This window comes from Spermophilus citellus (genome assembly GCF_964194105.1).
Source record: "Spermophilus citellus genome assembly, chromosome: 6".
In the NCBI taxonomy this organism is placed as follows: domain Eukaryota; kingdom Metazoa; phylum Chordata; class Mammalia; order Rodentia; family Sciuridae; genus Spermophilus; species Spermophilus citellus.
In genome coordinates, this window is record NC_138187.1 from 73,118,778 (window position 1) to 73,262,956 (window position 144,179).

The following is a 144,179-nucleotide window of genomic DNA, read 5'->3' on the forward strand; positions in this document are numbered from 1 at the left end:
TATTTAAAACTACCTTTAGCTATAAGGTATATATGAAATACAATGAATTTTATTTAGGCTAGGGTTCCATTCCCAAGATAATATATCATTATGTATATAAAAATACTAAAATATCTGAAAAAATCCCAAATCTGAAACACTCCTTATTCTAAGAATTTCATATAAGGAATACTTAACCTGCATTTTGTTCCAGTGATTTGTTCAGTCCACTACCACATCTAATTATTGTAGTTTTATAAAGCATTTTGAAATTTGATAATTAAATCCTCCAAATTAGTTTTTCTACATTCAGTTAATGTTGGCTACTTTCAATCTCCCTTTTTGCCATATAAAGTAATCAGTTTATAAAATTCTATAAATTAAACAAAAACTTGTGAGAGATGTTGTTTAGAATTTCACTGAATTTGATCTTAATCTGGGAAGATTTGACTAATTGTCTTTGAATTTATGAGCATGCTCTGTCCCTCCATTTGTTTATTGCTTCATCTTTTAGCAATGTTTCTAGTTTTCAGCATAGAAATGTGCATTTCTTTGACTGGATTTCTTGTTAGGTATCTGGTATTTTTTGATGCAATTGGAAATGATTTTCCAAACAAAATTTTCTAATTACCTATGGTATGTCTATAAAAATGTGCTTTTGTTTTGTATCCAGCAACTGGCTACATTAACTTAAGAATTCTAAATGTTTCTACAGAGTATTTTGTGTATTATCTATGAACCATATTTTAACTTTTTAATTGCTTTGTACTTATTTTATTGCTTTATTACAATGGCTAGGACCTGTGTGGGACAATACTATACAGAAGAGGTGAAAGATCATATTGTCTCTTGAACTTGGGTAGAAAGTGTTTACTATTTCACCATTAAGAATAATTTTTTTGTAAATGTTCTTTACATAAGAAGTTCCCCTCTGATAAATCAAATGCTTTCTATGCTCTATTGAAATAATCATTTTCTCCTTTATTCTGTTAATGTGAAAACCACACATGTATAATTTATTCATGTGTTTCAAATATGTACAGGATTTTTGTCCCCATGATCATGGGAAATATTTATCTATAATATTTCCTTCTTGTTCATTGGGTTTTAGTATTGAATCAAGGTCATTCTGGAGTCATAAATTGAATGGTGTTGTATTTTTTTTATTTCTTGGAAGAATTTTTTAAAAATTGATACTTTTTCCTTAAGTGTTGGGAAGCATTTGCCAGTGAAGCCATCTAGGCCAAGAATTTTTCAGGAAGATTCTTACTAAATTTAATGAATATGGGATTTTCTTCATGTGTCACTGCTATGTTATTTTTAAAATAAATAGTCCATTTGATCTAAGTTTTTAAATCCATTGGCATAATACAGCTCATAATTTCCTTCCACAATTTATTAATATCTAGAGAATTTATGTTCCCCCTTTTCTGCATTGTCTTTTTTTTTTTTTTTTCTTGATCTGTCTTCTTAGGTGTAGCACTTTTATTTTTTCAGGGAACTATTGGATTTGCTGAGCGCTTTCCCCCTATAGATCTGCTTTCTATTTCACTGGTTGTTCTTTTAGCCTACAGTTCAGTTGGTTTACCAACCATCACCATGTGCCGCAGTCTGGCTGGGCACAATTCAGGAGCCACTTGTCAAAAGAAACGAACTTTATTTTTAGAACACACACACCAAACCACACAGCTCCTCAGGAAAAACCTTCAGAGCCCAACTGCCACCACCGGCTTCCCACAAGCCTCTCAACCTCCCCCACTCCTCCTGCTCTTGAGGCCAATTGGCTGGGTCGCGTGGGCAGAGCCAAAAAAAGTCCCCCAATGAGCAGCTCCATGGTCTGAAAGGGCGGGGAAACAGCCCAATGAGCATCATTGCAGAGGAGCCAATCAGTTGGCAGCTAGAAGTTTGCTGGGGCCGCTGTGAGCCAATCATCAGCTGGCAGCTGGAAGTTTGCTGGGGCCCCTTCGGCTGTGGCTCTCAACATCTCCCCCTCTCTGTTTAATCCACAAACGTGGCCTAGGGACCGTGCCTGCCTTAGGTTGTCCAATAGTACATATGGTCCTTACCTGTTATCGGATGAGCTGACCTCAAGGCGTCAGCCTCCTGTCTTAGGTTGGTACCATTGCAATTGGATCTTACCCATCATCGACTACCGGTCCAGCATACAGTCACACCTGTGGATAGGTATTTGTACCAGAGGGGGGGTGAGGTTCTTTGCCTCACCTCTGTTGGCCTCCAAATTTTAGCTGAACGACCATGACAAGCAGAAGGGAGGAAGATACACCAAGCCAATTGACGGCTCCTTTTGGAAAAATTGAACCACTGATGACACCATCAGCAAAAATACCCCAACACTACCACAAGTCGCTGCACCAACAGATAGTTCACAACGCATACAAGTGAGTTCACAATGCATACAAGTGATACATAGTCCAGGCAAGTTCTGCAAGCAGTTCAGTGATGGCTATTGCAGAAGCTGTAGATTGGTTTTATCTTTGTCTTCACCGGCACTGGGATGAAGATAGGAATTCTGGCTATAATGGCTAAATAAAAAATTATGTAACATTCCAGAAGGCACTAAAAGAAAACAATTTTCTTAACAATTTACATTATCTTGAACAGAATTATTAAATATAATGAAAAGGAAAGGTGAAAGTAAACAAACAGATCTGTTAACCTCCTTTTTTGTTCACATATTAAAATAATCCTCAACAGCTGTTTACCCAATTTAAATTAAACTATTTAAATCACGTGAATAAAAAAAATATTTGGATCCATTTTTTCATGAGCGCTCATCATATATGATATATGGACATATGTATGTACATACAAACATACAACATAAAACACAAGTGTGCACACAACACATAACATAATAGTAAAGGCCTTATAACTTTTTACAGGTGAAATCTCCATTGCAATGTTTAAAAACTCTTTAGTCAAAAAATAGAACTGATCAGCAAAACATTAACCTAGGTCTGTATGAGCTCAAAAAACAAAATAGAACTTCATGATGTGGGAAAGGGTAATAATAAAATAGATAGTGAAAAAAGCATCCTGGTTCTGTCACAGATGTAAGAATAGCCAAACTGGAGTTTTGAATATCAGTTGTTATGGATTTGAGCCAAATCATCTTCTTTTTGGTCTGTGGAAATTGCTTTAGTTAATCTTTCTGGAATACAAATCGGCTGCTGTTCTCCCTATGGAAACACATAAACAGACCCCCGGCTCCAGACAATCACTGGGTCAGGACCTTAGTTAATCTCTCTGGAATCCAAATCAGCTGCTGTTCTCCCTGTGGAAACACACAAACAGACCCCCGACTCCAGACAATTACTGGGTCAGGACCTTTCCATTGTCCTGGTAGAATATCCTTCCAAAGTACCTTGGGCTTATGTACATTTTTTGGACACATATAACTTTCTGCAGCACTAAGCCCTGATGAATCCAAATTTAAAAAGTTTAGAGTAAAAAGGGTTATTTTAAGTTTATCTTTGGGGAATATATACCCCTTCCCAATTCCTTCTTTTTGCTTCAATAAGTACATTTTAATAGTTTGATGAGCTCTTTCAACTATGCCTTGTCCCTGTGGATTGTATGGGATTCCTGTTATATGAGTAATGCCAAATGATGAGCAAAATTGTTTAAAAGAGGTAGAAGTATAACCAGGACCATTATCTGTTTTTAGCTGTTTTGGAACGCCCACAGTGGCAAAATTTTGTAAGCAATGAGCTATAATATCTTTAGTTTTTTCTCCGGCATGAAGGGAGCCCATCAAAAACCCAGAAGAAGTATCAACTGTAACATGCAGATATTTTAATTTTCCAAATTCTGGCAAGTGTGTGACATCCATCTGCCAAATATGGTTAGGTATCAGTCCTCTAGGATTGACTCCAAGATTAACTTGTGGTAAAATGGTCACACAATTTTGACATTGTTTTATTATTTGTCTAGCTTGTTCCTTAGTTATTTTAAAACACTTTTGTAAAGTATTAGCATTGACATGGAACTTTTTATGAAAATTTGTAGCTTCTTCTAGTGTAGAGAAAATATGTATGTCATGTGTAGTTTTATCTGCTAAATCATTGCCCAAACTAAGGGCTCCAGGCAATCCTGTATGTGCCCTGATATGTCCTATAAAGAACGGATCTTTTCTGTCCCAGATTAGACTTTGTATAGTGGAAAGCAAAGAGAAAACAGTAGAGGAAGGGGAAATCCTACCAGCATCTTCAAGGGATACTATAGCATTAACTATATACTGACTATCGGAAAATAAATTAAATACAGAATCTTTAAACATCACAAAAGCTTGTAATACTGCATTAAGCTCTACCTTTTGAGCTGATTGTTTGGGTACTAAAAATGTAAAAGTTTGATCAGGTATAACTATTGCTGCTGTACCATTATTTGACCCATCAGTGAATATATTTGGAGCATTCATGATAGGTGTTTTTCTTGTCATTTTTGGAAAAATTATAGGATGCGATGACCAAAAAGACAATAAAGGATTAGATGGTAAGTGGTTATCAAATGAAACATTAGATTTGCACATGATTATTGCCCAAGTATTTAACTCAGTAGCTAACTCATCAATTTGATTCATAGTATACAGAGTAATAATTTTATTGGGAGAAATTCCAAACACTCCCTTTGCTGCTTTTATTCCTTTGAGTATTAATTGTCCTACAGCCTCAGGATACCTAGTAAGAATAGTGTTAGGAGAATAAGATAAATGTATCCATAATAATGGACCTTCTTGCCAAGATACTCCTGTAGGAATATTTTTTGTTGGTAGTACAATAAATAATAAAGGCAAACTTATATCAATTCTATCCAAATGCATATTTTCCATATATGTTTCAATGATTTTTAATGCCTTTCTTGCTTTAGGCATTAACATTGGGGTGAACTGGGATCTGATGGACCTTTTAGGATATCAAATAAATGTCCCAAATCTCCTGTTGGTATACCTAGATAAGGCCTTATCCAATTTATGTCTCCTAATAACTTTTGAAAGGCGTTAAGTGATTTGAGTTGATCTACTCGTATTTGAATTTTTGGTGGACGGACCATGGTTGAGGATAATAGAACTCCTAAATAATTAATTGGAAAGTTTAATTGTACTTTATCTATTGCTATCTCTAGATTATAATTTTTTAATAAGTTTGTAAGTGTGGCATAACATTCTAGCAATGTGTTTTTATCTTTATGTGCTAATAATACATCATCCATATAGTGAAATATTTGTAGTTCAGGATTTTGATTTCTAAGTGGCTGGATTACTTTGTTAACATAAATTTGACACATAGTTGGGCTGTTAGCCATCCCTTGAGGGAGTACTTTCCATTCACATCTCTGATCAGGACCTTCATGATTCAGTGCAGGGATCGTAAATGCAAAACATGGACTATCCTCAGGATGAATTGGAATTGAAAAAAAAAACAATCTTTAATATCAATAACTAAAACATACCAGGTTTTTGGCAAAGCAGACAATTGAGGAATCCCCGATTGAGCAGGTCCCATAATAACCATCTCATTATTAATGTCTCTTAAATCTTGCAATAATCTCCATTTACCAGATTTATTTTTGATGACAAAAATGGGAGTATTATGGGGAGATACAGCAGGTTGTATATGTCCTTCTGCTAATTGTTGTTTGACCAGGTCATGGGCTGCTTGTATCTTTTCTTTAGTCAGGGGCCACTGAGGAACCCATACTGGTCTTTCTGATTTCCAAGTAATTTTTATTGTCTCAGTGGCCCTTTCTGAAAATCCAACCCATGTCTGTCCATTCCTTGATCTATTTGCATTGGTGCTGCTATACCTTGTTGTTGTTCTCCTAATCTTTTTCCTTTCCTAAAACCTTGTCTAGTCATAATAGTGGGTGCATTTTGGTGATGTTATTTGTTAATGTCAAACCTAATTGATCTAGGACATCTCATCCCCATAAATTTACGGGAAGACGATCCAATACATATGGCTGTATAGTTCCTTCACATCCTTCAGGATCCTTCCAATCTAATACCATTGCACTTCTATGGGGATTAGTCGCCACTCCTAGGCCTCAAAGTGTTTGAGTGGCTTGTTGTAATGGCCAATGGTTTGGCCATTCTTGATGAGAGATGATGCTAAGGTCTGCACCTGTATCCAGTAGCCCATTAAATTCATGTCCTTGCATATTTAGTTTTAGCATGGGGCGAGAATTTAAATTTAAAGAAAGCATAGCCCAATCTACACCTGTGGAGCCTAATCCCTTGGAACCTCTTTCTACAGTACGACTGGAAAATTTATCATGTAGGCTGGGTATTATTAGTAACTGTGCTATTCTATCTCCTGGTGAAATTACTGATATACCCTTTGGAGAACTGGCTATAATTTTTATTTCACCTTCATAATCAGGATCAATTAACCCAGGACTTATCATAAGTCCTTTTAGAGTAGAAGAGCTGCGTCCCAATAATAAGCCTACTGTTCCTTTGGGAAGAGGTCCTTTTACCTCTGTGGGAATGATTTGAACTCCCATCTCTGGAGTTAGTACTGATTTGGCGGAGGCGCAGATGTCCAACCCTGCGCTCCCTCTGGTTTGTTTGATGAGGGATCTAATGGACAATGTGTCCTAGGCACTACCCTGATGTGGTTGTTGGGTTCCTCCAGTGCTCCGTATATTTGTGGTCTTGGGCCCCGGAGCATTGGGCCCCCTTGTCCATTTTATGGCAATGGAGCCCGATGCCTTTCTCCACGATATTGTGGAAAACACCTGGTCCTTGTTCATTTTTTGATAATGGAGTACCTTCTATGGTGGTTTGAGAATGGCATTCATTAGCCCAATGTCTCCCTGTACGGCAACATCATGGGCAAATACCCGGTATTCTACTCCTTTGATACCTAGTTTTGTTAAACCCTCCTCCTATGGGGCAATTCCTTTTAAAATGTCCTGTTTGTTCACAATTGTACCATGTTCTTGGCCTGGCATCTAAAGCCTGTTTTACTGCAGCTGCCACGACTTGCTCTTGTTCATTAATGTCTCTACATAATTTAATATGTGTTTAAATCTTCATGTTTCCATGGTCTAATGACTTTTCTGCACCAACGATTCGCTTGCTCATAAGCCAGTTGTTTTATTAATGGCATTGCTTGTTCTGTATTCCCCAAAACTCTGGTAGCTGTTTGAATAAGCCTATCCACAAATTCAGCGTTAAGGTTCATTAGCTCCTTGTATTACCTTAGATAATTGACCTTGTGAACCTCCATGTCCTTGTAAAGTCTTCCATGCCTTAACCGCATCTGTAGCAATTTGTGCATATACGCCAGGATCATATGCAATTTGTTGCTGCTGATCCTCATAAGGTCCCTTTCCTAACAACATATCTAGATTTCTCTGAGGATAACCAGCTGCTGCATTTTGCCTAGCCGTCTCCTTGCAAAATTCCTCACTGGCAACCTTCCATAACAGGTGTTGTCCTCCATTTAGCACAGCTTTACACATATTAGCTCAATCTGCTGGCGTCATGTTCAAGTTGTTAATGGATTCGGCCATGCTTACAATGAAGGGTGCTTGAGGACCATAGGTTGTTACAGCCTCTTTTAGCTGCTCCACTGTTTTGAAATTTAAAGCATTGTGAATTTGCTGCCCTCCTGCCTCAAATACAGGGCATGTTAATATTTGAGATCCTGTCTCAGGATCCCAACTATCAACTGTGGGGGTTGGGGGCCTCCCAGCATATGGAGGTGGCCTTGTTAGTTGGACACTTACGTCCTCTGGTGATAGAAAGGTGTTAGCAGCAGTCTCCTATAGAGGTGGCACTGTTGGTTGGACACTTATGCCCTCTGGTGATAGAAAGGTGTTAGTAGCAGTCTCCTGTTGTAACTTTCCCCCTGATAGCTTTTTCTGCTCTACACTTTCTTTCTCTGACTAGTTCGAGAGACCTTCTCTTTTACTTGAATATTTCTACTATAACTATAATACAACCCAAGAAGGTAACGCCAAACAAAACTGAAACAGAGTGAAACAAAATTGGAACAACAAAAAATCATTATAGCCTTTCTATCCTCCTGAAATGTCCATCCTTCCTTTCTCCCTATCTGTTCCTCAGATGTGAGTGGTTTTTCTTCCATCTTATATATCTCCAGGGACAGGCAACTTAAAACAAAAGTGAAGCAAAACAAAAGGAGAATCTTAAAATGGCTACCCATCCTCTCGCTCTGCCCTCAGGGCGAGCAGTTTACCTTATCACTTACCCTCAGTCATTCCCCGTACGGGCCACCAAATGCCGCAGTCTGGCTGGGCACAATTCAGGAGCCACTTGTCAAAAGAAACGAACTTTATTTTTAGAACATACACACCAACCACACAGCTCCTCAGGAAAAACCTTCAGAGCCCAACTGCCACCACCGGCTTCCCACAAGCCTCTCAACCTCCCCCACTCCTCCTGTTCTTGAGGCTGATTGGCTGAGTTGCGTGGGCAGAGCCAAAAAAGGTCCCCCAATGAGCAGCTCCGTGGTCTGAAAGGGCGGGGAAACAGCCCAATGAGCATCATTGCAGAGGAGCCAATCAGTTGGCAGCTAGAAGTTTGCTGGGGCCGCTGTGAGCCAATCATCAGCTGGCAGCTGGAAGTTTGCTGGGGCCCCTTCGGCTGTGGCTCTCAACATCTTAGGCTCTCAACAACCATGGTTTAATATTAGGTTATTTCATTACTCCGAAATAAACTCCGTACACACTAGCAGTCGTTCCCCAATCCTGTTATCCTTCTCCATCCCCATCCCAGCTCCTGCTAATGCATTTAAGTCTCAGTCTTGCCTAATCTGGAGATTTCACAAAAATGGAATTATAAATGTAGTCCCTTATGACTAACTCCTTTAACTTAGCATGTTTTGAGGTTCATCTACGTTTTGGCATGTGTCAAAGATTCACTCCTGTTTTCTATTCATTTTAGAGTCTTCTTAAAATTCAATACATAATCATTGGAAGCTAATTTTTGCATAAGGTGAGGGTAGGGGTCCAAATTATTTAAAAACAATTTTTCAAGTTGTAGATGGATACAATATCTTTACTTTTTAAAATTTTTATGTAATGCTGAGGATGTGCTAGGCAAGCACTCTACCACTGAGCTACCCCAGCCCGAAATTCATTCTTCTACTTGTGGATATTTCTTTTACCTTATTTATACCCTTTTATTTTCTTTGTGTGTATTGTTGAGATACAAGCTTAGATTTCCAATTTGCAAACCTTTCTACTTTTCTAATATACTTATTTAAAAACTATTTTTGTGTAAGCATTGCTTTAACTAATTTTATTAGGTCATTTTCATTATCATTCAGGAAAAGGGATATTATAATTCCCATTGCAAGTTTTCTTTTGCCTCTGGGCTGTTCAGAAGTGTTACTTAATTTCTACATAGCATTTTCTAGACTTGCTTAATCTATTTTGGTAAGTGGCCCTCATGTGTTAAAAAAAATACCTATAGTTGTTTGACAGTGTGTCTACATCTGTCAATAATATCAAGCAAAGGTCCCAGTCATGCCTGTCATATGTGTAAAGACATTGCCACATGATTCTAGCCCCTGGCCACTGAGTGTCTCAGCTGAGCTTCCAGACAGAGAAGCAGGCAAGCCATCCCCCCACTGTGCCACTTGAACTTCTAAGTGACAAAATCCGTGAAACTAATACAAGGATTGTCTTATGCCATAAAGTTTTGGAATGATTTGTTGCATAGCACAGTGAGAGCATCCCACTACTTTGTAGGGTAGATGATTATGAGAGAATCTGTTTTTTTTCATAATCCTTATGGAATTTAAGGCTAGAGTTAGAGAAATTAATTCAAACAGTGTGTGTGTGTGTGTGTGTGTGTGTGTGTGTGTGTGTGTATGCATATATTACTTCTGAGGCAGCCAAGATTCAGCCAAAATATTTTAAAAAATATTTTTAACTGGAATTCTAGTAGCTAGTATTGTGTCATAATTCTGAAACAAAATGTTACCAAGTTATACATAAATATCTCATGCCACTTTTTTTTCTTGTGCTAAAATTTACTTATTATATTATAACTGTTTGTACAAAAACAAAATAAAACCCCAGATTCACACAGGAAGTATGCTGTTGAAGGTAAAGTTCAGCTCCAAAATATATAAGAGAATACTAAATGGTTGACTGTTTCACAAGTGAAGGCAGAACCAGCTCTGGCTGTTCAGGTTTCAAACTTCTGTGGAGCAAACTATTAGAATAAAGCAAATCTCTCTCAAGTAAACAGGATAAGGCTTCTGCATCTTTGCTCACTGATTTAGATGGCTGCCACCCAGGCTCTGTGCTTCTAGCTGTGTGTGTTAGTGGAGCTCTTAGGTAAGGTTTGGTTCATTAGAAAAGTTTTGGATGCTGTGTTTTTCAGGGTGTCTAGACAGAAACATTTAAAAGTATTTATTTGTCACTAATGTAAGAATGCAAGGATAGAGTTAAAGAAAAAAGTTTTTATTTAGGCTATCAACTAGGATCATAATAAATAATGGAATATACTAATGTAGTAACAGATGTTCTCATGCATTTATCACATTTATAAATATACAAGAAAGCTGGCTTACAGGGCTGTTGTAACAAATTTGGAAAAGCATTTGGCAACACAGTGAAAGTTAACAGTGTTAAGACTATCATTCTCTTTCATTCTCTTTTCTATCAGTTTAAAAAATACATCCCCTAGACACCTGTGAATAAGTGGGAAGTTTTCAGATAGTTTCTACATTTTGTAAACATGCCAGAGTTAAGCCAATTATCAAAGGATCTGAACTGATAAATTGTTATTTATCAGAATTTCTCATTGAAAAGATTTTCAAAAAGAAAAAATTAATTTCTGCATTTCAGTGTGGAAGCTGATATATAAGCCAGAATCAATCAAATGATAAAATGTGCCTGAATGAAATAAAACCCAAAAGTTTATACATAGTGATTTTGATACTTTTCTTATTGCAAAAGTGATGAACTTTGATTAAAGCTTAATTTTGCTAGTAAATTTCAACACAAAGGGTTAAAATAGGATAAGCTTTAAGGTAAACCTTTAAAACAAATAAAACATCTTAAACACAAAAATGTGTTTTTAATTGTTATTTACAGTTAATCAATGATACCAGTGTTTAGCCTATTGCCAGTCATAAATCCCTCTATCAACATCTGTTATTACAATCTTCCTTACAAATACTTAGGGAAATCAGTTTAGTGAAGGAGAGCGATCTGTGGTCCAGAGTAACTCAATGTATGGCCATTTGGTTTGGAGACAGCGTTTAATAGGTGTGTCATCTGTTTGTAGCATGGGATCTTCAAAACCCATAATGACTGCAGTTCCTTCTACATACATTACCTATTGAAAAAAGAAAAAGCCACCAAGCTCAATCAATATTCTTAGTAAATTCTTTTGTGAGACCATTTTTATAGGCTAGCAAGTTATTATATAGGGTTTTATGTGGAACTTCTCATCTATTTTGATAGAAATTATGAGTAAGAATATTTGCTTAATTAATATGAAAATAAATTTGCAAAGAGATAGTGATATAGATTTTAATTGCTAGCTGACCTGATGATGTTTAGAATAAAGTATATGTGAATCACAAGATACATACAGACTGTTTTTAATAAGAAGAAAATCATCCTTTAAATAATTATTTAAAGAAAATTTCAATTACTATACTCATTTACATCACTTCTATTATTGTAATATTGAGGCACTCGGACACTCATGCCAATCTCATGAAATGGAAAGCCATAACAGAAATATAGCTATCCATTCTAAGGAGGACTTCCATTTGCTCCTTTCAATCTAAAGACTGAATTTCCAGAGCTGAAGACAATTTGCATGTTTGGAAATTAAATTTATTATTAAGTATTGCCAAAATTCAGCTCATGAATGTACTTTGTTCTGACATCTTTTTAAAATTTTTCTCCATGATTTTTCATGCAGTACAATCAAATAGTAGGAAGAGGCTGATAAATCAAACTAGCCAGCACTTATGTTCTATGTGATCATTGCCACTGCATATAAAAATGGTCACTAAATACTAGAAAAATTGTATTCTTATTTCTTCCATTTCAAATAAAATACATAAAATGTTTTATGACATATTGCACCAGTGGAAACCCTAACTCTTTACAAAGGGTTCTCTGGGTACATGAAAGCAATGGTCATTTATTTATTTTCTGTACCAACAGAAATTCTAACTATATAATTTAATAGGAATATATAAATTGCCTTCTTCTAAAGTATATATAATGACTTTTACATATTCATTGGTGGATACACATGATTATATAATAATGTTCTTTCAATATAAAAAACTTATTTGACTAAGGAGTCAAATATCAGCCTTAAATGATAGTTCCCTAAAAGACACATTATTTCTACATCTAAAGTATTGCTAGGCCAGATAATTTGGTTTCATATATCTAATTTTTTTTTTTAGGAAGTTCTAAAGACATTTTCTAGTGTGAAATTTTTTTTTTAAATCTTATTTTGGTTAATATGTAAGTTTGTTTCTAGTGTTGATGAAATAAACTTACTATTAAAACTACAACTCTCACTTTTCAATTCCCCAAAGCAAAAGAGTCTTTTCCTGAGGAGTTCTCTGCAAGGAATGTAACTCTCAAGTTATAATATTTGACAAGTAAGACTTATTTTCACAAAGAACTTCACTTGCTCATAACATGGAGCAGAAGGGCCTGGACAGAGTACTGTGGCCCACTTCTGGAGACCTCAACTAGCTTTTGTTATTTGGAGGATCAGGCATAGGAGTCCCCTTCCCTGTTTCCTTCAGATGTTTTTAATACACCTCACTAGCTCCCAAGTAACTGCGTAACATTATACTTCTGCAACTTAATGACACATTATGCTTTGCTTTATAGTTGCTATATACTACTGTCATGTTAATATACCCTGTTTTGATTTCTGATCTTTGTTAGTATGCCAGACACTTCGCACAAGCATAATTTGAAAACTTACTATACACAGGTAGCGTGGCCAAGCAGACCAAGGACAGGATTGGGAATCAGGAACTCAGTTCCAATCCCTGCTCTGTCAATGACTTGCTGTGTGACCCTGGGTGAGTCACTTAATCTCCCTGTCTTATCTGTAAAATATGGATAATATTTGACTACCTTGCAGGAACTGTGTAGGTGAATAACTAGTGACTATAAAGCACCTCTATTTCAAAGCTATGCAAAACTTCAAAGTCCAGATGAAGCACTCATTAACACACATTAAGAAATAACATCCAAGTTTTCTTATTGACAATTTGTATTTTCTGCTATAAGTATCAATTAATTATTTTTGTGAAAATATTTTGGATCTAATGGAACTTTCCTTTTATATTATGAAAATAAAAGTAAATTTTAGTATTTTAGATTTAACCAAAATTATGTATTTATATTATAATCTATTTTCTGTTGCCATTTCCAATTTAAATAGTTATAAAACCAGCATGCATAGATCACATTAAAAAGGCATGTTAGGGATTATTCCTTCTAATATTAGCTTTATTTACCACAACTGTTTATTGAATAAATACAAACATAATAGACATTACATGTGTACACAGAGTGGTATTTCATCAAAACAGTGAAGTGGTGAGACAAAACTTTTGCTTAGAACACGTGAGTCACCTTCATGCCTTTGAGTTACAAGGAAAAGAGCAAACATAATGGGGAAGAGGGCATGTTCTGGGCTAGATTCCTTAAGTTTCAATCCCAGCTCTGCCACTTTCTGGCTGTTTGACCTCTGACAAGGTTGCTTACCTGTGCTTCAGTTCTCTCTTCTATAAAATGGGTATAAACAGAATACTTCCTATAATTCCTGATAAATGCTCAATAAATGCTAGACATTGTGGTTATTTTAATCCTTTAAAATAGTTTTCTTAAATTCTATTGTCACCTCCTTCTGCATTTAAATGCATCTGTAATGACATTCACTATACTAACCATAATGCCAATTTAGAAATATGTACAAAGCCAAGGGTAACACTATGCATGTAGATGCAGTTATTTTGTCACAGTGAAATATTGCTCCAATTTAGATCTTCAATGTACCATATCATGTTGAACAAATCGGTATGACCAATTCTAAAATATGTTTTGATAGTAAAGAGACTCCTGGAATAACTTTAGGTAACAACTTTATGGGAATCTGACGGTGCTATATACATATGTACTTATTTCATCAACCCAGTTGAAGACAAATTGCTATGTGAATTATCTTACCTTTTCATTATAATTTGATTGCTTCAATCCATTGTAGTGGTAGACAGTAAAAGATTCTGGACCACTGGAGCCCTATATAAATAAATTACTATTAAAACTTTATATCATTTTATCAAGCAATCTGTAAAACTTTATATCGTTTTATCAAGCAATGAACATAAAATCAAAGTTTCTTAAATGCTCATCCTTTCATTGGGGAATCATTCGACAAAGCAAAGAACTTAAATGGAGCAATTCCCAGAAAACCAAAAAGCTGCAACAGGTGCTTCTGGAGAAGAGATTGGGAAGAAGGAAGTATAAATTTTCACTATAAGCTCTTCTTCACTTATGCTTAGCTATGTGCATGTATTATTTTATAACACAAAAATACTTAACTAAAATATTTCCCTACTTTTCCTCTTTGTAATAAGTTGTTCCTTTCAATCAATATGGAAGAACAGTGGTATCACGCTTGCACAGACAACACTTATACAATGCACTGATATGCTTCCAATTTAGTCTACAATATTGAGTTATGGGTTTCATTCCAAAAAATATCATTTGAAAGCTTAACTTTTAATTCATAAAAAACACTACGAAAATAATAACCATCTTAAAATTTAATAATTATATCTTACAAATTTCTTTCAACCATTTTTTCATTTTTACAGTTTTTCTACTTGTAGAAAAGGTCTTATTTTTTTCTTTTATGATTAAATTACTGGTACTAATACATTTCTTTTATGATAGAGGTAGAATAGAAATTGGCATTTCAACTGAAACAATGAATTTCAATTTACAACATGTTGTCTGATAAAATGACCACCATGTAACTATTTAAGTAGTTCAGCTCAGTAGTAAAATTCTTAGATAAGAAGACAACATAGTTTTTTTTATCCATTCATCTATTGAGGGGCATCTAGATTGGTTCCACAGTCTAGCTATTGTGAATTGTGCCGCTATAATCATTGATGCAGCCGTATCCCTATAGAGCGCTTTTTTAAGGTCCTCAGGGAATAGTCCGAGAAGTGCGATAGCTGGGTGAAATGGTGGATCCATTCCCAGCTTTCCCAGGAATCTCCATACTGCTTTCCAAATTGGCCTCACCATTTTGCAGCCCCACCAGCAGTGTACAAGTGTACCCTTTTCCCCACATCCCCGCCAACACTTATTGTTGTTTGACTTCATAATGGCTGCCAATCTTACTGGAGTGAGATGGTATCTTAGGGTGGTTTTGATTTGCATTTCTCTGATTGCTAGAGATGGTGAGCATTTTTTTATGTACTTGTTGATTGATTGTATGTCCTCCTCTGAGAAGTGTCTGTTCAGGTCCTTGGCCCATTTGTTAATTGGGTTATTTGTTATCTTGTTGTTTAATTTTTTGAGTTCTTTGTACATTCTGGATATTAGGGCTCTATCGGAGGTGTGGGGGGTAAAAATTTGTTCCCAGGATGTAGGCTCTCTATTTACCTCTTTTATTGTTTCTCTTGCTGAGAAAAAACTTTTTAGTTTAAGTAAGTCCCATTTGTTTATTCTTGTTGTTAACTCTTGGGCTATGGGTGTCCTATTAAGGAATTTGGAGCCAGACCCCACAATATGTAGATCGTAGCCCGAATTTGCAGGGAAATGGATGGCATTAGAGCAGATTATGCTAAGCGAAGCTAGCCAAGCCCTAAAAAACAAATGCCAAATGTCTGCTTTGATATAAAGAGAACAACTAAGAACAGAACAGGAAGGAAGAGCATGAGGAAAAGACTACAGTAAACAAAGACGAATGGGGGGAGAGAAACGGAGAGAGAAGGGAAAGCACATGGAAATAGTAGGAGACCTTCAATGATACATAAAATTATAAGAGGTTAAGAGGGGCAAGGGGGAGGGGAAAAAAGGGAGAGAACTGAACAACAGCAGGGGAGGTAGAGAGGGAAGATGGGAGGGGAGGGGAGGGGAGGGGGGATAGTAGGGGATAGGAAAGGTAGCAGAATACAACAGTCACTAATATGGCATTATGTAAAAATGTGAATAGGTAACAGATGTGATTCTGCAATCTGTATTTGGGGTGAAAATGGGAGTTCAAAACACAATTTGAGTCAAATGTATGAAAGATGATATATCATGAGCTATGTAATGCTTTAAATAATCAATAAAAAAATTAAAAAAAAGAAGCCATTAATGAAGCATGTGCCATGAGTTTTGGAGATTAGAGATTGTCATAGTGTGTTATTAGTTTATTGTCAAAAACCTCCCCACAATGCTGCAGGCTCTGAAGATGGAGGGAGGGGTCCATGCGTCAAGAAGAGCAGGGAAATCTTGAGAAGCTATAAAAGGCAAATAAATTTCCAAAAAGGAAAAAAAAAAAAAAAAAAAAAGAAGACAACATAGGATATAGAATTAGCTTGCCAGTGACACAGACAAAACTCAAGGGTTTTGTGACAGGCTTATATTCTAAATAACTGAGCGACTATCAACATTCTACAGAAGACATGTGCCAGTATGAAAAAGCACAGCTCTACTGAAACAAAACACCACCTTTTCTTCAATTCAACTGAGATTCTCCTGGAATTTAGGTTAACTAGTAGTGGCTCCTACTAACTATAGGCACCTTTACCCTCATTTCTCCGTATTTACAAAATTCTTAGAAGATAAATACTAATCTAGTAACAACAGTTACACATAACAATAGTTACACATGAGAATGAACATGGGGATGAGAGGGAATGGAGGATTTTTTTTATTCCATATACTTTTGAATTTTATCCTTGTAGAAAAAACAGTATGGTTATGTATAAATATCGGTGACTGCAGTATCCTTTGTCACCTTCCCTGCTCCAAGCAGCCATCACTACTGGCACATGTGTATACCCCGGGCAATGCGGCACTGCACCAGCATACACGGACCCGCCAAGCTCTGCATTAATGTATTGGTACACAGGGCTCTGACCTCTCTGCATGGGGAAGTTCTTTACATAACAGAGCATTCTCAGTCTCTTATATACACCTTAGGACATTTTAAAGAAGTAGGAAAAAATACCCAAACCATGACAGATGATGCCCCTCCAACAGAACAAAAAAATAAATGTATTTCTTCAACTATGTTACCTGATCAGGAAAAAATTCTTGAAGAAATGGACCCAACAATATGATTCCTAATCCTTCTGGATCTAATTTATTCTTCATGAGATTTATACTATAGGAGAAAAAAGGAAAACAATGAATACCAAAGGAGGAAGGTCTTATTTTTTTTCTTTTATGATTAAATTACTGGTACTATAACACATTTGACTGCCAAAGATTCTAAAAGTTGTTCTTTTTAGAATCTTAATGACAAATACACAGGAATGACATTTAATTTGCCAAAACTTTGTTATTTTTAAACCAGAGTAATCTGTTACTATTTAAAATTTAAATTATGATGATGACTTTGGAATATTTTTGTTCCTTATTAGGTAATTTAAAAACTAAGGCTTAAAAACTCAGTCTTGTTAACTCCCAAAGGCAAATTTTCTTTGCTTCACAGGTAAGCCTGAATTTAACAACGAAATGAAGCATCTAACTTTAAAAAAAAAAAAAAGTTCACGTACAGCCTAAGAAGAAAAACATGTCAAAAGGCAGTAGTACATCAGATAATCAAAAATGTTTTGTAAAAAAGGTTATTTTCGGGATCTAACTGAGATAGTCTTAAAATGCTTACTTGAAGGTTGAAGAGGAAAGATAACCACCAAAGAGCTGAAGTATAGTGAATTAGAGTAAGTGGCAAGTACTTTATTGGCCCAGCAGTAGTCTAAAGAAAATAGAACTCTATATAATGTTTGCCATTTAGGTGAAGTCAAAGTTATTAAAAAGTGTTATGTATGACTAGAAAGACGATATGTTAAAATGGACTGAAATCTGGAAGGTTTTAAGAAACAAAAATGGTCTTTTCAGAAAAGTTTTATTGTCTCAGCTATCTCAAACTATAATTCCAAGTTAAATTTAGCTCGTTATATAACAAGTAAAACACTGTGTTTGGGGTTTCACTGGGCACTTCTCCTCTTAGGTTCAATTCAAGTCAAAATGAATCTGGACATCTTCTGTGGCTCAAGCTCTTAAGAGATGGGCAGCAGATGCAGCCCATGACATAGGCCAGATACAGTCAGGGGGTTTGACTTTCTGACTGGGAATGTGGGTATTTTGTCTGGGTCAATGACAAAGAGTTTCTTTCTTAAAGGGAGTTTAAGCTATCCCTGTAAGGGTAAGCTTTGCTTTAAGGTTTAAGAAATCCATATGTGCACTGCAGTAGCCATGTCTCCTGTAAACTTCAGGTCAGGCTGTATCTTATGTGTGGTATGGTGAGTAGGCTATTTGCATCCTACAGCCATGTATCTCTTCTAGGACACTACAAAAAGGACATGATATTTTAGCAGGACTGAGCAAGGCCAGGTTATGGCATGAAATAAATGGGCACATTTTATATTTACAATATTTAACTTTTTAATATATTCTAGATTATGGGCTATCACATTTTATGTGAATAGGTCAAACTACAGAAAGAACTTAGTCCAGTCTTACAGCTACTTCTAAGAAAACAATCTTATTGAATCATCTATACTGACTATAATTCAAGGCATACTATGTATTCTGATGAAAAAGGGCAATTACATATATGCATGTATCCATACAAGAATTTGAAAATAACACAAAAGACCCTTTCTCCTTCATCATCTCATCTTAAGAACTATCAGTAACCAAGATTGAGTTCAGTTCTCTTTTGTAAATTAGAGCAGGGCAAACAAGATGGTCTCTATGTGGAAATCAGTCTGGAAGAAAAACAGTTACTTACTATTTTATCATTTATCAGACCAGTTCAACTCTGAATTTCTTCTAAGCTAAAATAATTTTGTCTAATTATTGAGAATGGGTAAAATAAAGCTTTAAGATGACTGAAACATTAATTCAGATGTGATTAGTTTATAAGTATTCCACATTTCCAAAAAAGCAGACCTGAACTTATTTAAAAATAGGGCCAAATTCTAAAAACTATGTATACTAATGTTTCATGTTGCTTTTGCTTTTACTGTTCTGTAAGCTAAAGTTTGTTCACTGTCAGAAAAACCTTGAAGAAAAAATTGTGCAGAAAAAAGGGAAAAATTAGGAGAGATCTAATACACATACCTACTTTATTATCAACAAGAAAATATTTCTTGTTAAAGATCCTACATCTATGAAGAAAGTTATGTTTTATACATTGTTAAATTTAGAGGAATAATAAGATAAGACATAAAAGTAATACTAAAATTCTGTACCCTAAAATATACTGAAGTCACTCACAAAGGGTTAAGATCAGTTAATCATTTAGAAAAGTCAACGTATTTAGTCATCTTTATTTAAGATTGAAAATTAGAGGCCTGCTGGTTCTTTTATTATTTCACAGAAACCATAAAAGAAATAAAATCTTTAAATGGAATACCTGTACTTAAAACTTAAAGACATTTTCAGCACTTCAGAAAAAGCAGCAGTACGAGGTGGGAAAGGAAGCTCATTTTAAATATGTTAAGTCTCTACTATCATAATAGATTAGTTTGATTTCTTTCTAAATCTTTATTTTATATAAACTGCTAGTTTTTATAATGTAGGCTTAACTTTTTTAAAAAAGATAAATATAATGTTTAAAATATAATGGAATCTTTTTGACTTTACAAAATGACACTCCCTATTTAGCTTACTATTCAGGATCTGAAACAAGGTCCAATGCTTTCATTACGTCTTCTAGAAGTGAATCAGCTATGAATCCATTATCTGGAAAAAACAAATATCAGAAAAAACTTCAAATAAGAGTTTACCTCAAGAAATACTAGTACTGTTAATCAGATTCCAGGGGGGAAAATCACATAAAAGGAATACAAAAAATTAAGGAATAGCATATTAAGTTTACTTTTTTTTATAATAATGTCTATTATTTCCAGATTCTTTTATTTTAGACTTATAAGGCACACGGACAAAAGACTTTTTGGGGGGAGATTTCAAATAAAAAAGTTAACCACATAATTTCTACCTGAAAACTCCAATGAATCCTTAAAGTCAAATTACTTTTTCTTTAAACAGTCTTACTAATCTGTAAAATGGGTAAAAGTTTTTTTTCTACTTAAAATTATAACTTATTAGGTGTATCTTTCAATAAACAAAGTATTTCCCATTAAGAAAATAATTTCTTTTCTCACAATGTTATAGAACATCTTGAAAGAATGTAGTGACTATTAGGTAATAGACATCTTAGGAAGAGATATCCTATAAGAGGCTTGATGACTGAAATAAGAGCTATAGATTTAATGGAAAAAAATTGAAGTTGAAATGTAGAGTAGAATCAAATGTTGATGATGGCTATTCAATGGAAAAAAATTTTTTTGGCTTGATGAGGAAATAGCATTGCCAAATGGCTCAAACTCTGATGATGTAATAGTACATGACACAGAAAAAACCTTGTAGGGTAGTTAGAAATGATGGTAGTTTTAAACAAGCAAACTGTTTCTTGCCTTAAATGTACACTGCTCAAGTTCTCTTAATCATCTAATCATTCCAGGACTGTCTCAGCTTTAAATAAGCATCCCACACAATGTCTTTTTTCAGGCTTTAGTTGATTTTTAAAAAATCTTGCCAAGGAGAACAAGATGTCCAAAAGCCTTGCCTCCTATAATCAAACTACAGAATGAAGTGTATGGTTGCCCATTCAGACAGTGTGCACTGTCTATCAAAAAGGAAATGAAGTTATAACAGCACAAAGGTCTTTTTCTGTTCTTAAACATCATTAAGCACTTGTTTCCCCATCTGAAGACAGATTAGTCTCAACTTGAAGGCTACAAATCATATAGGAAAAAAAGTACAATTTTTAAGGCAAGAGTTTAGAATAATTCTAATTTGTCAAGTTACTGATAATTTGAAGCAGAGAGAATAAATTATCTGTTTGAGGGCACATTTGAAAACTTTCAAGTTTTGTGGGCATAGTTTTGATGAATTTGAAAAGTAGAGAAAAATTATGTTGCTTAGTTAAGCCATAGTTAAAATCTACAATCTCCAAATGCAAAATTATTTTTTTTCAGGAGACAGGAAAAATTATTTGGATAAGTTTCTGTGTTTATAAGCTATCATGTAGATCTACTTGCTATTACAAGGTTCTTTAGGAGGCACTACAAAGTTCCTCTGTCCAATATCTGATCACATTGATCAATCTACCTCCATCACTATTTTTTTATTTTATAAAACTCCTATAAAACAGACATTTGAGTACAAAACCACATAAAACCTCCACCCCCCAAAAGGTGCAATAAATAAATGCAATGTGAACTTCCTTAAAAATGCATGCATGATGCTTTGCATTGGCCTGATGCCGATTCACTTTACCTTTGAGACCCTGAGCCACATATACTAGTGTTTATTTTCGTTTCTTGACTTGGGATTGCTCAATAAACTGAGCCAAGTAATTAGATGTGAGATATCAAGGTCCTGCTAAAATAAAAATTTCTCATTTGGAATGCTACCAAAATTAACAGTACAAACATATGATTTTGATCTTCTAAGTTAGCTTCTAAGAAATGGAAGTTACTCTAATTGTTCAAGTAGAATGAAAGTCAATATCAAATCCTTATTCCACTAAATTAATAACAACAGTTCAAAGAAAACTTGAGTTAAAAAGTACTACTTGAAGATTTTAGCCTTTAAAAAAAAGACATTGGGAATAGTGAGGGGAAGAAAGTATTTGATCTTGTAGCATACTTAGACAATCTTGGTTCTTACTACTTGGTATGTAGTTCTGGAGAAGTGTCACAAAGTTGTTTATTTTTGAAGAACAATGATGATGATAGAATCCCTGCCTATCTCCTGGATTTATGGCAAAGTTTAATGGGATCATGGATGCAAAAATGTAATATGAACTGTAATGCTCCATGCAAATGCCAGTCACTGTTATTTTTAGGCAGGTCTCACTTATAAGCCAGATTTATGTCCTAGAATCACTTGCTTAAAATATGCAAGATGCCTGCACTAGTCCATTAATTTAATTCCCAATATGCCTACGGCACAGTGTGTGAACAGTGTTCTTACAGGTTAACGCAACTGTCAGATACCTGAGTAGCAGCCAACAGTGGGAGATAAAGTGGTATGGTGAGTGAGATAAAGATACAAAAATACTCATGGGTACCAGAACTCCAGTTCCCTTTTCATTAGCTCCTCTCTAGATCAATTATTCTTCAAGTATCTAAGGAGATTGACAAAGGACAATTGTCCCCAAACCAGTCTCTGCCAAATGGAAATTGAAAACTACTTAGAAGCTTGTAAGACAGTATACTTAGTGTTCTGAGCAGGCTTGATTTGCTTATATTGTGAAAGCAAGGTATACTATGTTTAGGAGGAAAAAAAAATCAAAATTAGTAGAAGAGCAGATTAGTTTGTAAATGACTGTAAAGACTGAAAGTGAAAATTTTCAGTTTTTAAGAAAAGTTTATCTTTCTAAACATGATTTATCATAAAGATGATCTCTGAGGTACCTGATTTTCCTTGCTTTTTAATCATTGTTTATAGTCCTGTTAAGCTGACACAAAGGAAACTTTATAGATGAAAGTAATTTTATTTAATCAACAATTGTCTTTAGTAGGAAGAGCAACTTTATTTTCATATTGCATCTCTCATGATTAAATTTGAAAAAATTGCCACTGATTATAAATTGTGATTATTCGCAATAAAAGACATTCTGATTTTGTTTGGTAAATGTGCAAAAGAAAATGAATAGTTCAAGTATCTCATCAATGATTTAAAAAATTGCAAAAAGTAAACACGCAAATCTATTGCTTATGACAAGGTCTCCTAAGGTTTTTAAAACCTTAGTATTAGTGTATGCATTGTTGAGTTTTTTTCACTCAGCTTTCTAATTTTTTTGAATGTTCAGTCTCCTCTGTTTGTGAAATACCGTGAAGGTATTTCTTGTTCCCTTTTTCATTAATGGTTCTTATCTTCAAGATCCTCTAATTTTCTCACTGCATGATCATTTTCTTAAGAAACTCATTCACCCACAGTTTCAATTCTGATTCAAAAATTTTCACTAGTGAAACAAACATAGCAGTATCCAACACAACAGACTACAAAATAATATGTTTTGGTTTTAGAATGTGCTGGATAGTTACTTGTGTAAGAATACGATTCATATTTTGTAAAATCACTTAAAAAATCTGTACCATAAAGACCTGTCATGACATCCTGCATACCTCAGGCTATAATGTATTCCATGCTATAAGGAATTCTCTTATACAGTAATCATGGATAGAAACATGCCCCCACAGAAGTCCTGAAACAAAGCAGGCATATGTATGTATGTGCATGACTGTGAAGTGACACATTCCATTGAGATGTCAGGTATCTTAAAGGAGGTTAGAGATGATAGGAAACAAAGTATTTAAATCTTCAAGAGGGTATACTCCAGGAAAATGCTCAACTCCTCTGACATATATTTCTTCTTCTTTTTTTTTTTTTATGATGCTGGGAATTGAACCCAGGGCCTTATGCATGCAAGGCAAGCACTTTACCAAATGAGCTATATATCCCCAGTCCTGAAATATATTTCTTTAAAATATAAATTCAACAATTAATATAATTAATTTTCTCAGTTATTCCACTAACCTTGGACCTCTAGGAACACTTCGCAATAGTAAACTCTACCTAATTATTTTCCTTATAGCTTTTCTTTCTACTCAGGCCAGACAATAGTTACTATCTCAGACCCATCACTTTCTTTTCTGTTAGCCTCCATTTGCCAAAAGTGCTCTTTCCCTCCAAAGTCTTCATGACAGCTCTCTAATTTCAGTTCAATTAATCACAACATTTCTTTGAATCTTGTACTATACTTTTTATGTCAATTTTATTTTCATAAGAAATTGTTACTATTTTTCAAACCATCTTAAGTTTGATGATTAGCTCATATATTTTAAAACTTTATTAGTAGAATTTATTTATTCTTTAACATGATTCAGTGGTAGGAAAAATTTTAGGATATAAATTCCTTTCACTTCCTTATCTAAAGAAGTAGAATGAAACATTACCAAAAGATTAAAAGATTATGAATTCTAAGAGGAAACTTAGATTTTTCTTAAGTTAGAGAAAAGTTATAATGAAAGAAAGAAAGAAAAGTTAACATTAAAAGTTAACATATTGGTAATATATGTTATTTTTTTGGTTCTCTTTTCATCATTTTCCTTTAAAACTTTTTATAAATTCAATCTATATTTCTTTTCAATAAAACTCAGGTAAATATCAATATGCTTTGAATATATAAAGACATAAAACAGTTCATAATTGGATCTTTTACCTTCTGGATCATAGGTTTGAAAAACTCTCCTGGCTTGTTCTGAAGGAGCTTCAGGAGCAACTAAAGCCATATCCTGAAAAGATAAAACCATGCTATCAACCTGCTGTATCATCATCACAATAAAAATTAAACACTAGGTCAGGGAGAAGAAATGATAAAAAGTCAGGAGATTTTGATCTACTTATGTATCATAGGTGTGTGACTAGATAAGTTACAAACTCCCTAGGCCTTCATTGTGTATGTGAAAAATGGCAATAATACTTCAAACACAGAAAAGCATTGAGAAAATACATGTGAAGGTTTATATGAACATTTGAAGAGTAACATTATACAGGTAGTTACTATAAAAATGCAATCTAAAAAATCAACTCATGAATTTCTTTACATGATTAGATAGGTATTAAGAAGTATAACACCTGTAATCCCAGCTGCTTGGGAGGCTGAAGCAGGAGGATTCCAAGTTCAAAACCAGCCTCAGCAAAAGCAAGGTGCTAAGCAACTCTTTGAGACCCTGTCTCTAAATAAAATACAAAATAGGGCAGGGAATGTGACTCAGTGGTTGAATGCTCCTGAGTTCAATCCCTGGTAACCCCCTCCCTCCCAAAAAAGAATTATAACAAATACATTCTAGTTTTCAACACTCAAAACTAAGATTTTGCAGCAAAGATTTATATAATTACACATAGTAATGCATTTGAAATTTATTACTTTGGTAAAATCATGACTCAGCAATACCTAACCAAAGAATAATCAATGAAATTCTGCATAAACAAATTTTTAACTTTTCTAACTCATAGGGAACATCTTAAGGCAGAATTATTCCTTTTCCCCATAAAACAAATGATCTATCATAACTAATTTATCACAGTGAGCATTACTATTACAATTCTATAGCACAAAATTTCAGTGTTATCGTTGATTGATTCACAAAAGTTTTCTTCCAAATACCCAAGTCACTGTAAAATTTTACTACTTGGTTGGCATGAATGTAGAATCTAGGCTCCTATTGTCTTCTGGTCATAGCTTTTGGTTAAGCCTTCACCTATAAATGTGCTGAGATAAAACTCAAAGAACAAGTTTACCTTCCCACCATCTCAAATCCTTCCAAAGAAGTTGTGGAACATAAATGTTAAATAAAATTTAAAATGCTGTTCTCCTATGGAAACAATTTTTCTAAGAAATGTACTAATTTTTGTTGTAATTCTACATATGTTCGAGTATGAGCTTTAGCTTCCTTAACTTTTTGTACCCCTACTTCTTTTTTCAATTTCTCTTCTGGGATAACTTGGAATTTGTGGGTGAATAGTGCAACTGAACTCCTGATTGAGGAGAAGCTCAACAGCAGATCAAATTTTATTCTGTTCACAGACAAATGAACAAACTAAGAATTACAGTAATTCTTACCTGACCATGAGGACTACGTTCCTGAGAATCTTAGTAGCACATTTGGTTTTTATGAAAAATTAGAAATAGAAATCAAAACAAGACAAATTATGCAAGCTTTTGCATATTTTTATGTATTCCAGTAAAAGATTTTCTGGCATTTATAAAATTTGGTAATGTATATTGTTTCCCATTTACCAGCCCTTAATAGAAACTTGTTGTTATCTCCTTTCCTGCATTTTCAATGTTATTTTACTGATAATACACATGTTGAGGGACAAGTTTACTTTCGGTATAACTTTCAATGCCTTTCAGATTTCCTTTATTGCTGGATGCTTCAATTGTGTTTAATCTTTCAACTATTATAAAAAATGCACCAAATAAATAAGAACATGTAATTTCATACATTTGTAGTTGCACTAAAAGGTATCAACAAAATGAGATTGCTGGGTCAAAGGAAGAATGCTTTTATAATTCTGGTATATGTCACCATAGTCTTGACTTAATGTTTGATTATTAACCTATTTCCAAACAATATTTCTTAAAACCTTCTTTCTTTTTTCTAATGCATCACAAATATAGCCTTTGCTCAGTAACTTTGGGCCACAGCTAGTAGTGTCAACTCTCAGATTTAGGAAGCAATCAGCAACACTGGCTTATAATCCTATTTCAGTTCCCTTATTAATTTCAAACCTTAGTTGTAAAAATTTCTACATCTACTCTAGAATAATTTTTATATTACTTGTTATATCCCTATTACTTTCTTTTTCAATATTCCCTTTTGAGAAAACTGTTGAAATTTGAAGATGAACACCACAACTGAACTCTGGCTCAAAAGCAGACCAAATTTCATGCAAAGAAGAAATGTATACGGCAGGGGATAAAGATATAGTCATTCTTTCTATTCACAACTGTTCCACTTCAACCTTTTTTTTTTCAAATAAATGATGAAGAAAGATATCAAATGAATTTTAAAATATTATTTAGAATTTATAAGTATTACTTAAAACTACAATGTAAATAGAAGAAAAAAATTGTTTTTTCCCTTAGTTAAAAACAAGACAGTATTAATTCTTCCAATCCATGAATATAGGATATTTTTCCATTTATTTGAATCTTCAATTTCTTTTATCATGTTTTATAATTTCCAGTGTGCATGTCTTTTACCTCCTTAGTTATATTTCTAAATGGTTTTTAGAGGTAATTATTGTGAATGGAAGCACTCTTGATTTTTTTTTTTCAGTTTGTTGTTAGTGTATAGAAATACTTATTTTTGTGTATAGGTTTTTTGTATCCTGCAAATTAACTGTATGTGTTCACTAGTTTTAGCAGTTTTTAATAAAATCTGTAGGGTGTTATATATTTTTTAAATTTTTTATTTGTTCTACTTAGTTGTACATGACAGCAGAATGCATTTCCATCCATCATACACAAATGGAGTGCAATATTTCAATTTTCTGGTTGTACATGGGATAGAGACACAAAATTTGTGCAATCATATGTGTACCTAGGGTAATGATGTCCATCTCATTCCACCATCTTTCCTACTCTTATAATGCCTCCCTACCCTCCCCTTTGCCAATCCAAAGTTCCTCCATTCTTCCCATGCCCCCCCCGCCCATTGTAGATCAGCATCCACTAATCAGAGAAAACATTCAGACTTTAGTTTTATATATAAGATCACGCTATCAGCACACTGATAATTTCAATTTTTCCTTCAGCTGAATGCCTTTTAATTCTTTTCTAGCCAATCTGCTGTGGCAAGGACTCTCAATACCTTGTTGAATAGAACTGAGCATGGATGTCCTTGTCTTCTTCCAAACCTTACAGGAAAGACTTTTTAGTTTTCCCTGTTGGGAAGTAATGGGCTTCTTATATGCGACCTTTACTGTGCTGAGGTAAATTCCTTCTATGCCTAATTTGATGAGTTTTATCATGAATTGATGCTGAATAATGTAAAATGTTTTTTTTTCTGCATCTATTGAGATGATTATACAGCTTCTCTCCTTCATTCTGTTAATGTGACATATTTATTAATTTATATATGTTGAACCATCCTTTTGTCTCATGGATAAATCCTACTTAGTCTAGTGAATTATCATTCTCATGTGTTTGCTGAATTTTGCTGAGAATTTTCACATGTATATTTATCAAGAATAGTGGCCTATAATTTTCATTTCTTGTAATATCCTTGTTTGGTTTTGTATCAGGATAATGCTGTTCTCATAAAAGAGCTTGGAAGATTCTCTCCTTTTTGATTTTCTGGAAGAATATGAGAAGGAATGGTATTAGTTGTTTTCTTTAAATGCTTAGTAGAATTCAGCTGTGATGCCAACAGGTGTCAAGTTTTTATTTGATGGAAGATTTTTTTTTACTGATTAAATCTCATGTGTTATTGGTCTGATTTTCTATTTTTTAATGATTCAGTCTTGACAGTTGTATTTATCTAGGAAAACCATTTTTTTTTTCTAGGTTATTCAATTTGTTGGTATATAATTGTTCATAATAGTCTCTTATGACCATGAATTGGAAGAATTAGCACTGTTAAAATGTTCATATCACCCAAAGTGATATACAGATTCAGTGCAATCCTGAATAAAATTGTAACCTCATTTTCATAGAAACAGAAAAATCTTATTCCTAAAATTCATATAGAACATGAGATCCCACATAGCCAATACAACCATGAACAAAAAGAACAAAGCCAGACACTATTTTTAAAATGTATTACAAAGTTATTGCAATTAAAGCACCATCTTATTGGCAAAGAAACAAAACAACAAAAACAAAACACAATTACCAATGGAACAGAATGGAGAGCCCAGAAATTAACCCTCCGTGTCAAAAGGGAGGTCTTAATGAATGGTATTGAGAAAACTGGATTTCCTCATGTAGAAGGACAAAATTGAAACCTTACCTCATCCCATATAGAAAATGAAAGAAAACTTAAATATAAGACCAAAGACTGTAAAACTGCTAGAAGAAAACAGAGGAAAACTAGCAATGACATTGATCTGGGCAATGATTATTTTGGAGTTGATCCTAAAAGCACATGCAACAAAATTACATCAAATTAAAAATCTTCTAAACAGCAAAGGAAACTGTATAAAGACAACCTATAAATCAGGAGAAAATATTTATAAACGGTACATCTGCTAAAGGATTACTTTCCAAATATAAGTATATAAGGAGCTCAGAAAACTCAGAAGAAAATGAAAACCCAATTAAAAATGATCAAGATATCTGAATAAATATTTCTTAAAAGAAGTCAGACAAATGGAAGCATACATATGAAAAAAAATAATATCACTATTCATTAGGAGAATGTAAATTATAACCACATGAGATAATATTTCACATCTGCCACAATGGCTTTTGTTTAAAAATATTTATTTTTTAGTTGTAGTTGGATACAATACCTTTATTTACTTATTTTTGGGTGGTGTTGAGAATTGAGCCCAGGGCCTTGCACGTGCTAGGCGAGCGCTCTACCGCTGAGCCACAAATCTAGCCCCACAATGGCTTTTATAAAAAGATGAAAATAACAAGGGCTGATGAGTAAATAGAGAAAAGGAAACCCCTTTATATTACTGGGAATAAATGTAAATTAGCATAACCATTCTGGAAAACTACACGTAGATTCCTTGAAAAATTAAAATAGAATTAATGGGCTGGGGGGATATAGCTCAGGTTGGTAGAGTGCTTGCCTTGCATGCACAAGAAGGCCCTGGATTCGATCCACAGCACCAAAAAAAAAAAGAATTAACATAAGATCCAGCAATATCACTTCTGGGTACTTACCCAAAAGATCTGAAATCAAAGAGATGTGTGTATTCCAATGTTCTTTGATGCCCTACTCATAATAGCCAAGTGATAGAATTAAGTTAAATGTCCCTCAACAGATGAAAGAATAAATGTAGTATATAGAGACAATGGAATACTACTTAGTTTTAAAGAAAATTATTATTTACAACAACATGGAAAGAACTGGAGAACATATGCTAAGTGAAATAAGTCAGGCATAGAAAGAAATATTTTTTGTCCTCACATATACGAACTCTAAAAACTGAATTCACAGAAGCAGAGAGGTAGAGTGGTGGTTATAGAAGTGGAAGAAATGGGGACATAATGTCAAAGGGGATAACATTACATGCCTGAGTAACTTTAAAAAAAAAAAAAAACTTCTATTACATAGCATGGTGAATACAGATAATAAATACTGTTCATTTCAAAATTGCTAAGAAGGTTAATTTTAAATGTTTTCACCAAAAAAGTTAAGTATCTGAGGTGACAGATCATTAATTAATGTGATTTAATGACTCTACACTGTAGTCCACATTGTATTACTTTGTATCCCAGGAATTCATATAAGAGGTCAACTTATAATAAATAATAAAACACTCTCAGAATACAAGTAAAACAAAACACCTTTTAGGGGGATAAGATGGTGGACAATATTATCAAAACATTTCTTCAATATTCCTACAAAGTGATGTTTTGGGAAAAGTTGAGAGAAGCCAGGAAGATTCCACATTTTTAGCCACACAAAAAAGTTTATATCAAATACTTTGGCATTAAAGGTTTCAGAAAATGCAGGAGTGGAAGATGGACTTAAGAGAACTGCCTGATACTATGTGTCTAAGTTCCAAAGGTTACAAATTAAAAAAAAAATGTTTTGCTAATCTAGAAAGGAATTAATTTAAATGAATTCTAATGAAAAGTGCACTAGATATTTATTGCCTCTGGTTATGACTATGTAAAAAGAAAAAAAAACTCAGCAGCAAAACAAATGACTGTGGCTGTGTTCCAATAAAACATCATTTTACAAAAATAGGTGGTGGGTTGATTTGATCTGAGAGCCAAAGTTTGCTGACTTATAACATTTGTTAAGTGTTAAACATGCTTCCTTTTATTCTACAGATATTGGGGTGTAAATATGTCTTAATCATCTCAAGAGCCAAAATATCTTCTTTGTAAAGAAGATATTGGCTATTGTCAGAAAGAAGAAACAATGTGGGGAATTCTAGATAGAAAGAACTGAACTGTGAAAGGTAGGAAGGTGGGGAAACTGGAAGAGAAGAGGACTGATAGGAACTGAAAGAGAAAAGGAGAAGCAGCTAGAAAGGGAAATCAGTTCTGATGGAAGAATGAATGGCTGTGAACTTTCAGAGTTTTGAGGTAATGGTTAAACATCCATGTACAACAAATGCAGTTATCTTCATGCATGGCACATTGTGATATGTGAAACAAGTATCTCAAAATTCCATATGTGGGTAACAACAATAAAACCATATGTTACCAACCTAAACAGAAACTCCCCTTTTCCTTCCAAAAACATCCCAATTGTACTGGCCAAGTCCCATATAATAAAAACACCAAATGTAAGTGTTTCAAATAAAGCAAATTTTGTCTTGAAGAATTGAAAAATCATGTTTTGCTCTGTTGGCCACAGTGATAGGCCAATTTGTTAAATTCCTTAGGAATTAACAGGCAATTTGTTAAACTCATTGGGAATTAACTCTTCTTAATCGTACCACTTATTTTAAGTGTGTTTAACACCAGAAGGGAGAAGAAGGGAGGGTGGAAGGGATAATAGTAAATGCTAATGAAAATAAGTTCTCACCCACAAGTCTTCCAAAGTGAGCCTGGCTTGCTTATTTTGAGTGTTTACAATGCCTTCTAGATTACTATAGAAAAATAGTATCAGTGAAAGTTTTTTATATAATTAAATGTTTACTGATGAAATCAGAATTTATAAAACCACCCTCTATACGACTAAATTTTAAATCTTTATTTAATATAAATTGCAACACTAATTTTTACCAATTTATTTGTAAAAATTTTTTACCAATTAGTTTAAACATCTGTGAACAAGCTTCCTAATACAAAGATTTGTAGCAGAATGACCCATGTTGCAAATTTGGTAATACACTAATAATAAATGTAGTGATTTGCTGTGCAAGTGTGAACAGAAATAAAGAATTTCATTTAATTCAGTGTGTTTTACAATGCTAAAGCGAAATATTTTGGAGAGGTATTATAGCTTCCATATTTTTCTTATGGTACATAAAAGAAATAATCACAAAGGATAAAGTGAAATAAAACTTTCATATAATACCTATGTAAATGTGAAGAATATGAAGAATATTCTACTTCTCAGATTTTCCATTTCTAAAACTTAATATAGTAACAGCTTTAGATTTCATTGTTAGAATTATTTTCCCAATCTATCCATGCAGCCGTAAATTTTATTTTTAACAGTCAAGCTTATTAGATGGTAGACTTAGCTGATGCACTTAAAATCACAGTTTAACTCATGAAAAAAAAAAACATGTTGCTATATTTTCATGAATATTTAAAAAATTATCTTTAAAAATTTTTAAATTAGATAATTTTCTTATTACCTAATATGAAGTTAAAAAATGCATGCTAATCCTTTATTCTGCTTAAATTAGCCACTGATTATAATTAAGATTCCAATACTGTAATTCTAAATTACTGAAGTCAGTAGTAACTTTCATCCCTAGTTCCATTTAGAAGAAAATTTTAATAAGAAAAGCATCTAAACTTTTAGTTACTATCAATAGAAAAACATCAAAAACTTAAGAGATAAATATTTAAATACTGCTTGCTTTTAGCTATATAAGATGACTCACAATCAAAATGATTTTATCCTAAAAGCAATTCTCTATATTAGTCTGATAAAAATTAGATTCTTTGGTCAGAGGAATGTTAGAGTAAACACCTTCTATTTAGTCAGTTTATTGTTCAAAAGGGATTGCTAAAAATTAAGGCTTTTCACGTTATCTAACTTCACCCACCTTTAATTGGTAAAGTGCCACAGAAGAAAAGGAGGGATAAATTCAAGGCGTAATGGGACTATCTTATATCCTACAATTGTGAATGAAGTATCCTTTTTTCATGCAGCTCTCTGTACTATCAAGATAATTATTCACTGATCACCATAAACCTTTGAAAATGTGCAACACTAGCTATCCTTTTGAACATGTAGTGAAACATAAGGACTATGTTAGCTAAATATAAGTAGATTATTAATAAAAGATCTTTAAAGTTTATTCATTATACTTTTCACTATTATCAAGAACAATCTGCTGTCATGAGTAATTAAAGAACCTCCAAAAGCCTAACCTAACTTCAGGCATATAAAACATATAAATAAATGACATTTTAGCTTGCAGACTTTTTATAGTGCTAAAAGCCTCTTCAAAAAAACAAGCTAATTGGTGTATAATTTACCTTTAAGTAAAATTTTACTTTAAAATCACCTTATAATCTGCTTAATATCAACTTTTTGCCCACCAACTATACTTAGAATCTATTCCCATCATTTTTATAAGCCACTTATCAAATATTCTCAAATATCACTTGAACATAGGTAGGACAGAATTACTTTTTCCATTATTTTTCCCAAAACGTACAAAAGCCCCAGGCCATCTCCATAGAATACTACAATTTGTGTTGTATCAGTAAAGTCATCAGGGCAGGCAACAATGAAAAACACTTTGAAGATCTTTGTCCAGAAAAATACTCTAAATATACAGTGGAAAAAAGGCAGTAGAAGGAATGGCTGATGGACATGAGCTACTCTTACATTATACTCATCACAGTTATTAATGAGTGGGCCTTTTCTCCCACTATCGTGACTACACAGCTTACTTTGAAAATCCTTACAGCTCTTCTCAACTGATTTCTGCTGTAGGACAACTACTGCCTCAAGTTGTCTACTTTGTAACTATCCTATGCATCTAGGATGCTATTATGAACATCTCTGGGAAAATAGTCTTTCAAATCACTGTTTACTCTCGTTTATATAAACACCATTTAAGAGTTTATATAAACACCATTTAAGAGATGTCACCTGTTTTCTTAATAAAATACAGTAGTGAAAAGGCTAACTTGAGCATATAAATATCCAACATAATTAAAGAAAAATGACTTTTACAGATGGCAGAAGTTAGCATTATACAAACACAAAGGTAAAAGGCACACTAAATCTGAAAAAAATTTCTCTTTATTTCTAAGAAAAGACTCTTTGGATCATCAGAATTAAACTCTCTTAAGTCACCAGGACACAAAGTAATCTACTGTGATAGATGACATTATTGTTTCCAATTAATTGCTCCTCCCCTTCCTTAAGAGGATTAAATATCACTGCTTCACTGCTTATTGCTGAGAACCTGAAGTCCCTTTCTATGGGAAGGGTCAACTCTCTTGCTGCAGTTACATCATGTTTGGCCATGTGACTTGTTTGGGCCAGAGACACGTACCTGGAAGTGCCATTATAGCTCCCAACAGAAGCTATAAGAGTTCTGTCAAGTTTTGTGGAAGTCCCATTCTTACCCTCTGTCAGGAGTGCTACATGTTCCTTCAAGCCACATCTTACAATAAAGGAAGCACACAGAGCACACCTCAGTCAATGTATAGATGAGAGAAATAAACTCTGGGGTGTGTGTTTGGGTGATGTGCAGAGGGAGTTGTAGTTCCCAGTTCAGGCAAAAAAAAAAAAAAAAGTGTGGGGGGATTATGATGTAGAGAATTTAAATATAAGAGACTTAATTAAATTCCGTTTATCACCCCCAGTAGGCATTTCTAAACACTGTCCTGTCAGTAGTCAAATATTCCTCCTTCCCTAGAGGATGGACAGCTCTTGTTGCCCTCTTCTTTAATGCCATTGTGGAAACCTCTGAAATTTTAGAGTTGTCTGTTAACTAAAGGAAAAGAATTAAAACCTGATGTTCTGGGTGGGCTTTGATTCTGCTTGTATCACATGAATGTTTGCTCTTCCTATTCACACCTGATATGCTTTTTCCTCTTTCTCCTCATGCTATTCAATGACACAATTTTAACAAAACTACAAATAAGGGAATCTCAACATATGCAGACTTCATGTGTTTCAATATGAAAATGAATGCCTAAGGAGATTAATGAAACTGAGTCTACTCAATACCAATAATATATCCAAGGTAGGCCTGGATTAGTATGAATAAAAAGAAAAGGATATTCTCCATCCCTCCCCCAAACAATTCTTTCCCCCTAATATTTTAAACAAGGTTTCAATAACTGAAAAACAATCACAGTACTCAAATTTATAATATTTAAAACATTTCATCATAGTTTGAGAGAAATTTATTGCTTATTAGGTGATTTACTCTACTTTAATAAATTTGCATTACATTCATGCTTTGGATATTCATGTTTTTTGTCTTTTATCTTAAGATAAACATTAATATAATGTGAAGATAATCTGGGAATAAATTTGGTTATTTAAGCTAGTCTGATATCTGAATCCCAGCCTCTGACTCCATCCTAATATCTTCTAGCAATAGGATGGTTTAACTATAAAATCAATTGCTACTCTCCAAAAATAGTATGATGTTTCACATATCACACCTCTTTTTCTAAACCTAGAATATAGCTGACTTTTCATATAATTCTAAAACTTATCATGTTCTTTCATTCAACTGTCAATTCATCTGCATCCACCTCTCCCTTCAGACTCTACTCCACTCTAGCAAAATGATTTGATTTCATTTTCCTATAATTTGTTCATGACTTGGAGATGACATTTTTTAATTGGCCACAGATTATAAAATATAGATGAAAATGGTACTTTAGAGATTGTTTACATCAAATAGTGAAACATAAATGCAAGTAAGATACTTAGCATAGTTCCCAACAGACAACACTCAGTAAATGATTAAAAGATATTATTAATCCTTACATTTCAACAGTATTTAATACAATGCCAAATGTTTGCTATATTAGGTAATGTGGAAAAACAAATCAGGTGCTCTCTGTCACAAAAAGGTAGGGCATGGAAAAAATAGGAACAAAGAAGTAGAAGAAATGACAACCATAATGCAAAAGTCTTTCAAAATTAGACCATGAGTGCCAAGCAGGAATTTATAATCACATTCTAGGCAGAGGGTAACAAACAACAACAAAACAAATCAAACTTATTAAGACTTAGTGATGGTCATACAATGAAATACCTAAGATTTTGCCTTAATCTGCTATCAATTCTACTGGCTACAATTCCAACCCCCCCACCCCAATTATGGACACAGCTAGAGGTGTTGACTCATCAACACTGATCCACAGTATTGATGAAAGCTCATAGAATTTATACATTTTACACAGTTAGGCCCTTCTATTAACAACAGTTTATCTTCTTTAGACAATTACTTGTATTATATTGTAACAAAAAATAAACAAATTCCCAGGAGAAGAGCTCTCTTCCAATATCCCTGACATGATCAAGAAATAACTAAAAGGAAATGATTTAGAAAATACTCCAAAACCGGGCTGGGGATGTGGCTCAAGCGGTAGCGTGCTCCCCTGGCATGCGTGCGGCCCGGGTTCGATCCTCAGCACCACATACAAACAAAGATGTTGTGTCCGCCGAGAACTAAAAAATAAATATTAAAAATTCTCTCTCTCTCTCTCTCTCTCTCTCTCTCTCCTCTCTCTTTAAAAAAAAAAAAAGAAAATACCCCAAAACCAAATATACAAATGTAGCAGCATGAGGACATTCAGAGTTGGAGCAAAGAGATACTACATACAATTAATGTTAACTTTGTTTAAGGAGGCAAGAACATTTATATTTGGAGAGATTTCTGTTCAAAATAATTAAAAATAAAAACTTTTAGTACTAGGATGGTACTGCACATTAACATAACCCCAAGTTTCTGATGCCCCAAAGTATGCAAAGCATGTAGGAAAAAGTTTGATTAAAAATTCATGTTTTGAGAGGCTCCCAGAAGATGGCAGCGAATAGAGTGCGTCATCCCCGTGTACCGCATCACTGCAAAGGTGATTAGTGAGTTTAGAACGGCCAGAAGCTATCTTGTTAGGAATTTCCAGCAAAATTGGGGTGCACTGAAACCTAGAGGTAGGATTTCAACACCCAAGGATCAGTTACTGCGGCTCAATTGCGAGTGAACCGTGCGCCTGGACATTCAGGCTGATTGATCAGTGGCCCGCCCACCAGCCGGAGCCTGCGCGCTAACATGCCAGCAATGCAGAGAAACGGTGCTACGGATTCTGTGGGGTCCCGCCAACTGTGCCCTCACAGTGCTGCAGGCTCAGTTCTGGGTTTGAGACGGGGGAGAGAAACAGTCCAGATCTGCCCTCCACACCGGACACCCCACTGAGGAAGGCAGTGGCCACCATCTTGGAGAGCTGACGTCACCAACACCAGTTTCTGACATATCCGACCCCATCGCAGCAAGTTCAGCGATAGAACAGATGAATATTAGGAGACGGTCTATAGTCCGCCTAAGCCCTTAACTACCCCCAAGTACTCCTGTCTATTCTCTTGTTAATATCTGCCTGCATTTAAGCAACCCCCCAAAGAAGCTAAGATATACTAATCTCCATACTATCAAATCGCCCGACCTTAACATAAAATCCTAAGTTCAAACCTCAATTCTCTATATGCCATCAAAATCTGTAGGCCTTTAATGAAACTAATGAATTAAACTTAAATCACAATTAAATCCAACATCTCTAAACATTGTCTCCCAACACAAAGAAGAGATCTTGGAGCTATACAAAACTAAAACAAATTTATAGAAGAAAACACAGCAAATAGAGTTGGAAAGTAATGTGAGCACCATGAAAAAACAAGGGAAAAAAGGATTACAAACAATGCAGGACAACTTAAATTTACAGGAGAACCTAGAGGCACCAGAAAAATGGACAGAGAAAGAACTCAAGGCATACCTGACTCAGATGCAATGGAATGTTAAAGAAGTCATTAAACAGCAAGTCCAAACAATGAAAGAATACTTTGAAAATGAATTACATAAGCAGAATCAAAAAGCAAAAAATGAACTCTACCAGGAGATAGAGATTTTGAAAAAAAATCAAACAGTAATCCTAGAAATGCAGGAAACCATAAACCAAATCAAAAACTCAAATGAGAATATTACAAATAGACTAGATCAAATAGAAGTCAGAACATCAGATAATGAAGACAAAGTTTATCAACTCGAAAAGACTATAGTCAACACAGAAAGGCTAGTAAGAAACCACAAGCAAAACATCCAAGAGATATGGGATGTCATAAAAAAACCAAACTTAAGAGTCATTGGGATAGAGGAAGGTATAGAGGTCCAAACCAAAGGAATGAGCAACCTATTGAATGAAGTAACCCAACAGTGGGAGGTAACTCAGTAAAGGGGGGTGGGGAAATAACCAAAGAGGAAAAACAAGCCAAATTAAAATAAATAAATAAGTAAACATTACTGGAAGTACAAAGCATATATCAATAGTAACCCTAAATGTTAATGGCTTAAACTCACCAATCAAGCAACATAGGCTAGTAACTTGGATTAAAAAAACAGACCCAACAATATGCTGCCTTCAGGAGACTCATCTGACAGGAAAAGACATACTCAGGCTGAAGGTGAAAGGTTGGGAAAAATCATACCACTCATATGGTCCTCGGAAGCAAGCAGGAGGGGCCATACTCAAATAAAATCAACTTCAAACTTAAGTTACTCAAAAGGGATAAAGAAGGACACTATATACTGTTAAAAGGAACCATTCTCCAACAAGACATAACAATTATCAATACATATGCACCAAATAATGGTACTGTAATGTTCATAAAACAAACTCTCCTCAAGTTCAAGAATCAAATAGACCACAACACAATAATTATGGGTGACTTCAACATACCGCTCTCACCATTGGAGAGATCCTCCAAACAAAAGCTGAATAAAGAAACTACAGAACTCAATAACACAATCAATTACCTAGACTTAACTGACATATATAGAATACATCAACCATCATCAAGCGGGTATACGTTCTTCTCAGCAGCACAGTAATCCTTCTCAAAGATAGAGCATATATTATGCCATAGGGCAACTCTTAGTAAATATAAAGGTGTGGAGATAATACCATGCATCTTAACTGATCATAATGGAATGAAACTGGAAATAAATGATAAAAGAAGGAAGGAAAAATCCTGCATCACCTGGAAAATGAACAATAAGTTACTGAATGATCAATGGGCTACAGATGACATAAAGGAGGAAATCAAAAAATTCTTAGAGATAAATGAAAATACTGACATGACATATCGGAATCTATGGGACACAATGAAAGCAGTTTTAAGAGGGAAATTCATTGCCTGGAGTTCATTCCTAAAAAAAAAAAAAAAAAAAAAAGAAAAGAAAAAAAGAAAAAACCAACACATAAATGAGCTCACACTTCATCTCAAAACCCTAGAAAGGAAGAGCAAAACACCAGCAAAGGTAGCAGAAGGCAAGAAATAATTAAAATCAGAGCAGAAATCAACAAAATTGAAACAAAAGAAACCATGGAAAAAATTGACAAAACTAAAAGTTGGTTCATCGAAAAACTAAATAAGACCATCAGACCCTTAGCAATGCTAATGAAGAGAAGAAGAGAGAGAACTCAAATTACTAATATATGGGATGAAAAGGCAATATCACAAAAGACGCTACAGAAATACAGACGATAATTAGAAATTATTTTGAAACCCTACATTCCAATAAAATAGAAGATAGTAAAGATATTGATAAATTTCTTAAGTCATATGATTTGCCCAGGTTGAGTCATGAAGATACACACAATTTAAACAGACCAATAACAAAGGAGGAAATAGAAGAAGCCATCAAAAGACTTCCAACCAAGAAAAGCCCAGGACTGGATGGGTATACAGCGGAGTTTTACAAAACCTTTAACGAAGAGTTAATACCAATACTTTTCAAGTTATTTCAGGAAATAGAAAAAGAAGGAGCTCTTCCAAATTCATTCTATGAGGCCATCATCCTGAAACCAGACAAAGACACCTCAAAGAAAGAAAACTACAGACCAATATGCTCTAATGAACCTAGATGCAAAAATCCTCAATAAAATTCTGGCGAATCGGATACAAAAACATATCAAAAAAATTGTGCACCATGATCAAGTAGGATTCATCCCTGGGATGCAAGGCTGGTTCAATATATGGAAATCAATAAATGTTATTCACCACATCAATAGATTTAAAGATAACAACCATATGATCATCTCGATAGACGCAGAAAAAGCATTCGACAAAGTACAGCATCCCTTTATGTTCAAAACATTAGAAAAACTAGGGATAACAGGAACTTACCTCAACATTGTAAAAGCTAAATATGCTAGCCTCAGGCTAGCATCATTCTAAATGGAGAAAAACTGAAGGCATTCCCTCTAAAATCTGGAACAAGACAGGGATGCCCTCTCTCACCACTTCTATTCAATATACTTCTGGAAATACTGGCCAGAGCAATTAGACGAAAGAAATTAAAGACATAAAGATAGGAAAAGGAGAACTTAAATTATAACTATTTGCAAGTAACATGATTCTATACCTAGCAAACCCAAAAGAGTCTACAAAGAAACTACTAGAGCTAATAAATGAATTCAGCAAAGTGGCAGGATATAAAGCAACATGCATAAATCAAAGGCATTCCTGTATATCAGCAACAAAACCTCTGAAATGGAAATAAGGAAAACCACTCCATTCACAATATCCTCAAAGAAAATAAGATACTTGGGAATCAACCTAACGAAAGAGGTGAAAGATTTATACAATGAAAACTACAGAACCCTAAAGAGAGAGATAGAAGAAGATCTCAGAAGATGGAAAAATGTACCCTGTTCATGGATAGGCAGAACTAACATCATCAAAATGGTGATATTACCCAAAGTTCTCTACAGGTTTAATGCGATGCCAATCAAAATCCCAACGGCATTTCTTGTAGAAATAGACAAAGCAATCATGAAATTCATATGGAAAAACAAAAGACCCAGAATAGCAAAAGCAATTCTAAGCAGGAAGTGTGAATCAGGAGGTATAGCAATACCAGATTTCAAACTGTACTACAGAGCAATAGTAACAAAAACAGCATGGTACTGGTACCAAAACAGGTGGGTGGACCAATGGTATAGAAGAGAGGACACAGAGACCAATCCACAAAACTACAACTATCTTATATTTGATAAAGGGGCTAAAAGCATGCAATGGAGGAAGGATAGCATCTTCAACAAATGGTGCTGGGAAAATTGGAAATCTATATACAACAAAATGAAACAGAATCCCTTTCTCTCGCCATGCACAAAAGTTAACTCAAAATGGATCAAGGAGCTTGATATCAAATCAGAGACTCTGTGTCTGATAGAAGAAAAAGTTGGCTACCATCTACATACTGTGGGGTCGGGCTCCTAATTCCTTAATAGGACACCCATAGCACAAGAGTTAGAAACAAGAATCAACAAATGGGACTTACTCAAATTAAAACATTTTTTTCTCAGCAAGAGAAACAATAAGAGAGGTAAACAGGAGCCTACATCCTGGGAACAAATTTTTATTCCTCACACTTCAGATAGAGCCCTAATATCCAGAGTATACAAAGAACTCAAAAAATTAAACAATAAGATAACAACCCAATCAACAAATGGGCCAAGGACCTGAACAGACACTTCTCAGAGGAGGACATACAATCAATCAACAAGTACATGAAAAAATGCTCACCATCTCTAGCAGTCAGAGAAATGCAAATCAAAACCACCCTAAGATACCACCTCACTCCAGTAAGATTGGCAGTCATTATGAAGTCAAACAACAAGTGCTGGTGAGGATGTGGGGAAAAGGGTACACTTGTACATTGCTGGTGGGACTGCAAATTGGTGCGGCCAATTTGGAAAGCAGTATGGAGATTTCCTGGGAAAGCTGGGAATGGAAGCACCATTTGACCCAGCTATTGCCCTTCTTGGACTATTCCCTGAAGACCTTAAAAGAGCGTACTATAGGGATACTGCTACATGGATGTTCATAGCAGCACAATTCACAATAGCTAGACTGTGGAACCAACCTAGATGCCCTTCAATAGATGAATAGATTAAAAAAAATGTGGCATTTACACACAATGGAGTATTACTCAGCACTAAAAAATGACAAAATCATGGCATTTGAAGGGAAATGGATGGCATTAGAGCAGATTATGCTAAGTGAAGCTAGCCAATCCCTAAAAAACAAATGCCAAATGTCTTCTTTGATATAAGGAGAGCAACTAAGAACAGAGCAAGGAGGAAGAGCATAAGAAAAAGATTAACATTAAACAGGGAGGAGAGTTGGGAGGGAATGGGAGAGAGAAGGGAAATTGCATAGAAATGGAAGGAGAACCCTCATTGTTATACAAAATTACATATAAGAGGATGTGAGGGGAAAGGGAAAAAAACAACAAGGGAGAGAAATGAATTACAGTAGATGGGGTAGAGAGATAAGATGGGAAGGGAGGGAGGGGGATAGTAGAGGATAGGAAAGGTAGCAGAATACAACAGTCACTAGTATGGCAATATGTAAAAACGCAGATGTGTAACCGATGTGATTCTGCAATCTGTATACGGGGTAGAAATGGGAGTTCATAACCCACTTGAATCAAATGTATGAAATATGATATGTCAAGAGCTTTGTAATATTTTGAACAACCAATAATAATAATAAAAAATTCATGTTTTTAATAATGAAATAATTAGTCTGTGTAGACTTCTACCCAAACTTTTCAAGTATTTCAGAGAGAAGTTTAACTTTGGTGTCTTTGTTATTTTGATTTTAGACAATAAGTATTTAAAATCACAGGAGTTATTACAAAAAATACTTTAGTTTCTTAAATCCATTTCCTTTCTGCAGTAGTAAGACAGAATCCAAACATATATACAAACTCTAAATTTTACTTAAGACAAATGGATGGGATGATGAAACTGCACTAAAATATGGAGAAAACTGTTAGAAATGTCTGTAAATTAAGTATTTCAAATCCCATGAATTTTAACTAATACATTTTTTAATGGTGGTAAGCAGTAAAAGTTATAAAGCATCATTTTGCTTCTTTTCCTTAGAACTATTTATTTAGAGAAAACTGTTTAAGTAGAGAAATGCAGAGATGTTAAAGCAGAACTATGCAGTTTTTAAACATCTAACAAAAGGACCCAATATTTAATTGTAATAATCTTCCTAATATACATCAAAGAGTAAATCACAAAACAGCTTGTTTGGTAGAGAATTCTATTCAGACTCCCATAATAGATACCACTGTGAGAACACTGTCAGCCCCAAGAGAAAGAGGTAAATGTTTTGTTTCTCCTTCACATTAAATTGCTTCTCTATACATTTTGTGTTTAAATGTTAATATGTTTTCACATTAATGCATAAATGTTCTCACCTGAAAACTGCTTTATTATAGGAAAAGTCAAAGGTAATATTATGTACATACAGAGTCCATAAAAGAGAACAAAAAAGGGATGTCAAACTCATCTCCCAACTTCAAAAGAAAGTCTGAACTGGATCATCAAGGGAATTAGTCACTGAATTTCTAAAGATAAAACTAGGTGTTATAAGCATGTGTCAACTATTTTTTATACTGGATCAGCAGATGTCATCCCAGATTGAGATTCAAATGGACAAAAAGACATTTCATCTACCCCTTTACTCATATCATTGTAATATTAAAGGCACCATTATATTAAAAGTACCTCATCTTGAATTTCATAATTCCAATTTCATAATTATGCATCACAAGTTTCATAATTAGTTCTTGAAGAAAAAACTAAGAAAATGGCTCAAATAGTTTATTCTTGAAGCCCAAATACCAAGAAATTCAAAGAATAAAAAGGGAAAATGATGGAAAAAAAAGAAGGCAAATATTCAACAATCCTTTAAAGTATATAAATATGTATCAAGACCAGACTTGACTCCTGAAAAAAAGAAATAAAATGTATCAGAAGATGTACATTATACAATCTTCTTATATAAGAACTAGTTTTATCATTTGAAATTTAGGAAAAACAATTCACAAAGAAAAATAAGTATAAGAATAGGTTCTAAATTAAGCACTTCCTTTCCAAAATACATTTTTTACCCTTGCAGTAGGTTTGCAAGTTCTCAACTAATCTCAGCAAAAATACCATGACATGATTTCTCAAGACCCATTGCCCAAGCATACATTCCCATTCCATATTATAGATCTAAAGATTTTGTTTTGCCATAGCTCAGATGACCTGCCTGGAAAATTTTCTATCCTACCTAATAGGAATTAAGTTTCCTTCTTTGAAGAGGTCCATTTACTTAACTGCCTTTCACCTTTCCACATCTTCTTATTAGAAGGTTCTGTTGGAACTTTCCAGCTTGATGACTTTGCACTCCCTATAAGGTTCCTACAGTTAGATTCTGTGATATTTCCCCCTCATTGCTAACTGAAAAACTTCCATTTACAAAGGACAGCTTGTATGCATTACTCATAAGCCAACTCCTTGAGACACTATGTCGAGGAGTACAGTATCAGTCTTGTTGTTTCACAGAGGCTGATGTTTAGATGATCAAAAGATCTCTTTGTTTATACCACTAGGTAGAAAAGATGATTTATAAATATGGAGGACAGTTTAAAAACTTTAGAAAAAAATTTTCATAAAGACAGAACTAGGTAATAAATGATCAAGCTGAAGTTTTATAACCTTTTCATAAAATTTAATTGTTAACTTTTCAAAAAACTGACTTGTGAAAATCTTTTCCAATCTGATAAATGTGTTTAATGATTCTTGATAGGTCAGGAAAATGGTTCTAATAAAATTGAAAGCTAAGTTCTGGGCCACTGGACCTCTCACATAGGAAGTGATAACTGTCAAGTAAAGAGTTCAGCACTCAAATTTGAAATAACGAATTAGTGCTTTTTAAATAATTAAAATTCCTAAAAGTTTTAAGAGTAAACCATTCATTTCAAAAAGGGAAAGCCAAAATAGATGAGAGATTATTTCACCAAAGGGAAACAATTCTTATCCGTGTTCAAATCATGAAAGTAAATCTTAAACATAAGAGTATATATAGATAGTATATAGATTTATAATGTTTATTTGTAAATATTAAACAAAGCCGGTCTATTAAATTTATATGAGTGTTTAAATTGATCAGGTAAAATAAAAAAAGCTAGTTTTTCAGCTATTTTCCTTCCATATAGGGTATAATATGTACTAAGTACTATTTCCTGTTTCATTAGCTTAGCATAATAGCCTGTTTTTCATTGGTAAAACAAAATACCTGAGTCTAGGTACTTTACAAAGAATGGGAGATTTTGGCTTGAAGTTCTGGCGCCAGTCCATCTGTCTGGTCTCTAACGAGGGACCCTTGTCTGACTCTCAACATAGTAGAGGAGTGCATGCAGAAGGAGCCAAGGAGGCAATATGGCCTTGCTTTGTAACAACTCACTCCTGTCAGAAATAACCCCAGTCTTGCTGACAGTGATGCCCCCAATGACCTAACTACCTCCAACCAGGTTCCTCCTTGTAAAGGTTCCAACTCCTCTCCCCACTGACATACTGGGGACCATGATTATAGCATGTAAACTTTGGGGGAATTAGCCACTTCTAAACTGTAGCATAGCTACAGTGTTAAACTCTCATAACCAAAGAATATTTAGTAATCTTAAAATCCCCCCATCATGTTCATCATAGCTATATATCACAATTTTTATTAGGATCAATCTTCAATGTTTGGTAAGATCAATCTGGTGATCCTTGGTCTGCTCATACTTAAAAGTAACCAGAAAGTGCTGTCTATGTGGGCAGGACTTATAAAACCTCACTGTGAGACTATTTGATTGGGCCATTTCAATAAGAAAACCCAAACTGTAGTCTCTTATTATCTCTTGACTTAGTCAATATGCATCAAGAAAAACCCTCTAGTTTCCTACTCTTAGTCTTCATAATTGAGATTCCACCAACCAACTCACCATGAATCTTGTTCTATTGTCTGGAAATGCCTTAATTGCTTGCCAGGCTGCCTAAAATTCTGTCTATTGCCAAAGGACTCTCTCACTTCTAATTCCTAACCCTTAGTGCGAGGCCTATTTCCGTAAAATCAGTGGTAACATTCTAAGAAGTCAATCTTGATTTTTATCTCAAGTTTATAGTTGCCTTGCCCTATAACCCTGAGCAAATCAATTTTCTTTTCTTCTTATATGAGAAAATGCATAAGTAAAAATCAAACATTTATGATGTAATTAAGATGATGACTATTAAGGCAAAAAACTAAAGCTTGATGATATCATATTAAAGCAATTTTGACCCATATCAAGGTTTTTAAATGGTACACCTACTTTTTATAAAACTACTTAAAAATAAAAATAATTTATTGGCACTAGCTAAGTCATTTTAAGAGAAATGCACCACAGTGTTGGGGGTGTGGCTCAGCAGTAGAGTTCTTGCGTAGTATGTGCAAAGCCCTGGGTTTGGTCCTTAGCACCACATAAAAATAAATAAATAATTTTAAAAAGGTGTTGTGTCCAACTACAACTAAAAAGAAAACTAAAAAAAGAGATAAATGTACCAAGTAAGAGAATATCAAATAGTTACTTCAACAGAGAAGCTCAAAATGAAATAGTACAGGGGATATTATATCAAGTCTTCAAAAGAAGTAGGGTATTCTAAACCATTCTTTCTCATATTACATTTAAGAGGAAAATTTAAACGTTAGTGAAGTTTTAAAATAGTGACAAATTAAATGGTGATAAGTAATAGAATAGGTATTTTCAAAAGGTACCATAATAAATTTAAGGATATCTTGAATGCTTAACGCACAGCATTCTCTGGCCTAAAATCTTAGTTTTTCCACTATGTACAAGAAAACAATACACCAAACGAAGAACAATTTTGTTAAAAGGAAATTTTATCTGTTTGACAAACACTCCTTTGAAATAACTATAATTTGATCATTGGATTATCTATAAACATAAATGCTCAAAAAATCAACATCAAGAATTTGAGGTCAAGTTTTGCATTAAAGAAAGATAAACAACAAACAATGGAGAACACTTAACTGGATTCTTGTTTGGGAGTGAAAAAAGCTGAGGGAGGGAAACACTTTTGGGATTATTCTGATTAAGTTAGAGATTCAACTTCTAAAGAAAAGTTAGAAATGATTAGGTTGGAGAAGGAAATAAGGTAAAAAGATATTAAACAGATTTAAGTAAATATAATTTGCAAAGCAAAACTAAAATTGGAATGTGAGAGATTATCTTTATGGAAAAGAAAATTCTAGAATTTTACAAGTTGGACAATACACCTTTACTTTCTTCAAATGTAAGAGCTGAGACCTTTCTTCTGCTTGTACATATTAATATATTTGTAAAATATGCAGATTTATCTGCACAATTTGGAAAAATGAGCCAAAGCCATCAACCACTTGACCCTGGAAATATTTTAGTGCTAGCCATGAAACTACCTACATAAGAATATTTGAAAATTTAGAAGTTATATTCTTTGGCACAATATAAATTATTTTCAAATTCCAATTCACATATATTTGAAAGTCATTGACTTGAAGTAAATACTTTTAAATTACCAAAATGAATAGAAACCAAACTGATATTATTTCTTTGATGAAATATCAATTTGAGCTTTATCTTCTAGCATGTAGTTAATGTTACTCATTATTTGTCTAAATTTAATTTTCAAGATGAAAATTAACACCTGCCCATTCTACTTATCAGGTTCTAACACTTAAAGCTTTCATTCTACAAAAATCTATGATGTGAATATAGAACAGTGAACTAAAAATTACACCTCATTGACTAAATCCAATGTATCACCAAATGTTGACATTTTACTTTGGGAATAAATCTCTCAAATTTATGTACTTTATTCCTCTCTACATAATTACCCTGGACAAATTCAATTCTTCACTAACTTGAAATATGACAAGTCTTGTTCACTCTCCCCTATCTTATATAAACAGGGTACATCCTCTTCACTATGTCTGTTCCACAATTAACCAGAGTGAATTTTCCAAAATGTAAATTTAATCCCACTCCTTTCCTTCCTACCTACCACAAAACTATCTCCCACCTCCAATTTTTAACCAAGTCTAGTGATTGCCATTACTCTTAGGATGTTGAGTAACATGGTTGCTTATTTTTCCAGCCTCACTTCATACCACTAATTCTCAGTGCTCCTGTTCTTCCCAGTTTTTGTTCTCACCACAATCTTTCCTTCTGCAGGCATTTATTTCCTCCACTGAGAATGGCTTTCCCTTTTTCCTCAGTTTAATCATTCTTATGCCTTTAGTGATCATTTTAGATATCAATTCTTTTTTTTTCTTTTCTTTTATTTTTTATTGGTTGTTCACAACATTACAAAGCTCTTGACATATCATATTTCATACATTAGATTGAAGTGGGTTATGAACCCCCGATTTTACCCCAAATGCAGATTGCAGAATCACGTCGGTTACACATCCACAATTTTACATAATGCCCTATTAGTAATTGTTGTATTCTGCTACCTTTCCTATCCCCTACTATCCCCCCTCCCCTCCCCTCCCATCTTCTCTCTCTACCCCATCTGCTGTAATTCATTTCTCTCCTTGTTTATTTTCCCATTCCCCTCACAACCTCTTATATGTAATTTTGTATAGCAATGAGGGTCTCCCTTCATTTCCATGCAATTTCCCTTTCTTTAAGGAAACATCCCAATCCTCCAAAAGTAAGATAGATTTTTACAGCAATGTAGACCTAACTTTGTAAGTGTGAAAATTTGAATGCCTCCTTAATTATAATGCATACCTTCATAAGAACAAGAGCCACATCTATTTTTGCTCATCACTATATTAACAATACCTGGCATAATGCCAGGCACTTTATATGCTAGTAAAATTTGATAAATGAGTTTCTGAATACCTAAAGACAGTTGAAACTGTGATCACCTGAAACACATTAAGAATTCCACTGTTTTTTCACTGGCATTTCATAATGCTAAAGTACAGGTTGCCTTAAAAATTATAAGTATAGAATTTTTAAACTTAATTTTAACCAGTTCAAACAGCACACAAAATATTTAAATCAAACACATTAACAGAATTTACAGAAAAAGACATCAATTTCTACAATAAACTGCTGGGGTAGGAAAACACCTTGTTTAAGGCAATGGAACATAGAATGAATAAATTCACCAAAACCAAACCAAAACTCAAAAATAAAAACAAACAAATGGCCAAAAGTGATAACTCAAATATAAAATATTAAAGAATGACTAAATAATCAGGGGTTATTAATTCCAAGTACAGCAAACTTTCCAGTGTTTTCTATATGGCAAAGAATATATAAACACTAATTTATAGTTAAAAATACCTAAAATTGAACCCAATAAATATATTATCAAAAGGAAAAAAAACTTTACTTGCAACTCTTTTTAAAATAACACAATTGAACAATCCAAATTTGATGTTTCTAAAATACATTGAGGGCTGGGGATGTGGCTCAAGCAGTAGCACGCTCGCCTGGCATGCGTGCGGCCGGGGTTCGATCCTCAGCACTACATACAAAAAACAAAGATGTTGTGTCTGCCAAAAACTAAAAGATAAATATTAAAAATAATTCTCTCTCTCTCTCTGTCTCTCTCTCTCTATCAAAAAAAAATTAAAATAAATAAAATACATTGAAAGGGAAGTACCTATACTTTTAAGAAGCTTCAAAAGAAGTCACGGAAAGATAGGGTATACCAATATCACTGGAACTCAAGTGTAGAAAATACATGCAAAAGGTTTATACATTCAACTAATGAATCCTCTATCTGATAAGCCAAACTAATTGCTAGGTGCTCAGACTACAAAGGTAAGCCTTGAAACAAAATTAGTATAAAATTCAAGAGTTCTATATGATAGATGAGGAATTTGATATAACAATATTGAAGATCTAAAAATTTGAAAACTCTAAAACTTAAAAAATTTCTATAATCACCTTATTATATGTGCACTTTCCTATCATGACTATGGAGCATCAGGGATGCAAATAAATGAAGACTGATTTAAAATGTCCTGTATGTGACCTTAATGACAGTCACACACTAAGTTTTAGGTTTTGTCAGGCCTAGACCTGTGTTTCTCTTATGAATTTCACATCCCTAATAAAATATTTTATTGCATGTGGCTTGGATCTATAGATGAGAAATAGAATAAATGAGAGACCTGGATAAGGCTCACTACCTCCCATGGGACAGGCAAAAAGACAGTGGGAATTGGAAACTCTATGCTATGTGATAAACCCAATGGCACAATAAACCAAGAGCCATGGAAAGAAACAACAATAAATATCAGGAGTAGTAATCAAAAAGTGTATGTTTCATCAAGAAGGCATAATTTGTTCTTATTGCTCTGTCAGCAGTTCTAACTCAGATGCTTAAATACAAGATTCTGCAAACTCACAGAGCTCAGTTGATATATATGTGCATTAACTTTCCACTAAGTCTATTTTTGACAAAATAATTCCTTAAATATCAATTGTAAGATTTAAAATAGTTTCATCTCATCTTCTTTTACATTTATAACATACAGCTTGGTATAGTTTGTTAATTTTCCTAATGTTGAAGAATGGGGTTGGAAATAAATATAGTTTGCTTGAAAATACATTATATATGTAAATTAAAATTTTCTTTTCTGGAAATATATTAACAATGAAATCATCACTAATTAGAAGATGTTCTGTTTCTGTAGTTTACATTTTGCTTTCAACTTCTTCCTCCCTATTTTGGGAGGGAAGTAAAAAGCAAAAATTTTCTGATTAAACGTAACAAGTAAAAAAGGCCTGTACTTTTAGAGTTGCACATGATAACTTTCCCAGTTTAAGAAAACTTAATATGTTTCTTGTTCTAAATCTGCTAACTGGACTTTTGCTAGCACAATAAAAGTAATAAGAGAATAAATAATGAATTACATCTACAAAATTTAACAGTCTATCAATTCAGATTTTGGCACAATTTATACAATTCATACTTCATATAGAAACAAGTAAATTTACATTGATAAATACTTGCTAAAATTTTCAAGGAGGAATCCAAAAAATGCATTAGAACTAAAAACTTTCAAAGGATCAATTTTATATTTTCCCATTCAGTTCAAAAACTAATAATTCAACCTTATGATAACAGAGATGTTTAAATTTTGTTGAAAAATGAAATTGACAATAATGAAAACAGCTAAGCTTTACTGAGCATTTAAATTAAACTAGACATTGCTAAATGTTTTATATTTGAGCCTGACAATTAAGAGCGAGGTATTTTAATTAATCCCTACATTACAATAAGAAAAAAGGATAAGAAATGTTAGTAAGTGGCAATGGCAAGCTGGAATTTAAACGAAGGTTAAGATCAAAGCTCTTAAACACTTAATTATGAAAAGATATTATATGTAGTCAATGATTAAGACTTAAATAATTTTACATAAGCATTTGAAACACAAATGCATTTCGTTTATTTCAATATTATAATGAATTACATATTAAAACTGTGGGAAATGTTCTATCTTAAAGAACACTTGACTTTAATACCATTGAATAGATTTTTAAATTATTTTCTAAGGAGATACAGTTATTTTAGATCATGTGAGTGAGATTTTTTATCCTCCCTACCAAAAAAAAAAAAAAAAAAAAAAAGCAAACCAAAATGTGACTCCTCCATAACACAATTGAGTGACAAATTTTATTGAAATGATTCCAATATCGGAGCAATATAATACATTCTGTAGTATTTACTTCTTAGATTCTTGGAACAATCCATTTATTAGTGAAAACAGACTGACATTTGCACAAAATACAACTTATGGACTTATAGTACCTGTTTGTTTGATGCCATATTTAAAGAAAAAATCCTGCTAGAAGTATACCTTGGCAAAAAATACGGTGAGGTGAGTTTCACTGCCAACAATCCAAATAGGAAATTTTGGAGATTTCAAGTAAGAACCAACCTGGAAGAAATATAGCAAAGTAAAACAAATAAATGAAAAATTTGCAATGCCTGTTAACACATAAATATTCAAAGCATATTTTCTAATTCATAAATAAATGTAATTACATATTTCAACAGAATGCCTTATCCATAAAGATCAAATGTTCCATGTATACATAAAATGTTTTTAAACTTATATTGCACCTTTATATTATAATAATAGTCATGTAAATTTAATACAGCTAGAAATAACTAGATTAGCCCCAATTCTTAGGCTTTGGCAAAAATCCTAGATAGTATGATTCCTTCTAAGATTTTGGCACCTCAAATTCAAAGTCATATTGTATATTTTATATATTATTTTATTCTGAGTTCTGTCCCTATTCCTCTCACAGCAATCTCAGGATCAGTCAGTTTAACCATCTTTCACTTTGCCAGTTTAGACTTAGGGATCAGAAAGAAAATGAAGAGAATGGCATAGTAATAAGTTAAAATGTGCCATCATAGGAACAAAAATATTATCTACAACAGAGAACATGTGAATAAAACAGTTTCAAAATATATTAAAAATCAATTTACCTTACAATATCTTAAAGCTTCCATTAATGTTAAGAATCCTACAGCTGCTTGCTCATGTATACCAAGAAGTTCTGCAAAATAAAAAAGCAAAGCCAAAAACTTAGCATTGTATTTATATATAAACCTGAGAAGTACTCATACATATATATGTGTTTAAATATTTATATTTATACTATACCAAAATACTTTTACCTGGAAATATACTTTGAAACTTAGCACATATGAATTAAGAGGTAAAATCAAATCATTGTATTACCACTAATTATAAAATACCACTAGATTACCTTTGTGATGGATAAGGGTGATGTATCTTAAATGTATTTATAAAACTTTATATTCAATGTTAACTTGCTTAATAATTTATTCCCTGAAATCCAAAGAATTATTGGTAAAAGTAAAGACTAATATCCATGCAAAAAGGTTCACTTGAGTTGACTTTGATTTTGAAAAAAAGTGGACATGCTTATTTAGTAAAATTTATCACTGGGTAGCACAATTAAAATATGGATATTTTATGCTATCCCTCTCTTCTATAAATGGACACAGGTAGTATGCTTAAGATAGGAGATACAATGAAGGGAAAATAGTCTCTGCCCTATAAAGGCTTAGAGTTTACCAAGAAACAAATGAAAAAAATGTTTGTGCTGTGTATACACATGCGCAGGCACACACACACACTGCAGTATACAAGCACCTGCTTTACAGTGTCAGGGAAGACTTATAGGAGCGGTATCCTGAAGCATACGCAGGAGTTTTCCAGGCCAAAAAGAGGTAAGAAGAAAATTCAAAGCAGAGGAAATGGCAGAGGTATGAAAAACTGAATGTATTTAAGAAGTTAAACGTTTGTTAAAGCTTCCTTAAATTCATCTAACCTGGGGAACCTGATAAACAGTGATTAACTAAAAAAGGATTATGAAGTATATTCTGGTGTTGTATGAATAGAAAACATAACTTTGCCCTTAGACAAGCTGGGACTCATGTATCTTTAGGACTTCTAAATTGAGACAAACAACTGGATGACATAGGATAGGCAAGCCAGGGTTAGATATAGAGATTTGGGAATCATCAGCACAGAGGTTAGATTTAAAATCATGGAGGTGGAAAGAAAGAAGAAAACATGAAAAGAATAAAGAGGTGTAACAGATTATTTCACAGAGATGTAACAGTGATGATAAAATCTTTTCAGACTGTAGCATTTACCTTGCATATATTAAGCAGAACTATAATAAATACATTTGGTTCCCTATGTCAGTAGATTTTTTTTCCTGGTTAAAATTTATGTTCACTGTAAAACTATAATATGTATTCCTGGTTGCCCAACTGTGCAAAAATCCTGGCTGCTGCTTCCATGCAGGACACCCCTTTGCAGCCCATGTGTAGGAACTCCGGCTGCTAGTCCCGTGTGGACTCTTATCTACGTGCATTGGGTTCTCCTGGTTGCCTCCATCTTGGGGCACTGCAACCACTGCCAGTCCTCTACATATGGGAGTTTGCATCTGGGGACACTGTACTGGGTCTGGAGACAGCTGGCAGCCACAATACTGCATGCCACAGAGCTGCATCTCTGAACCCACCATTCAATGTCACCTCTGGCAGCACCTCATTGCTGAAAGCAGCCGCCTCCTTCTTGGGACACCTTTAGTTGGGGAGACTCCCAGTTTAGAAAACCAGCTGGAGCTCAGAAGCAATATCAAGGAATGGAAAGTCCTTATTCTCACACCTCACCGGCAGCTACTAACCCGGCACAGTGCTTGTGGCTATGCACCTAGTCCCTAGCTTGCAAAACCAGGTCCTGAACTACCCAATATAAAACAGCTCTCTTCAACAAGTGCACAACCCCCAGAATGCAGCCTGTGAGTCCTCTGGATAGAGAGGTTCACAATTGGGATGAATGAGATACAGTTTAGAGATTAAATTAGAGACCAGGAATTGTGAGGTCTATAGGTTTTAAAAGGAGTTAAGATTAGGTGCCCACATCACATGAGTGGGTCCCAAAGGACATACTTGGCATGCAGTTTCCATTGGAGACTGGAAAGTGCTATACCCCACTTCCAAGAGCTTTGCCCCCCAGGACCAATCCTCCCATCCTAATAACCTTCACTATCCTGAGGGTGGAGATACCAGCAAACAACAGACAATCCCACCTATTGGATAAGAAGGAAAGCTGGAAAGATACTGATCTCCTACAAAAACAATCCTTGTGTCTTCCTTCAAATTTTTTTTTCTTTCTCTTCTCTTGCCCTCACATCCCCAACATTTGTGAAACCATGTACTTTTCATGAATTAGGCTACTGAGGGCTGGGATGTCTGAATAGTATATTACAGTAGTGTTGTATATTCTTTTATCTCCTATTTTTACATTTTTAATTTTTCTTAATGTTTGTTTTCTGAACTCTACTGTATTCCCACTTGTCTGCCCAAATCACTTTTTCTCTCTTCTCCTGCTACTAACCAACTTCTTTAGATTCCTCTTTCATGCTTTCTAATAACTATATATTCTCACCTCCTACCCCCTCAACATCTCATCCTATATCTAACCCCTGGTTTCTTTGTCCACCATCAGAAACTGTAGACCCTTCTGCAAACCTACTGTTTATATTGTAAATAATAACTGAACTTTTCATTTCTGTATACTGTGACAAAACCATAAATGTCCTAATAGCAGCTGTTTGGTTTAAGGTTGTATATTGTTTGTATTGGGATCTGTTCACATTGTTCCCCCTTTAAAGGAGAGATATTGGAAACATGCAGGCACCCTATAAGCCTATAGGGTAAAAACTGTGACACCTCAGATCTGCAGTGCTGGAAGGGAAGACACATGAACAACATGAAAAAACAAGACAAGAAAGTGCCCCCAACAAAACAAAATAATAAATTACTAGAATCATAGCCAGCACAACAGAAAAAATGACAGAAATTTCAGGATGTACATAATTAAAATGTTCTGTGAATTAAAGGATGATATAAGAGAACAAATACAGGCATCAAAAGATCATTTTGATAAAGAGCTACATAAGCAAATACAGGAAGAAAAAGATAGTTCAATAAGGAGAGAGAAGTTCTGAAAAAAAACAAAACAGATATCCTTGAAATGAACAGAACAATAAACCAAGTTAAAAGAAAGCATCACCAACAGATTAGATCACTTGGAAGACAGGACCTCGGACAATAAAGACAAAATATATAATCTTGAAAAGAATGTTGACCACACAGTGAAGATGGTGAAGAAGCCATGAGCAGAATATTCAAGAATTATGGGATAACATAAAAAGAACAAATTTAAAAAATATTAGCATAGAGGAAGGCATAGAATTCCAAACCAAAGAAATGAACAATCTATACAATGAAGTAATATCAGAAAATTTTCCAAATATGAAGAATGCATTGGAAAATCAAATACAAGAGGCTTACAGGACACCAAAAATCACAAAATCACAACAGATCCACAACAAGGCACATTATAATGAAAATGCCTACATAAAAAATAAGGAGAGAATTTTAAAAGACACAAGAAAAAGGAATCAGATTACATATATGGGGAAACCAATTAGTATATCTGCAGATTTTTCAACCAGACCCTGAAAGCTAAAAGATCCTGGAATAGCAAATACCAGCTCTGAAAGAAAATGGATGCCAACCAAGAATCTTATATCTAGCAAAACTAAGCTTTAGATTTGATGACTAAATAAAAACCTTCCATATAACAAAAGTTAAAATAATTTACAACTAGAAAGCCTACACTACAAGAACATCCTTGGCAAAATATTCCATGAGGGGGAAATGAAAAATAACAATGAAAAATCACAAAAGGAGGTATTACACTAAAGGAAATACTAATCAAAGGAGAAACCAAATCAAGTTAAATACCAAAAATAAACAAATACGACTAGGAATATAAATCATATCTCAATAATAATTCTAAATGTTGAATGGCCTAAACTCACCAATCAAAAGACATAGACTAGCAGATTGGATAAGAGAAAATAAAAGACCCAATAATATGCCTTCAAGATACTCATCTCATAGAAAAAGACATTCACAAACTCAAGTTGAAAGGTTGGGAAAAAACAAATCACTCACATGGACTGTGGAAACACGTAGGGGTTTCCATCCTCATATCAAAGTAGACTTCAAGCCAAATTTAATCAAAAGGGATAAAGAAGGATATTTCATACTGCTTAGGGGAACCATATGTCAACAAGACATAACAATTATAAATATATATGCCCCAAAGAATTTAGCATCTACAAACTTTTTCTTAAGTTCAAGAGTCAAAGAGACGACAAAACAATAATTCTCGGGAACTTTAACACACCTCTTTCACCACCGGATAGACCTTCCAAAGAAAAGCTAAACAAAGAAACCATCCAACTCAATAATTCAATCAATAATTTAGACTTAACAAACACGTACAGAATATTTCATACATCAATGAGTGAATATACTTTCTTCTCAGCAGCACATGGATACTTTTCTAAAATAGACCATTTATTATGCCAAAAAACAACTGTTAGCAAATACAAAAAAAAAAAACAAAAAACAAAAAAACCCCAGAGATACTCCCCTACATTTTTATCAGATCATAGTGGAATGAAATTAGAAATCAATGATAAAAAAAAGAAGGTACTCCAACAGCTGGAGACTAAATTAATATGCTACTGAATGAACAATGGGTTGCAAAAGACATCAAAGAGGAGATTAAAAAATTCCTAAAGGTAAATGAGAACACTGATAAAACATACCGGAATCTCTGGGACATGTATGAAGGCAATACTAAGAGGAAAGTTCATTGCATGGAGTTCATTCCTTAAAAGAAGTCAACAAATAAATGACCTAACATTACATCTCAAAGCCCTAGAAAAAGAACAACAAATCAAAATCAAAAAAAGTAGAAGACAGGACCTGAACAGACACTTCTCAGAAGAGGATATATAATTAATCAACAAATATATGAAAAAATGTTCAACATCTCTCGCAATTAGAGAAATGCAAATCACAACCATTTGACCCAGCTATTCCACTGCTCGGTTTATACCCAAAGGACTTTAAACACCATACTATAGTTACACAGCCACATCAATGTTTAGAGCACCCAATTCACAATAGGTAAACTGTGGAACCAACCTAGATGCCCTTCAGTAGACGAATGGATAAAGGAACTATGGTATATATATACAATGGAATATTACTCAGCATTAAAGAGAATAAAATCATGGTATTTGCAGGTAAATGGATGGAGTTGGAGAATATTACACTAAGTGAAGTAAGCCAATCCCCCCAAAACCAAATGCTGAATGTGTTCTCTGATATGAGGATGCTGATCCATAATGGGGACGGGGGGGGCATGGGAGGAATGGGGGAACTTTAGATAAGACAAAGGGGAGGGAGGAGAAAGGAAGGGGCAGGGGGGTAAGAAGATGAGATGGAAATCATTATCCTAAGTCCATGTATGAAGACACAAATGGTGTGAAAATACTTTGTGTACAATCAGAGCCATGAAAAATTGTGCTCTATGTTTACTATGAATTGAAATACATTCTGTTGTCATAAATATAAAATTATAATAAATTAATTAATTAAAAATAAAATTAATAGAGGGCATGAATAAATAGAGGTTGTATTCTGTCACTACCTTCTTCTAGGCAGAGATGAGTTAGAACAATGATTCTTATAGTATGATTTAGGAGTTTTTGGGATTCAAAAGAACCTTTTCAGGAAGAGATCCAAATGATTTTCATAATATGGTGTTAACTGCTTATTTTATTCTTACTCTCTCATGAATGTAGATTGGAGGTTTACACATCTAAGTGATTTTTTTTTATATCACAATAGATTGAATTCATAAACAGATGTAAAAATCCAGCAAACTACACTAAGATTCCAATGGCAATTATCAAGAATACAATAATAAATATTGGCGAGAAAGTAGAGAAAAAGATACACTCATACATTATTGGTGAGACTGCAAATTGGTACAATCACTGTGGAACGCAGTATGGAGATTCCTCAGAAAACATGAAATAGAACCACCAGTTGACCCAGTTATCTCACTCCTCAGCTTATATCTAAAGGTCTTAAACTCAGCATACTACAGTGATGCATACACATCAATGTTTATAGCAGCTCAATTCACAATAGTCAACCTATGGAATCAACCTAGAATAAATAAAACATGTCACATTTATACAATGGACTACATGGCCATGAAAAAATGAAATTATGGCATTGCTGGTAAATGGATGGAACTGGAGACTATCATGCCAAGTGAAATAAGCCAGTCCCCAAAAACCAAAGGCCAAATGTTCTGTCTTATATGTGGATGCTAAGCCATAACAAGGAAGGGTAAGTAGGAAAAGTTTAGAAGTTTATAGGATTAGACTAAGGGAATGGAGGGAAGGGAAGGGACACAGAACAGGAAAGACAGTAGAATAAATTGGACATAACTTTCCTATGCTCAAATATGAATACATGACCACTGCAACTTCACATCATATACAACCACAAGAATGGGATTCAAATTGGAATGGATTGCACTCCATGTATGGATAATATGTCAAAATGCACCCTACTGTCATGTATATCTAAAAACAACAAATAATAAATAAATTTTCAAAAATTTAAAACAATTCCACTGTTCTTAATTTGTTTCGAAAAGTTTTGTTTTTTTTTAATTAAAAGTATTACAAGTAATGGTCATATTATTTTCAAATGAATTAGTACATATTTTTAAAATTCTCAGTTATAATTTCTAATATAAAAATTATTATTGGCTTATAAGTATTATAAGTAATACATCTTTGGGATCCTCAGTGATTTTTAAGAATATAAAGGACCTAGGACCCAAAATTTTGAGAATATTTAGGAAAGAGCTGTTAAAGGAAATAAAACAGAGTGCAGGTAAGTAGGCCAAAGAGGTAAATAAATACTTTGAAAACATCTCTCCTTTTTCCAATGAAATGTAAGCAGTACTAACTGGATGTGGTGGTACACGCCTGTAATCCCAGCAGCTCAAGAGGCTGAGACAGGAGGATCATGAGTTCAAAGCCAGTCTCAGCAACAGCAAGGCCCTAAGCAACTCAGTGAGACCCTGTCTCTAAATAAAATACAAAATAGGGATGGGGATGTGGCTCAGTAGTCGAGTGCCCCTGAGTTCAATTCCTGGTACAAAAAAAAAAAAAAAAAGTAAGCAGTACTAAATGTTTACATGTTCAAGAAAGAATACATGTTTAGAAACATTTTTATCATTTCTAAAATCAATTACTACCACCTAGTGTTATGATTTGTTACTACATCATCCTTTTCTTTGAGTTTAAACAAATATCTAGAATAGTATATAATATTTTATTAAATATACCAAACAGCTTTTCATAAATCTTGGGTAGTGAATTTTTCAAAATAGATCAGTAATTACATGCTTAGGCATCTAGTTTAGATGGTAATGTTTAAAAAATATATTAAGCCTATTTCCTTTAAAAAGAGTATATACTTAAACAGTATATATTTAAAATTATCTTCTTTTGACAGTTAAAAAGCATCATTAAGGCTTTAATATCAAGTTATAATATACTGAGAATATAATATTCTTAAAAATTACAACTTATAGAATTTATTTATAAAGATTCTCAGAAAGTTTCAAAGATTATTTATTTTATTCTTCACTTGCAGAAAAGTCTAATAATTATGTGTTTTATATATATATATATATGCATATTTTCCCATTATTGGTTTATTATCTTATAAGAATAAAAAGACAAATAAACCAGGAAGACTTATCTAATTTCTAATTGAATTTTTAGGAGTACTACATATTACAGTATAAATAGCATCAAAGAAATAAGACTCTTCTTTAGCCTAACTATAATATACATTTGTCTTTTATTTTTCATTGACAAATAAAAGTAGTATATATTGATAGTGAACATGTCTCCAAATATGTATACACTGTTGGATGGCTGAATCCAACTAATTAATAAATGTATTAACTCACATATTTATTTTCTGTGGTGAGAACACTTAAAATCAATTATGATTTTAAGTGTTTGTCTTTAATAACTGTCCCCATATTGTACAACAGAACTTTTAACAATATTCCAACATTTTAAGTGAAATTTGGTATCCTTTGACCAATATCTCACCAACTTACCACATCTCCTGGTAACCACCATTCTACTCTCTGCTTCTATGAATTCACCTTTTTAAAATTATGAGTATATTTAGAATTTTCTGTCTAACCTGGTTTTCTTACCCTAGCATTAAATTGCATCTTAAATATTAATCAAGATCAGTCCCCATCTACACATATCTTATTAATTTCAATGAGATTAACTATATTTCTATGCAGAATATTATATTCCAAGTACTTGAATTTGCTATTATGCTGTGAGGGCATCTATAGGAAAAGAACATGCCAAGCATAGTGCAAAAATACAAAGGTATCCCAGAGAGGTCAGATGATCAGATTTTCTAAAGGGCAATTTAGTAATAAGCAGTTAAGAGACTAGGTAGGATGTGGTAAGTGTCAGGAAAGCAAAATACTTAGAGGTAGGATCTTTCAGCCATGAGAATCAGAAGCTCTTCTTGGAAGAGCTGGTATATGAAGTGGTTACTGAAGAAAGGACAGGCACAGATAAGAGGCATCTAGTTTAGATGGTAATGTTTAAAAAATGTGACGTGGCTCTTTAGGCAGAGCAACAAGCAAGAACAAAGATATGAATGCAAGTAGCATTATTTTGCTCAAGCAAAAGTTAGTGATGAGGAAGAATTAAACTGTGATAGATTATGTAAGGTCTTTGAGTAAATAAAGAATCTGTAGTTAAAAATGAAAAAAAAGACTTTTTAAAATAAGGATGTTAGGACAGCTAAAATAAAAAATATAATGAAAAAGGTTTCAGCATTTCACTTATATGTAAAGGTACCTATAGTTTTAGCCATGTTTGAACTACATATGAGCATGAAGAGCTTTTTAAACTCACTGGTAGTATGCTGTATTCCTAAGATGTTAGATTGCTCAAATTGGCATCCAACTAGCACTGTTAAAATTAACAACAAAAAGTAAAATAAAGATACCCAGTTAAATTTAAATTTCAGATAAAAAACACTATTGAAAAGTATATTAAAAATTTGTATGGGGACATACTGATACTAAAGATGATCTTTTAAATGTGAAATGCAATCTGGTTCCCATTAAACTTATTTTTGCAAATAAGATTTGAGAAAAATAGCATTTCTGATCTTTTCTCCTATTAATATTTTTGGAGGGAATAGCAGGAATTGAACTGAGTCACTGAGCCACATACCAGTCCTATTTTGCAATTTATTTAGAGACAGGGTTTCACTGAGTTGCTTAGCACCTCAGTTTTGCTGAGGCTGGCTTTGAACTTGCAATCTTCCTGCCTCAGCCTCCTGAACCACTGGAATTTTAGGTATGCACCACTGTGCCCATATCTCCTATTTTTATAAACCAAACACTTTTCAAATTTGTATAGCACCTAGTCACTTAATAGCAACTCATTACTTAATAATAGAATTTCAAAATGATCTTATTACTTAGAGTTTATATTATTTGATATGTATCACAAATTCATTAACTTGAAATAACTATGCCTCAATAGACAATAGTGATTTTAATTTAAAAACAAGATTGTACATTTCTGATTTATAGAAGTTGACACTTCTACACCAATCTCATATGACAAAGATAAATATTAAAAAAAACATAAAATAAAAATACAAAAATAATAAATGTACAATATAAACAATAAACAGTGTAAAATATAGAGGGATTCCTTTAAGGTAGAAAAGCGTTCATGGGAAAACTCATCTATGGGAAAACTCATGTATAGGAAAACAAAGAAAACTTCAGATCAAAAGACTAGCAGTGGTAGAAAATGACAACAGACAGACAGGAAATAGACCATGAAAAGATATCAGTCTTAGAAAGGAATCTGGGTTTTATTTTAAGTGAAAGGGGAAGCAGCCAGTAAAAGGTTTTAAGTGAGAGAGAAACATGATCGAAAAAGAATACACTAGGCAATGTGAAAGTCTGAGGGAGTAGGCAAGAATGCAAAGAGGGTAATTAGTTTTACTGCAGTGTTTTTCTTTTTTTGTTGGTTCTGGGAATTGGACTCAGGGGCACTCAACCACTGAGCCATATCCCTGGCCCTATTTTTGTATTTAGAGACAAGGTCTCACTGAGTTGCTAAGCACCCCACCATTGCTGAAGCTGGCTTTTAACTCTCAATCCTCCTGACTCAGCCTCTTGAGCTGCTGGGATTATAGGCATACACCATCAAGCCCAGCTTGCAGTGTATTTCTATTACAGAAGCAAAAGATAGCTTTAACATTTGGGATAGAATGAGGCATGAGGAATTGGGACCTATATGATCTATGTGATAAACACTAAATTTTTTAAAGGACATATGGAACAAGATAGGAAGATTCAATATTGTAAGGGTGTTATTTCTTTAAAATCATGTACAAATTCAATGTGACTTCACTCCAAGTCCTCACAAATTTCTTAGAACAAAAACCAGAAGATATGGGGAAAAGTTCATTTGAAAAACACAGTGTAGAAATTACTATAATTTGTGTGTGTGTGAGTGTGTGTGTGTGTGTGTGTGTGTACATGCTGGGTTGAACCCAGGGAAACTGGTGTCTAAGCATGTACTTTTTGGATCTATAACCCCCAGAATGGATAATTTTGAAAAGTACAATATCAAGAAACATGTACTAACAAATATCAAAATATATTATAATACCATGTAATAGCATAGTTTTACATATTACCTCACAAATACATCAGTAGAATAGATGAGCTAGAAGAATGACTCACAAATATGGGAATTTTTTTTTTTAATGGAGTTGTTTCCCACCAGCAGGGAACTGACTGGAAGTAGGTCTTTGGGTAATTCTTTGAGAAAAAGTAAAAAGGTAAGTATTTTAGTAGGCTACTTTATTGCTATGACTAAGAGATCTGACCAGCACAATTGTAGAGAAGAAAAAGTTTATTTGAGGGCTCATAGTTTCAGAGGTCTTATTAGTTCACTGAAGATCAGCTCCATTCCTCAGGGCTCATGGTGAGGCAGAACACATGGCAGAAGAGTTCGCAGAGGGAAGCAGCTTATATGGCGATCAGAAAGCAGAGAGAGATCTCCACTTACCAGATACAAATATATACACACAGTCACACCTCAATTCTCATCTCCTCTAGCCACACCTTACGACTTCAGTTACCACTCAGTTAATCCCTATCAGGGGACTAATTCACTGATTAGGTTAAGGGTTAACTCTATAATTTCTACTTCAAACTTTCTTGCATTGTTTCATACATGAGCTTTTAAGGGCATCTCACATCTAAACCATAATAGTAGGATTGACAGTGTATGTAGTTCAGGGGTAGAATGGTTGCCTAGCATATTCAGGATCTAAGTTTGATCACCAACAAGCAAAACAAGTTAAAAAAAATAATGTAGATCCCTGCCTCATACTACTCATAAGTAATGCAGATAGACTAAAGAGCTAAATATGAAGGAGAAAAAAAAAGTCCCACAAAAGCATTTGAAGAAAATTAATATTAGAGAATAGCAGTTTAATCTTGGGGTGGTAGAAATATAAAATTGATACAAAGAGAAAAAAGGTAAAACAAGCTGTAAAAATTCATTCAACCTCATAAAAATGAAAATCTTGAGTATAATAAGATATATCATTAACAATGCTAATGAGAGGGGAAAGGTTGGAAGAAAATATCTGCAATACAGTTAATATACAACCAACTGAAAGAGAATTTATAAATAGTCCTATAAAATGAATGAAAGAAAATAACTCCTTACCCAAAAATGCCAATAGAAGGAAGAGCAGAAATTCCCAGAAGAAGAAATTTTAAATGCTGACAAATACATGAAAAAATATAATCAAGTTGAGGCTCAGTAAAATCTGAGAAGTGTAAATTAAAAGTCTGTCACTGGTAAATAAACTGACCAAACAAATGTTCAAGATTGATGATTCTGGCAAATCTCGTGTCAGCCAGGATGCAGAAAATGGGACCTCTCTTTCATAAATGGAAGTTTATTCTTTACTAGTTGGTGTAGCAAATTTCAGAAGGAAATTTGTCATTATCAATATTTAACATGTTTCTCAAAAGGCTAAATCTTATGAATTATTGTATGATATCAGATTTTAACTCCCAGGGAAAGAGTAAATAATACTAAACTATGTCCTCACAAAAATATGCACATTAATGTCCCTAACAGTATTATACATAAATGGAAACGCTCCAATTGTCTGTTAATTGATGTTGGAATAAATGTGGTATATCCATAAGATTAAATGTTACTTATCAATAAAAAGAGAGAAGTACTGGTACATGGAAAACACTATGATATATGAAAAAAATCCAGACATAAGACCAGACATTGTATTACTTTTACAAAATGTCCCGAACATGCAAATTTAGTAGAGACAAATAGTAGATTTTAATAGTCACCAGGCTGGAATGAAAAGAAACATGGTAATGGGAACAAGATTTCTTTTGGGGATGAGGAAAATATTTTAAAATTGATTGTGGTGGTGGCTGCACAACTCTTAAGAACTTACTAAAAAATTACTGAATTGTACATCTTAAGTATTAAACATATATGCGAATTATATCTTAATAAAGTTGTAAATAAAAATTTTAACAAAAGGCTAAATATATGATACACATTTAACTTTTAGAAATCAAACTGGTAGTAATATATGAATAGGAAAGACCCATATGCAATACTTACTACAGCATTATTTGTAATAGCCAAAATTATAAACAGTCTAAATGTTCACCATGATTCAAGGTAAAAGACCATGAGAAAAAATGTTTACTACACATGACAGATGAAATATTGACAAAATAAAGGCGAGAAAATACCCTGTTCATCTTTCACTGAACCTTCTTGGCCTTTCCTGGGCTAAATATAAAATATACACTTTTTCTCCCACTGCCAGACTGAAGTTTATTGCTGGGGTGGGGGAGACTAACTAAAAACTTTATTGGTCAGATTCACTTTAAAATAATCCTAGTTAATCTCATCTAAACTATTGCTGCTGAATGCCCATTGTTAAATTTTTCTCATCTCTATATTCTTTACAGCAACTGATTTAAACCCTTTCTCTTTTTTTCTTCTTTGTATCTCTGCATACACACTCTAAGCAAGCTTCACAAATACCAAGTTTCAATTCTTTTACAGGTCAAAATGCCTTCGTCTTTTCTCAGGATATTATTTCTTCAAAGAACTGTGCACCTCTCCTAGGCTAGTGACACTCTTGACCTCATTTACTATTACTTCAACTAAAAGTGGCTCTTTCCAGGTCTACAATTTAGGAGACTTCTAACTCTTGAAAGTTATATATAATTCTATTAGGGTTTCTATCTCAATTATTTTTCTAAAGAAAAACCTTGTTGATAACTTCATAGTCTCTTTTTCACCTTCATTCTCTTTGAGATATATATGTGCATGACTCATTTATTAACTTTATCCAAAGAACCTATTGAATAAATACTCAATCTCAGTTGTTTATCAGTGGCACAAACATCTGCCTCTCTGGGTTATCATAACATTTAAATAAGATAAACTTCTCTCATCCCACATATATATGAGATAATATACATAAAATATACATAGTAAAACAGGGATTACATCATACTGATTAAGGATATTGTTGTACAGAATCTAACTGTGCTTCAAGCCTCAATTATACTATTTATTAAGCTATGTAAAATTAAAAAGAAGATCCTCAGCCACCCAGTGTCTCAGTTTCCTGATCTGTAAAATGAGTATGATCATAGGGTAGTTACATTAATGAGGTGAGCAAATGGAAAAAAAGATATTCAAATACTTAACAACTGATGGAATATTCAATGTTTGTCACCACTGTATAATGAACATTCTTATCAACGTCAAAGAGTTGTCATTCACTTCAAATGAAACACTTGAAGGCAAAGATTGCTTTTTCCTCCATAAAAACATATACAGTGCTTTTAAGCAACTTGTCATGATTCTTATGTTAATTTAGTCAACAAGTTTTATTTGAAAATCCACTATTTGTAGTTATTTGTACCTTTCCTTCATACACAGAATATGCTGAATCCCAGAGATTCTACAGTTCTGTACTGTCTATCCCAGAGGTAATGTGATACCTGGGAACAGGTTATGGGAAATCGGAACAGGCCTTGGGGCAAGGATCAAAAGTACAGGTAGTTTAGGCCTCTGGTGATTGACTTTGGGAAAATTACTAAAGTATTTTGGCTTTAGTTTTCTTAACTACACTGAGGTTTAAAATATAATATCCAAAACATACTGCTTAACATACTGAAGTACACAAATACTAGCTGCTCTGTTTTCCCTCTTTGCTGTATCTTCTGTCATCACATTACCCCTCATCTGACTAGGCTATATGCTATAGCTTTCAATTTGTGAATCCATTCTAGTATATCCTACAAACAGATTTTAGTTATACATGAGAGTAGATTATATTTTGACATATTTATACAAACATGGAGTAAATATTATTATAGATAGGATCCCAGTCTTGTGATTGTACACAATTGTGGAGGTTCACTGTGGTGTGTTCATATATGTATGCATGAATGTTATGTCAGATTCATTTCACTGTCTTTCCTATTCCTGTTCCCCTCCCTTTCCTTCATTCCTCTTTGTCTAATCCAATTAACTTCTATTCTTCCTCTTGCCCCCTTGTTGTGTGTTAGCATCTATATATCAGAGAGAACCTATGACCTTTGGTTTTTTGGGATTGCTTATTTCACTTAGCGCAATAGTCTGAGGGTCCATCCATTTACTGGAAAATGTCATAGTCATTCTTCTTTATGGCTGAGTAATATTCAGTGATGTATACATACCACAATTTCTTTATCCATTCACCTGTTAAAGGACACCTAGGTTGAATTCATACCTTAGCTATTGTGAATCAAACTGTTATAAATGTCAAAATGGCTGCATCACTGCAGTGTGCTAATTTTAAGTCCTTTGGGTATATATCAAGGAGTGGGATAACTGGGTCATATAGTGGTTCCATTCCAAGGTTTCTGAGGAATTATCATGCTGCTTTCCAGAGTACTTTCACCCAGTTGCAGTTCCAACAGCAAGGTATGAGTGTACCTTTTCCCCCACACCCTCGCCAACATTTAGTGTTACTTGTACTTTTGATAATTGCCTTTCTAACTAGAGTGAGATGAAATCTCAGTATAATTTTAATTTGCATTTCTCTAACTGCTAGAGATGTTGAATATTTTTTCATATATTTGTTGACTGATCCTATTTCTTCTTCCATGAAATGTGCCTGTTCAGTTCCTTTGTCCAGTTATTGATTGGGTTATTTGTCTTTTTGGTGTTAAGTTCTTTATATATCCTAGAGATTAATGCTTGAGATGCAGGGGTCAAAGATCTTCTCCATTCTGTAGGCTATCTCTTCACACTCTTGTTTCCTTTGCTGTCAAGAAACTTTTTAGTTTGATACCATCCCATTTATTGATACTTCATTTTACTTCTAGTTCTTTAGGAGTCTTCTTGGAAATTGGTTCCTACGCTGACATGATGGAGGGTTAGGCCTACATATTCTTCTAGTAGGTGCAGAGTTTCTGGTCTAATGCCTAGGTCTTCATCCACTTTGAGTTGATTTTTGTGCAGGGTAATGGACAGTGATTAAAATTTATTCTGCTACATATGAATTTCCAGTTTTCCCAGCACTATTTGCCGAAAAGACTATCTTTCCTCCAATGTATGTTCATGGCAACTTTTTCTAGTATGAGATAAATATTTATGTGGGTGTGTCTGTGTCTTCTATTCTGTACTACTGGTCTTCATGTCTGTTTTGGTGGCAGTACCATGCTGTTTTGTTACTAGCTCTGTAGTATAATTTAAGGTCTGGTACTATGACACATCCTGCTTCACTTTTTTCACTAAGGATTGTTTTGGCTATTCTGAGGCTCTTATTTTTCCAAATGAATTGCATAACTGCCTTTTCTATTTCTATGAAGGATATCATTGGAATGTCAATAGGAATTGTGTTACATCTGTATAGTATCTGTAGTAGTAAGATTAATTCTGCCTGTCCAAGAACATAGGAGATCTTTTCATCCTCTAAAGGTGGTTTTCAATTTCTTTCTTTACTGGTCTTTAGTTTTCATTGTAGGTCTTTCACCTCTTTTGTTAGATTGATTCCCAGATTTTTTTGAGGCTATTGTGAATGATATAGTTTTCCTAATTTCTCTTTCCATTGATTCATCATTGGTGCAACTGATTTAAAATTGTTAATTTTATATCCTGCTACTTGGCTGAATTTGTTTATAAGTTCTAGAAGTTTTCTAATAGAGTATTTGGATCATTTAAATATAGGATCATGTCAGCAAACAGAGATAGTTTGAGTGATGAAAGAGGGTATCTTTATCTTGTTCATTTTTAGCGGGAATGCTTTCAGTTTTTTTTCCCATTCAAAATGATGTTGATCTTGGATTTAATGTACATAGCTTTTACAATGTTGAGGTATGTTGCTACTATCCTAGTTTTTCTAGTGTTTTGAACACAAATGGATGCTGTAATTGGTCAAATGCTTTTGTAGCATCTATTGAGATAATCAGGTGAATCTTGTCTCAGGTTAAGGGTTTTGATTTCTCTGTTCAATACTTTCAATGACTTCTTCTAATACTTGTCAACAAAGGCTTAGACTTTATAGCTTTCTAGAAATTCTATGTTCTTACCGTATCCTAGGTTGATAATCCTGCCTTTTACTAGTCTAATTCACTTTTTCCTCAAACCTGGATGCATATCAAAAATCATCTAAGATAAATTTTAAATTATATGCCCATGGCCTACCATCTAGAGATTCTAATATAATTGTTCCGTGTTGGACCCTGAGTACTCATATATTTTTATTTTTGGTACCGGGGATTGAGCCCATGGTCATTCAACCATTGAGCCACACATCTCCAGCCCTTTTTTTAATATTTATATCACTGAGTTGCTTAGGTCCTCGCTAAATTGCTGAGGCTGGTTTTGAATTTGCAATTCTCCTGCCTCAGCCTCCCAATCTGCTAGGATTATAGGCATGCAGCACCATGCCCAATATCATATATTTTTACGCTCCCCAAATGATGATGTGTAGTTAGAATTAAAAACCACACTACTGTATTCTAACTGCTCTGCCTCCTCATTCCTAAATATAACTGCACTTTCTCCCAAATGCCTTTCTGCTCATTCTGTATGGCTATTAAAATGTTCACTCCTGAAGTCTACTTTCCCACAAGCTAAATCCATAAAATTTCTCCTTCTGAATGTCTGTGGTACTTAATTTCAAAATGCTTCATTTGACCTTATTCCACAGTTACTTGCTTACATGTTCTAGTCTCCCTAGGACAAGGTGTATAAGCATTTGAGGGAAAATAGGTTTTTCTATTAGCCAGTGTAGACATTTGGAAATCTGATCTTAACTTTTACAACCCTTTGAGGAAGATATTACTTTCATATTATATGAAAAAAGAACTAAAGCCAAGAGAAGTAATGTGACTTGTCTAAGCATTTTAAAGTAGTAACTCTAATTTTTCCTATAGTACATATCTCCAACCATGTTATCAGGAAACAAATCCAATAAATGCCAAATGAATGTATTGATTTTGATGTTAAGTTCAGTTAACTGAACTTCAAGTCAATATTTCTAATGATTAAGGGAAAAATGTAAAAAATATACTCTTCCTATTTTCTTTTCCAAAATATTTCAAAGTTATTGCTGAACTTTGATTTTTTTATTTTATTTTTATTATTTATTTATTTAAATAAATGACAGCAGAATGCATTACAATTCTATTACAAGTATACAGCACAATTTTTCATATCTGGTTGTATATAAAGTATGTTGATACCAATTTGTGTCTTCATACATGTACTTTAAATAATGATGACCATCACATTCCACCATCATTGCTAATCTCTTGCCCTCTCCTTTTCCCTCCCACCCCTCCGCCCTATCTATAATTCATCTATTCCTCACATGCTCCCCCTCCCTACCCAACTATGAGTCAGCCTCCTTAAATCACAGAAAACATTCAGCATTTTTTTGGAATTGGCTAGCTTCACTTAGCATTATCTTCTCCAGTGCCATCCATTTACCTGCAAATGCCATGAATTTATTCTCTTTTATTGCTGAGTAATATTCCATTGTGTATATATGTCATTTTTTTTATCCATTCATCCACTGAAGGGCATCCAGGTTGGCTCCACAGTTTAGATATTGTGAATTGTGCTGCTATAAACATTGATGTGGCTGTGTCCCTGTAGTATGCTGTTTTTAAGTCTTTTGAGTACAGACCAAGGAAAGTGAGAGCTGGGCCAAATGGTGGTTCCATTCCCAGATTTCCAAGGAATCTCCATACTGCTTTCCATATTGGCTGTACCAATTTGCAGTCCCACCAGCAATGTATGAGTGTACCTTTTCCCACACATCCTCGCCAACACTTATTGTTGTTTGTCTTCATAATAGCTGCCATTCTGATTGAAGTGAGATGATATCTTAGAGTAGTTTTGATATGCATTGCTCTAATTGCTAGAGATGATGAACATTTTTTCATATATTTGTTGATTGATTGTATATCCTCTTCTGAGAAGTGTCTATTCAGGTCCTTGGCCCATTTGTTGATTGGGTTGTTAGTTTTTTGGTGCTTAGCTTTTTGAGTTCTTTATATACCCTAGAGATTAATGCTCTATCTGGTATGAGGGGTAAAAATTTACTCTAGGATGTAGGCTCTCTGTTCATCTCACAGATTGTTTCTCTTGCTGAGAAGAAACTTTTTAGTTTGTTTCCATCCCATTTATTGATTCTTGGTTTTAATTCTTGCACTATAGGAGTTTTATTAAGGAAGTTGGGGCCTAATCCCACATGATGAAGATAGGGCCTACTTTTTCTTCTATTAGATACAGAGTCTCTGGTTTAATACTTAAAAGTATTCACAGCAAGACAGCAGACTTGAATGGCAATATTTTAAGAATCAGAAAAGGATGAATCTGCATATATCAAGAACCAGAACTTATATAATTAACAAACTTATTCTGTAAAGCAAGAAGAAAGTAGGGATGAGCTGAAGCCAATATGAGAGGCAGAGAGAGAACAAAGAAACCTGCCTATATAATCAAGAGAGACTGATAGACCTTTCATAGGCAGGATGAAATGCTTTCAGCTATATGTCAGAATAAAACTCTAAGAAGAGGATAAGCTTAATTACAGATAACAGAGCAACAAAATGACTATTTTCCCCCCATGAATTTCACTCCTTATGCTGTGACACTTGCTAAAAATTAGCAAAACTAGGCTCTCATTCTAACCTTACCTCTAGGTGAATAATTTTGCGGTAATTGTTACGGTTTAGATATTAGATGCCCCCAAAAGCACATGTGTGACAATGAAAGAGGGTTTAGAGGTAAAATGATTAGGTTATGAGTCCTAACCCAATCAGTACATGAACTTCTTAATAAGGATTAACTTGGCGGTAACTGTGGGCAGATGAGGTATGTCTGGAAGGTGGGTCACTTGAGTGTGCCTTTAGTATATGTATTTATCCTTGGTGAGAAGAGAGCTCTCTCTAGAGCTCAGCTTCCTGGTAGGATGCTCTGAGCTACTTTCCTCCATCATACTCTTCCATAATGATATTCTGCCTTGACTCAGGCCCAGAGCAATGGAATCAGCCCTCTATAAATTGAGAGTTCTGAACTGTGGGCCCCCAAAATAAACTTTTCCTCCTTAAAATTGTTCTTGAAAGGTCTTTTGGTCATAGCAACTAAAAAAATGACTAAAATGGAAATGAAGTTAGTTCTCAAGTTCTTAAGTTTCTGAAAAAGAAAAATGACTGGATTCCATTACACTTTTTAAAATTCTGACATTCCACAAATTTTACTTTTCTTAACACTGTATACTTTAATGTTTCTGTTAACTATACATATTTCTAAAATTTGAGAAAAACTCAAATTTAAGAATCATTTAAATAGGAACAAAAAGTAGTAACTTATTTTCTCAATCATAACATTTGCTTTGCTGTTTGATGAGTTTTATGTAATTACAAATTAGAAAAAAATTGTATAATAAATTTGCCTGTGAATTAAAGGAACTATCTGGCTTTACATCCTACTCTAAACATTTCAATAAGAGGCAAACAGTAGTTATTTAATATAAGGTGAATGGGTAAATTAAAAAATTTATTCTGAACAGTAATAAAATGAAATTTGCCTAGCATTTTAAAGGAAATTATGCTTGTTAAAAGTAATAGAAAAACCCACTAGGCTCTTCAGGAAAATATTTCAGATCACTATAACCTGTAATTTTCCTCCATTTTAAGCAACAATAGCAATATGTCTCCAAATAAATCTGTTCTATCTGTATAGAGTTGTTATTTTTTTCAAGAAGTTAGTCCTACAATCCCAATATCATACTAGAGAATATAAAAGGCCTGAGTGGTTCAATAGCCCGACAAAAGCCATACTTGATTGGAAGTGAACCCCAATATTGCTTGGCTCTGAATTTATATCCTTGATGACATGGTGTCTTGGCAACTGTAGAGGACTCTTCTATCAGAAAGCACTTACCTTAACTTCTAAATCATGTGCAGCCACTGCATAGATGAATAATAATCAACTGTGTTCTACTGAAGTATTAATAATAAAGCAAACACAAACAAATATACTTACGCATTCCTGAGCATTCTCTATCACCATCCCATACGTTAGAAACAGCATGTCCCGTCAGTAGGAGGTTAATTAAACTTTGGCTATTAATAAGAATTAAAAGGCAATTAAAATATGGATAAACCTAGTCTGCAAGTCAAGTAATTCCTACGGTAAGGGATAAAGTAATTTTTTACATGAAATCATGTTAAGAAATAACAAATAGAGGGAGTATATTTTCCATTTTATATAATTAGTCTTGTTAAATGCATTGCTACAATGGTAACTATTATTCTATATAATCATATGAATTCAACAACTTTTAAGATATCATATTTAAATGAATAAAAAATGATAGATAATTAACTATCATCTTTAAAAATAGGTAATTATTAATGTGTTTTGTCTTTGATCAAAGATATGTGAATTTAACCTCTGAGGCAGAATGGTCTAAAAAGAAGGATTCGTGTATTAGGTAAATTAACTATCAGCTGGGTGTGATAGTACACACCTGTAATCCCAGCAATTTGGGAGGCTGAGGCAGGAAGATTGCAAATTCAAGGCCAGCTTGGGCAGGCAACTTAGCAAGATCTTCAGCAACTTAGACTCTGAATAGGAAAATAAAAAGGACTAGGGATATAGCTCAATGGTAAAGTATCTCTGGGTTCATTCCCCAGTACAAAAAAAAAAAAAAAAGAAAGAAAGAAAGAAAGAAAGAGCAGATGATCTATCAATGTTCTATTAATTTTGTTAAAAATGGGCCATAAAAAAACCTTGAGAGGAAGGTGGCCTCAGAGGAAATGGGATTTTTTTTCCCTCCCAAGCAAGAAACCATTTTCAATAGGTAAGGATGTGGTTTCAAATTCAAAATAGTAAATTCTATCTTTTAAAAAAATTTCATAAATGAAACAAAGCAGAATTTGTTTAAAATACCTCTTATTATCTTAAAAACTTGACACAATGCATTGTCAACCGGAAGTTAACATCTAATCCATAAAGCAATGCAGGAAGGAAAGCAATGCAGAAAGCCCAAGACTGCTCAAACCCACAGACTCCATGCTGTCAACATTACTGACAGAAATTCATCTCCCTCACTTACATTTTACCTTAAGTTCCTAAAAACTAAAGTTCTCAAAGGAGATCAGAGAGTTTGGTTAATTACCTGCCATGTCCATATACAGGATCTATTAAAGGTTCACTTGCATCTTCAATTTCGTTTTTTATATTTTCAATGCCCTAAAAAAAAACAAGAATTCACAGAATTTAAAAACAAAAATGGAAATTACAGTAGTTTAAAAAATGACCAGTTTATAACTTTAATAAAATATATTTACATAATCTTTCTTTCAAAGAATTACCCAGCTTTGAAATGGGGGTACATTTGAGATAACTATAAGCAGTAGTTCCTCAAAACATTTTCTTTCATGGGCTCTACATAAAGAACACTAATAGACTCATAGATAATAAATCCATTGTTCATTAGAGAGGATAGAGAGAACATTTAACTTTCAAGAAGAAGAAAAAGTTTATTTTATACAAAAGTTAATATTTACTTTAGGCTAAATTAAATTAAACCCTAATATACCCACTAAAACAACTCATTTTATTTTAGGTCATTAAAAAACTTATCAGTACTAAACAAATCCACATATTATTTTCAACAGATATAAATTAAATATACAAAAGATGTAACTGGCATATAAAAAATGAAAAGTTTATTTCTGATCAGGCTTTTCCCCAAATATTGGTAATTCAAATGTATAGCAACAAAATAAAATGTAAATTAGGAGGACACAAAGTTTATTTTCTTGAAAACCAGTTTCCTTATACTTAATCTCCCCAAAGGACACCCAAATTGCAAAAGTTCTAGATGGGGGATGAGTACAAGATCTAGGTATTTTAATCTCACCAACTCCAAAATGACACAGATAAACTGACACATATTGTGCTATTCACCTAATTTTAACCACTCGTACTATCACATTATTGGTTGTAAAAATTACATAAATAACTGACTAATCAAATATCAGAACATTTAATGATTGTGTAAACACTGTAGGGAAACAAAAGTTTGTATGATCTTGCACTTGCCATCCATGTAAACACAAAGCAAGTTATGATAAAGTCAAAATAAATAACAGGAACAGGGGGCACAGTCACTGGGGTGGAAGGAGGTATCATTTCAAAGAGTAGCTCAAAAAACCAATAGCATGATAACTTATTGGCTGTAAAAGGTGAGAGAGAGGAAGCACGCAAATTTTTCAGATATATATATCTGAAAAATGAGAACCATGTACTATTAAGAAGGAACCAATCATCTTAGACATCACCATTAGTGCCATTTCTAACAACTACCCAATTCCCAAGTGCTTTTGGTTATTTCATTTATATTCAGTAAGTCAAATAAATATTTGGTTTATTTCTAGTATTCATCTCTAAATATATTCTCTTTCTTTTTCACTCTATGGTCATTGTCCTGGTTTAGGCTTCACCTGTTCCAATACCCACTTTTCTGGTTACCTTTATTCTAGACTTTTATACATACAACAAATCTTTTCATTAAACTTATTCCAATTTAAGGGTTCTTTTATCAATAAAAAGATTTTGTTATTTTCTTCAACTTTTTTTCTTCTGCCAATTTTGAGCAGATAAAACCTGAAGTATTTTTTGAATGATATACAAGGACCTTCATATTTGGAGACTTCTTTATGTAAGTATTCAGTCTCATCTTTCAAACTTGTGTATATCTTCTATTTTCTTACCACTCTTTGCACATGCAATTAAACACCAAACCCATTGCCATAATGAAAATGTTTGTTTTTTAAAATTTTTGGTTTTAATTAGTTATACATGACAGTAGAATGCATTTATGCACTTTGATATATCATACCTGGATGGGATATAACTTCTCATTTTTCTGAGTGTACATGTTGCAGAATCATATTGGTCATGTAGTCATAAATATACATACAGTAATAATGTCTGTCTCATTATATTATCTTTCCTATCCCCACATCCCCTCCCCTCCCTTCTCCTCCCCTCACTTTCGTCTGCCTAATCTAAGATAATGTTATTCTTCCCTAGTGCCCGCCGCCTTATTGTGAATTAGCATCCGCATATTAGAGAAAATATTCGGCCTTTGGTTTTGTGGGATTGGCTTATTTTGCTTAGCATGATCTTCTCCAACTCCAACTATTTACTGGCAAATGCCATAATTTCACTTTTCTTTAAAGCTGAGTAATATTCTGTTGAGTATATATACCACATTTTCTTTATCCATGCATCTATTGAGGGACACCTAGGTTGCTTCTATAGTCTAGCTATTGTGAATTGAGCTGCTATAAACATTGACATTACTGTAGTATGCTGATTTTTAAGTTCTTTGGGTATAAACCAAGGATTGAGATAGCTGGGTTAGATGGTGATTCCATTCCCAGTTTTCTGAGGAATCTCCATACTACTTTCCATAGTGGTTGCACCAATTTTCAGTCCCAGTAAAAAATTATTTACATGTAATTTTTTACAACATTGAATAGAGCCATTAAAAATATCTCACACTATAAGCACAAGTCCCAGCATAAAGTCAATGCTCAATAAACATTTTTCAAATGAAAAAAAATTATTTCAGGCATTGTATATCTAGTAGCATATTCAACTGAGACTAAGAAGTGACTGGAAATATAAAACTGGCATTTGAGGAAAAAAGGTAGGATTAGAAGTATACATATTGGAATGAAACACATAAAGCTAAGCTGAGAGAGTGAGATATTCACAAAATAAAAAGCATACCGAATCCAGAGAATGAAATATAGGGAATATCAAAATTCAGAAGGAAAGAAGAAAATACCTAAGAAAGAAAGAAGCTATCGAAGAAAATAACAAAGGCAACAACAAAAAGAATTGTGAGACATAAGAATAAAACTAGCACAATGATTGATAAGTTAAGAAAAAAAGTGGGAGTCCCAGAAGGGGATAAGGGGTCAATGCCAAAAACTGCTAAGATCAAAGAAAGCAAAATTCATAAGAACTGACACTATCATAAAGATTATCATTGCTAACTTCTGCAGTACAGAAAAGCAGAGGTGAAAGTTTGAAAGTGGTTAAGTAACAAGTGAATGGAAAGAAAATGTGAGTTAATTTCTTATTATCAGCCTAAGTGATTTTTATTTTGAGATTTAGAAGCACCAGAAGCAGGCAAAAATTACTTATCACAGCAGGATAAACAGTACTAAACTAATAAAGGGCAGAAGAAACATCTTCTTAAACAAACCTTTGTCAGTAACACAGAATACAGAAAAAGCAATACTCCAAATTTGTTTCCCCACATTGAATACTGGTCCAAGACAGCATCTTTTAATTCTGATAAACTTCTGAATGATCTTTTTCTGGGGGGGAAAAATAATTAAGTATTAGTAACATAATGAGATCTACTACATTCACAAGTGGGAAAAATTTAAATTGTTTTATACATTAAAACATACATATAAATAGGAGATTTTTGTAAGTATTCGAACTTTCAAATACAAGTTTAGCTATTAAAAGCAAATTTTATTTCTGCCAATTCCCACTATATACAGTATATACCATTAAAACAAACCATCTACTTGGTAGGAGACCCTCTTCATCTTTTAGGTGAAATGCCTGGCATCAATAAAATTCTTTAATATACATTTTGGTTTTTTTTAGAAAATAGAGTGGCTCTCTTTAAAGAAGTGTTTAATAATGATGAAAATTTTATCTCTTAACGCCTGAAAATTATTTAACAATTATCTCAATGCTAAAACTATTGTATGCATTTGTGGCTTCTTTTCTAAGAAATTAATTCCCAATGCCACCTATAATTCTATCAACATAGCCATCCTTACCTTTTATTTTGTAACAAAATTTTAAACACTTTAATGAAATAGGCATTTTGAATATTAAAGAAAAATTCTGGTACACAGGCAATAATTCTAGTGTTATCCACTAAAAAATTTTATATTAATTCAAGTCAGAAAAACATTAGGCTAACATATTTTTTCATTGTAATGATGAAAAAGCTTTTAATTTTTTTTAAGTGTGCTTGGATAGCTAATTCAGGACTTAAAATAATTAAATATACACATAAATTATATTTTTTTAGTTAAAAAAATCCTTAAGCAAGGGATTTTAAATTTGTGTTTAAGTAGCACAGTGCTATATCAATCTAAGAATCCACAGTATGAACAGACTTAGAATGGCAATGTGTCCACAAAGTAAGTATTTTAAATGATCCAATGTTACTTACTGAATTAATGCATGAAATCGCTCAAAGCCAAGCTCTTCGACAGCCAAGGCAGCTATACATAAAAGACACTTTTCAGCACTACACATGGCAAATAAATGACACAAGATACACACAGCAGGCTGTAAATACTTTCAAGCAATAAAAAAATTTCCCTATTTATTTTATTCCCTTAAGATTCTATTTAGTGTCTACTATAACATGAATTTATATTTCAATGCCTTAGTTACAATGGTTATAACTAAATTGGATATAATACTGAGAATGTAGAAGGGTAAATAACAGACATTTATTTTCAATTCAGTTACATTAGGACATTTTATAAAAAAGGAGAAACTGATGACAATCAGTGCTTCATACACCATTGTCATGTGCCCTTCACTTTCAAATTATCTTTCAGCTTATGGTTCCAAATAAAATCATCAGCTTCCTCCTTAAGATCTTTAAGTTTAATGCTTCATTATTAAAGAAAAGTTTATAAAAAGGCATAGCATTGAAATTACACAGGTTCAACAACAGCTTTAAGTTTGTTTCTGTATTTAAATTCGTGTAATTGTTGAGAAGTTTTCAGTAACGTAGATTATACTATTAATATAGTACAAGTATAAATTTAAAATATCCAAGAAATCAAAGAAAGAATTTTAATCAAAGGTGATGCTTAAGTGCTTTCCAAGTGCCAGGTCTGACCTCCTTTAATCATTATATGGACCCTTTGTTCTCCATTTTACAGAAGAGGAACATGAGGTACAGAGAAGACTTCTCTCAAGAACATACAGCTGAGATTTAAACTCAGTCTTGGCTCCTGGAAGATAAAGTCTTTCAAAATAACTGAATACAATGACTACTTTTTCACAATGAACAATTTTAGAATTTTATAAAGTGAATCTTAATAGCTTAAAATATACATTCTTGTGAATTTGGGAAATTGATTCATTATGAGTTCAAAATTTTAAAAATTTCCTGACAATTTAAAAATATCACATTATGCTAGCTTTACAAAGCACAGTTTTAATTTTCAAATGTTTCAAGTAATTTTTAAAAAATCTTTAGAAGGCCAAATGGATTAATTTAAATAATCTTTAGGTTTATATGGGAAACAAACTGAAATTGAACCCAAGTATTCACTACTGCAAACAAGTGTGCATTACCAACAAGCCAAAAATATACACACCACATAAGCCAGTGAAATTAATGTTTGTATAGAATGTAATATTAATGAAGGGGAAAACACTTCACATTTGCAATTTTAGGATAAATTTAAAAATCTAGACTACTTTTTCCAAAGGGCTTGATTATCACAATAATTTTACTAGGTATACTATTCAAGTGGACATAAAGATAGTAATTTAGAGAAAAAAGGCAAGCAAAATAAAAAGCTTAGCAGGCAGGGATGGTTAAAAATAAAACACAAGAAGAGGAGAACTGGGAATAAAGAACAGGTAAAAATAGATTGTTATATGGAATAAAAATTTTAATTTAAATTCAGTTCATTATCTAAAGTAAGCTCTCAAATTTTCAGTTAACAAAACAGTTCAAATGTATACAAAATTTAAAATGGAGTTCAGATATGGTTTTATGTCATATCAACTTAATAAGGCACAAAGCAAACTGGAAAATTATTGTAGCCTGTCTTTTGAAGGGGAATTCAATATGATAATGCCCACTTAAATTAGTTACTAAAGTAGCAAACCCCGTGCATGATAAGGGCATATAATCAGGGCAGTTTAACCTATCACTATAGGATGCATAGCAGAATCCATGGTGAGCACACAGCATATTTTTAAGATCCTAATGAAAAATATCACATTAAAAAGTGCTTTAACAGTTTCTCATATAATTATAGACTGACTTTAAGTACATTTTCCTTAAAATGCCTTTTAAATAATTTAATTATTCTCCTCTCAAATTTTTAATATCCTAACTGGAACTATTAAACATGCTTACATGCAACCTGGTGAAAGGTAGAAAATATTTCAAAACCAATATTAATTGATATCTTTTACTATAATCCTTGTGAATATTTTCAACTTGTCTTCAAATGTCATTATCAGCTGTAAAAATATTAAGTTCTGTTGGAAAGGCCCCAAAAAGGGACATCACTCAACTGTCTAAATTTTAAAAATTATTCCTTGCAAATGTACTATTAGAATTTCCCAGTTTTAAGTCATTTTAATTGCACAGGTGAGAGAAAGAAGACAATGACAACACATGGACATTTTAGTCCAGGAGGCAAAGGTGCCTTACAACTAATCCTATATGGAAGGTAAGATGTCTCTAGAAGCAATTGAAATTTACTTTCTAAAAATAAAGCATCAAATTTTATTAAACAAGTTCTATAGAGATGACAGTAAATGGAATGTATTACATGTAAAATAAGTCACTTATCCATTAGACGCATTTATCAAAAATCACCTATTAGTTTATTCCTCAATTGCGAATCAGAAAAGCAACTCTTATGTAATCTAGTTTCCATACACGAGAAGAATCCATCCATTACAGTTTTTAGGTCAATCACATAAAAATTTTTAAAAGCTAAATGCCACAGAATACATAATTTGTAGGAAAAAGAATAGCTGTATGAAAAACTTTAGAAAGAATTAAAATTACCTTAAAATAATCCACATATATAACAATGACCAAAAAGTTTGGGAGCGAAAAAACAGCATGTAATTAAGAAAAAATATCCCCTTCTTTGCTCTAGAAAGCAGCTAAAGAAAAGAAATGTACTGATATCAAATGTCTCCTTTACTTTCAATGCTTAAAGAATAATATTAAGGCATCTGAAATTAAAGTATATAGATTTTTGTTCTTTTAACTTTCTTAATAGGAGTTCTGAAGTTCAAGGGAGATTGCTGTCAAGCAGAAGTTATCTATAACTTTAAAAGATTATTATGAGATAATTTTTTTTTGCAAAAATATATCTACTAGTAGTTAAAATCAAAAGGTAAATAGAAAATATTAAGATTTATTAATTAAGCTTTGATTAGAAAAGATGTTATGAAATTTAAAAAAAATATTTTCTTCAAAAAGTTCAAGTTTCATTAAAACAAAAGCATAAGAAGTTATTTCAGGAAATAAAAATGTATCTTACAAGAATGTTCCACTTGGCAACTAGACTCTGCAGGACTCCCAGAAATACTAGCAGTTTCCTCAGTTGTCCTTCCTCTTAACCATGAAACCAAGCAGTATGATCCAGAGTTGTCACAACAAGCACTTTCTAAAATATCACATAAGGTATGACAAAGAAGTTCCTTCTGCTCGTCCTCTAAAAATAATCAAAGTATAAGTTATAATAGCTTTTTCAGAAAAAAAAAATCCCATGACGAACAACAATAGTAAAAATGTTTTGATTTAATAATGAAAATCAAATATTTTAAGAATGTGGAAAACCCAAGAATAACAGATGGTAAATTATTCTATGGTGTGCTTCAGGATCAAAACATCATCACTTTACATACTATCATTGATAGAAAAAGTCCTGAAAAATGCAGAATTAAACATTATGAAAAAGAATATGCCACTTGGAATAATCTGATTCTGATCATGCTTCTGAAGCTGCAAATGTAGCATTTAACCTGAGGTTTCCTCTACTGCAGAGCCAAGCACAACCATCAAGGCCTGTTGAGACCTCTATTTTTATCCTTTCTTCTGAATTTTAATGTCTTATCATCCTATCCCACAGGAATAAGAAAAATGAGGTAACACATTGTCAGCAAATATAAGACCACAATTCATTACTTTAGCAGAGGCCATTGTGGTTATGCTATATAATACATAAGTTACTGACACTATATTGTAGTGATTTGAGTATTAGAACACACAGACCATTTCTCTCTGAACCTTAGCCAACCCTGCCTTTCTCAAGCTGTGTTACTTTTCAGAAGTAGTACAATTTTCTAAAACTTTCCAATAAAGGGGATAAGCTATATACATATTCAATGACCCAGGAGCTTTCTGTTTCTCCTAATGAATTAAACTGTCTTTAAAGACAGGAACTGTGTCATCTACTTTATAATTATTGAAGCCTTTCTGACCTTTATGACAATGCTTTACAAGTTTGTATCAAAGTGAATATATTTTGGTACAAGAAGTACAAATTTTATTAATAAAAATTTATTAATGAAAATATCTCTTAAATAGGTTTACTAAAATTTTGCATTTCAGAAATCAAAGTATATATGTATATAAGTATGACAACTTAACTCTTAAATTCAAAATCATTAGTATAGTCTATGGTCATGGTTTGGAATGGAAGCTGTTATGTCCTTACATACAAAACTTCGATCATAATATATCCTACCTTCTCCAGATGTTATTGTGAGGTTCACATGAAATTGTGTAAATGAAGGAAAGATCTTTATAAACTGTCAAGTGGAATGCAAATGTTTGTTATTATCAGGTAGTACTATAGATCTGATTTAATCATATTGCAGATGCTATTAGAGCCCCATTTGCAATTCAACTGAGAATTATTTGCAGTATTTGCATTGTGTAAGGCATTATACCAAAAGATGCAGGGATGCAAATATAATTCTGAGCTGTCGATCAGAGCTAAATAAGACAAAATATAAAGGCCATAAGGATCTTTATTTATGGTATACTATCATCACAAAGTTCTAGGAAATGTATGTTTTAGCAAGAGGCCAAAGGTTTTTCTCTGTCATACTACCCTGTCTTATATCTCTTAGTTATTAAGAAAATCAAATTTGGAAATAAACAGCTTAAAATTTGGAGTTGCTATTCATGAAACATTATAAAAAATAAACCTCAGGAAAAAAATCCCACAGATAATTTACTTTTTAAGATAGATAATTTTAATTAAAATATTGATGATGAATGTTGCATAGATCTTTTTTAAAATAAAGGATGGAATAAAAGTTTTAAAAGATGGCTGTTATACCTGAGCAATCCCGCCAAGATGACTTCTCAGAAGAAAACAGGAGCTTCTTCAAAAGAAATGCCTTTATACAATTAAAGCATGAATTAGAATGCATTATAAACATACCTCTTATCATTTTATTTTTAAAATGGGAAAAACTAAATTGCCTCTCCTTCTGATCTTTTGAATAGTTCTGTAAAAATTTCAAGTGATTCCCCTTCACATTCAACAGTAAGTGCACGGTTATTTACTAGGAATATACTACTATGAATTTGATTCTAGATATACATTCCTCTCCAATACATATTTTCTCCTATGAAGAATAGACTCAAATAATAGACACATAATTAGAAATTACAAAATTTCTGTTCCATTTACTAAGTGAGGGCCCTACAAAACCAGGAACAAGTCTACATTTCCCTTAGATTCTTTGGGATAAAAGAAATCTAAGCACACAGTGGTCCTGTTATCTCTGTCTGATCTGTGATAAAAGAAATACCACTATTAGAGTTATCAATTAATCATAAGGAGCTCTCCTAACTTCCGGGTTTAACTCAAAAAGCTATAAGATTTGAAAGCAAAAACAAACTGGTTTCTGATCTTTTCCTTCAATAAGTCAACTGAAATGGTTAGTTTACAGAACGCATCTGAGTGTAGTAAAGATTTTCCCTCTCATAGTTCACCTGACTTGCTTAAAATGCATCTATTGAATCTGAATCTGTAAAGGGCAGATCCCTTTAGAGATACTATGACGATTCTCACTCACATGTGTTTGAAAGCATTAGAAAAACAGTCTGAAGATTGCTTTTAGTTAGACAAACTAGATTTGAATCCTGGTTCTATTACTTTACTAAAAATAACGGTGTACAATCTTTAGAACGTTGCAGTGAGGATTCTAGGAGAAAATTTATGTAATACTCTCAGCACAGTACCTGGCACCTAATGAGCTGCTGATTGAAAGACAATTAACAATAAAACTAATATTCAATAGCATTCACATAGCAATAAAACCTATAGATACTACAATCAAGTTTTTCTGAATTTTCCCAAAATGACAACCACCATAAAATGGATTAATATAACTACATTACAGAATTTTGGAAGTGAGGTGAAGACATCCACTAATACAACCACTGTTGCCACTGTGATGCACACAGTATTTTTTTATGGTCTTTTCCCGACACTTGTTTTTACAAGTGAGAATCATAATGGGCACATTGTTTTCTATTTTTCCATAGAAATTCATAAATATAATCTAAGTAGTACTTAAATCTATCAAGCTGCCAAAATTTACTTCAAATCATTTTACATTAGGTTGTTGCAATTTTTTGATACTATAAATATGATCTTATTCTTGAATTCAGTTTTTTCCATATGATTATTACTTTAACAAAGATTCACAGAAGGTACAACTACTAAAAAAAATCTGATTATGATTCCAATTACAGTGTAAAATTTCTTCCCAAAATCAAAGTTCAAATTTGTGTTAAATTTATATCGGCTGGCAGTGCCTGAGTATGCTAGCATCATCCTACCTGCATATGCACTGGCAATTATAATTTCATATAATTTTAAAAAGTAGGTAATAGGCTCTAGTTACAATTTAATTTTCATTCTTTGGATTCTCAGCAGGGTTTTTTTTTTTTTTTTTGGTGGGGTTTTATTTATTTATTTATTTATTAGTCCAGTATCATCCTACCTGCTACAACTACATATTTATGTCCATTTCAACACTGAGGTCTTCTATGTTTTTCTAACCAATTTTTACAAGTTCTTTCCATTAGACAATATCCCCTTATTGCTAATGGTCACTGCAAATATCTTTCTGAGCTTAAAGTAATCCTTCTGTTAAAGCACTGACAATATATTATTTTTTGGTTATTCTATGATTAAACAGTTCAAAGTATATTTGGTATATAGTATCAGATCTAAACTAATTTTCCCCCTCAAATTGCTAACAAGTCATATTGATGGCATATATATGAAATTTCATTTTATTTCACCATTGATGTTTAGTTCCTTTTTTAAAATCATGGTATGTAATAAACTCAATAAACTGACAAATGAGGTAAGATTTATGACGAAGTTGTAGATTTGGTGCTGTTATCATGGTATTACTATGGTGCTCGAAAAACTAGTATCATATTCTAAATTTTATAGTCTAACTTAATATCTAGACTTAATCATTTATGTCAAACTCTTTTTTTTAATATTTAGTTGTCAATGGACCTTTATTTAATTTATTTGTATGTGGTGCTTAGAATCAAAACTAGTGCCTCACACATGCTAGGCAAGTGCTCTACCACCAAGCCACAATCGCAACCCCATCTGTCATTACTCTTAATGACTTACTTTTGGTGTTTACATTGAAACACTAATAAAAAAAAAGTTATATTATTGATTGAAAAGATTTGTGTGCCTCTTAAACTAAATCATGACCTCAAAAGTAGAGTGTATTTTCACATATTACATATACATGGAGTAACAACTTTCCATTTTTGTAGTTGTACATCAGAATTTTTAACATTACAGCTACCCTTGTTACATAAAATCACCCCACTTATAAAAAGAACTACCATCTGGATATATACTGAATTTTAAACTCCTGTGCATTTCTCCACATTCATAAACTTTTGCTAAAAATTTAAGGGTAGCATTACTGATCAAGAGGGGCTATGTTCATAAAATCTAATTTATATATAGACTATAAAAGCATCTCCAAATTCAGGCTCGGTAAGATTCTTACTAGTGACCAAAATATGCTTCACTCACTCAATACAACAGCTATAATCACTAACTTATGGTTGAATTCCTTTTAAAGTATTCAGTTAATTCTGACATAAGAGTCAGACAATCACATCTTTCTTAATTTATAACTTTACTAATTCAACTCTACAGTCAACTTCACTCTTTAAAGAAATAATGAGCTATAAGGACACATTTTGGAATTCATCATGAGGGAATTTTTTTCCTTTTTAGAAATACATTTTGTATTTAATAATGTAAAATTATATGAAATATAATGTTTGAGATAAAAACTTACTTTGCAGCTGACAGTTCAGAAATATATTCTTTATACCCAGTGAGTAGTAAATATATCACATTAAATATATATTTTAAAAACATGGTTAAAAATGTAAGCAATAAATTAGAGCTTCTTTTTTAACAATTCTAAAGTTGCAGTACTTTTCAGATATTGTAAACATTACCAGTAAACTGAAAATTCTTTAACAATGTTAGAATTTATAACAAATCAGTCTTTCAAATTAAAAAACATTCATATTTAAAATCAATGACATTTATATAAGCCCTATGGTGCAAAGACAATTTCTGAAACTGTTTGAAATCAGATGCTATGTTTATTTAGAAAGGCCAAAGCTATAGCCTAAGTAGTATGTAATGCCAACATATGAATACTTTAAGTTTTAGGCCATGAAAATATTAACATATCTTCAACTTTTTCAGAAAATAATTTTTATACAAAGAACAAATGAAAACAGTATAATTACTGATTATTTCTATGTAAGGCATAAAATGTTATTATTCAATAGGTTCTTTATATCATAAAAGTGTCAAGATCAATGATTCCTACGTTTTTGAAAGTTGGGGAAGTCCTATTATTTCTCCTTGAAAGCAGAGAAGAAGGTACTGCTGTACACCATGCTCACCATGTTCTGAATTCATTTTTATTTTGGATATTTATAGAAATCTGTATGAGCAAAATAATTAACTGACCATGTCTCGTAATTATATAGAGTACAGACATTAGAAAACAAAATGCCAAATATGAAACGTTTGAATATGTCCCTCTAAGGAGTTGGTAAAGTAGTCTATGTTACCTGAACGGGTGCAATAACAGCACAGGGGCCACCTTCAAACTGTTCTAATGCAGATCCCTCTGATTCACTAAACACAAACCCTAAAAATGAAAGCAAGTAGCAAAGATTAAAAATGTAATTCAAAAAGCAGCTAAACGAATTTTTCATGTACTTTGTTTAAAGAACAATCACTTATCAGAACAGCAAATACCTACATGTTATCAGTTACGTTAGTTCTTCACTTTGGGGAGGGTCAAAAAGCCCTTTGAAAAAAGCTATGCAATCAATGTTAGCCCTCCCAAATACACACAAGTGAATGTACACACATGCGTGCACACACATAATTTTGCACCTAGAGACCACTCTAGGAAGATGAAGTGTGCAACTGAGTAAAAGAACACTAAATTTAAGTTTTAAAAATTTATTTGTTCTTTTTAGTTATACATGACAGTAGAATCCATTGTGATATAATCATACAAGTATCAAATATATCTTATTCTACTTAGAATTCTGTTATTGTGGATGGTCATGATGGTAGGATTCACTGTGATGTTTCCATATATGTACATTGGAAAATTATATCTGATTCATTCCACTGTCTTTCCTTTCCTATCTTTACTCCTTTCCTGCCTTTCCCATTGTCTCATCTACTGAACTTCTATTCTTTCCCTCACCCCTATTCACTTACTGTGGGTTAGCTTTTCACATATCAGAAAACATTTGACCTTTGGCTTTTTGGGACTGGCTTCTTTCACTAAGCATGATAGTCTCTAGCTCTACCCATTTACTGGCAAATGTCATAAAGTCACTAAATCTGACTTCAGTTTTTTGTTTATTTTGTTATGTTGGGGAAGAAACCTAAGCACATGTTCTACCAGTGACCTACACCTTTAGCCCCTGATTTTTAAATTATTTAATTTATTCTAAGGAAGACTAGACAGTGTATTGAATTCCAACAGAATTTTTAGGACTCCTTCCAAACATATCTTTTTTTTATTTCAATCTTTGAGTCACATTCTGTAAATTAATAATGGCATCATAGACGATAAATGTGATTATATTAGTTCTATCTTTATGTAAACATTATCCTACCTGCACTGATTGGTAGTGACTACAGAAGTTCTTCAGAGGCCCCTGAGCCAGAAGTCTGAAAAATCCAGTTATTTTCTAAATAACCTGGAGGAAAGCATTTCAATTCCCTAGGCCTGTTTTTATTCTTAAAATTCCACATCTATCAAAGTTCATTACTGATTACAACTCGGTCATTCACCCACCACGTATTTAATGAACATCAGATATTACACCAATCCTCTAGGATATATTCATAAATGTTACAATCATTAGTCTTGAGAAAACAACAGTCCAGAGAAGACAGACATGCAAATAGAAGATTACTAAAAGGAATAAGTTAATGTTGTAACAAGAGAATGAAGAAAGTGCCTTGGCTAAAGAATGATACAATATATTCTGCCTGAATCAAGTCATAAAAGATAAGTTTGAGAATGATCTTGAATAAGACTCTGGTGGGGGAAAAAGGATAGGCAAATGAAATTCAGTTAAAAATATTATTTATTAAAAGAAAAAGCATTGTAAAAGCTGGGAAATTTTATGAATCATAGGAAAATTTAATGTAGCTAAAGGGTAGGATGGGATAGGCTGGAGGAGAGGGCAAATGGGAGGAGCTGAAAACGACAAGAGGTTTGAACTGCAAAGGACCAAACCAGTATTCAACCAGGCAAGACCTTCTAGTAGTCGCATGATCACTCAATGTTTTTCATGTTTGCTGAAGAACCAGAACGGGATAAGGTTGTTTCAAGAGCCCTAATAAAAGCAAGAGCCCTAATAAAAGCCAACCTAATAAAAGCAACATTCATGTGGAGAAGAAAAACTATTTTGGACAATATTTGGGGCAAAATTAAGATTTGGTTGATGTGTGAGATAATTAAAATTAAGTTTTGATTACTATGTGTAAGTGGAGCAAAGCCTTGGTATAGAAGAAATTAGAACTGTCTCTGAGGTTTCTAGTTTAAGATGATGATAACAATTCAAACAAGACATACTCATTCCTTTCTACCTTCTCTCTTCCTTCAGTCTCTCTTCTAAGCAGCATTTAAAAGTGTATCTCACATTTTACAAACGTCTTTAAGATTCTACCAAAAACTCCAGCCAACACTTCCTCATTTTTGTTCTCTCAAAGCTCCCCAACTAAATATAGTATCTCACTTGTCTTATCTCACACGTTATTCAACTCACACCAATCTGGTTTTTAACCTATGATTATACCAAAGGCATTCTCACCCAAGTTCATCAATGTGACCAATACAGGCTATTTTCCAAATCTTATTTAACCTCTCAGAGAATCACCTCAAATGCTTACTAGAACTTCTGAAAAATCATTGTTCTTTGAATTTTGGTCCCTCTTTTTCCATGTTTTCTTTTTTCTATTTCTTCTCTGTCTCTCAGATCAGTTCTTTTTAACTGTGGAAGGCCCCCAGGTGCAAGCATTAGGATCTCTGCTCTTTTTCCTATACATTCTACCTGGGCTATTTCATCTATTCCCTGCATTTCCATTACTGCGAGTAACCAGGTAGTCCCCAAACATAGCCTGGTTTAGAACTCCAGACACAGAGTCTAAATTATATGGTCGTGTATACTGGCTTCTGCCCATCTCTCCTCCTTCACCCCAGACAGTTCTCCCTCTTTAGACTCCATATATGCTGGGCTTCTTTCAGGTCTTCAAATATTCCATTTTTCACCCTCTGTAAATGATGTTACTTGGCTTGAAACACGTGCTAACCTTTGCTCTAAAAAATTCTGATTTCTTTTAGGCTTCATCCTTTGGTTCAGGGATCCAGAATAATCTCGAGCATGTACATTTCAACTGCCATAATTTCTTACCTAAAAATTAAAATTTTTCAAATAGATCTTCCACTTCCTCTCTATCTCCTTAAATCACATCTATTCCATCTATTCACCAGAGTTGCCAGAATACTTTAGAAATGAAAATTAGATTTTGTCACAATCTGCTTAAAACATTTCAATGACTTCTCAATCCAATTAGAATAAAATGCAAACTCCTTTTAATAGTTTAAAGACTCAGGATGATCTACCAATCCAACCAGCCCTCAGTTCACTCTTTCATTCTCTGCAATGACCTTCAATCCTTAGAACATCCCAAGGTCTTTTTCTGGGGCTTCTATGCTTGCTGTTCTCTCTGCAGGAAATGCTCTTTCCCCTACTCTCTTCTCTAAATCATTCTTATTCTTCAGGACCTAAGTTAACTCCTCAAAGAAATATTTCCTATCTAAGCAGTCTCTCTTATCATCCTCCAGCACAACGATCATTTACTGTAATCTGAAATTATATTGTTTATTTATTCATTGTCCACCTTACCTTACAGGTGACCATTTTATTGAACACTATTTTTCCACAGTATGATGTATTGCCATTGCTCAACTAATGCTTGCTGAAGTTTTCAAAAGGAAGATAATGGGGTGGGGGCATTGTTTCTATGAAGACCACATTCAGTTTCAAAAAATGTGAGACCTTTTAGCAACATTTAGAAGTAGTCTCGAGCTCAGAACAGAAGTTAGGATTAGAAAGAGCAATTACAATCTTTTAAAACATGTCAGTTAACGTGAATGAGCACACACACAAAGGTAATGAAGTTGGAAACATTAAAGAAGTGATCAAGGGCTGAGTCAGCAATGTAGATTGACAGATTAGAAAAATAAGGGTAAGAGAAAAACACGACAGGTTCTGGGAAGGAAAAAATCAGAAGCAAAGAGTAGTCAACTGTTATAAATGCTGCCAAATAAAGATAACCTCCTGGATTAAACCTTTCACTGTGGAGGGGGAGACTTGCAGTGCTGGAGAGAATAGCCAAACTTTAAAGGATTGAAGTGTGATTCAAATTAGAAGGAAAAATAGTGAAAATAAGCTATTTCTTGAAAAAAAACTGGCACAAGATAAAAAGGATGATCCATTGAAGGGTGGTTGGATAAAGAATTACTATTTTTGTAGACTGAGGGTATGTGTTATAAAAAAGGCAGGGAGGCACGAATATGATTTATATGGGCAAAAGCAAGTTTAAAGACTGCAATTCTTTTTTTTTATTTTATTGTTGGTTGTTCAAAACATTACATAGTTCTTAATATACCATATTTCACAGATTGATTCAAGTGGGTTATGAACTCCCATTTTTACCCCGTATACAGATTACTGTGTCACATCAGTTACATTTCCATTGATTTACAAATTGCCTTTCTAGTGACTGATGTATTCTGCCATCTATCCCATTCTCCCCTCCCCTCCCCTCCCCTCCCCTCCCCTCCCCTCCCCTCCCCTCCCCTTCCCTTCTCTCTCTCCACCCCCTCTACTGTAAATCGTTTCTTACACTTATATAATCTCTCTCCTACTCCTCCTTTCCTCTTATATGTAATTGTGTATAACCCTGAGGCTCACCTTCCAATTCCATGCAATTTCCCTTAACTCTCCCTTTCCCTCCCGCCTATCATCCCTGTTTAATGTTAATCTTCTTCTCCAGCTCTTCGTCTCTACCCTGTCCTTGGTTACTCCCCTTATATCAAAGAAGACATTTGGCATTTGTTTTTTAAGGATTAGCTAGCTTCACTTAGCATAATCTGCTCTAATGCCATCCATTTCCCTCCAAATTCTATGATTTTGTCATTTCTTAATGCAGAGTAATACTCCATTGTGTATAAATGCCACATTTTTTTAATCCATTCATCTATTGAAGGGCTTCTAGGTTGGTTCCACAATCTTGCTATCGTGAATTGTGCTGCTATGAACATCGATGTAGCAGTGTCCCTGTAGCATGCTCTTGTTAGGTCTTTAGGGAATAGACCGAGAAGGGGAATAGCTGGGTCAAATGGTGGTTCCATTCCCAGCTTTCCAAGAAATCTCCATACTGCTTTCCAAATTGGCTGCACCATTTTGCAGTCCCACCAACAATGAACAAGTGTACCCATTTCCCCGCATCCTCGCCAGCACTTGTTGTTGTTGGACTTCTTAATGGCTGCCAATCTTACTGGAGTGAGATGGTATCTTAGGGTGGTTTTGATTTGCATTTCTCTGACTGCTAGCGATGTTGAGCATTTTTTCATGTACTTGTTGATTGATTGTATGTCCTCCTCTGAGAAGTGTCTGTTCAGGTCCTTGGCCCATTTGTTGATTGGGTTATTTGTTATCTTATTATCTAATTTTTTGAGTTCTTTGTATACTCTGGATATTAGGGCTCTATCTGAAGTGTGTGGGGTAAAGATTTGTTCCCAGGATGTAGGCTCCCTGTTTTTTTTTATTGTTTCTTTTGTTGAGAGAAAACTTTTTAGTTTGAGTAAGTCCCATTTGTTGATTCTGGTGAAACTTGCGACGAGGGGCAGCGGGACTCTGTCTCCCGGAACAGTTTTGGCCCGGAGCTGGGGAGCCCGCGGGAAGTGCGTCTTAGACTCTGCTCCCAGCGGAGCGTGCACCGAGCAGGGAGAGTCTGGTGCAATTCTTAAAAGAGCTGAAAAAAGTATAATTTGGTAGTTGTGGACTAAAGACAGATTCTCAAATATGGTTCACAGATCCTGTGGAAATGATGCTTTCAGGGGGCTCCCTAGAGGTTAAAATAGTTCCTGTAATATAATATTAAGACATTATTTGTCCTTTTAACTTTGTTGACATTCACAGTAATGGTACAAAAGCGAAGTGGGTTAAACTGCTTGTTCATTAGCATATATCAAGGCAGCGCTGTTAAAATGTACTAGTAATTTTGTAGTAGCAAATACAACCATACACATAGTCAAATTAACTTAAGAATGCCCTGAAATAGTAAAAACAGCTAACATTTTAAAATCAGGCCCTTAATGCAATCTCTTTAGTATTATGTGTGACAAAATGGAAACTATCCATAAAGCAATTCTGCTATCTACAAAGTCTGATGGTTTAGAGTTACCTCAAGGAAAAGAACATGTGTAATTTTTAGAATTGCAAACTAACTTTGCTAATTTCTTAAATGAGTGCTGGTTTCAGGATTTCTGTTGCTATTGCTGTGTGTGTGTGTGTGTGTGTGTGTGTGTGTGTGTGTGTGTGTGTGTGTTTAGTTTGAAGAACCAGCAATAAAATACAATTACTCAGACTTAGGTTTCTGATACTTTCGCATAAATAAGTTAGCGTGGCAAATTAAGGTAAATAATTGGCAGTATTATTGTCAGAAAATTTCAAGTTTTCAAGCAATACCTGGGAAACTATCTATAAGTGTGAATCTGACAGTTTCTCAAAGCTTAAAGAATTCTCTGATGTGTGGTGATATTGTGAAGTAAATACATTCAAAAGGTTGTCATAACCAATAGACCAATAATTTCCAAATGAATCCATTGGTACAAATTAGTGCACACGGAAGAGATCCAGTCAAAGTACAAGACAATCAATGGATTTCAATTTAACTGAGTAGGAAAAGTTCATTGTTGCAGTTTCAGATTCCAGATTGCAAACAATTTCAAAGACTATTGCATGTTCAGTTTTGGTGTGGTATCAAATAATATCAATGGTTATTATAAAAGGCCAATACATAACTTGTTCAATTACATATCTATGTGAAGCTGAGTTTTCTGCATAACTTCAATCAAAACAACAAATTGGGACAGACTGAACTGGGACCGTGAATGTGAGAATGCAGTCATCCAGCAAGCTGGACACTGGAGAGATTTTTTAAAATGCAAAAAATAATCAGGGGCTTATTAATTTTGCATTATTTATATTGAAGCCCTCAATATTTTTTGAGTGAGCTCAAAAAATTTGAAAGTTGCTAGCTTACAGATGAATTTCAGAAGGCTTCTAATTTAAACATGGGCAAAGAAGTGAACAGATGTTAATTATTGAAAAGTGAGGGAAATGAGAAGGGTAGAGAATTGAGAGAAATGTTTTCTGAAAAGCTAACAAGGATAAAGAACTAGTAGTAGCAAGGACTCAACTTGAACTTAATAACATTTGTATTAATGCTGGACAATTTTCTCCAGCAATACACAGTTGACTGAGAGTTAGATAAGAAGATAAATGCAGAAGTGGAAATTGGTAAGGAGATGGGAAAGTTTAGCAAGGCCAAGTGTAACTAAGGGTGCTAGTTACTGCATTAAGACAATCAAATTCAAGGTGCAACTTAGAAACAAGAGGTGAAATCAACAGGCCTTTGTTGTTTGCCCAATGGGAATAGCGAAAGGACCTCTGGTGTTGTACATCTTAAGTGCAGACAAAACAAACAGGCTCTGCTCAACTTTCTGTGTATGTATGTGAATTATTAATGGATTCTAACCTTCCTTAAAACTCTTAATATATAATGCAATTTTCAGGATCCATGGGTGGAGCTGATAGTTCCAACTACATTGTAATGAATCACTTTTGTACTTTGGCTATTAAAACACCAAGGAGAGAATTCTAGGTAGATATGCTTTATATAAATTCGGTTTAATTCCAGTATGTATATTTGAGTGTATTAATTGATAATTAAATAAATTTTCAAAAACTGTAAATGCTATTAAAGCCAAAATTGAAATGAAGTTAGCTAATTTTATCCTTCAACAAGGCTATTTCAAGTAGGCTTTTAAAAGATTTTGAGTTTGAACTTCCTAGGACACTGAGCTACTTTTCTTGTCAAGGGTTTTCATACTGACATTATATCCTAGTTTTAAAAGGAATTAACATATTACAAACTGTCTTTTTTTTCTGATGAGATCTGAAATGACCCATTTAACCACTGATTATAATATGCAATTTTATATCACAATATTATAAACCACAGAAAAGTCTGTTCTTTATAATTAAACCTAAGCCATGAACCTCTGCAGTTTTTCAGTCTCAGTTTCATGACTTATTATACATTACTCAAAACAGTTGACAACTGCATGGCCTCTATAATTCTCGCATTCCATGTAAACATGACTGTAGAAAGACTTTTTGGACTCTACTACAAGTTTAGATGATCTTGTTTAAGTCATATATCTGAATTGGACCTACTTTTCTTATCAAAAAATATGAGGGCAACTATACTTGTCTTCTATTATCTTTCAAGGTTGTAAGGGTTAAATAAATTTTCAAAAACTGTAAAGCATAATGTAGAAATATGATGCTATGAGACACTTCAAAGTCTTTTAATAAAAAAGAATACGTTAGGGGCCAGGGCTGTAGCTCAGTGGCAGAGTGCTTGTCTAGCATGTGTGAAGCACTGGATTGGATCCTTAGCATCACAGAAAAAATAAAAAGCAAACACATAAAGGCATGCTGTCTATCTACAACCACACAGAAAAAAATTTTAAAATAATACACTATGTGTTAAAACTATCAAGGAATTAATTTTGTCATATGTGCTTATAAATTAATTTTAAAAATCTGTTAGATGAAATATGACTTAGGTGTACTGGAGAAAGGAAAAACTATACTTAAATAAAAGGCTTCCAACAATAAAATATTTGAAATAATGTTATCCATAGCATTATACTCACTTTAAGGGGAAAAAATTAATGATACTGATATATCATTTTATTACTTTAAAATAATATTGAATTCCTTTGTAATAATTCCCAATCAAATTTGAACCCAAAGGAATTAACTCTTAGTACATTTCATACTTACATTTTCAACTTACCCCTCGCTTTTGTTACTTTTTTTTTTCATTTTATGTAATATTGTCCCCAATATTGAAAACATAGAACTCTAATTTCAATCAAACACAGCCCCACCTCGCCAACACCTGCCCTCTCACCCCCCAAAAAATCCCCAAACATGGAACTGCTATAAATAGCAAAACTGTTTTTCCCTTTCTGGCTAATCTTCACATGGAACAAGGAAACAACAAAGCTTGGAAGGAGGGAGAAATAGTTTGAGCATTTATAATATATTTATAATATAGATTGGCAATTGGAAAATTACAGTCTTCATATGCTTTATAAATGCAGTATAGCTGCTTTTGCTACAAAAGTATTGAGGAAAAGGCCATTAACCCTTTATAGAAAAAGTCTGCCAAATTTGAAAGTTAATTGTTTTTATTTATAACACTAATTCTGCTGTTATTGAATCTAGTTTGTTTGGGTTCTGCTGGAATTTTTCAATATGACCGCTTTCTACCATCTACATTACTATTTTCCTAATCCAAACCACCTTTCCCCTGAATTACTGCAGTTGTCCATTTTCTGACTTTATTGCCTAACTTAATCCACTACAGTCTATCTTCAAGTACAGTAACCAAACAATTCCTTAAAATCTTTGTAGCTCTGAACAATCTTATAACATCCATTTCATTCAGAATAAGAGCCAAAGTTCTTATAATGCCCTAGAAAGCTATGACTTGGGCCCTCATCTTTTATTGCCTTCCCTCACCCTCTCCAGCCACACTCACCTCTTTTCTGGTCCTCAAGCAACAGGCAAGGTATATTATGCATTTGGTCATTTAGAACAACCATTTCTTCTGCCTGGAACACTTTCTTCCTATGTCTGCATGACTACTAGATCATTGACTTCAAATGTTTGTTAAAATCTCATCTTAAAAGTTAGAGCCATTCAGGACAATCCACCCCGAATTCTCTATTTTTTTTTTTTTTTTACCATCTATATATGCTTAACTTATGTTTATTTTCCCTCATAATCTATTAAGTCTCAATTTCAAGGCCCTAAAACTCTGGTTTAATTTGTAGAAAGAAAAGAATGAATGATACTGAAGAACTAAAGAAGTGAAAAATGTTTTTCCTTATAAAGTACTATAGGCAATTTTAGCAGAAAGGAAATGGAGTCCAGGATACATTTAAAAGTTAAAAAAAAAAAAAAAAAAAAAAAAAAAAAGAGCCAGCTTCAAGCCTCTAAGTGGCTTCTTGTCTTCGAAATAAAAACAAAACCCTACCCATTTTATAAAAATGAGATTTGTGGTAAAGAGTTATCTAAAAATGTAAAGACAACTATGTGTCACTCCCGCAGCATATTATTTTTGGCAGACATATGAAAATAATTTAACTCGACCAATAAATATAATCTCACATGATATAACTAGATGTAAATTTGTATTTATCCTATATATTTTACCCTTATATCGTGCTTCCAAAGGATTGAGACTGCAGTTGTCAAATCAAAACACTGTTACTGACTACAAAATAAAGCCAAGGTTGATGTCACATTACTAATGCAGCAGTGTCTTGTGCCTATTCCCACATTCCCAAATGACTTCCACAGCAAGACTTAGTAATGACCTCTAAGAATGACAGAATTAATACAACAGTCGACATACACAACCAAGAACAGCACCTGACTCAGAGATGATGACTTAAAATATATGTTTGGTTGCCTTAAAATACTGACCAATGGAAGACCTTGAAGAATTAGATATCCACAATAAAAATAACCACTTTGGTGGAAAAAGTCCCTAATTTCAAAATAATCTGAACTGAACTAATTTTTAATCTTGTTAAGCAACTTCCACCTAACTAAAAGTTGGCTGGAAGAGCATTCTAATATTATACCATTATAAATTCCTATTTAAAATAACAATTATACATCAAATAATTTCTTGTAACTGTCAGGGCAAAATCAGTGTGATCTTGGGCCTAGTTCACAATCAAATGCTTTTTAATTTTATTTAACAATGACTATCATTTACAGAGTATTTACTATATATTAGGTATTGTGCTAAGTGGCCAAATATATTTACATGGCCTTTAATCCTCATAACAACCCTTTACAGTTGACACTGTTATCTGCATTTTTACAGAGAAGGCAACTGAGGCTTAAGTAATTTAAATAACATGAACCTAGAACCTAAGCACATGCAAAGACTGTTCTCTTAACTATTACTAGAACTGCCTCCCTAAAATTTTCTTCAAATTTCACAATGTAAGCCAAGTTGAAAATTACCTTCTTCTACATTGTAAAATACTTAATAAATGTTGACTAATTACAAAGTAACATTAATCTGCAAATGCAGGTGTCCATGAATTTACAAAATATTGGTTAGCTGACATAACTGTATAAAAAGAGCTAAACTAAATACATGTGTTTAGAAACTCAAAGCAAAATAATAAAATCAGAGCTGTTGGGAGTTAGATATGAAATTCATTCCTTCATGACTCATTTTTCTCATTTGAAAAACTAGAGTGTAGGCTAAGTAGTCCAATTTACTGTAATAAATCATCTTAACTTTACCAGCTCTAAAACAGGCATATCTAAAAGAAGGGATGACTTCTTCAATTCTGATTTTTTTGTTACAAAACATACATTTTGAAGTAGGGATTTTTACTTACTATACCAAAAATTGGCCCAAATCTTTTGAGGTGTTCTCTAAATAATAATATTGTTTTACATACATACATACATTACTAGTGACTCCAAAGGCTATACTCTTCACCTCACCATAATTTAAATCACCTTAGTAAGGTGTTATTTTACTATCAGGACTTAAGAATCCGGGACAACTACTAGTATAAAGGGCCCAGCTCAGAGTCCAGAATAGTGCAGGAATTAAATGGTTATTTTTATTTCAATACTCTTTGTTTTATTAAGAACTTTTACATATGCAAAACTCTTGTCTGGATAACATTAGAACTGCACAGGAAGTGCTGTGATCCACAGTCCTTTTCAAGTGTAACAGATACTATCGGATACTAATAGATACTATCTCAAAACCGGGAATACTTTGGGCCAAGAGAAAACTTTGTAGCAAGCACCCTTCTGTTTATATTGGAAGTACCACGCCTAATCACGTATATAAAATACAAACAACAAAACTGCTTTCTGGTTTAGCCGCCTTAACTTTCCTGTGGACTCCCCGCCCTCCAAAAATAGACCAAACACAGATAACATTCACCTCCTTCGGGAGCAAAAACAGATCAAAGATCAATAAAATAAAACTGTTACAGGGTAAAAATCCAGAGAACCACAGCACTGAGAAACCGACAAGAGGCAAAGGGCACACTTTCCTTGTCACACACTGCATCCCAGCAAGGGACCACCCGCCCCTTCTCCCCAGCTGAAGGGCATCTCGAAGGGTGGAAGAGGCTCTCCAGCAGGCAGCTGTAACCCCTCTCCTACTCAACCTCTTCCCCACAAAGCAAGTGGGCGTTTTTAGAAAATTCTGTTTCAGCGCTGAGCATGGGTAGTGGGATAGGGTGCGGGGCTCGCGAGGGTCTGGAGCGAAGGGCGTCACAGCTAGACTCTCACAGGGCAAAGGAAGAGGGGCTGGAAGTGAGAACCCAGTCGGGGTACCTTGCGTCCAGCGGCAGAAGATGGTATCAGAGAGACCGGGGCTGCTCTTGGTGCCCCACACCAGCTCCATCAGCTCTTTAGTCAGTTCGGACATGATGGGGTACCGGCGGGCGGATCTTTGCTTACAGGACTCCTGCCCCGGAACATAGGGAAGGAGCGACTTCGAAGACAAGGAGCTTCTGGACGGCAAAGGAGCTTGAAGGTTAGACAGCAGAGAGGTGAAAGGCGGCAGCGCTACTTGCAGGGACCGCGCCTGTCAAGCCGGGTCAGAGCCGCAGCTGAGAGTTTTCCGTACCGGAAGTGCGGCCGCTTCCGGCTCCTCTCTAACTCCGCCCCTCAAGCCCCAGGGCCTGGGAGTCACCTCCCCGGAAGCGGAAGTGGGGTGGGAAGACTTACGGAAGGGCACGGAGCGTGTCTCCGACTATTTAAGCTGTCCGGAGCTTTTTGGTGGTGCGGCGGCTTTTGTACTGTGAAGGCACTCCCGCAGAGGGCTGGAGGGTGTGGGCGTCTCTACCCATTTGGAACACCACCGCCACTTGGGCACGGATTTGGCCTCAGCTGGCGAGTCAGGGCCATGAACTGTAGGGTGGAGAACATTCGCCCATTCCTTAAGATTTGTAATAGTAGTTACACAAAACTAGCTCACGGTGAGGCAACATCCTTTCCTATATAGAGAGTGCTGCGCACGAGTAAAAGCCTTTCCTATCTGTTCCTAAGCCAATTACTAACTGGAAATGTCTGAAAAGCTATAGTATGTTGGTGCATTAGGAAAAAACTCTAACAGGTATAGGGCAGAATTATAAAGTTATTTGGAGGAAAACAAGCAGTCTGTTTGTAAGTGGTATAGCATCTTCATCCTTAATTTGTGTTACCCTGTGGGCAACACCTGGATTTGAAGACCATGTTTTGTTCATTGACCAGCAGAGTTATTTTAAGCTTCTGTGAAAGTTTCTATTTATGCCATTTTAAGAAGAAAACATAAGCATCCTTTGGTCTTTGAATTTTAAACAAAAGGGCAAAATCTAACTTTTAAAAATTTGTATTTTTGTTTTTGGAAAGTAGAGAGATTATGAGCTCCGGAAGCCACATTACTTAGAATGCAGTACATAGTTATTAGGAAGCCAGGCTCTGGCTCATACTGACCTAGATCCTTAGCTTCTGCACTTACTAGGATTACCTAATTTCTACTTCTACTTTTTTCTTTCTAAAACAGGGACAACTTATATTTCTGTGCATTTTAAGTAATACATGGAAAAATTGATGCATGCAAAGTTTTCGGTTTACTTCCTGACATATGGAAGATATTCATAAATAAAGGCATTTTCTACCTAAAGAAGGCATTATATAAAAATTTGATGCAACACTAAGTTTTCTAACTTTTTCAAATTAAGCAAGTTGGATTAGCCTTTCTGTCAACTAGAAACAACTGGAATACAAATGGGAGTTAAAGCTGTAGGTCCACTTGGTTTTCTGTGTGGAAAGAGGACTTGATAAGTTGGAGTTTAACTTCAGAAGCCTAACATTTACTGAAATCATTGCGTGAAAACTGGAGTTGAGAAAGAGCTACCCGGACCCTGTAAGGAAGCCAGAGATGCTAAAACTACCACATAAAACTATTACCCTATTAATCAAGAAAGCATAGGAAATGTGTAGGTCTAAAGAGTATAAAGGGGAAGTATGTTCGTTTTCCATTGCAGTTAAAACAAAGGATTACAAAATTGGTAGCTTAAACAACACACACTTATCTAAGAGTTCTGTTGGTCAGAGTGTCAAATCGAAATCAAGGTATCAGCAGGGATGTGCTCCTTTCTGTGGGCTTTAGAAAGGATTCTTTTCTTTTCCAGCTTCAAAAAGTCAGTCTTACCACAATGATGGTATTAAGAGGTGGGGCTTTTGCAAAGTAATTAGGTCATGAAGGTGGAGTTGGGATTAGTGCCCTTGTAAGTGGCCCCAGAGAGCTAGTGCTTCATCTCCACTCTGACTGCACAAGAAGAAGGAGGTGTTTATGAATCTTAAAGGGACCCTCATCAGACACCAAATCTGCCTGCATATTAATCTTGGATTTTCCAGTCTTATAAAACTGAATGTGATGTTTTTGTTGTTTATAAGCTTGACTCAGACAATGAAAGTGAGTTGAAGCCTTCTAACATCAGGTCACTTTGACTTCTTCAGCGTTCCTTTTCTACTTTTAAGAACTTTGTAATTACATTGAGTACACCTAGCTACTGTGAGATAATCTTACTTTAAGGTCAGCTGATAAGCAACCTGCCCCACCATTAGGATGGGTGTGCAGACAAGGTAACCAGTTTATTTATTTTGTAATGGGGTAACTTACAAACAAGCTACAACCCAATTCTTTTTTTTTTTTTTTTGAGACAATTTAGTGAAACTAAATTGCTGAGGCGGGCCTTGAATTTGTGATACTCTTACTTCAGCCTCCAGAGTTGCTGGGATTACCATTGCTTGTGTCACTTTGCCCAGCTAACTAGTTTTTTTCTTGAGAAACCCCACCTAAAGTCGTGCATCCACACTTTTACTTGATTTAAAGGATAATTAAAGCTAGAACTTTAATAATATGGAACTTTTGGTTACCTTGGACAAGGAATAAGTATATTTTGCATTGAGAAGAGATTGATAGTTGGAGGTCAAAGGAAGACTATGGTTGTCAGCCTATGAGAAAGCAACAAATGCTCCATGCCTCTTCATAGTCGTGCTCTTGACTATCACTGAAAAAGGCTGAATTTTGTGATCAATATAATATCATACAAATCATGGTATATAATTTCCAAATGAAGATCCTTAAAGGTATTGTAGTTTCTGCTTGGTATACTGGGTCTTCTGCTCTATTGATAAACCAACTTCCATACTAGGAGGATACTCAGGTTGTCTGTGACAGGCACACATAGAAAAGTGCTGCACCAGGCTGGGGACGTGGCTCAAGTGGTAACGCGTTTGCCTGACATGTGCGGGGTGCTGGGTTTGATCCTCACCACCACATAAAATAAAATAAAGATGTTGTGTCTACTGAAAAATAAATATCAAAAAATTATCTCTCTTTAAAAAAAGATATCTCATCCCCCAATCATATCTTCTTATTAATGAAGCCCTAATCCAGACAAAGGATATTAGGCTTTCTCTGAAATTCTTCTACTCTCAAAAGTAAATTCTGATTGGCTTTTAAACTGATGTATTTTTCTCATTTCAAGAATTGATTTTTTAAAAAAAAATGCTGCTTCCAAGGAGGATTCTTGACTCTCCTACTGTTTTAGATTCCTGATTACTAAATAAGAGAATATGAGTCTAGCATTTTCTACTTTTCTTCATGTGTGTGTATGCAGTGGGGTGTACTAGGGTTTGAACCAAGGGGCTCTGTATCACTGAGCTATACTTCCAGATCTTTTATTTTTTCATTTTGCAACAGGATCCCACTAAGTTACTGAGGCTGACCTTGAACTTTTGATCCTCCTGCCTCAGCCTCACAGGTAGAGTATCTTTGATTATAGGTGTGTGCCACTGGGCTCAGCTGTCATTTTCTTTCTTCAACACTTCAATACTATGTAAAAATAAAACAGTCTTTGTGATGAGTATCAGTCAGTTATTAGCCACTGGTTGCCCCTGTGACTATAGTTTGGTCAGGAGAATTCTTTGTAAGAAGAAACAGTTGTAAACTTCAACTGTCCTAATTCACAATAGCTTAGGAATAGATATATTCACTGGATCAATGGGAATCTAGGTGAGAACTCATAGCTCCTGTTACAGGTCTCCAAAATAAAAAAGCCTTTGACAACATACAACAACATAATGAGGAAACTTAGATGATTTCCTTTTGTGTATTGGCAACAGATAAAGATGCTCACAATAATCACTTCCATACAATATCATAGAGGAGGTCCTACCCATAAGGCAAAAATAAAATTTGAAAAAGAAATTAAAGGATTACTAAGGTTGAAACAAAGCTATCATTATCCACAGCTTGTCCCATGTTTTACTCTCAGCCTGTAATGCTCAAGTTTTTTTCTCTTGTATTACTACTTAATGCTTTCTTCTGTGGCTTGTATCTGCATAAGTCCCTCATAATTTTTATCCCACCTCTCTGAACAGGTCAAAATTCCAGTAAATGCACATGGAATTGAACTGCTTAACTTTATCCAAAATAATATGGAACTCTACTTCCCTGTTCTGGAAGAGGCATAGCTATTTCCGTTGAGTGAAGTTTAGACACTGGATGGACTTGAACAGATAGAAAAAATAACAATAAAAAACATTCTGCAAGTTTCCAACAAAGTCAGTAAAACTGGATATAAATAAGGTCAGAAAGTTTTCAATTTGATTCCAGACTGTCTCCAAAACTATCTTGGTTCTCCTAAATAGGATTTTAAATGTTCTCCAATGGTCCACATGTTAAAAGCTTGGTCCCCGGGGGTGGTATTATTGGGAGGTGGTGGAAACTTTAAGAGATGAGGTCTAGTGGGGAGACCTTAGGTCATTGGGAGTGTGCCTTTGAAGGAGTCTCTGGGACCTCAGCCCCCTCCTGGCTTTCTTTTTTTGTTTCTTATTCATGAGGTGGGCAGTTTTAGTCTACTACATGTTTCTACCACAAGGTGTTGCTTTGTTAGAAGCCCAAAATAAACAGGGACAATTAATAAGGGACTAGAACTTTTAAAACTGTGAGCTAAAATAAACATTTTTCTCCATTAGTATATTTATCCCAGGCATTTGTTATAGCAGTGACAAGATGACAAATACAGAGCTGTCCAAATTTGTTTGACTCAAAGTTGGTGTTGGAATGTTATATTAAAAGTAAGAGGAGAAAGAGGTGTCTGATAATCATTAACTCACAGTTCAGTTAGTGTCATGGTCACCAGCCTGGATGCTGTCCAGGCAGAATGCCATTCTTGCTGCAGGATGAATGACATCTGTGTCTGGATCTTTCTGTGTCATACATTCTGCAGATTTAGGAAGTAGTCTTTGGTAGAAGCAGAGCCTATACAGACAGGCAGAGATCTGGCTCACATTAGTACCTTCAAAATCAAATGACAGTGAAGTTTTTATTTTTGAAATGTGTTATTTTAACAAATTCCAAACATGAAAGAATGAAAAGAATGGTAAAATAAACTTGTCACCTAGATTTAATTATTAAATCATGTGTTTCATCTATTTTTGGTAAATTTTAAAATATAAATTACACATATCATAACAATTTACCCCTAATTATTTCAGTATGTACCTCTAAAAATTAAAACACTTATTCTACATAACCAAACCATCATTTATTTGTAACAAAATTAATAATAATTCCCTAAAGTGATTTAATATCTGCCTTTATCAAATGTCTCGATTAAGTCCCACAATGCCTTTGATTGTTTTTCAGGCTATGATTTAATCAATGATAACATGTGGCATTTCTCCAGAGAATATTTCAATATAAAACATTTGTATCTCTTTTTTATGACATTAATTTGTTAAAGAGACTAGATTGATTTTCCTTTAGAATACCCAGTTTTTCAAGTGTGTATGATTGTTTCCTTGTGAGGTTGTTCAATTTGCACCTTAGCATTTTGATATTTCCTATAAATGTCCCGTAAATTGGTAATATAGATATAAAGTTTTGATTATATTTAATTAGATAGCAAAACACTTCTTTGAAAGTTATTAAAAAATAATATGCTAGGCATGGTGGCACATGTCTGTAATCCCAGAGGCTTGGGAGGCTGAAGCCGGAGGATCACAAATTCAAGGCCAGCCTCAAAAACTTAGTGAGACCCTAAGCAACTTAGCGATATCCTGTCTCAAAATCAAAAATAAAAAGCACTAGGGATGTGGCTCAGTGGTAAATTGACACTGCATTCAATCCCTATTGATGATAATGGTGATGATGATGATGATGATGATGATGATGATATTGCTCCAATGATTTCCTTATTATATCACATTAAAACTATCATCTGATCATTGGTGTTGCCACCATAGATCACTGTTGTAAGAAACCACCAGCAAGTAATCTGTGGGATCTACATTAACTCTGTTTCAATTTAAATCCATTACCTTTTTATTTAATGGTTTAACATCCATTGAAAATTCTTGCCTGAATCAGTTATTTCATTGGGAGTACAAATTGTTCTCTGTTTATTGGTTTCTTTTTCCTAACTTCTTGAGTTGAAAGCTTAGTTCATTATTTTTTAAATTGTCCAATGCTTTTTATAGCATTTAGTGCTATAAAATTGCTAAGATTCATATAAGTTATGGTATAGAATATTTTATAATTATCATTTGGTTTAATATTTATGGATTCTTTTTATTTTCCTTTATAACCTGTTAATTAAAATGTGATTCTAAAATTTTAGAGACCTCTTAGATGTATCTATTATTAAATTTATCTTAATCATATTTTATTCAGTGGACACAGATTTTATGATCCTTATACTTAGTATTTGGTAAAACTTGTTTTTAGGCTTAGTTCATGGTCAGTTTTTTCCCTATTCTTTTTAAAAAAATTTTTATTTGTTATTTTTAGTTATAAATATAAAAAAATATAATAGTAGAATGTATTTTGATATATTATACATATATTGAGTATAACTTCCCACTCTTGTGTTTGTACATAATGTGGAATCAAGCTCAGTTTTTATAAAAGTTTTGTAAATGATTGATAAACTATTTGCTCTCTGATTATTTTTGTTATTTTTAAATATATTTCTAACAGATTAACAGGTTAACTCATTATTTTATTCATCTACCATCTTAAAACTATAAAAAATCTAGTTGGTAAGTCATTTAGAGAGGAGAATGTTAGTTCTCCCATGGTTAAATTTGACTTATTGATATTTCTTGTTTTGTCAAAGATTGTTCTATATATTTCTATATTGCATATTAATTGCCTATACATTTAGAATTATTATATCTGAAAATTATTCCTTTTATTTGTAACATATGATGAGAATAAAAATTGTAGTGTCTAATATTTAGTTCCTCCTTATTTGTATAATCCCTAAACTTGTATTCATATTTTTGTTTTTGTTTTTGCTCTTTTAGTTAAGGATGGTTAGGTTTACATAGTAACCCCCCCCTTTTTTGTTGGTGTTGTTTAACAACTCTACTTTTTGGATTTAATTTCCTGCTTGTTAAGGAATAACTTTATATAAAAATTATTCTAACAAAAATTTTATCGTCACTAAATGTTTGTAAAAGAAGCATTTTTATTTATATTTTTATATGGTTCTGAGAATTGAACCCAGTGCCTCACACATGCTAGGTAAGTGCTATACCACTGGCCACAACCCCAGAAGCATTTTTATTTTAACACTATTTTTAAGTGGTAACTTAGTTGGGACAAAACTCTAAGTTCTAAATTTTTTCTAGCTATGTGACTTTGTGGATTTTACTTTATTCCCACTGTTTTCTTCAGTTTCCTCACCAAGAAGATGAGAATTTAAAATTATTCCTTTTGAATTTATTATGGGGATTAAATCATGTCAACTAAATTAGTGAATGTTTAGAACATCATTAAACAGTGTGAGTTAATAGTATATACCACATTAGTTCCTTTAAATAAAAATACAATGTGAGAATAAGGTGAGAGTTGTTTTCTCTCATCCCTTAAAACTAACAAGATCTTTGAGTACTTAAGAGTACTCAAATCAAATGATAGTAACTTAAATTTGTGTGATGCTGCTAGTTAGAACTAAGCCCCTCCAATGGCTGTACCTTTAGTGAACCTGTGGAATGGGGGGGGGAGTTGCTCACAACTCAGGAAAATGGCAAGAAAGCTCTCTGACCTTTATTATACCTTCAACTGCATTTTGCTATACTTTTGAAAAGCCTGTGGTGAGTCTAGTTGTCATTCCTTTCAGGAAACTTGGCTGTCTTGCTGTTTGTATTTGAAATTGCTTCTTTATCTTTGCTTTTCTGCTGTTCCACTGGATTATCTAGGTGCTTTATTTCTCTTTATTCTCCGTGATGCTAGTGCTATATTGCCATTTGGGGGATTCATGTCTTTGATTGGAGCCCATGAAACCAATCTGGATCCCTATACTTTTTCCCTGGAACAGTGGAGAAAAATTCAGCTTATTGTTTATTGTTCTGCTTTTTTGTGTTCTTGAAAAGTTTTGCAATCCCAAAAGCCAACTGTGTGACCCCGGAGATCCAGGCTGTCTGATTTGCGCGGCCTGCCCCGCGGCTACAGAAGGCATGGCGCCGCAGAGAAGGGACTAACTAGTAAGCAGGGAGATAAGTGGCTGCGACAACACGGTGGAATCCCGCCAGCCAAGCCCACACTGACCCCCAGGCTGAGTTCGGGATTTCAGACTGGGAAGGAAGTGGTACAGTCCCATCCCCCACAAGGGACACTCCACTAAGGCAATCAGCGGCCACCATCTTGGAGAGCTGAAGTATCCACCACCACTCTCCGACAGATTGCAACAACAAAACAGGTGTGTGTCACTCAGCTCAGCCCCCATACATAGGGGGATTTCGCATAAAATCTCTCCTAGACTTTCTGGGGGAGGGAGTATCAGAGTGAGCCTGCATAAAGACTAAGGGGAAAATAGAGGCACCTGACCTTCAACCCCCCCTCCCATCAGCAGCCAAAACAAACCCTGTCTAGCCAGCGCTGGGGGAGGGGCAAGCAGAAAAAATCAAAACCATAGAGTGCTGGGGGATCCCAAAAGCCAACTTTGTGATCCCGGAGATCCAGGCTGTCTGATTCGCGCGGCCTGCCCCGTGACTACAGAAGGCGTGGCGCTGCAGAGAAGGGATTAACTAGCAAGCAGGGAGATAAGTGGCTGCGACACAGTGGAATCCCGCCAGCCAAGTCCGCACTGACCCCCGGGCTGAGTTCGGGATTTCAGACGGGGAAGGAAGCGGTACAGTTCTATCCCCCACAAGGGAAACAAAACAATAGAGTGCCGGGGTTCCCAATAGCCACCCTCCACACCCAACAAACGGCAGGCCCAGAGTACAGTTTGAACTGCCGAGAACCATCACTCAGGGGAAATCTGGTCTAGCAGGAGAAACCAAGACAAGCAGGAGAAACCAGGGGACTAGAGTCAAGGCCCTCGCGACTGGGCGGCTGTAAACTGCAGACCCACCGGCGACAGTTCACCCACTGCCCGCGTAACTGGGCGGTAGGAGAACGCCCGCCCGCTGGCGACTGATCACCTGCCCGCGGTCTGTGATACTGGGTGGCTGGAGACCGCCTGCCTGCCGCGACTGGGAGCTGAAACCAAACAGAGACAGTCCAGTCACACCCCCCCATTAGGACACCCTGGCAAGGAGACTGGGGCCCGTTATAGCAGAGTAGTGTCGTCACTGGAGCTCGGACGTCGGAATTCCTTCCCAGCGGAATCCACGTTAGCAGGCATAGTTTAACAACACAAAGGAGAGACATCAGAGTAATACAGAAACAAAACAAATCTATAGAAGAGAGCAGAAACACGACAATCAAAAAGAGCTGGAAAGTAACGTGGACAACATGAGAAAACAAGGGAGAAAAGGATTACAAACAATGCAAGACAACTCAATTCTACAGGAGGACATAGAAACATCAGAAGCAGGGATAGGGAAAGAACTCAAGGCATACCTAACTCGAATGGAAAGGAATATTAGAGAAGACATGAGACAGCAAGTCCAAGAAATAAAAGTATATTTTGAAAATGAATTAAACAAACAAATTCAAATGGCAAAGAACGAGCTCTACCAGGAGATAGAGATCTTAAAAAAAAATCAAACAATAATCCTAGAATTGCAGGAAACTATAAACCAAATTAAAAACTCAAACGAGAATATTACAAATAGACTTGATCAAGTAGAAGTCAGAACATCAGATAATGAAGACAAGGTTTATCAACTTGAAAAGAATATAGTCAACACAGAAAAGATGCTTAAATCCCACGAGCAATCTATTCAAGAGATATGGGATGTCATAAAAAAACCAAATTTGAGAGTCATAGGGATAGAAGAAGGCACAGAGATTCAAACCAAAGGAATGGACAGCATATTAAATGAAATAATTCTAGAAAACTTCCCAGAGATGAAAGATGGAATGGATTGCCAAATCCTGGAAGCCTACAGGACCCCAAACATTCAAAACCATAATAGACCAACTCCAAGACATATAATTATGAAGATAGCCAACATACAGAACAAGGAGAGAATATTAAAAGCTACGAGAGAAAAGAGGCAGATTACATTCAGGGGTAAACCAATTAGGTTAACGACCCATTTCTCATCTCAGACTTTGAAAGCGAGAAGATCCTGGAACAATGTATTTCAAACGCTGAAAAATAATGGATTCCAACCAAGAATACTGTATCCAGCAAAATTGAGCTTCAAATTTGACAATGAAATTAAAATCTTTCACGATAAACAAAAGCTAAATGAATTTGCAGCAAGAAAACCAGCTCTGCAAAGCATTTTGAGCAAAACACTACAAGAAGAGGAATTGAAAAATAGTGCCCAAAACTAACAGCAGGAGGTATCTCAGTAAAGGGGGAGGAAAGTAACCAAAAAGTAAAACTAGCCAAACTAAAATAAATAAATAAAGAAGCATGACTGGAAGTACAAATCATATCTCAATTGTAACCTTAAATGTTAATGGCCTAAACTCACCAATCAAGAGACATAGGCTAGTAACCTGGATCAAAAAAACAAATCCAACAATATGCTGCCTTCAGGAGACTCATATGATAGGAAAAGACATACACAGGCTGAAGGTAAAAGGTTGGAAAAAATCATACCACTCACATGGCCCTCGGAAGCAAGCAGGAGTGGCCATACTCATATCGAATAAAATCAACTTCAAACCTAAGTTAATCAAGAAGGATAAAAAGGACACTATATACTGTTTTAAGGAACCATCCACCAACAAGACATAACAATCATCAATTTGTATGCACCAAACAATGGAGCTGCAACGTTCATAAAACAAACTCTCCTCAAGTTCAAGAGTCAAAAAGACCACAACACAATAATTATGGGTGACTTCAACACACCGCTCTCACCATTAGACAGATCCTCTAGACAAAAACTGAATAAAGAAACTATAGAACTCAACAGCACAATCAATAACCTAGACTTAACCGACATATATAGAATATATCAACCATCATCAAGTGGATACACGTTCTTCTCAGCAGCACATGGATCCTACTCAAAGATAGACCATATATTATGCCATAAGGCAACTCTTAGTAAATATAAAGGCGTGGAGATAATACCATGCACCATATCTGATCATAATGGAATGAAATTGGAAATCAATGATAAAAGAAGGAAGGAAAAATCCTACATCACATGGAAAATGAACAATATGTTATTGAATGATCAATGGGTTATAGAAGACATAAAGGAGGAGATGAAAAAATTCTTAGAGTCAAATGATAATACAGACACAACATACCGGAATCTATGGGACACAATGAAAGCAGTTTTAAGAGGGAAATTCATTTCTTGGAGTTCTTACCTCAAAAAAAGAAAAAAACAACAAATAAATGAACTCACACAACACCTCAAAAACCTAGAAAAGGAAGAGCAAAACAACAGCAAATGTAGTAGAAGACAAGAAATAATTAAAATTAGAGCAGAAATCAACGAAATTGAAACAAAAGAAACCATTGAAAAAATTGATAAAACTAAAAGTTGGTTCTTTGAAAAAATAAATAAGATAGACAAGCCCTTAGCCATGCTAACGAAAAGAAGAAGAGAGAGAACTCAAATTACTAACATACGGGATGAAAAAGGCAATATCACAACAGACACTACAGAAATACAGAAGATAATTAGAAAGTATTTTGAAACCCTATATTCCAATAAAATAGAAGATAGTGAAGATATCGATAAATTTCTTAAGGCATATGATTTGCCCAGATTGAGACAGGAAGACACACACAATTTAAACAGACCAATAACAAAGGAAGAAATAGAAGAAGCCATCAAAAGACTACCAACCAAGAAAAGCCCTGGACCGGATGGGTATACAGCGGAGTTCTACAAAACCTTCAAAGAAGAATTAATACCAATACTTTTCAAGCTATTTCAAGAAATAGAAAAAGAAGGAGCTCTTCCAAATTCATTCTATGAGGCCAACATCACTTTGATCCCAAAACCAGACAAAGATACTTCAAAGAAAGAAAACTACAGACCAATATCTCTAATGAACTTGGATGCAAAAATCCTCAATAAAATTCTGGCGAATCGAATACAAAAACATATCAGAAAACTTGTGCACCATGATCAAGTAGGATTCATTCCTGGGATGCAAGCCTGGTTCAATATACGGAAACCAATAAATGCTATTCACCACATCAATAGACTTAAAGACAAGAACCATATGATCATCTCGATGGATGCAGAAAAAGCATTTGACAAAGTACAGCATCCCTTTATGTTCAAAACACTAGAAAAACTAGGGATAACAGGAACTTACCTCAACATTGTAAAAGCTATATATGCTAAACCTCAGGCTAGCATCATCCTAAACGGAGAAAAACTGAAGGCATTCCCTCTAAAATCTGGAACAAGACAGGGATGCCCTCTATCACCACTTCTATTCAATTTAGTTCTCGAAGTACTAGCCAGAGCAATTAGACAGACAAAAGAAATTAAAGGCGTAAAAATAGGAAAAGAAGAAATTAAATTATCGCTATTTGCGGATGACATGATAATGTACTTAACAGACCCAAAAGAGTCTACAAAGAAGCTGCTAGAGTTAATAAATGAATTCAGCAAAGTGGCAGGTTATAAAATCAACATGCATAAAGGCATTCCTGTATATCAGCAACAAAACCTCTGAAATGGAAATAAGGAAAACCACTCCATTCACAATATCCTCAAAGAAAATAAGATACTTGGGAATCAACCTAACGAAAGAGGTGAAAGATTTATACAATGAAAACTACAGAACCCTAAAGAGAGAGATAGAAGAAGATCTCAGAAGATGGAAAAATGTACCCTGTTCATGGATAGGCAGAACTAACATCATCAAAATGGTGATATTACCCAAAGTTCTCTACAGGTTTAATGCGATGCCAATCAAAATCCCAACGGCATTTCTTGTAGAAATAGACAAAGCAATCATGAAATTCATATGGAAAAACAAAAGACCCAGAATAGCAAAAGCAATTCTAAGCAGGAAGTGTGAATCTGGAGGTATAGCGATACCAGAGGTCAAACTGTACTACAAAGCAATAGTAACAAAAACAGCATCGTACTGGTACCAAAACAGGCAGGTGGACCAATGGTACAGAATAGAGGACACAGAGACTAATCCACAAAGCTACAACTATCTTATATTTGATAAAGGGGCTAAAAGCATGCAATGGAGGAAGGATAGCATCTTCAACAAATGGTGCTGGGAAAATTGGAAATCCATATGCAACAAAATGAAATTGAATCCCTTTCTCTCGCCAGCCACAAAAATTAACTCAAAATGGATCAGGGAGCTAGATATCAAATCAGAGACACTGTGTCTGATAGAAGAAAAAGTTGGCTACGATCTACATATTGTGGGGTCGGGCTCCAAATTCCTTAATAGGACACCCATAGCCCAAGAATTAATAACAAGAATCAACAAATGGGACTTACTTAAACTAAAAAGTTTTTTCTCAGCAAGAGAAACAATAAAAGAGGTAAATAGAGAGCCTACACCCTGGGAACAAATTTTTACCCCCCACACCTCAGATAGAGCCCTAATATCCAGAATGTACAAAGAACTTAAAAAATTAAACAATAAGATAACAAATAACCCAATCAACAAATGGGCCAAGGACCTGAACAGACACTTCTCAGAGGAGGACATACAATCAATCAACAAGTACATGAAAAAATGCTCACCATCTCTAGCAATCAGAGAAATGCAAATCAAAACCACCCTAAGATACCATCTCACTCCAGTAAGATTGGCAGCCATTATGAAGTCAAACAACAATAAGTGTTGGCGGGGATGTGGGGAAAAGGGTACACTTGTACACTGCTGGTGGGGCTGCAAAATGGTGAGGCCAATTTGGAAAGCAGTATGGAGATTCCTGGGAAAGCTTGGAATGGATCCACCATTTGACCCAGCTATCGCACTTCTCGGACTATTCCCTGAGGACCTTAAAAGAGCGCACTATAGGGATACGGCTGCATCAATGATTATAGCGGCACAATTCACAATAGCTAGACTGTGGAACCAATCTAGATGCCCCTCAATAGATGAATGGATAAAAAAAATGTGGCATCTATACACAATGGAGTATTATGCAGCACTAAGAAATGACAAAATCATAGAATTTGCAGGGAAATGGATGGCATTAGAGCAGATTATGCTAAGGGAAGCTAGCCAAGCCCTAAAAAACAAATGCCAAATGTCTGCTTTGATATAAAGAGAGCAACTAAGAACAGAACAGGAAGGAAGAGCATGAGGAAAAGACTACAGTAAACAAAGACGAATGGGGGGAGAGAAACGGAGAGAGAAGGGAAAGCATATGGAAATTGTAGGAGACCTTCAATGATACATAAAATATTAAGAGGTCATGAGGGGCAAGGGGGAGGGAAAAAAAGAGAGAGAATTGAACAACAGCAGGGGAGGTAGAGAGGGAAGATAGGAGGGGAGGGGAGGGGAGGGGGGATAGTAGGGCTAGGAAAGGTAGCAGAATACAACAGTCACTAATATGGCATTATGTAAAAATGTGAATATGTAACAGATGTGATTCTGCAATCTGTATTTGGGGTGAAAATGGGAGTTCAAAACACAATTTGAGTCAAATGTATGAAAGATGATATATCATGAGCTATGTAATGCTTTAAATAATCAATAAAAAAAGAAAAGTTTTGCATATGAGGATTTCCCTTACTTTCTTGCAAGTATAAATATGCATCTGAGAGTATTTTGCTGTGTTTTAAAAGTCATTTTAAAATGTGTTTACTGGTCATTTATACAGTTCAGCATGTTTCCAAAAAAAAAAAAAAGAAAGAAAGAAAGAAAGAAAATATGAAGTCTGTGTTTCCAAAAATGTGTTTATAGCAAAGCCCTACTGTTCAATCTGACACAACTGTGTTGAATGAAAAAAGTCAATGTTAGGAATATGCTCTTTCTAAAATTTACATTTAAATATATGTGAGAAAATTAATATTATATATAGTATGTTCATGCAATGATCAACCCTTAAAAAAATTCTGTGCCCTTCTGCAGAATGAAAGAGTCAAAAACAATTAATGTAATCAAGTCAAATCCTGTCCAACTATGTCACTCTGTCACATGTACTGTGGGCAATGGCCTATGTCCTGTTCCTTGATTTTTTTATTTCCAAGAAATATTTATAATTATGTTGTCATTTAGAAGTTCAATTCTGCCATTCCATCAACAGATGGTGCCATTGTATTATAGTTTGAATGTGGTGAAAGAAAGAAAACTGTTTTGTAATAGTTGTATCTATAAGCATATCACATTTTAACGTCCTTCGTCAGTACTCTTGCATCTTAAGAAACTTGGATCTTAAGAGTTTAAAAGCTGCCTATGGTTAAAATTGCATTTCAGAACAAAATTGATTAAATTATTCTAATGTATAATGCTAGACATTGCATGACATGTGTGTCCTCTATTTTGTCTACAAAGCAATTAATAGTCAAAATAATATTTATAATAGGTAGTTATACATTGTGGTATATAAAGAATATGATGATTCTTTTATTAATTTTATAATTTTAAAATATTGCTAAATATTGGTAAAGAACACATTTTTTTAATCCCAAGAGAAATAAGATGACACCTAATATCTATTTATGTGTCTTCTTTTACAAATGCTATTAAATATAACATTGGTTACAGCTCCGCCAAGAGATTTCTTTGTAGTTACATATTACAAGAAACAGCACTATGAGATGCCTTTCATGTTGTGGCCAAGTTATGCAGGGACAGCTTGGTATGGGTAACTTAGATACCATGTCATAAAGGGAATGAAGAGAGAATGACTGTACCATTCCCAGCTCTGGTTTTGATCCACTATGTAAACTGGAAACTTTATTTGCTCAAGGGTGGTTATCATAGTCACAGCATGATCAAAGAAGGTGGTAATAAGAAGTTGGCACAGCTCATGACAGAGAGATTAGTTTGAGGCTTCTTGCGATTGTCCTTAGGGATTTCAGAAACAGCTAGCTCTTCTAAGCTAATTAGTCCTGTGTTGTTGATGTGAATGATCTTAAAAAAAAGTAATTGAAAATAACACACTTTTTTAGCAATACTAAAACTGTAAGCAACACAAATATTAAGAAATGGAACAAACATATTTAGAAACATTTGGATCAATTAGCTGAATTGGTCAGCAGATGGAATATTCAATTTCAGAATAGACAAAATATATTTGGGAGCAGAAGCCTAAGTAAAGGAATATATGTTAAATGATGTAATTATCAATATACTGTACATACTTTATTTTATAAAAGCTAGGAGATTTTTCTTTAAATAACTTTCCTCTAGTATAAGTTTGAATATTTAACACATTTAATATTTATTTCTATGGATCATAGATACATTTTTAAAATATTTTATTTTTTAGTTATAGTTGAACATAATACCTTTATATTTATTTATTACCATGTGGTGCTGAGGCTCAAACCCAGGGCCTCTCATGTACTAGGTGAGCATTCTACCACTGAGCCACAACTCCAGCCCCTCACAGGTACACTTAAAAACTTATTCTCAAATTCATTTCTCATTTGTTCTTATTATATAACTCTGTAACAATTCCCATTTCACAATTAAGATATATTTTCAAGGGGTTAGACTGAAAGTAAATATTGGAGCCCAGACTAAAGCCAGATCTCCCTAAATTATATGGCCTTTTTTGTTACACAATGTGGACTTAACAGATTAAATTTTAATCATCATATATTTGCTCATGGTAGAGCAAGTAAAGAAAATTAGAACAAATGGTAGTGTATAGAATAGTACAATTATTATATTTATTAAATTGTGACATTAGACATTGCATACCTATCCCCTCAATGAATCATGCTACCATATCGTTCTGTCTTAGGGTTTATATTGGGCAATGGGAGTTCTCTGACTTTCAGACCTGGCATTTTTTTCTAAATGAAGAAGTAAGTAAGGAATTGAGAATATACTTTTTCCAGGCACAAAAGGTGAGGGCAAATCCAAGACTTATTTTGTTAATATTCAATTCCCATGTGCCATTATATTCTTTAAAATTGTATATCATCCTTTGTCCACTCTGCAGGAGGCAAAATGTGTATTAGCCTTTTATTCTTTATCTCAGAGAAGTGAATAATGATTTTTAAAATGAAGGTAAACTTTTTATTTTCTTTAAGTCTTTTATTTCTTGATAATAGAAAACATGCTTTTAAAAATTGTTTTATTTCTTCATTTTAGTTATATATAACAGTAGAATATATTTTGATATATCATACATACATAGATTGTAACTTCTCATTTTTATGGTTGTACACGATATAGAGGTAGCCTGGTCTTGTATTCATATAAGAACATAGAAATCTATGTCCAATTCTTTCTATTGTCTTTCCTATTTCCATCCCCCCTCAATTCCCTTCATTCTCCTTTGTGTAACCCAATGAACTTCTATTCTTGCCTCCCTAGCACTTATTGAGACATAGCATCAGCATATCAGAGAGAACATTCTCTGTTTTCTTGGGATTGGCTTATTTCACTTAGCCTAATAGCCTCCACTTCCATCCATTTATGAGCAAACGCCATAATTTCATTCTTCTTGATGGCTGAGTAATATTCCATTGTGTATATGCACCACATTTTCTTTACCCATTCATCTGTTGAAGGGCATCTAGGTTGATTTCATAGCTTAGCTGTTGTGAATTGAGCTGCTACGAACATTTATGTGCTGTTTCACTATAGTACACTGATTTTAAGTCCTTTGGGTATATACTAAGGAATGGGACAACTGGATCAAATGGTGGTTCCATTCAAAGTTTTCTGAGGAATCTCCATACAGCTTTCCAGAGTGGTTGCATCAACTTGCAGTCCCACCAGCAATGTATGAGTGTACCTTTTTCCGAACATCCTTGCCAACATTAATTGTTACTTGTGTTCTTGATAATTGCCATTCTGACTAGAGTGAAATGAAATCTCAGTGTAGTTTTAATTTGCATTTCTATAATTGCTACAATTGTTGAACATTTTTTTTATATATTTGTCGATTGCTTGTATTTTTTTTTTCTGTGAAGTGTCTATTCAGTTCTTTTGCCCATTTATTGACTTTTTGGTGTTAAGATTTTTTAGTTCTTTATGTCCTGGGGATTAATGCTATATCTGAGGTGCAGGTGGCAAAGATTTTCTCCCATTCTGTAGGCTCTTTATTCATGTTCTTGACTATTTCCTTTGCTGAAAAGATGCTTTTTAGTTTAAATCCATCTCATTTATTGACTCTTGATTTTACTTCTTGCGCTTTAGGAGTCTTGCTGAGGAATTTGGTTCCTAAGCTGACATGATGGAGATTTGGACCTACTTTTTATTTTAGTAGGTGCAGGGTCTTGAGTCTAATGCATGGGTCCTTGATCCACTTTGAGTTGACTTTTCTGCAGGATAAGAGATAGGGATCTAATTTCATTTGCTACATGTGGATTTTTATTTTCCCGGCACTATTTGTTGAAGAGGTATCTTTTCTCCAATGTATGTTTATGGCACCTTTTGTCTAGTGTGAGATAACTGTATTTAGTGGATGTGTATCTGTGTCTTCTGTACCATTGGTGTTCATGTCTATTTTGATGCCAATACCATTGCTGTTTTGTTACTATAGCTCTGTAGTATAATTAAAGTCTGGTATTGTAATGCCTCCTGATTCACTCTTCTTGCTGAGGATGAGAGCATGCTTTTGTATTCATCGAAAAAAAATGTGGATTGCTGGGCACAGTGACATATGCCTATAATCCCAGTGACTGGGGAGGCTGAGGCAGATGGATCAAAAATCAAGGCCAGACTTGGCAACTTAATGAGAACTTGTCTCAAAACAAAAAATTTTTAAAAGGGGGCTGGGGATGTGGTTCAGTGTCTCCTGCCCCTAAGTTCAATGTCCAGTACCCCCAAAAAAGTATAAATTTCAAATCATTGTTTTTATCGTTAATTGGGTACAAGACTACATCCCATTTATTTAGGAAAAAAATTGTAAGGATAGAAAACATTAGAATGTAGAATGTCAATCTATAAGGAAGAAAAGGGAGAGGGAAGATAATAAAGTAGGGTAGACAGGGACAGTATGATGAATAAATTTTAAAAAACAAAAGAAAGATCTGTAGTGTAAACTATCAACAGTATAATTAGTGCTATAGAAGATTAGTTTATCCCAGTAAACCAGTTTGAATAATCCTTCCAGAATTAAGATGAAAGATTCTAGTAAGCCATAAAATGGAGGTAGGTAAAAGAAATATTGGAAAAATCAAAATAAAGACGATTAACCAAAATAAGCTGTACAAAGGGAGATAAGTTATTTCCGAATTGTTCACTGCATATAGGATAGTACTATGTCAGAATAAGTACTCATTATATATTTCTAGCAAAAATTGTTTGAATTTTTTAAAGTTATAAATAATGTACATCAATGCTTTCATCTGTAAGTCATAGAAAACTGAACTTGAAGTGACTTAAATCATTAATGAATATAGTTTGCATAACTAGAAGTCCAGGGGAGAGCAAAGGTCAGAATGGGATGACAACAATGTCACCAAGTGGTTCAACAATATCACCAAGGACCCTCATTCAAGCTATCCCTCTGCTTCTAGTGCATCTAGTTTATACTTCACTTTAAGGCTGGTTCCTATCACATTTTTAGCATCATGGACAAAGAACATCTCCCCCTCCATCTCTAAGCAAGTGTTTATTTTGGAATACAGTTTATACATCCACTCCTAACTGTTGTCATAGGGTCTCCGTGCTGGGATTACCTTAGGCTTGAAGTTAGAAAACAATCTTTAAAAAGAATTGTATGACTGCAAGAATGGGCTTATACAAATCAGGAACTATTCCTTGGCCTTAGGTTCCAGTTTACTCAATCATATTTCTGCTAAAGCATGACAGAAGAGTAGAATTGGATTCTGATGAGTTAAGCAAAATGTTCTTTAGAAAATACTAAAAGATGAGGTTTGAGACAAATGATGAAACAGAGATGTAATTTTAAAGGTTCTCCTGCTGAAGAAAGATTCATGCATATAAAACAGAAAGGTAATACCAGTTCTTCTGTTTTCCCTTTGACTCTAAAGTCAAAGGCTTTAATTCTTTCTTGTGGTTTTTATGGTCATTATAATCTGTTTAGGCTGTTACCCAGCATAACACTCACTGGGAAGCTTAAGCAAGAGACATTTATTGCCGAGTTGCTGGAGACTAAAACACTCAGGTGTCACTCCAGGGGAACTGGATTAATTGGGCTGTGTGAAATAACCACACAAGAGACAGAAATACCTTTTTCTTTGGGGGTGCTGTGACAGCTCCTCGGACATTAAGGGTTCACAGAAAGAGAGAGAGAGAGAGAGAGAGAGAGAGAGAGAGAGAGAACGTGCTGATCCCTTTTATTGAGGAGAAGCTATTCAAATGAGGCAAGGGGTCAGGTTTCAGGGGGCTGAGTCTAGCTTCATGATGTCTGCTGTCAGCAGGTTGACTGACAACTAGGTAGGCCACATCCAAGGGCACAGTAAGAGAAGGGGACACACACAAAAGGCGTTTCCATGGAACATTTTATCCTAAACAGGGCAAAGGGTAATATTACAAAGAAACAGTTGAGCATAGCTCCACCCTCGGGGATGTGGGAAGGCACACCCATGCAGGAGACACAGACTGGGGCTATCAAGAAGCAGTATGACCCTGCGAGATGTCATATCGCTCAGCAGAGGAGATGGACCCAGTCACGTGCTAGTTCAGCCTCCCACAATTTAGTTTTTCACAGTTCTGGAGGCTGGAAGCCCTAGTTAAAGGTGCTGTCAGGGTTGGTTTCTGGTGAGGCCTCCCTTCCTGTTTGTAGGCAGACAGCTTCTCTCTGAGACCTCACATGGGCTTTCCTCTATGTGTGCATAGAGAGAGTTCACTTGCTTTCACTCCATCTTTAAAATAAGGCCAGTAGTTTTATCAGATTAGGACCCTACCTTTATGACCTCATTTAACCTTAATTACCTCCTTGAAGGTCCTATTTTCAGATATAGTCAAGTTGGGGTTAGGAATTCAATGTATGAATTTTGTAGTGGGAAGGCACACAATATGTCCATAAACACCAGCTTTGACACGTTTGAAGTGATAGGACAGATCTTCTGTAGAATATCACTTAATTGAGTTTGTTTCCTTGCGATGAGATTTGGGTTATGCTTCTTTGGAGGGAATATTACAAAGGTGATGCTGTGCATCCTTCCCAGTGGCATGTGAGTTCCCCAGTTCCACAATGTTGCTTGAGGCTTCTCCATTATAAAGTAGCTTTGCATGTTACTATGTACTAGTTAGTAAGCATGTCTCTGAACTTGGAAAACCTAGTTGCCTACATTAAATAGAGATGCTAGAAAACTTATGAAGGGAGTGGGGGATAAATAGGATCAAAGAAATGAGAATGCTAGAATGAATCTTTAGGCCAGAAAATGCATTAACTCACTATGCTCAGGAAGGCCTATACATACTACATTTACCAAATTTATAAGTGATTCCTCAGTGAGCAGGAGGGGTACCAGCTTTTTGAGAACTCAGTAGTGCCTGTCTTTTGTAGGCTGAGGCTGAAGGTACTTAAGTACCTTCAGCTTAAGAACTGAGCTTTTTAGTGACAATAGGGATGCTAGATCCAAGGGATGCTATATCCTAGAAATGGCCAGGAGAGCAGATACAGGAGGTAGCCTATGAGACTCAGAAGTAAGATTACATACATAATTACTGGAATGGGTAGAAAGATTGGAATTGCATCGAGGGGAGCTTACCCTGCCTTATGAGATGGCACATGGAGTTTCTGAGGGAGAGAGTGATGAGTAGTGTCACAGGTGGGGTTTTCTAGGAAAAAAGTGGTATTTAGAGAACAGGTTGTTTATTTAGGTATGCCCTTAACATTTAACTTGTAAGGCTGGGGTTATGGCTCAGCGGTAGAGCGCTTGCCTGGCGTGTGCTAGGCTCTGGGTTCAATCCTCAGCACCACATAAAAATAAGTAAATAAAATAAAGGTACTGTGTCCAACTACAACTAAAAAATAAATATTAAAAAAAATTGAAACTTGGAGAATTGGGCCAGGGGAGGTAGCATTCTGCAGATGGAGATTAGGTGCATACAGGCTTGTCTGACCCCACTGTGAACTGAGAAACTAGAAAGGTCTTTTTGCATGGCCCCAAGTTAAGCTGAAATGGCCAGACCTTTGATTCCCACATTGTTGAGTCAGTGGATGTGGACCACCCTTGACAAAAATTCGTCAGGGTTCTCCAGAGACACAGAACCAAAAGGAGATCTAAAAATCTATCTTTTGGGGAGAGATTTATTATTCATTGCTTGATTATGAAGCTTTGGAGAATGACTATGTAATCAGATGTAATTCTAGGGACCTGCAGAGTAGAGGCCCAGAAATCTAGAAATTCTGCCAACTAGAAACCCAGAAAAGTTGGTGTTGTACATACCAGCTCCAGTCTTAAGGCCTTAGAAATGGGCCTTCAGTAATGATTAGAGTCCTACCTGAAGAAACCAGACAGAGAGGAAATTTAAACTCTTCCACATTTTATTTTTCTATTCAGGCCCTTGATGGATTCGATGATGCCCACCTACCCTGGGGATCATCTAGTTCCACATCTAGGAGCTGGAGCAAAGAGTCCTTTATCAAACAGGTGATGCCTTTGACTTTTCAGTTCAGTCTACCTCTTGTATCTGCTTCATCATGTACTTTCCAGAAGCTTCTACTCTAACCAGCATCACTCTTAACCCTTTAGGAATATTGGAGGAGGAATGTTATGGGACCAAAATATAGCTCCCACTGGCCAAATAACGTTCTGCTTTCAAGTACAGTCCCTTTCTTCCTCTATCTGGTACCAGCATATTCCTGACTAGGAAGCTGTGGCTTCAACTTGGTTGTAGGCCTAGAGACCAGGAAAGGAGGTAGATCCTAAGTGGGGCCCACGTTGTATTGCAGGGAAGAGACTTCTACGTGGTCTTCAAATGGGAAATGCTAGCTGTAACAGAGAGGATGAGCCTGAATGCAGGATGAGAGTTCAAAGGAATCTAGGTATTCAAGATGTGGAGGAGACATCAAGCCACATATCCCTTTCATATGTGTCAGGACCCATTCTTTCCAATCCAAATCCTGCTTTCAGCATAGTGGCTCTGACTTGGTTTTGAGTTCAACTCTCTCTAGAGCTTTGTTACCCAATAATTTATCTTTTGTCATAGTTCTCAGCTTTCACGGCCTTCTCTGTGCTTGGTATGGTATAGATGCCATCTGGTTTTCTGACTTAGCTTTCAATTGGCCATCAATCTCTCTCAGCTTTCTGTCATCTTTTTCAGAGTTTAATATAGTTTAACTATATCCTTCCTATTTTGTTTTCCTTGTAGCTACTACCCCCTACATATTTTTTCAAATTCCTGACATATCACACCAGATAGTATACTTTCTTTTACTGATAAGTCACCCAAGTTCACCACTAGTGAATATTCCTGGGAGCACCTGTGCTCTGCCTAACACCAGTGACGGGTTCCTCATTGTCAGTGGCAAGTACCAGCTTTGAACCTCCCTATTTTATCTCTTTCTTTTACAGACTACTCTTGCTACCAATGTTGCAGGTTGGATTTTCTGTGCTTCAGGTTCAGAGACAGAGGGTATAGTATGTTCCTTAGTAGTAAACTTGGATTCAACAGCTGTGGAAAGGGGGTTGGGAAGGCAGGATTGGGCAGAGGGAGATCCAGTTGTGTTGCAGACCCCTTACCAGTCTTGGCTGACTTGGGAGTTCTGAAGCCAAAATCACCCTTCAGAATTGTCCCAAGTTGAGCTTGGATGCCTTGCCTTTATAATCTTGCGTCAAGCAGTCATTGGATGTTGGCTGTTCTGGAAAAGAGCATGAACTTAACTCAACTGATGGTCTTGCTGCAGTTGAAGTGATACCTGAGGGTACTGGCAGCTGAAGGTTGTGTACAGACATTACTCCTCACATCTGGGATGTCAAGCCATTCATGGAGGAAGCATTTGAGTCATGCATCACAGTGTCCATTAAGACAGTTCCTACGATATGCAATCAAAAGACATGAAAGCATGGATGAGCAGAAACTGAGATTCATGCCCTAATTAGGAAATTAAGAATCTAGGCCTGAGCAGGTATTCAGACTCTGAACTCATTGACTGAAAAAGAGGTCTGGTCCCCATGGGAACTTGCTCTGTAATTCTGCAGCAAGTGTGTAAAATACAAATGCTTTTACAACAAAGACACTTAGGGAATGTACACTGGGGAAAGGAAAATACTCAGATATATCTTCCAAATTGTTGGACACAGGACCTAAGTTTGTGACAATTTCTAGGGACCCGAAGTGGTATAAAGTCCATTCCACTCCCCATTCAAGTACATGTACATGGAGGGAAATGTAATAAATGAGGTCATTGTCTAGGCCTGTTTAACTCTGAATCCTCTAGGTCCACTGAAATTATATTTAATGCAATCATCCATTTGATGAGTTTTAATCATCTTGCTATTTGTTTTCTATTTCTCCTATCTGTCCTTTGTTCTCCCCGGCCTTTTTCTTGCCTTCTTTTGGAACAACTGAATTTTTGTTTGTTTTGAGGCAGCACATCATGGTGGGAGAGCACAGTATGCAAAAGGGAGAAAGGAAGGGGCTATATTCTCACTATTCCCTTCAAGGGCACACCCCCAATAACCTAAGCTCCGCCCCTCCCATATCTTAAAGGTTCCACCATCTCCTGATAGTGCCAAGCTAGAGACCAAGCCTTTAACAACAGGGGGCTTTGGGCAACATTCCAGAATCAAACTATAACAAAGGTCAGCTTCCAATCTGCACAAAACCTCCCAGGAAACTGAATAAGTTACATTGTTAATGTAAACAGTGTACTTTGGAGTCTAAGGGTTAAAGATCTTAACAGAAAAACATTGTTAAATGTTTACTGAAGTATATAACCAAATGTAAGTTACCTACTATTTATGCTATTTTATAAGATTGTCCTAGAAATTCTAGTCAATGCAATGAAATGAAAAGAAGGACAAAAGGAAGGACTGATGGAAGGAAGGAAGAGGGAAGAAAGGGAGGGAGGGAGAGAGGGAGGGAGGGAGAGAGGGAGGGAGAGGAAGGACCCATTTAATAGTAGAACAGACATGAATATTGGATTATCACCCTGGAAAGAGTTAGAGAACCAACTGAATTGCTGCATCATCTTGGAATGCCAGAGGAACTTCTAAGCCCATGGTTAAAGGTGGAAATGTGGACGGTAAAGATTTCTATGAAGTAAATCAAGAAAAATTAAAAACGAAATGGTTATAAACCTGCCATACTGAAAACTAAACATGAAATAATATGCTAGAAAATATATGTGTTACTCATATGCTAAACAAAGGACAAATGTTTTTGAATTTAAAAGAACCTTAAAAATTAATGAGGAAAAATTATATACTCTTATAAAAGTGAATTAAGAAGATAAATATATAACTATTACTACTGGAGAAATAAAATGACCCACACATGAATGAATATTATACTGTTTAGTGATCAAAGGAATGTACCTTAAAACAAGATACTTATCTCTACTATTTGCCTATCAAATATTTATGGTTAGTTTTGATAAAGTATTGCATATTTTTTGCACAATTTGGCAACATGTCTCAAAAGTCTTAAAAGATGTACCTACTCTTTGATCCAGTGTCTATGCTACTATAAGGTTACCCTAAGGATATTCTCAAATTAATAAGCAAATATATGTGTAAATTGTTTATAAACCAGATGTGGTGGCGCATGCCTGTAATTCTAGCAGCTTGGGAGTCTGAGGCAGGGAGGATCAGAAGTTTGAGGCCAGATTCAGTAATTTAGTGAGGCCCTAAGCAACTTAGTGAGACCCTGTCTCAAAATAAAAAAAAAATAAAAATGGGGCTAAGGATGTGGCACAAAGGTAAAGCACTCCTGGGTTCAATCCCCAGTAAACCTCACCATCCCCGCCAAAAAAAGAAAAAGGCTGGGGATGTAGCTTAGTGTTCTAGTATTTGCCTAGCATGAATAAGTCCCTAAAATCAATCCCCAGTACCACACACACACACACATACACACATACAAAGATCGTTTATAAGAGCAAACAATGTACAAGAGTACAAGATTAGGGATTAATTAAGTTGCAGAGCATTTATCAATCAAACTTATTGTATGGTAATTAATGTAGATGAGATAATGATATGGATTCATATGAAAAATGTATGTGATGGCAAATGAAGAACCAATTTGAACTAGCAAATAGGAAAAAAAACCTAAATGGAATTTATTATAAAAATGAAGAGATATCTCAAGGAGTCCATGGCCACTTAGGAGAAATATCTGGAAAAAAAAGGCTAAACCATGTATTAAAAAGTTGTCAGTAATTTTTCTTTCATCTCTATTCACTCTGTCTGTTTAATTCTAGAATCCATGTAGTGGGTTACATTGATCCCAGGCAACTTCATATATTGCAGTCAAGTGGTATCTAGAAACCACTTGGTATTCTGTAAATTCTGGTTCCAAATTTCTGAAAGACTCTGGGCCAAGAATTGATGAGTGTATGACTTCTTAGGGTTTCAAGTGAGGCCAGCAGAATAGAATTGTACCATTGAAAATGTTGCTGTCAGAAGCCCACTAGGTTTGGGGAGTTGGTGCTGTTATTGGAAAAGGGGGATGAGGATGGCTATGCATAGACCCCACATGTATTTTATCATGTGAACATATTCACATAAGGCCAAATCACCTATGGGTCTTCACTCAAATAATTTAGAAGAGTAATATCCTCCAAAACATTGAAAAGAAATTTCAATCTTTATCATGGCATGTTCAACATACAATTTTTTAACATTCATCTGTTTACTCTCAACCTCTGTCACTCGATTCTTCCATATTCCAGATCTATTTTATTGGTTTTCAATGCCCCTACCTATGTAATCAGTCAAGCTAGCCTCGCCGCTGCTTTTATCTCCCCATTACTTGCAATCTCATTCCACACAGAAGGCACAAAGGCACTCTGCTGACAGACACATGTCCTTATGAGCCAGCACAGAATTAGGTACATCATAGGCTTCCTCTCCCACATATGATTCACTTACACATATGCAAAAAAGGTTGAAAGATTGAAAGATATAAAACAAAATTATAATGCTGATTATCCCCAGAAGGTGAGATTATGGATGATTTTTAGAATGTAATTTAATTTTTCTCATTTGTTTTTTTTCCAGTTTTTCTCTTTTTGTCGATCTTTTAAAGTTCTTTAAAAAATTATTTTTGTTGAAACATAAAGATTATACATATGGGGTATCATGTGGTATTTTAATATAAGTATGCATTGTGTAATGATCAAGCTAGGATAAGCATATCTCCCTATTTTTTCAGTTCTTTGTGGTGAAATGTCCTCAAACATCTTTTCTTTGCTTTGGGGTGAAAACATTAAAAATGCTTTCCTCTAGCTTTTTTGAAATACATGTATGGGTAGGCATTGTGCAACAGAATATCAGAACTTTTTTCTCCTATCCTTAAATAAGTACACATTTGTTGTAAAATTAAAAAGATGAATGATATAGAAAACAAACCTATGGCTACTTACTTTGTACAAATGATCCTCATTAATATTACTAACATATTATTATTTTATCCCAAGTATATTAAAGCCTGTAAATCACAAACTTATTTTTCCATAATGCTCTAGCAAAATTACATACAGTAGTGGTGTAATAAATATTTATTTTAAAAAGAACAAATGTACAAATACATAAAATTAATTTCACAGTTTACAATGCAGCCTAAACAAATAGGTCTGTAGAAATCATGTAACCAAAGCTAAAATATTTTCAAAACACAAAAGACCTAGTGTAACTATTATATGAAATTAATTTCTACCAAGAAGTGCTACTATTTTGCAAAATGTTGTCAAAAATTAATACTCCTTCCTTAGCAGGAGTTGGATAAAACTAACAAATCCACTATTTTGTTATATAATGTGCTATACCATACATTGTACTACATACCATACATAAGTATATATATTTTCATATGCATTATATACCTATTACAGTATACATGTACTAATGTACTAAGCTAGAAGCTATCCACTTACTGTCAAGTTTTGTTGCTTGTTGCTATAGTTTGGGACTTAAATGACCCCAAAGTTTCATATGTTAAAGGCTTAGTCTCTTACCTTGGCACAATTGGGAGGGATTGGAAACTTATGAGGCAGAGCCTAGTGGGAATTCTTGTAGTCATCAGGACATGCCCTTGAAGGGGTTAGTAGGACCCCAGTCTCCTTCCTCTTCCTCTCTTTTGCTTATTGAGCATGAGGTGAGTAGATTTGCCTGCCACGATCTTTTACCATGATGTGCTGCCTCATCAGAAGCCCATAATCAGCAGGGCCAATTAATCATGGACTGAAACCTCCAGAACTGTCATTCAGAATAAGCTATTTTGCTTTATAAGTTGATTATCCCAGGTATTCTTTTACAGTAATGTAGTGCTAACACACTTGTTTAAATCTGTTTTTCAAAGATGGGAGATGGCAGAGCAGAAGAAACCTGCATTCCAGGCTGTGCTGTGGCTCTGGATTAAAACAGCAGGTGTACAGCTTCTTAGTGAGGTAGGAAAAAGAGCAATTTCACTAAAATTTCATATTGGACACTAAAAGCAGCTTATGGACTCAGAAATTTGGGTTCAATAAACAAAAAGAAGACATGGAGCTAACCTGCACTGGTTGGATTCACTCCAGGCAGAGGGAAGGAGAACAGAGTTTTGGTACAGAGAAAACTGAGATCAGAAATGCTGCTTAATGTTGGCTGCTCCAGAGGCTGCACTGCATGCTGGTGCTTGAAAAGCCTGCTGTGTACCTCAGCTGGTCTTGGAGAACTGAGGTTTGAGCCATCTTGGGGCTAGTGTGCCATCTTGGCAACTATGTGAACCGGGAGATCAGAAACAACAACATCACACAGCCCCAATGTCTTGGCAGGCACATATACAGTGCCCTAGTATGGGTCTGATGGAACATGAGTGAAACAGGCCTGGAGTAGATTGGACCCAGGAACATTCCAGTAGGAAGGGGAAAGGGAAGATGGACTCACTTCTTTGTTTGTGTCTGGAAGCTCATTGACCAGCTGAAGCCACCTGGGAGTCTGAGCTGGCAGGGTGCACAGCCTCAGGCACTAAGACCATTAATGTTCCACTGCTGGGAAGCCATGAGTGAAGGTTGGGCTTCCTCCTGCCCCATGATTGGATTTCTTGGGAGGTTCCAGAGAATCACATCAAACACAGGTTACTGTCAAGCCCAAGGACCTGGTCAATGGAATCTCTCCCAATCAGGCACCACCCAACAAAGCCCCTGAGGCCTTTAGCCTCAGCACCACCTACTGGAAGTCCCCTCACAGAACACTGCAGGAGTAGTATCTTGGGAGTGCACCGAACTGGTCCAAGAATGGACAAAATGCCAACTGACAGGATGTCCTAACCCATTACAGGCCCTACTAGTGAGAAGGGAAGTTTAGTCTTATATCAAAGAGGTTCAATCTTAAGCTGTTCCAACTGGCAGCCCAGAGAGAAACACAAAACAGGAGGAGGTTAACAACCACCACCCTTTGCTCTATCAGTACTTAACTCAAGAAGAAATAGAAAGGCAGACTGTAGGGCACAGACACTGACCACCCAATCTGATCAACTATTTTGACCATCTCAACAGAGAAGGTTTCTTCATTCTTCATTAAGACTTTAGATTTTTTTTAAAAACAATGTTTCATTTTAATTTTTGTGAGAGAATTATGGCTGTGCTGATTGGTTCAGGGACACACTAATACACTTGCTTTGTTTCTTCTCTCGTTTTTTTAGCATTTTTAAATGTAATTATTTTTTCTTAGTGTTATCTTTTAAGGGTTTGGGTTTTTTTTCGGACTGTATATTTTGGCTTTGTTTTGTGTTATTTTTGTCATTTCTCATTTTTCTTTTTCTCTATTGCTTCTGATAATGAACAAATTCTATTGCTTTATTTCCCCCTCTCCCAATACCTTGCTTCTTCTATTTCTCCACTCACTCCATAGAAAGATCATGTGCTACATCGTCACTTCTGTATTCTCTGTTTACTTTTTAAAACCAAAAACTCTTTCCTAATGTTCTAGCACATTTTACTTTTCCCTAATTAACTGTATATTTGCCATCCTTCCAAACTCATTGGCTTATATAACTAATGCCCCACCATTAATGCTAATACAATCATTACAGCTGTGGATGATACAGTCGACACCTGTGGTTTGCTTTAAAGCCAGATCTAGTTATTGGTGTTTGTTTTTACTGCTGATAGTTGGTTTTTCAGTGGCTATTAGAGTTGAAGACATCAGAGTAGGAATTGGGTATTTACTTTAATACTGCGTATTGTTTGTTGTTTGTAGTGGTTATTACTATTTTTTATTTCACCTTAATCTGTGAGGTGCTGGGAACCTACAGAGACACTAAAAATTCACAGATAGAGACTCTGCTATTGAACTAACATTCCATGAAATTACTTCAACTCAAAGAAGTAAGGAGACAAAAGCCCTAAACCAAAAACAAGGACCCACGGAATAACAATCAGAGGAAACTCAGGTTACACTCCTTAAGATCTATGCATATATCAAAAATAGAAGTTCCAGAACAAATAAGATACTTACATACAAAAAGAACTATGCAAAAAAAGATAGAGGAATCCAACTGATGTGCAAGTCCAAGACCTCTGAAAACATGAGAAAACAGGCAAATAAATCTTCCCCCCAAATCTACAATCCCCCCAAAATGATCCCACTGATAGTGAGGTGGACAAAAACCTAGAGAAAAGTTATAAAAAATGATTATTAAAATGTTCAATGAGTTAAAAGAAGATCTAAAAAGAAATTAAAAGAGCAATTATTAAAGATGAAATATCACTTTAATAAAGAAATAGAAATTGTGAAAAGAAGCCAAACAGAGCTCCTAGAAATGAAAGACATAATCAACCAAATTAAAATCTTACTTGAAGGCATCACTAACAAATTAAAATGTGCAGAAAATAGAACCTCAGTAGAACCATAAGCCCTTGAAGACAGAACCTCAGACATTGAAGACAGTCTATTGATCTTGAGTACACAGAAGGCCATAAAGGGGAACAAATCATAGAACATGACCAGTATATATGAGAACAATAGGACAACTTTAAAAGACCAAACCTGAGAATAATTGGGATAGAAGAGAATATGGAGATATAAACTAAAGGCATAAAGAATATTTTCAATGAGATGGTTACAGAAAACTTTTCCCATATCAGAAATGAGATAGATATCTACATACTGGAGGCTTATAGGGCCCCAAATAGACCTAATCAAATAAGAAGCTCATCAAGACATAATCAAAATGCCTAACATTGAAAACAAGGAAAGAATATTAAAAGCCACAAGAGAGAAACATCAGGTCAGATTTAGAGGCAAACCAATAAGGTTCACTTCTGATTTCTCAGCTTATACCCTAAAAGCAAAGAGGGCCTGGAATGAGATATTCCATGCCCTAAGGGAAACAGTCACCAGCCTTGGTTACTATACCCAGAAAAGCTCAGTTTCAAATTTGAGGGGGAAATAAAAACTTTCCATGACAAGAATAAAAAATAAAGAATTCATGAGCACCAAGCCAGTATTACAAAGAATACTCAAAGATAAACTTCATGGAGATGAACTAAAATACAATTCCCAAAGCTCCCAAACAAGGAAGTTCAATAGAAGAATAATCCACTAAATGAGAACCAATACAGGATAAAATATAGCAAAAAAACAAAATGTCAGGAAACCACAAATACATATCCATACTAATACTGATGGTTAGTGGTCTCAAGTCCCTAATTATAAGACACAAATTAGTGTAATGAATCAAAACCAAGATCCAACTACATGCTGTTGTAAGACTCATCTTATAGGCAAAGACATCCACAGGCTGAAAGTAAAAGGATGGTAAGAGATATTCCAGGCATATATATAGTCTAAGAAAACAAGCAGGAGTAGCTATAGTCATGTTGACAATCAAATTTCAAGCAAAAATTAATCAGAAGAGACAAAAAAGGCCACTACATCCCAGTAAAGGAACAATCCAATAATAAGATATGATGGTAAACACACATTTCAACATACCCAATTATATGGAAAAAATACTCCATAACATTAAATCCCACATAGACCCCAACACAATAAACTGCCAGCCAAGGTTACTATACTAAGGTTACTATACTTCATGGTGAGTTTAATACACCTTTATCTGTTGAGAGCCACAGTGGAAGGGGCCCCAGCAAACTTCCAGCTGCCAGCAAACTTCTAGCTGCCAGCTGATTGGCTCCTCTGCAGTGATGCTCATTGGGCTGTTTCCCCACCCTTTCAGACCACGAAGCTGTTCATTGGGGGACTTTTTTTTGTTCCGCCCACATGACCCAGCCAATCGGCCTCAAGAGCAGGAGGAGTGGGGGGTGGGGTTGAGAGGCTTGTGGGAAGCCGGTGGTGGCAGTTGGGCTCTGAGGGAATTCCTGAAGAGTTCATGTGGTGTGGTGTGTGTGTTCTAAAAATAAAGTTCGTTTCTGCTTGATAAGTGGCTCCTGAATTGTGCCCAGCCAGACTTCGGCATTTATCACCAATAGACAGGTCATCAAAACATAAAATCAATAAAGATATCTCCAACCTAAACAACATTATAAATCAAATGGACCTAATGGACTTACGTATACAGAAGATTCCATCTTCAAACAGTTGAATTTGTCTTCTTCTCAGCTGCACATGGTACTTTTCCTAAATTAGATCATATTTTAGTCCACAAAGCAAATCTTACCAAATACAAAAGAGTGGATATAATCCTTTCTATCCTATCAGATCATAATGGAATGAAGCTACAAATCAATAGCAAGAAAAATAACAGAAACCATATGGAGACTGAACAATACTCTCTTAAATGAAAAACAGATGAAAGAAGAAATGAGAATAGAAATCAAGAAATTCTTAGAAACAAAAGGACAGATATACAACATATCAAATTTTCTGGGACAGTATGAAAGCAATTCTAAAAGAAAAATTTATAGCCTACATTAAAATATCAGAGAGATCCCAAATAAATAAGTTTATGCTCCACCTCAAGGTCTTAGAAAAAGAAGAACAAATTAACCCCCAAACCAGCAGAAAATAGAAAATAAGATCAGAGGCAAAATCAATAAAATTGAGGATGAGAAAACAATATACAGGATCAATGCAATTAAGCATTGTTTTTTTTAAAAGATGAATAAGATCAACTAAGCCTTAGCCAAACTAACTTAAAGGAAGAGTGAGAGGGTGCAAACAAGATCAGATGTGAAAAAGGAGATATCATCACAGACCCCTCTGAAATCCAGAGGATTATTAGAGCCTATTTTGAAAACTGATACACCAATAAATTAGAAAAAAATAGAAGACATCGACAAGCTTATGGATACATACGACCAGCCCAAATTGAATCAGGAAGATATAAAACACCTAACAACCAATACCAAGTAGTGAAATTGAAATAGCAATTAAAAGCCTTCCATAAAAGAAAAGCCGAGGACCTGATGGATTCTCAGCTGAATTCTACTAGACCTTGGCAGAAAAAATAACACAACTTTTTTTTTTCAAATTATTCCATAAAATTGAAAGTGAGGAAATACTCCCAAGTAAATTTTTATGAGGCAAAGACATATCAAGGAAAGAAAACTGCAGGTCAATATCCCTGATGAACATAGAAGTAAAAACCTTTAATAAAATATGAGCAAGCCACATTAAAAAACTCATCAAAAAGTAAAACATTATGATCAAGTAGGTTTCATTCCAGGGATGCAAGTTTGGTTCAATATATGCAAATCAATAAATGTAATTTATCACTTAAAAGTAATTAAGGACAAAAATCACATGATCATCTCAATAGATGCAGAAAAAGGCCTTTAATAAAAATCCAACACCCATTCATATTAAAAACATTGGAGAAGCTAGGGTTCAAAGGAACCCACCTCAACATCATAAAGGCCATTTATGACAAATTCAAATTCAACATCATACTAAATGGAGAAAAACTAAAAGAATTTACTTTGTACTCAGAAAGAAAACAAGGCTGTCCCTTCTCACCACATCTATTCAATATAGTCCTCAAAATATTAACGCCAGAGCAATCAGGTAAGGAAGGCAAATCAAAAGGATACGAGTGAAAAAGAAGACATCAAACTATCTCTGTTTACTGATGGTATGACCTATATCTAGAAAACCCAAGCAACACCACCAGAAGACTTCCAGAGCTTATAAATGAGTTGAGCAAAGTTGCAGGATACAAGATCAACACCCATAAATCAGTAGATTTCCTATACTCCAACAGTGATTCAGACAAGGAAAAAAAAAAACAGGAAAGCCATCCCATACACAATAACCTCAAAAAATTAATCTAACCAGGGAGGTAAAAGAGTTGTACAATAAAAATTATAGAACACTGAAGAAAGAAATTAAAGAAGTGGTTAAATGGTTAAATGGTTAGTGGTTAGAAGATGGAAAATCATCACATATTCTTACATGGGCAGAATCAATAATGTAAAATGGCCATAATACCAAAAGCAATAGATTCAATGCAATCCCCATCAAAATACCAATAACATTCTTCATAGACTTAGAAAAAACAATTCAATTGGAATAATACGAAACCCAGAATAGCCAAAGTAATACTAGGTAAGAGAAGCGAAGCAGGAGGTATCACAATGCCTGATCTGAAATTATACTACAGAACTGTAGTAACAAAACAACATGGCATTGACATCAAAATAGACATGAAAACCAATGGAACAGAATATAAGACAGAGACAAATCCACATATACCTGTAGCCATCTGATATTTGACAAAGGTGCCAAAATATATTTTGGCGAAAAGGAAGCTTTTTTTTTTTTTTTAAACGAGTTGTGCTGGGAAAACTAGATAGCTTTATGTAGAAAAATGAAAGTAGCCTCCTATTTATCACCCTGCAAAAAACTCAAATTGAAATGGATAAAAGAATTAGATAAAAGGAATTAGACCAGAAACTTTACAAGTGCTACAAGAAAACAGGGTCACCCAAGTGTGTCATAGAGGTGATGGCACCACCTTCCATAACAAGGCCCCCGAAGTGCAGGAAATAAATCCAAGAATCAATAGTGGAATGACATCAAACTAAAAAGCTTCTGCGTAGCAAAAGAAACAATTAAGAACATGAAGAGAGAGCCTACAGAATGGGATAAAATCTTGGCCAGCTACTCCTCTGGTAGAGGATTAATATCCAGAATACACAAAACTCAAAAAATAAACCCTCAAAACCAAATAACCCAATCAAAACATGGGAAAAATAATTAAACAGAAACTTCTCAAAAAAAAAAAAAAACTACAAGTGGCTAATAGATACATAGAAAAATGTTCAATGTCTTTAGCAATGAGAGAGATGCAAATCAAAACTACACTAATATTTTATCTCACTCCAGTCAGAATAGCAATGACCACAAGATCAGACCACAAGAATATGAACAACAATAAATGCTGGTGAGGTTGTGGGGAGAAAGGAACACTTGAACGTTGTTAATAGGGACTGCAGACTAGTACAATCACTCTGGAAAGCAGTATGGAGATTCCTCAAAAGAGTAGAATGGAACCATCATATGATCCAGCTATCCCTTTCCTTAGCATTTCCCCAAATATCTAAAATTGACAGACTACAAAGATACAGCCACTTCAATGTTTATTGTAACACAATTCACAATACCTAAATCATGAAATTAACTCAAATGCCCCAAATAGATGAATGGATTAAGAAATTGTGATACAAACACATACACACACATATACATACACAAACACATAAATGAAGTTCTTCTCTGCCATAAAAAGAAATAAAAATATGGCAATTGCTGGTAAATGAATGGAAATGGAGAATATCATGCTAAGTGAAACTAGCCAAACTGAGAAACTCAAGGGTCAAATGTTTTCTGTCGTGGGCCAAAGCTAGAGTAAAATAAAGAAAAAAGGAAAGGGAAGGATAGGATAACATAAAGAAGCAATCAAACATAAGTTAATAGATCAACAAAAGGGAGCCTACTGGGGCATAGGAAGGAGAACAGGAGAAAAAAAAGGAGAATAGGAGAGAAAAGATGGAAGAAATAATGAAACGAAACAAATTTCCATGCATTTGTGTGTTTTTCGGGATGAACCCCAACTACTATGAATAACTGTAAAGCTCTAACAAAAGAAAACTGATTTTCTTATTTTGTTTTATAATTTATTTTCCACAACTTATTAATATTGTGAGAAACTCTGATGGATTTAAAGCTTGAGAATTTCCCAGGGTAGCATTCACATTTCTTTGCCCTTGGCAGCTGTTCTCAGTCCTTCTTTCTCTTGACTTCAGCCCATAACTCTTCCTCACCATGTCTCTTCCTAAACTCAAGTTGTCCAAACAGTGGCTTCTGGGATGCAAGAAAAGTTCCTCTGCTGCAAACACTAGTTGAGTGTGTTTATGCCTTCCTGCTGGAACCTTAGAAAAGATTCTACCCTCTTCTCTAAATGTATTGGTATGATGATGGTGATTAAAAGGACAACTGATACATAATTTGAATACGAAGAAGAAAGGACCAAAGGCTCTTAGAGAGCACCCTTAAGGAAACTTCTCACCCCTGAACATTTCTGGAAGATTCCTCCCCCCCAATATGAATAATGAATAGTATTAGCGAAATACAATTAAATTACGACACTGTTAAAAATTTTGCTGATCCATTAAGAATCCCGATATGGTTGAACAGTAGAGTGTTACTAAGTGTGGGGATTATGTTGTTATTTGCAATGCCTATGCTTATCATGCAAAATGTATGATTAGGCTAAAAAAATTACAATCAAGACAATCACTCACAAACCAGCTCCCATAACTCTCTTGCTCCTGATAGCAAGAGTAGAAATTATTTATCAATCAGTAGAACTCCCAAGAAAAGACAGGCATTCCAAATTGTGGTAAATGTTTGTGAATTTGGACACTGTTGATAGACTAAAGGAATTAAATTTTATTCTTGAAGATTATTATTTAATTCTCCAAAGTTCTGGCAGCATCTGATTTGTTAATTCTCCAAATTCTCCAAAATACTCAATACCTTGGGTTATATGTTGAAATAAACATTTAGGCATTCCTATGTATGTTGAGAAAAATTATCTAATTAGCAGATTTTAGAAAGCAGGAAGAGGTTGACCTTTCAACCTGTGAAATTGCACAGGGGCCTTATTGCATAGAAATTTGTCTGGTCTGCTTCATGAAGCCAACTGAATGGGAGGTTTTCTTGGAACTGAAAAACACCCCTTAAATTGTAGAACATCCATTTTCTAATATTATATCAGAAAATAGCATAGTATTCTTTAGTACTATTCAATGGCCTTTATGTGTATAGGTAATTTTGCCAACCCTGGAAAAAGACAACATAATAGATTCCTCTATGACTCAACAAGACCACAGGAATAGGTGCTGTGAGAGTACATGACAGTCCTTGGGAGCTTGCCTTTCCCCACATCACACACCTGGGATCTTCATTGTGTCCTTGACGTTTCATGCATTTAAATAGCACTAGGTGAAACATTTCAGTGGAACAAATATTTCTTCCCATGTGTGCATTGAGGGCTGTGCAAAGGATTTGCAGTTCACAAAGGGGGTATGTTGGAGAGAAGCCTAGGGTTTAATGAAATGTATTGGTACAGTGATAGTGATTAAAAGGACAACTGCATACATAATTTGAATGTGAAGAAAAAAGGGCCAAAGGCTCTAAGAAAGGCAACAAATAAAATCAATTCTTCACAGCAAGAAGTTGGAACATGTGGTTGGGAAGACTAGTAAAACTTCCCATGAGGGGAAGGTTAGAGTGAAAACTAGACAGGATATGGACTCCCCAAATCCTGTGATTAAAATAGAATTTTCCATTCAACTAAACTGCCTGAACATAATAATACATGCTCAGAAAAATTCTTTCAGTCGAATAAAACAAATTTTTTTTCTGAGAAATACGGATATATCAGTAGTTAACTTATAGAAGTTCTAAATTTTCTCATTTCCTTTGTGTTAGTCATATTTTAGTCAATGTGGTCAAAATATCTGACATAAACATTCTAAAGAAGGAAAGGTTTATTTTGGTTCATGGTTTCAGAGGTTTCAGTCCATAGTTGGCCTGAAGTGAGACAGAACATCCTGGCAGAAGGGCATGATGGAGGAAAGTTGCCCAGCTTATGGTGGCCAGGGAGAGGGAGAAGGAGAGGGAAGATGAGGAGGAGGAGGAGGGAAGAGAGATATCATGGGAACAATTTATAGTCCCCAAAAATATGTTCCCAAGGAGCATATTCCCTCCATCTAGGTTCTACCTCCTGAAGTTTCCACCACCTCCCAACAATGTTATGAAATTATTAATGTGACAATGGATTAATCCACTGACCATAACTTGGTGACTTTATGCAGCACTTGTTTGTTATATCACAGACAGGTAGGTCAGAGTCTAGGATGAAATGACAGACACGATCCAAGTCCCACCTCTGAATGTTGCTGCACTGGAGACCACAGCCTTCAATCTTTGGAGTTAAAGTCTTTGGAGACATTGCAGATAAGCCATAACAAGCTTACAGTGCTAGCATTTTTAAAAACACTACCTATAAAGAAAGATGGTATTTTGCTTCTTTAAGTTATTACTAATATTTTAATTTTTCTCCTTTCCATTTAAAAACATTGACCTGTCCTTTTGGCAGTCAGGAACCTTGGAAGTACAGGCTCCTCAATTTCTCTATCTCATGGATTTTGACAGAAACCTCCATTCCAGGAGGAAAAATAATTAAGTTAAAACTCCAACTAGAAATTCATGAGTCATTCAATTACCAGTCATGTCTGGTAATAGGAGGAAAGATAAGTTGGATATGCAGTGGGCAAAGTCCTGGAAAGGCAATTACTTAATTTTTTCCTTCCCTCCCCCACTCATATTTATTTCTTTAAACAATAATTCCACAGATAATTAGTAATGTAATGATGAGTCACTTCTAGGAGGCAGTGATTTGATTTTCTAAATACTTCATCCTTTGTAGTTAGCAGAGATCCAACAGTGACATTTAAAAATTATTCTGTTTCTGTAACTTGGCTACTCTTTAAGAGGACTAAGTATGTGGAATGGTGTACACCTACGTGATAATTCATGTCAACCATGTACTTACTACAAAATCTCAGATGCTTCCCCACATAAATCAGTTCTGAGACCCAAGAAGCTAACTCATTAAAATTTACTTGAGATTCCTGTAACCTTTTCTCAGGAAGCAACAGCAGGTATAAAAAGTGCAGGTGTGTGTGTGTGTGTGTGTGCACACACACACACACACATGAACATATGCAAAGCTTTAATTCTAGCATATAAAAGAAATTCTATTTTGTGAGTTGTTGAAGAGTCTGGCAGAGGGTGGGCGAGAAAGCCATGGAATTTTTGAAGTGTGACATAGTAGATTATGGCAAATTAGAAATTTGTCACAGACTATTGATAGAGGAGATGCCAGGCTGAGTCAAATCTCTTCGGTGCCTAGGCAACTATGTAGTTATAAATTAGGATCCTTTGAAAATTGCATTAACATTTTTGGCCAGTAGGTCAATCAAATTCTCTTCTCCTAAATGCAGTAATGGTAATGGTGAGTCAGTCTGCGTATATTGTAGCTAGTATTTTACTATTTATTGCTAGTGACAATTTCAAAGTCTGTGTGTCTGATGGTTGCAGGAATCTCATGTCATTCCCTGGCTTAATAATGACTAATGGTTCTATCTGAACTACACAATAAAGTTAAAACTCCTTCTTAGCAAGATGTTCAAGGCCCTCAATCATCTGGTCTGCTGCTTAGATCTCATCATCTCATGCTACCAGTCACCTGGATTCTGTATCAAAATCCAGATTCATCTTTCCCTTCTTTATGTACTCTTGCATTTAAAGTCCTCTATTTTTGTACTTACCACAAAGATTTGTTCATAAATCAATAATTTAAAGGACAGAGGCCACGGCTTATTTAACTTTGCATGAATAGTACCTGGTACATAGTTGAAGTGCCATAAATGTTCGTTAAATTAATACATGTATGCTCAATTTTAAAAGTAAACCATAACTACTAATATACTTGTGTAATAGAGTTCTATGAAATACCTAATGACCCTTACCTTTGTACAATCCCATTGCCTTTTGAGAGTGGCAAAACCTCTGCATAAGATGAAATGCCACTCTAATTTTATAAATTACACACCATAAATGTAACTATAAATTATATTATATACAAAAGGGAAATTCTCTGGGGGTAAGCATAATCTAATTACAAGAGCCCTGGGAAAACCAAGGTTTGACTGGTGAAGAAGAGGAATCAGAGATCAAAAGCTTGATTAGGATTTTTATGCTCTTTGCTGATTTTGAAGATGGAAGAAACCATGTGGGTGGCTTCTAGGAGCTCAGCTCTTCCAATTGACAATCAGGAAAGAAATGGGAACCTCAGTCCTACAACTGCAAAGGAAATAATTCTGCCTGCAACCTGGATGAATTTTTTAAAACACTACCTATAAAGAAGATGGTATTTTGCTCCTTTAAGTTATTACTAATATTTTGATTTTTGTCCTTTCCATTTAAAAACATTGACCTGTCCTTTTTGGCAGTCAGGAACCCCCAGATCTTCCAAATAACAGACGGAGCTGCTAACACCTTGATTTCAGTCTTGGGAGATCCAAAGCAGAGTCATGTCAGTCATGTCATGCCAGTCTCCTGACCTACCTATCTGTGATAGAACAAATGAGTGCTATTTAAAGACATTAAATTTGTAGTAATTTGCTTTGCAGCAGTGGACAACTGGTACACTTGATGTGCAATTTCATCAGATTAAATTGGATATATATGTTCTACTCTGTTTTGTTTATTTAATTAATAGTTGCTCTCAAATCAAATTAACACTTGGAAACTAGATCAGAGCATTCAGTCATTTCAAACCAAGTAACAAACTGTTATGGGGTGTATGCCATGTCTCATGCACTATGTTAGGCTCTGGCTGGGATTCAGTTTTGGATAAAAGGTACATAGTCAGAATAGGTTGATATGGTTTTACAATAGCAGAGACAATTGCAGATACATTTTTTTTTTTTGTACCAGGGATTGATTTCAGGAGCGCTTAAACACTGAGCCACATCCCTAGCCCTTTTTATTTATTTTGAGACAGGGTCTCGTTAAGTTGCTCAGGGACTTGCTAAATTGCTGAATTACTGAGGCTGCCTTTGAACTTGTGATCCTTCTGCCTAAGCCTCCCAAGCTGCTAGTATTACAGGTGTGCACCACCAAGCCCTGCCAGGCACAAATTTATGTCAAAGGAATAAACATAATAGCCTGAAAGTTTGAATATTTAGGGGATTCTTCAATAACAAGTACATTTATTTTCTAATTAACCTTCTGTTTTATTTTTTGCCAAATATGCCTGGCATTTTATTTTTTTTTAAATTGGATAATATTCTTTTACTCTTGTATATTTAAAAACTATATCTGATGCAGTTAAAAGAAGTTTAGTTAATTTTTATCTATCTTTTCTAATGCTTTAACATTGGTCTTTTCAGGCTAACTAGTCAATGTATAACTAAAAATGAAAGTATTAAGAAATTTGTTAAGTTTGAAATGGCTAGCATGACTACATGTTAAGTGAGGCATGCTTTTATTGAAGCAATATGAGTTTTAAAAAGAATTATACACTAGCAGCCTGAAAACATAAACAAATATTATCAAATATTGCATTTACAACATATTTAAGCCTTTTAAATTAGTATGTTAGACAGCAGTGTGATGACTGTTCATAATTATGGTAACTCATCAAGTGTTTATCAAAAGCTTTACTGTAAGATTTTGATAGATTCCATGGTATTTACAGAAGGTCAGAATATCTAGCAGTTTTAGCCAGGAGCCAAGGCCTCCTTCTAACACATAGGTGGCCATTGAGTAGGCTATCCAGGCAACTGTGCTATCACCCAGGTATAGGGTGTGCCAAACATTAGTAGAAAAACAAGATCAAGTAGATCATATTACTAAACTTTTTCTAAGGGCATATGCACTATATGTGGTTGGAAAGAACGTTTTTAAATAATTTCTTGAGGGTGAGAATGAGAATGGTGAATTCCTTACAGGTTGTGCTACGCTTCAGGGCTTGTGCTTTGGGGAATGGGAGTAGTAAGGTTTGGGAGTCAAAGAGTAGTTACATGGGTATTAGCAATATTGACAAGATATTGTCAATATCAGAGCAAGCATATAAGAGCAAGTCTAAAACATGACAAACATGTAGGATATATAGAAAGTGAAGACCATGATAAACTGTAGCCGTCAATACAGGAAATATGGAGACATGGGCCTTGGGAAAAAATGAAGTTGCATTTTTCTGTCTGGGTGATTTTTTTCTGCAGGAATTCCTTGCAGAGTGGATACTGAGAGAGAAACGTAGCCCAAATCAAGATTCTGAATAGGAATCTGAGTAGGTGAGACAAGCCCAGCTGGTGAAGAGACCAAATTCCTGCCAAAGAGAGATTTTAGAATTGATCTAATAGACAATAGGGAGTAATTCACTTTTGTTAAACAGGTGGTGCTAATTTATTGAGGATACTTGGGAGTCCATCAGCTGTTCAGCAACAAGTTGGTAGCTAAAGAGTTTTAATTTATTAAGGAATATTTGCATAGATGAAATGCTTCCCAAGTAGGTTTGATTGAAATCACTTGGGAGCAATTGTTAAAAGTGAAGATCACTAAGCCCCTCTTGTGGGCTTATATTTTACTGGTTTTGGATAGAAACAGTATTTTTACAGTCTCACAGATTAAGTCTTATTTAAGAATAGTTCTCTTGTAGGGAGTTAGAAAATGTATTTAATAGCAGATTTAGTGTTTTGCCTCAGGGGAATTTCAGTTGGATTACACATTAAAAATAGTGAGGAAAGCAAGAACTTTGGTGAGTTTCATTTAAGCAAAAAATTTGACACGTACCTTTTAATGATTTTAAATGAATCTCCCAACTTTTGGGGTCTTTTCTTTTACTAGTTAGTTTCTGAATTGTAGGAAAAAAACAAATTTGCACAGCTTATAATGAGATACTTCAAGAAATTGTCAATATTAACAAATGGTTTGTTATGAAAGTTCAATCTTTGCCTTAACCTTATTTTAACTTATTTTGATGTTAACTGGGGATTTTTCTTCTTATGACCAGTAGAGGGAGAAATAGCTCTTGATATAAACAGCTGTCCTTTTTCCAGGCAGAAATAACATTACCAACTTACATTATATTATGGAATTATTATATTTTTGAATTTGTAATTTATATTCTAGAAATGTAATGAGGTATATGTTTCTTTCATCGTTTATAACTTGGGACTTACAAACATGGTTACTATGTGGTGTTCATAAATATTCCAATAATGTACTTCTTTGTTAGGATCAATGGACTAATTAGCAAGATATGTGTGGCCCTTCCCTTGTCTCCACCTGTATTCATTCTCTCCTTTTTTTGGACAACAGTGGTTACCATCCATCTAATCTGACTTTGGCTTAAGACCTACTTTAGAAACAATGATCGTGCATCTCTCAATTGTTTTTTAGCATGATTAGGTTCCTGTTTTATAGTGCTTAATGCAATTGTTTACTTTATGTTTATTAGCATAAATGATTTTTATTATTCTATTAGGTCATAATAACTAACTTGCCAGATAAAGAATGCTCAGATAACTCCGAATTTCAGATGAATGAGAATTTTAATTTTTTGTCATGTGTCTCATGAAATATCTGAGACATGCTTAATACTAATTTTTTTTTCATCTGACATTCATATTTAACTGAACATTTTGGTTTTTTATTTGCTAAACCTGGCAAATCTAATCATAAACACTTTTTACAGTATTTGTCTTGTTCATATTCATAACTGTGGAGAACTGTGTCAAGTCATAGTAGTTGTTCAAAAAATGAAAATGTCAAAATGCCATATGTGACTAAGTATTATAGGATGAAGGACTAGTATTTTTGAATGTAAAACTTGCTTTTAAATAATCTGCATTAATATTACATTGATGTGTTTAAATAAATTTTTAAATGAATTTTTACTTGTGCTAAAAAAGAAAATCACTGTAACAAAGAAATTTGTGATAAGTAGAAATTTGAAGATTTAAAAATAAAAACTAGAGGGAACATTGAAAGATATTTAAGTGACTTAAAATATCTCTCTGAGTTAAGAAACATTATGCAGATTTAAAAAATTCTCTCACAAAATGATTATGAATCCTTAAGAAGAAAGAATGTATGGTTTTAAAAAGATGCATTATGTGTTGAATCAAGATATGTTGTAAAAAGATGTTACCACTACTATTCATTGTTTGGAATAATGAGTTTATCCCTTTACTTTGACTTGAAGAGGAAAGACGAAGTATTTTACAGGTACTACCCTGTTTGAATACATTTTGTATGCTTAATTTAAACTCTTTAAATATGGTTACCTTAAACCAAACCTGGGGCATTTCTATATAGATTTCTTAAGCTTTTATTCACTGATCTAGAAAAAATAGAGAACCATTCATAATTTCCCCCATCAATATGTAAATATGACAGAAGTCTCTAAAACCTCCCTCTGTCAGTTGGAAGTCATATGTGAAACAATCTCATGACCAGTTTTCATTCTTCTCAAGCATGACATGACATTAGAATGGAGGGGGATGACAATGTACTGATACAGCCAATTTAAAAGAATAGCAGTCAATAGTGGGCAATTTACACATACAAACCTACACAATAACAAGTGACTGAAAATTGAAAACAACTTGAATCTCATTATCATCAAAGAAATACAATGTAT

The 144,179-nt window shown here is 34.6% G+C and overlaps 1 protein-coding gene across 5 annotated transcripts; it reads right to left on the bottom strand.

Moving 5' to 3' along the window:
* Positions 1–10,433: 10,433 nt before the first annotated feature.
* Positions 10,434–99,465, bottom strand: MINDY3 (MINDY lysine 48 deubiquitinase 3). 5 transcript variants are annotated; one of them, XR_014022429.1, is made up of 16 exons: positions 99,155–99,465; positions 86,933–87,012; positions 83,115–83,175; positions 81,306–81,479; positions 78,218–78,269; positions 77,222–77,336; positions 74,114–74,187; positions 72,976–73,055; positions 52,262–52,332; positions 51,621–51,701; positions 24,512–24,584; positions 19,887–19,959; positions 17,284–17,371; positions 14,209–14,280; positions 12,956–13,082; positions 11,187–11,323 (listed from the first exon to the last, which is right to left on the bottom strand). XR_014022429.1 is itself a non-coding variant. In XM_081297417.1 (15 exons), exons 1-15 carry the CDS (start codon positions 99,246–99,248, stop codon positions 11,174–11,176), a joined length of 1,338 nt encoding a protein of 445 aa, XP_081153543.1. In that variant the 5' UTR covers positions 99,249–99,465; the 3' UTR covers positions 10,434–11,173. The 5 variants fall into 5 exon arrangements, 4 of the variants coding, with proteins under 4 accessions (XP_081153543.1, XP_081153546.1, XP_081153544.1 ...); XM_081297417.1 differs by lacking the exon at positions 12,956–13,082 and having other exon boundaries at positions 10,434–11,323; XM_081297420.1 differs by lacking the exons at positions 12,956–13,082; positions 86,933–87,012; positions 99,155–99,465 and having other exon boundaries at positions 10,434–11,323; positions 81,306–81,477; positions 83,115–83,162.
* Positions 99,466–144,179: the final 44,714 nt, after the last annotated feature.

What these genes read in the sequence shown, in the direction of transcription:
- MINDY3 (XM_081297417.1), bottom strand. Translation starts at nt 99,248, where the DNA reads ATGTCCGAACTGACTAAAGAGCTGATGGAGCTGGTGTGGGGCACCAAG. An exon ending in CGATTTCATGCATTAATTCA is followed by an intron (nt 77,337 to 78,217) that starts GTAAGTAACATT and finishes TTTCCCCCCCAG; the next exon opens with AAAAAGATCATTCAGAAGTT. An exon ending in TAGAGAATGCTCAGGAATGC is followed by an intron (nt 52,333 to 72,975) that starts GTAAGTATATTT and finishes TTTATTTTGCAG; the next exon opens with AACTTCTTGGTATACATGAG.